The sequence below is a fragment of the Oryctolagus cuniculus genome, chromosome 6 (assembly GCF_051225735.1).
Source record: "Oryctolagus cuniculus isolate XC-2025 breed Fujian yellow rabbit chromosome 6, ASM5122573v1, whole genome shotgun sequence".
In the NCBI taxonomy this organism is placed as follows: Eukaryota; Metazoa; Chordata; class Mammalia; order Lagomorpha; family Leporidae; genus Oryctolagus; species Oryctolagus cuniculus.
The window spans coordinates 63,615,947-63,737,842 of NC_142872.1; the positions used below are offsets into that span (position 1 = coordinate 63,615,947).

General features: G+C 46.3%; 2 protein-coding genes across 7 annotated transcripts; one reads left to right on the plus strand and one right to left on the minus strand.

The window, feature by feature from the left end:
• The first annotated feature begins 21,834 nt into the window (after positions 1 to 21,834).
• SIMC1 (SUMO interacting motifs containing 1) lies at positions 21,835 to 107,282 on the plus strand. Its single transcript, XM_017341586.4, has 10 exons — positions 21,835 to 22,084; positions 66,509 to 68,023; positions 68,659 to 68,891; positions 69,937 to 70,006; positions 77,981 to 78,135; positions 84,435 to 84,587; positions 86,339 to 86,467; positions 93,619 to 93,775; positions 94,278 to 94,362; positions 106,456 to 107,282. The coding sequence occupies exons 1-10, from the start codon at positions 21,956 to 21,958 to the stop codon at positions 106,734 to 106,736; spliced, it is 2,907 nt and encodes a 968-aa protein (XP_017197075.4). The 5' UTR covers positions 21,835 to 21,955; the 3' UTR covers positions 106,737 to 107,282.
• Positions 107,283 to 107,394: 112 nt separating this feature from the next.
• Positions 107,395 to 120,918, minus strand: KIAA1191 (KIAA1191 ortholog). 6 transcript variants are annotated; one of them, XM_002710431.6, is made up of 9 exons: positions 120,748 to 120,918; positions 119,731 to 119,835; positions 119,372 to 119,453; positions 116,138 to 116,316; positions 113,254 to 113,380; positions 111,380 to 111,504; positions 109,063 to 109,166; positions 108,785 to 108,927; positions 107,395 to 108,662 (listed from the first exon to the last, which is right to left on the minus strand). In XM_002710431.6, exons 3-9 carry the CDS (start codon positions 119,397 to 119,399, stop codon positions 108,454 to 108,456), a joined length of 915 nt encoding a protein of 304 aa, XP_002710477.3. In that variant the 5' UTR covers positions 119,400 to 119,453; positions 119,731 to 119,835; positions 120,748 to 120,918; the 3' UTR covers positions 107,395 to 108,453. The 6 variants fall into 6 exon arrangements, with proteins under 6 accessions (XP_002710477.3, XP_008253662.3, XP_089191217.1 ...); XM_008255440.5 differs by having other exon boundaries at positions 109,063 to 109,193; XM_089335091.1 differs by lacking the exon at positions 116,138 to 116,316.
• Between the last annotated feature and the right edge of the window lie 978 nt (positions 120,919 to 121,896).

Genomic DNA, 121,896 nt, shown 5'->3' on the forward strand with positions numbered 1-121,896 from the left:
GAGTCTCCCACATGGGTGCAGGGGCCCAAGCACTTGGGCCATCTTTTACTGCTTTCGCAGGCCATAGCAGAGAGCTGGATCAGAAGTGGAGCAGCCGGGTCTCGAACCGGCGCCCATATAGGATGGGCTTCAGGCCCAGGGCGTTAACCAGCTGCATCACAGCACCAACCATGGGGAACTCTTTAACCTCTAGCTCACTCTTGCTCAAAATTATTTTGCTACTTTGAGTCATTTTAGGATTAGCTTGTCAGTTTCTACAAAAACAATCTACTGGGGTTAGGATTGCATTAACTCTATAAATCAATTCAAATTCATGAATGTGGTATTTTTTTAAGTTTATTTGACAGGTAGAGTTATAGACAGTGAGAGAGAGACAGAGAGAAAGATCTTCCTTCCGTTGGTTCACCCCCCAAATGGCCGCTACGGCTGGTGCTGTGCTGATCCAAAGCCAGGAGCCAGGTGCTTCCTCCTGGTCTCACATGTGGGTGCAGGGCCCAAGCACTTGGGCCATCCTCCACTGCCCTCCCGGGCCACAGCAGAGAGCTTGACTGGAAGAGGAGCAGCCGGGACTAGAACCTGACGCCCATATGGGATGCCAGCGCCGCAGGCGGAAGATTAACAAAGCGAGCCACGGCGGCCCATGAATGTGGTATATTTATCCGTTATACTTAGGTTGCCTTTAATTTCTCTCTCAGAGATGTTTTGCAGTTTCAGTGTACAGTTCTTCCACATATTTTGTTAGTACCTGTTAGTATTTCTCATCTGTTGATGATATTGTAAGTGATGTATTTCTAAATTTTTCAATTTCAATTGCTTATCAGTAATATACAAATATAATTTAGGAGCCAGTGCTGTGGTGTAGCAGGTAAAGCAGCTGCCTGCAGTGCTGGCATCCCATATGGCCACCAGTTGGAGACCCAGCTGCTCCACTTCTTATCTGGCTCTCTGCTGTGGCCTGGGAAAGCAGTGGAAGATGGCCCAAGTCCTTGGGCCCCTGCACCCGCATGGGAGACCCAGAAGAAGCTCCTGGCTCCTGGCTTCAGATTGGTTCAGCTCTGGCCATTGTGGCCATTTAGGGGAGTGAACCAGCACATGGAAGATCTTTCTCTCTGCCTCTGCCTGCCTGTAACTTTGCCACTCAGATAAAAATAAATAATTTTTTTAAATGAAGATAACGCATGGTTTCAGATTCATATTAGGTAATTAAAATAATAATAATATAAAATAATTCATGATTATTAAAGATATAAACCATATGTCACAGAATTCACTCATTTAAATTGTACAACTCAGTGATTTTTAGTAACCACCATCAACCTCTAAATCATCTTCATCATCTCAGCTAGAAACCCTGCATGAATTAGCAGTTATTCCCAATCTCCTACTTCCCTTGCCTCTGAAAACCACTAATCTAATTTCTATTTCTATGAATTTGCCTATACAATTAAATTTTTAATGTATTGACCTTATATTGTGACATTCTTCCAAAACTCACCTTTTTTCTAGTGCTTTTTTTTTTGGTAGATTTTTCTGAATTTTCTACATACATACTCATGTTGTCTGTGAGACAACATGGACAATGCCCAGAACACATACAACAATAAAACTCTGACCTACAGGATGAACACTGGATGTCATGGTTTAAGACGCACCCTGGGACATGTGCATCCCGTATCAGTGTATCTGTGTTCAAGTTCCAGCTCACTCCCTTTCATAAGCTGCTAATACACATGCTGGAAGACAGCAGGTGATGCTCAGGTAATCGGGTCTCGGACACTCTCATGAGAGACCTCATTAGGTTCCTGGTCCGTGGCTTCAGCCTGGCCCAGCCCCAGCTGTTGCAGACATTTTGGGAAAGAACGAGCAGATGGGAGATTTCTCTCTCTCTGTTTCCACCTCTCTGCCTTTGAAATGAATAAAATTTAAAAACAAGAAACAAAAAAGAACTCTGACTCAGAACCACTACAATCAGTCTAGGATGCCAAACCACAACCTCAGAAGTAACTGGTCCCGAGTGGTCAGCTCTTCATCAGAGACTGCCAGCCTCCTCCCTGATCCCATTTTTTAAATCCCACTTCCAACTCACAACAAACCAGAGAAGCTAAAATAGTCTCCCTAAAACGATTACTGAAGATGCCAGTTCTAGTGAGCCTATCTCCAGCTTCCCTTCACCACTTCTCTCCAACTCATGAAACTGATGTCTTCCCTTTTCTTCTACCACATTCTCATTCCTTCGTGTGACTTGGAGTCTGTCCGTCGCAAGTGATAATGGCTGATTCAATGCTATAGCAATAGCTGGACAAACAGCCTCTGCTCTCCTTTGGGTGGTCTTCATTTCCACGTGTCCACGACTAAAGACAGTTTCACTTGTTCCTTTCCTGTTTGTTTACCTTTTGTTTGCTTTCCTTATCTTATGACTGTGGCTAGGACCTCAAGTCCGATGCTTGCTAGACATGGCGAAAGCAGACATCCTTCCCTTGCTCCTGCAGGGGTGCAGAGGTCTGACTCTTTTCCTCACAACTCATAAGAATCATGGCTGACGCTCCTAAAACAGTTATCAAAAATAAAAGAATTACAGATTCACGCGGGTATTCAAAAACCTCATGAAAAACGGAACTTTAAAAAGTTTATTTTGGGGCAAAATAATTTTTAAAAATTCAGGCACATGTGAGCTCTTCACAAAGTTCCTGAGAAGTGTCATGAAAACAAATGTCAAACTTTTAAAGAAATTTTTGCAGTGAAATTAACTGCTGCTTTGTTTCAGAGTCAGGGACAGAGAAGGACATTAGACAGAGCTCCCATCTGCTGGTTCACTCCCTAAATGCCCACAATGGCTGAAGCCAGAAGCCAGCAACTCAGTTCAGGTTTCCCACATGAATAGTAAAAGTGCAGTTACTGGAGCCATCACTGCTGCCTCCCAGGGTCTGCATTAGCAGGAAGCTGGAGTCGGGAGTGGAGCCTGGCCTTGAACCCAGGCCTTCTGATGTGCAAAGCAGGCGTCCTGACCTCTCAACAGGACTAAAGACCCACCTCAAATCTATCTTTTAATTGCCTTTCTCCATGAACTTTTTAAAGTACCTTCAAACTTAACGTTTGACATGACACTGGAGTTTTCAGAATGAAGACACAAAGGCCATGGGAAATCTGTATTTATACTTCAGTCCAGTGAAGAACGGACAGTTGTGAAGAAATGTGATAAGACATAAAAAAGGTCTGCTCCAATGCCAATAGACTGTGGGGAAACCTAGCAAGGCCTGTTCAGATTCTCCCAACCCTCTCTGTTCAGCTTCCCTTCCTCTTGGGTATGGGGCAGGATTCCTTCTGGAATCAGGGCCTTACCACCCACTGTTAGTCAAAGTAGGTCACAGAACTGCTTTATGACTGACTCTGACTCAGAGCCAGGTGCTTCCTCCTGGTCTCCCATGCGGGTACAGGGCCCAAGCACGTGGGCCATCCTCCACTGCCTTCCCGGGCCACAGCAGAGAGCTGGACTGGAAGAGGAGCAACCAGGACTAGAACCCGGTACCCATATAGGATGCCAGCACCGCAGGCGGAGGATTAACCAAGAGAGCCATGGCGCTGGCCCCAGAAAATTACATTTTGTGCACACCTAAGCTAATCACAAATTTCACCTAACATCAGGACTATAAGAATCACTAATAACTAAAGTATACAAGAGCCTTCTAAGACAGACACTGTGTTTTGAAAATCTCCTGGACAGGAAAAATTACAAATAAGGAAGAGACTTTCTTTAGGTGGCACAATTCCTTCTCCCCTGAATGTCACCCTACTAGCTGGAACTGAGGAGCCATATTTGCAGTGCTGTAACCAGCCCTGGGAAGGACCAGCAGGTACCCATCTGTCTTGACTTATCTTGAGATATACAATTGCTACATTCCCAAACAAAAAGTTACCCAAGCACCAGCAGTGGCTGCCAATGACCAAAACATGGAGGTTCCACGAAGACAGGAGGAGCCCTGACCACAGGCTGAGATCACCCTAGAAGGGGGTCAGAGAGTGAGGAGGGATGATGGGAGGAGTCAAGTCCTGGAAGGCAGCAAAGACCCACAGGTTGCAGAACAGAGCTCCAAGCGTTAGGTAGAGGATAGAGATCAGCCTTTCGCGTGAAAAAGGGGCCTAAGGAAAACAAACAGCTCCCCTCTCCACACCCCATGGAAAGGAAGGTAGTGGACTCTAGCAGCCTCAGAAGCAAGCCTTGGAAGCAGTCCAGTATTTTACACTACAAGGTCCACCCTCTCCCCCAAATCCCAATAACTTTATAGGTGGCCCCAGCCTTCTCCCTCAATGAAGGCACCCAGAAGAATCCTTTCCACCTGGCACCAGGTGGGCTACTTAGTCTGATAACACAGGGTAATAAAGCTTTGGAGTTAATTTCACCCATCTGACACCAAGCAAACCCTCTGTCCAGGAGAAGAGGGTGGGGACAAGGATAAACATGTAGGAAGACCTGGACCCCATTCCCTTACAAGCCCTAGTCTGAATACAGACTGCGGGCTCAGCCCTTGCCAAGATGCCCATTTAGCCTGTTGGGTGTATTTCAGGTCTCAGCACACTCCTCTCTCTCAGCCCTCTCAGTTCTTTGCTGAGATGCCTGCCTGGCCTACCAGGGGTATCCTCTCCATTAAACCATGTAACCTTGCTTACCCCAGTCTGAATGGCTTGGTCAGTCTCTCTTAGATTCCATCTGGAGAGGTGTCCATCCATTGTGATGGATGGCCCTGTCCCATTAAACCTTGCAACCTTGCTTGTCACTGCTCCATCTCACACCTGAATTCTTTCTTGCTCAAAGACAAGAACACCTACTCCAGCCATCTCTGATAACATAAGGAAATCCATAGGAAAAACACAGAGGGCTTTGTGGATCTAGGGTTTAGGCATCCTTGGATCCAACCAAGCATGGATCAAAAATATTCAGGAAAAAAAAAATAAATAATAAATCATAAAAATAATACTAGTTTTTAAAGCAATATAGCATGATAACTATTTATATAACATTTATAATATATTCAGTATTATACGTGATCTAGAGATGATGTAAAGTACACTTGAGGATGTGTGTAGCTTATATGCAAACACCACACCATTTTACCTAAGGGACTGGAGCATCCACAGATTTGGATCTCCAAGCGGAGTCCTGAAAGAACCCTGCAGATACTGGGGGTGACTGCAGTTAGGAACAAGGTAAAAGTGTTCATCCCTGATCTTTTCCATCTTGGCAAAAGAAGGCATATTCTACAAACTCGAAGTGCTATGCAGAACCCCTCAGCCCTCAAGGAGCTGGAGTGGGGTCTGGAACAAGATCCAAGAACGCTGTGTCCAGAGGACCCAGATCCTGAAACTGCTGATGTATGGGACAGGCCAAGAGTTGCTGCTCAGTTACAGCCAGAGTCCTGCAGCAGCTCAGGCTTCCCCAGGTGAGGAGGGTCCTGCACTGTGCGTTTCCAACCCTCGGGACAAGCAGGACAAGGGGAACGGGCCACACCTAACTGCCTCTGCACTGGTTTCAGGGAAGGCTAGGAAATTTGACAACACAAATCGTCCTGGAAAATTCAAACAGATGGATTGCAGAGTGAACTAGTAACACCAGCACTAATAACAAAACAACTCAGTACACAAACAATTGTTATAAATAATGTCAGCAAGACCACAGGATATAAGATCAATATATGAAAATCAATAGTTCCGGCTGGCGCTGCGGCTCAATAGGCTAATCCTCCGCCTTGCGGTGCCGGCACACCGGGTTCTAGTCCCGGTCGGGGCGCTGGATTCTGTCCCGGTTGCTACTCTTCCAGGCCAGTTCTCTGCTGTGGCCAGGGAGTGCAGTGGAGGATGGCCCGAGTGCTTGGGCCCTGCACCCGCATGGGAGACCAGGAGAAGCACCTGGCTCCCGGCTTCGGATCAGCGTGGTGCGCCGGCCGCAGCGCGCCAGCCACAGTGGCCATTGGAGGGTGAACCAACGGCAAAGAAAGACCTTTCTCTCTGTCTCTCTCTCTCACTGTCCACTCTACCTGTCAAAAAAAAAAAAAAATCAATAGTTCTATCTACTAGCAAAGAAAATTTTTCCACTCACAACAGTATCAATATAATAGTTAGGAATAACTTTAACAAAAAAAGGAAGAATTGTGTACTAAAAACTACAAAATGTTGCTGAGAGAATTTAAGATTTAAATAAATAAAAAGACATCCATGTTCATGAATTAGAAGACTAAATCTAATGATGACATTTCTCCCCACATTGATCTATAAATTCAAAGCAATCCTATCAAAATTCCAGCTGCCTTTTTTTTACAGAAATTAACAGGCTGATTCTAAAATTATATAAAAATGCAAAAGGCCTTAGAGTAGCTGAAGCAATCTTGAAAAAGAACAAAGTTGAGGACTTACAGTTCCTGATGCGGAAATATGTTATATATGTACGGAAGTCTACTCTTTGCTAGCACAGGGATAGACATAAAAGTCAATAGGACAGAATTGAAAGTTCAAAAATAAACTCCTACATTATGGTCAACTGATTTTCAACAAAGATGCCAGAACAATTCACTGGAGAACAAATATTTTCCATAAGTGGCTGTGGGACAATAAAATACTCACATGCAAAAAAGGGAAGGGAAAGGAAGGGGAGGGGAGAGGAGGGGAGGGAAAGGGAGGGGAGGGGAGGGAAAGGGAGGGGAGGGGAGGGCGGGAGGGGAGGGAAAAGAGCTAAGTAAACTAAACATTTAATGGCATTAGGGGACTGAAGCCAGGAGCCAGGAGCTTCCTCCAGGTCTCCCACATGGGTGCAGGGGCCCAAGCACTTGGGCCTTCTTTCACTGCTTTCCCAGGCACAGTACCAGGGAGCTGGATTAGAAGCAGGAGTAGCTGAGACTCGAACCAGAGTCCACATGGGCTGCCAGCATCTCAGGCAGTGGCTTTACCTATTACATCACAACACCAGCCTCCAAAAAAACATTTTGAAAAATGAAAATGGGGGTCAGCACTGTGGTGTAGTGGGTAAAACCCTGGTTCGAGTCCCGGCTGCTCCACTTCTGATCCAGCTCTCTGCTATGGCCTGGGAAAAGCAGTAGAAGATGGCCCAAGTGCTTGGGCCCCTGCACCCACATGGAAGACCCAGAAGAAGCTCCTGGCTCCTGGCTTCGGATCAGCACAGCTCTGGCCGTTGCGACCATCTGGGAAGTGAACGAGTGGATGGAAGACCTCTCTCTCTCTCTCTCTCTCTCTCTCTCTTTCTCTCTCTCTGCTTCAGCCTCTGTAACTCTGCCTTTCAAATAAAATAAAATAAATAAATATGGACACCCAACATAAAATGACAAAATATTTGACAAATTACAAAGGAGGTAAGTAACATGTAAGGAAATGGAACTAACAGAGTGAACAGAAAGATACGGTTCTTCTCTTTCCTGTGTGAGGAGGAAGAAACTGGCTGAGAATACCCTACATTTGAGCACAGCTTTGACACACATGAGTCAGGACTTTGCTTCTTTTGAATTCTGGCCCTACTTTGCTAACTTCTCTTGAAAAGATAAATGATTCAAAGTCTACTCATCTAATGGAGAAAGAGTTACATACTGGATAAAAACATAGAGGCTTAAATATCAAAATATTTTCCCAGCACACCAAACAGAGGATTATATTGTCTATGTTACATCAGTAATGTAACCAACTGTAGGATGCTTTCAGGAGGAAAAGCACTAGATAGGACAAATAGTGACAATTCATATCAGTAAAATAACAATTAACAAAGAAATATTGAATTTTTCTGTATCTCACAACAAAGTTTGAAAATATATAAAGCAGGGGCCAGCATCATCGCGTAGCATGTTAAGCTACCACCTGCAGTGCTGGCATCCCATACAGGCACTGGTTCAAGTCCCAGCTCTCCACTCTCTATCCAGCTCCCTCTTAATGTGTCTGGGAAAGCAGCAAAGGAAGGCCTAAGTGCTTGGGTCACTGAACCCATGTGAGCGACCCAGATGAAGTTCCTGACCCTCAGCTTCACCCTGGCCCAGACCCCAGCCGTTGCAGCCATTGGGGAGTGTAACGGTGGATGGATGACCTCTCTGTCTGTCCCTCTGTCTCTCTCTCTCTCTCTGTAACTCTGCCTTTCAAATAAATAAGTATTTTTAAAGAAAATATATAGAACAAAATATCATAGAAATATCAGATTTCTAAGATGATTGGATGAAATTGCATTAGAGAAATTTCTCCCTCAATACTTAATGAAATGAGCAACAAATGATAAACACATACACACACACACACACACACACACACATTATCAACATCCGCAAACCAGTTTGGCAGCCAAGAAAAGAACCAGAGAGTCTGGAGCAAGTAGAGAGATCCAATGTAGCTCAACAACTACCCACTCCAAACCTCCCAGGAGCCTTACTGGTGCATTGCTAAAGTTCTGAAAATTCTTGCTAAGGTCATCAGACCTGATGGGATCCAGCCTGAATGGGAATCTCAACCTTCTGTCTTTCCTAAGAGGTAGTACATATGATTCCTAGAAAACAATGGAAAATATTTTTCAAAATGAAGCTCTCAAAGTGAAACATTGCAGAACTACCCACTGAAATAGAAAATGTCCCACAAAAGAGGAAAGCCTTGGCATGACTGCTGTACAGCCTACTGACCGAGGGCTGCCGGGAGCATACTTTTAGTGAAGGTGAATGAGGTTTACTTGCTTTGCTGCAGCAAGGGCAGAAACTGCCGAGGAGCAGAGGTGTCAGCAAGAGGAAGCTAGAAGTGGCTTCTCTTGGAATTTGGCTTGTGCTGATCATTCCAAGAAAGATCTCTTTTTCTTTTCTTTTCTTTTCTTTTTTTTTTTTTTTTGTCCATAATTGAGATGTTACTGGTGTTGAGAATCAGCACATAGACATTTTCATTTGTACACAATTCTTAACATACCAAAAATCTAAAAACTCATGAATTGTCATTATTTTTTTTAAGTTATTCCAGTTACTTTCCAGCTTCAAATTTGGAGACAACTCTTCCTTAAGAGGTTATCAAGGGGCCGGTGCTGTGGCGTAGTGGGTTAAAGCCCCAGCCGGCATTGCCGGCATCCCATATGGGTGCCGGTTCGAGTCCCAGCAGCTCCACTTCTGATCCAGCTCTCTGCTATGGCCTGGGAAAGCAGTAAAAGATGGCCCAAGTGCTTGGGCCCCTGCACCCACATGGGAGACCTAGAAGAAGCTCCTGGCTCCTGGGTGTGGATCGGTGCAGCTCTGGCCATTGCAGTCATCTGGGGAGTGAACCAGTGGATGGAAGATCTCTCTCTGTGTCTCTACTTCTCTCTGTAACTCTGTCTTTCAAATAAATAAAATAAAATCTTTAAAAAAAAAAAGTACCAGGATCTTCAAATGTTGCTGTTACATAAATCCCCTGCATTCACAATTTAATATCACATGTACGACATACTCAAGTTTTCAGTCTTTTCACAGCACAGGAACAAAATCGTTAGGAAAACTGAACTCCCACAACCAAAGGTGTTACAGAGTGCACATGTTCCCACACAGCAACAAGGAGAGGTTTTCTGTAGGAAACAGTTCTACTAAACAGCCCGGGGGAAGTAACTGAAAACATTCAAGACAGATTAAATGCACAACTGAGACTCCAGATTTCCATTTAGCGTGTGTTGTGCTGTAGGACAGAAAAACCACCCCCACCTGTGGAATGCTAAGCTGACACCCAAGACAGTCACAGCCTCCCATAGTTCAATATGCCACTCTTCTCTGGTTGTGCCAAAAAATAAGCAACCAGCAAATGATCTCTCCTCTTAAAATAAATCATTACGGGACGAGGTGGGCTTCCCTCCTTCCTAAAAATGTTTCTAGAGCCTCTAAAAATCTTGCATTTACAAAATAGTTGATGAAAACATTCCTCTGGATTGTACAGGAAAGGAGACAGGGGCCCTGATAGGACGAGGTGTAGGATATCAACCAGACTTGGCTTCTTTCTCTTGAGCTTCAGCAGAGGCTGGCCTCTCCTCCTTCTGAGTTCCTCCGTTTTCTGCAGGCTCGTGTTTAGCTTCTTGGGGAGCCACCTCGGCCTGTCTTCCCCTTGCTCCTCTCCTCCCCTTGGTGTGCACTTTTTGTCTGATGACTTATCATTCTTGGGCTTTCACGGGAGGGCTGCGCCGACCTCCTCCAGGGCTCCTCCTTCACCGCCCCTTCTGCAGAGCTGGAGCCTCCTGGGCATCTTTGCAGTGTGGGGGACGCGGGCGGCACCGGGAGCCTTCGCAAAGCTGGGCTGAAGGCTGTCAATAAATTGGAGGATTCGGCAGATGGACAGTTTAACAATTTTTATCTGGGAGGAAGGCAGATTAAAGCAAGGCTAACGCTATCATCAGTAAAGGAACAGAAATAGCACAGTCAGAGATGGAGGATGTTTTGTCATTTTTATGGTTGCAAAGTGGCTTTATCTCTATCTTGTTCCAGGAATAGTTTGAGTGGCCTTGTCCACATCTTCTTCATGTTAGAAAGTATAGTCTCTGTTCATCCGGGAACATCATGTTCTACCTGCTCGCTGCCCAAAGGAAGCTCTATACTTTCTCAAGATGATCAGGCTCCCTGGCAGAAAGGTAAATGCAAATGATGGCAACAAATACCTTTTGGCACACATCAAACTGACAGAAATTACAAGATGGTAACACCCAGGGTAAAAAGAGCTAGAATACACTAAAGGTATAGGGTGAATACTGAATACAGCTTTTAAATTATTATTGTGGAACATTTCAAACACATACAAAAGAAGACAAGTTATAATTGGACTCCCATTCTACCAAAGTGGCATCCAACAACCTGTAACCATTTTCATCCATGCTTCTGTCAATTTCTCTTCCTCTAGTACTTTTCTGAAGCAAATGATTTCATCTATAAATATTGCAGTCTGTATCTCTTCCATTCACACACCCAAAAAATAACTTCCTTAATGAAATATCTAGCCAGTTGTTATACAATGTCACACTTCTTATTCTTTTTTTTTAATATTTATTTATTTGAGACATGGAGTTACTGACAAAGAGAGAAAGAAACAGAACTTCCATCTGCTGGTTCACTCTCCAAAAGGCTGCAACACCAGAGCTGGGCCGATCCAGAGCCAGGAGCCAGGAGCTTCTTCCAGCTCTCCCACGTGGGTGCAGGGGCCCAAGGACTTGGGCCATCTTCTACTGCTTTCTCAGGCCATAGCAGAGAGCTGAATCAGAAGTGTAACAGCCGGGACTCGAACCGGCACCTATATGGGATGCCGGCACTGCAGGCAGAGGATTAACCTGCAGGCGCAGGATTAACGTGCGCCACAGTGCTGGCCCCCATTTCGTATTCTTATAGTTGGAATCAAATCCAAACAAGGATGTTGATACTGAGTGATATGATCTAAAGCTTCTTAAAGTAATTTGACCCATACACTGACAACAAAGAATACTCTTGACCTAGTGATCTCGGCCTCCAGTCGGAGCTGCAGCTATTGATCTGGTGGCTGCCCTGATGAAGCAAGCAAGGAAGGATGCTGTGAGCAACAGTTTATTCTCTCACGTCTGTAAAGGCAAAGGACAAGCTCACAATCTTTTAATTGTTTAAAATGTATGTGTGTGCTTACATGTGCTTGTATATATTTATACATATTTACATGATTTTGGAAAACGTTGTATGGGTTATATACCTGGATGACATTTTTTACACGGTGGTTCTCAAGGTAGAACATATAAAGCCAAGAGTATAAAGGGAGATAATAATAAAAACAAATTAGCAGTTTTGCAACAATATTATAGTCAGTTTTAATTTTCTATATTCCAATTTTATCGTATACTATTAATGTTCTTCTATTTGCTAATTTTTTTATTATTATCTCCCTTTATACTCTTGGCTTTATGTGTTCTACTTTGACAACCACCATGTAACAAATGTGGCCCAGGTATGTAACCCACACAACGTTTTCCAAAATTATATAAATATGTATGAAGATGTACACTGTACCCATGTGGGAAACCCCCAAGAAGCTCCAGGTTCCTGGCTTCAGATTGGCGCAGCTCCAGCCGTTGCAGCCATCTGGGAAGCAAACCAGCAGATGGAAGACCTCTCTCTCTCTCTCTGCCTCTGCATTTCTGTAATTCTGCCTTTCAAATAAATTTAAAAATCTCTCCTAAAAAAGTGAATAAGTGTGTAGTTATCACAAGAACAAAAGACAATTTGAGAAATAGACTTTTGTCTTGGATATCTGCTTTCACAAAAAAGTAACAATGGAAAAAAGAAAACAATGAAGATTTTATGTATATACGCCTCCATTGTCACCAAATAAATGCATATTGGATTGATAAATGACAACCAGCCAATTTTTTTGTCTATTTTGTTTTGTCTGGCAATAAAATAAGCACACAATAGATTATTGTGTTGTAGAAAATTGTGTAAATAATTTTAAATCTTTGCTAACTCAAGGCAGACCTCATAATTGATTAAAAAATGGCCTCAAGTAATCCTGGATGCAATGTTACCCAATAACTCCTGTAAAACTAAAGTTTGCATTATAGGTATTAATTCAGTTTGACTCAAATTGGTGTTCTAATCCAATTATTACTCAAATTAGAAGTTGAAAACTATTTAACCCTCTTTTCTACTCCACTTACTGCTAATGAACAAGTTGTCAGGTACAAAGACAGGATTTGTGCAATTCATCCCCAAATAATTTCCTTACATTCTTCTGATATAACGGATTGATTTGTGCACAGCTTCCTTTGAACTCTGCTTGACCAGGATTCTGTCCAACCTGTAAGTTAAGTTGACTCAATTCTCCTCCTCCTTGCATCCTCCCACTCTCTCCGTTCACTTTTTTTTTTTTTTTTTTTTTTTGACAGGCAGAGTGGACAGTGAGAGAGAGAGAGAGACAGAGAGAAAGGTCTTCCCTTGCCGTTGGTTCACCCTCCAATGGCCGCGCCAGCGCACCGCGCTGATCCGATGGCAGAAGCCAGGTACTTCTCCTGGTCTCCCATGGGGTGCAGGGTCCAAGGACTTGGGCCATCCTCCACTTCACTCCCTGGCCACAGCAGAGAGCTGGCCTGGAAGAGAGGCAACCGGTGCCCCGACCGGGACTAGAACCCGGTGTGCCGGCGCCGCAAGGCGGAGGATTAGCTTACTGAGCCGCGGCGCCGGCCCCCTCCAATCACTTTTTTTTTTTTTTTTTTTTTTTTGACAGGCAGAGTGGACAGTGAGAGAGAGAGACAGAGAGAAAGGTCTTCCTTTGCCGTTGGTTCACCCTCCAATGGCTGCCGCGGCCGGCGCGCTGCGGCCGGCGCACCGCGCTGATCCGATGGCAGGAGCCAGGAGCCAGGTGCTTTTCCTGGTCTCCCATGGGGTGCAGGGCCCAAGCACTTGGGCCATCCTCCACTGCACTCCCTGGCCACAGCAGAGAGCTGGCCTGGAAGAGGGGCAACCGGGACAGAATCCGGCGCCCCGACCGGGACTAGAACCCGGTGTGCCGGCGCCTCTAGGCGGAGGATTAGCCTAGTGAGCCGCGGCGCCGGCCCCCTCCAATCACTTTAAATTAATGAACTACTAAAGTACCAAATGTTCATTCAAACATTATGTACCAACTCAGACGAATGTAAACAGGAATGTAAAGATGAAGCTACATTGCCATAAAATGATTCAGAATGTGCTTACAATTATTTTTAAAACTCTTATGCATTTGAAAATCACAAAATTAATTTTTGACCCAAGAATTTGTAGACTCCCAGGAGCACTCAAACAAAGGAGCTTTAGGATTTTAAGAAGCTTGTTAGTGAAAGCAGCTAGGATGATAACATCATCAATTAACCTTCTAGCTCAACTTTAATTTATAGCTGATTGGCCTTGCAATTAGGAACAAGTATCTAGCTCCTTTCTTTGTCTCTCCTGCTTCCCCACCTGGACCATTCCTCCATCGCACAATACTATTTTGAACATTTGGACAAAGAACTCAATTTTCAGTCAATAATTCAGCTTCTAGAAATCTGGCTTAAAGAGACATTTGGTCCAGAGTACAAGGACGCTTAAAGCTGTGAGATAGTTTAAACACCCAAAGTGCTCATGTTTGGTAACTAGTTGAGTCAATTATCCAAGCAATGCAATACTTTGCTAAAGAAATGTTAACAACTCATAACAATTCCACCTGTAGCTATTGAAAAAGATGCACAGCCTAGAAGGAAAAAAAATGCATACACACAGGCCATTTAGAGGGAAAAGTCTGCAAATGGTGAATAAATATTTTTAAAGGATCTCGGTTTCTCACATAGTAAAGTAAATGCAAATCAGAACAAGATACCAATCTTAAATTACTTTATTGGCAACAGATAGTTTGATAAAGGGTACTTTGGGAATTTTGAGAAACATTCTCAAACACTTTTGTTAAAATGTCATTTAATGCGCTCTTTCTGGGTGACAATTTGGTAATTTCTATGAATACAGAAAACACACATACCCCTTAATTCAGTCCCCACTGCATAAGAATTTCCCTGTAGACATGCTGGCAAGACTTGTCAAGATAAGAACAAAGATGTTCTTATAACGTTATTGGTAATAGTCATAAAACTACACACACATTAAACAAAGCCCTAGAGACCACCAAAATTATATACATCAGAGGTAATTGGTTAACTAAATTGAGGCACATCCTGACAAAAGACTTTTTCATGCAGTCACTAAAAAGAGAAAGATACAGTTACATTGCAGTGAAGGAATAATCTTGTATTCAGTGAGAAAAAAGCAAATAACTGCAGAGTGGCATTTTTTTGTGCTGAAACAAACAGAAATATATAAGAAATAAGTATGTGTAGTGACTTTGTGTTTTTGAAAGATTCATAAGAAGCTAACAAAGGCATTTAGCCCGTAGAGAAAGAACTACGACAGGGAGGGCAGCCTTCCACTTTCACTTTTCGTTTTGGAACGTTTTGCAGGTAAAATTTTTTAATCTCACAAATGTGTTTCCTTTCATTTTATAAACTGTTCAATGTGGACCATCAGCGATGGAAGATGCGGTCCACATTTTTGTTTGCTTTGTGTTTCTCTAGGATAAGAAAAGCAAATGTTACACTTAAAAATACTGTGAAGTCAATAAAACGGAAGAGTTAGACTGTGTAGATGCATGTTCACTGACACAGAAAGCTGTAAGGACATATTAAGGAAGTCAACAGCAATACAACATGCATAGTATGATTCCACTTGTGCAAAATAGTGTCTGCACATGTGAATGTCAACCATCCGGAGACACCCGGGAAGATGAGATCCAAGTGTGAGGGGGTCACACATTCAGCTTTGTAAGCATTTTGAATGGCTTTAATTTTCTCAAATGAAGATGAATCATCTTTGAACAGAGGAAGGAAAACAAAAATTTTGTAAAGGCTTGATTGCACATTAGAAGCTGAGCTAGAAGCAGGAGGAAAGGATAAGAAAATGACTGAAATAAAGTTATCTAAACTGAGGAGCTGCCTGCTATGGCAATTCAGCAGAAAAGCTAAGTGTCCTGAAACTGGGAGATTAAACTAAGAATCTGGCAGGAGGGACAGAGTGTTCCCCAGGGCAGAGGAGAAACCTGAGCTGGCCAGCTTTAGCATAAACAAAAGCTGCTCTGCAGAGCCATGTAAAGAAAAAAAAAAAAAAAAGAAAGATAGAAAAATGAAAGAGAAAGCAGCTTTTTAAAGACGTATGTTCACCATACAAATCCCTCTTAATAAGGCAGGAAGCCTATTGCTTAGAACAGTTTTACCACAAATGATAGTTTCAAAGCTCCATACTAAAGCAAATACACTGTCAAATAAAGCTGAAAGTGTATGTCATTTTTATAAGCTTTTATGAAATCAAGTGAATGCACAGAAAAAAGTTTTAGAGGAATAGGCACAGCAGCACTGAAGAAAGGAAATTGGGGATTCAGATGGGCAGGCAGGCAAAGGTGATTTAACTAACCTAGTCTGTAGTGCTTTTAATTTTTTTAATAAAAGGAAGATATTCATAAATTCTTTTTATTATGGTAAAATACAGAGTAACAGAAAATTTATCATTATAACCACTTTTAAGTGTCCAGCCCAATGGAATTAGGACATTCACAATGCTGTATAACCATCACCAGACTATCCATTTCCAGAATTTCATCATCCCAAATAGAAGTTCTGTACGCATTAAATAATAACTCCCCTTTCCCCTCTCCTCCGGCCCTGAAAACTTCTTTTTTTATGTCGCTATGAATTTGCCTATGCTGGTGGGATCAAGCAATATTTGTTCTTCAGTGTCTGGTATGTTTCACTTAGTATAATATTTTCCAGGTTTATCAGTGTTGTGGCATGTAACAAAATTTTACTCCTTATGGCTGAATCATGCACTGTATGTATATATACCACTTTTTAAAAAATCTGTGCATCTGCTGATGGACTTTTGGGTTGTTCTAGCTTTTAGCTATTATAAAGAATGCTGTAAGGAAGATTAGTGGGTAAGTTGCTATTTGAATCCTTGCTCTCAATTTTTCTGGGCAAACACCAAGGAGTAGAATTGCTGGATCATACGGTAATTCTCTGTCTAACTTTTTGAGAAAGTGCCAAACTATTTTCCACAGCTGCTGCACCATTTTACATTCCCACCAGTAATGCACCAAGGGTTCCAGTTTCTACAGATCCTTTCCAAAACTTGTCTTCTGTCTTAAAAAAAAAAATAGCTATCCTAAGGGATGTGAACTAGTATCTCATTGTGGTTTGGATTTGCATTTTCACCTATTTTTCCATGCATGACTTTTAATTAAAGAATTAACTATTTAGAAAAAGGAAGGAAGGGAATAGGATATTTTTTCTTCATTCACAAACTAGAGATACTTCCTTAAGCTCTGTGAAGCTGTCTTGCACATTGCTTTATCCTCAGCCCCAAACTTGATGCCTGGCACCTAGCAAGCACCCAAAAAATACAGAATTCACCAGGTGCAGAAAAGATTACATGAGTCTGTCAATTAATCATGAGATTAATGTACATTCTGGGATGGTAAGTCTGTGAAGACATGCCATCTTAAGAGATATATACACACAAATTTCTGAAATGAACATCATTATTTTGGAAATCTTGGGGAAGTAGCGTATTTCAGAAGAAATCCAGGATGACATTATTAACAGTTTTGAGGAAAGCCATTATTCATCTGATTATTTTCTGGGTTACCAAGTAAGGACAGGGTACTTATCAGGTATTCTCATATCATACCAGCAGGAACACTGCTTCCTGAGTTTAGGCAGGATGGTTGATGAAAAAGACATATACAATCAGAACACTGTTGGACTCCTAACGTCATATCACTATTTTTAGGCTTGAATGTCAGTTATTAATGTTAGTCACTTTTTCATAAATTTTACAAAAAAATAGGCATTTCAGATTTTGTCCAATGAGTTCATCAACCCATAGGTGTCTGTTATTTATTGTAAATGGCTAGCATCCATTACCTCTCCCCCAGCTAAGAGATGGGGACTATTCAGCTTGTACCCCGATTCCCTTCCTAAAATTTCAAGGTACAATAAACTATTCCTCTCTTTCCTCCTCAAACTGAGAATCTGTTTGAATTCACTGAGGCTTGACCAGGCCTCAGATGCCTTTGGGGGTGAAGAAAGGGAGGAGGCTGTTGGTGCTAGGAAAAGGGTGCGAGGATGGAAGCTGCCTGCATTCCCTTCCTCCTTGAATTAATGTGTACAAGTTCCCCAGATGTGAGTCAAATAGCCCAGGGGCTGGCATCCCCAGGAAGATCCTCCAGAAAAGGATCCCCCACCAACACAGGGTTGTGTGTTAGATTATCCCTGGGACTGTTGGGGTGTCTAGAAGAAACAAGTTGAGACTGAAAACTCCCAAGTTAGGGGGTTGTCAGGGCAGGCCTCCAGAGAGTGCAGTCCAAGAATGAGAGCTGGCATCCTGACTTCACACAATGGGAGACCTGTTACTGAAGCAGCAACATCCCGCAGAGAGATCACCCAACTCTTCAGATAGTCTTGCAAAAAATGCTTTCTTCCTCCTCCTCAGCCTGGCTCAGGAGAGAGAGCCAAGCGGAGAGAAGAGGAGTGACAATACTACCCTCTCCAATAAGAGCTATTAAAGACAGAAGTTCACCTGCACCCGGAGAATAGGAAGAGCTATGAATTAAATATGAAATTAAAGATTCAGAATAGTCAGACCCAACTCAGCACTTGCAATGAAACTGGATGAATTACAGAAAGTGACTGCAAAGTTGGGTCCAGAGAATCTGGAATCTGCTCTCGAGAAAGGCAGATGGTGGTTACTGCGGGAGAAATAAAAGTGTTTCATGTTCATATCTCACAAGTTGAAACCTCTGAGACTGGTGATGTGTTTAGCATAATTTATAATTGTTTCCTAGTTCACTGTCTCCCCTGTACTCTGTAAGCACTGTGAGATCACAGTCTATCTGGTTCACTTTGTATCCCTAGAGTATAGTATGGTTGCTCAGCAACAATTTGTGAGTGAAGACTTATTATGTGAAATGTTTACAGGATAAACGATGTGATGCCTGGGATTTGCTTTGCAATCATTCAGGAAGGTAGGCCTGAGACAGCGAGAGGGTGGGACATAAGCAAAACCAGATTGAAAATTACTGAAGTTGGGTGATGGACACATGAGGTTCATACTTCTCTTCCCTTTTTCTAACTTTTTAAAAACTGTAGTAAAATATACATAATTCATCTTTAAATGTATATATTATATATATACTGTAGATAGATCATACATATATGTTCATTTACACAACCTAGAACAATACACACTAATTCATACTTACCTTTATATTTAAACATTTACACTATGTTATAGGACTGAATGCTAGTGTTCCCCCAAAATTTCTAACCTGAATTTCTAACCCACAATGCAATGCCATTTGGAGATGGGGCCTTGGTGAAGCAACTATGGTGAGATTGGACTAGGTCATGAGGGGGACTTCATGTTTAAAAAAAGGGGGGGTGCCCAGCGCTGTGGCGCAGTAGGTTAATCCTCTGCCTGCGGCACCAGTATCCCATATGGGCACTGGTTCTAGTCCCAGATGCTCCTCTTCCAATCCAGCTCTCTGCTGTGGCCTGGGAGAGCAGTGGAGGATGGCCCAAGTCCTTGGGCCCCTGCACCCACATGGGAGACTGGAGGAGGCTCCTGGCTTCGGATCAGTGCAGCTCTGGCTGTGGCAGTCATTTGGGGAGTGGACCGGTGGATGGAAGACCTCTTTCTCTGTCTCTCCTTCTGTCTGTAACTCTAACTTTCAAAAAAATAAATAAAATCTTAAAAAAAAGAAGAAGAAGAAAGAAAGAAAAAGGGAAATGGAGAGATCTTTCACTCTCTCCCTGCATGCACACACTGAAGCAAAACACCATAGGGCACAGTGATACGTTGGCTATCTACAAACCAAGGAGAGAACAGCTCTGTCCAGGAACTAACTGGCCAGTACTTTCATCTCAGACTTCCTAACCTCCAGGTCTATGAGAAAATACATTTCTGTACCTTCAGCCACCCAGCCTGTAGTTTTCATTTTCAACGGCAGCGCAAGCTGAGACATGGGGTTATTAGGAAGCTGCTGAAAGGGATAGGATTCGTACTTTTTTGAGTGTGGAGAAAGGAACAAGAGGACAGAGTAGATTCAGGACGACTGCACAGGAAGCTACAACAGTGGGCTGCGCTAGTGGTGGTCTTAGTCCAGCTAGGCTCCTAACAGCAGAGGCCAAAACAAATGGATGGAAAAAAAAAAAACATTTAGGAGATAAAATAGACACAGTTTGTTAACGAGAAAAACCAAGCACCATGCTGAAGTTTCTCACTTGAGCCATTGTCAGCTGCTGATACCACTGACTGAGGCAGGGAACACAGAAGGGGAGCAGATTTTTTTTTTTTTTTTGAGAGAGAGAAAGAGTTTATATGGTTGTAAGGGGTATAGGCTTGAGTCTGGTTTTAGACATATGCAACTTGGGGCTGGCACTGTGGTATAGTGGGTAAAGCCGCTACCTGCAGTGCCAGCATCCCATATGGGCGCCAGTTTGAGTCTGGGCAGCTCCACTTCCGATCTAGCTCTCTGGTATGGCCTGGGAGAGCAGTAGAAGATGGCCCAAGTCCTTGGGCCCCTGCACCCACGTGGGAGACCCGGAAGAAACTCCTGGCTCCTGGCTTCGGATTGGCGCAGCTCAGGCTGTTGCGGCCATGTGAGGAGTGAACCAGCGGATGATGGAAGACCTCTCTCTCTGCCTCTCTGTAACACTGCCTTTCAAATAAACAAATCTTAAAAAAAAAAAAAAGACATATGCAACTTGAGAGGCTTCAATAGACACTTGGATAGCTATATACAACTGGAGCTTTAAGGACGGGGCTAGACATAAACTTATGGGCGGCACTGGCATGAATCATTGAAGCTATAGGAGCAGTTGAGATTATGCAGGGAGAAGATACAGGAGACAGCCAAGGAGACTAAAGGGAAATGATAGGAGAGGTGCAAACTCATAGCAACCTAAGAAGAGTGTTTCAAGAAACAGGGAATTGACTAAATGAAATGTTCAATGGCATTCGCTGATGATAACGTACTGAATTTAAAAATAAATAAATAAATAATGAATCCCTTCAAACCAAGGATGACTTCACCTCCTAGTACTGAACCCACTGGATTAGATTTCACCCATTTTGGACTAGAAAATCTGAACTCTGCTGGCCATAAACCCCCTATCAGCCAGAGCTGTGATTCCCAAAGTGTGGTCCCCAGACCAGCAACATCAACATCACCCAGACACTTATTAGAAATGCAATTCTGGGGGTCCCACCCCCCAAAATTCACTTTCTCAATCTGACACTGGTGCATGGCCCTGCAATCTGCGTTTTTAACAAGCCCCCTGGTGATTCTGATGCTTAGCTAAAGTTCGAGAACCACTGTGGCGGACATTGCAAAGACAGCACTTAGCACTTACGCTAAACACATTTTTGACTCACCACTAACACATTTTGCAAAGTTGTTGGAGCCTGAGTAAGTTTTGTCCATGCCCCATATTTATTGTGACAATACATCTTGATTTTGATATCCTTGCCCTACAACCAGCCAAGTACCTACCATTTCTCCCTCTGTTGGAGACACTGTTTTCTTCTTTGTAATTTCTGCCTGCGCACAACATCTACGTGTTCACGGCCTGCACTACGTCATGGCTTCTCTTTGGGCGCGTTCTCAGCCTCTCCTCCTTATAGCTACTGGCCAACGCTGTAGATGTGAGTGGAAATATCTGAGAGACACATACTGCCAGTGAAAGTGCAAGTCGGGGCAATTTAGGAGGGTAATTTACCATCGCCTACCCCAGCAACGATAAACACACAGCCTTTGACCCCATGATTCCACTTGTAGGTATTTATCCTAGGGCTACCCTTGCACGTGTGCACGAAGAAGTGGGGTCTCTGTCCCCTACGCCAGTCTTCTAGAAGACAGGTCATTTAGAGGCCTGCTCACGCTCAGAGGTCGGGTCAACTGGAGGCCCCTCTGCCCCCTCAGGCAAAGGTCGGGTCACCTATTCTTGGGGACTCCTCCCGGTCAGGGGCCCAGCCCACCCACTTCCCTTCACACTTCGGTCAGCTGGGAAGCCCCAACAGCATTGGCGTCTGGTATGCCCGCCTCGACACCGGCCCAAACCAGCTGCAACTCGTTTTCCTTCTCTCTCGCCCGCGTCTCTTCTAAGGAAGGGAGGATGGGCGGCCCCGCAGAACACAGGGCCCTCGGCCCCGACCCGGCCGCCGGCTGCGCGCCGCGCGCCAACCGCCGCCGGCCACCGGTGGGCGGGGCGGGGATGGTGGGCGTGGCTCGGGGCGGGAAGGGGCGGGGCCTGCGGGGTGATGGCCCTGGTTGTCGCCGCCGCCGCCGCCGCCGCTGCTGCCACCGCCCTCTGGGTCGCCGGCCGGCCGCCCGCGTGCTGGCTCGGCTGGGGCCCGCAGCCATGGAGGACTTCATCGTGATCTCGGACGACAGCGGCTCCGAGAGCTACGGAGGAGCCACTTCAGGCCGGACGCGGAGGCTCCGCCGGGCCCTGTCCCGGACCCCCGGCGCGCTGCCGCGCCGGACTGTGGTGAGTGAGCCAGGCGCGGTTTGCCGAGCCCGGCCGCGGGCCCCGAGGGTCGCTTCGGCTCGGACTGTGCCTCTTGAGACCCTGCCCGGGGCCCGCCGCCTGCCCCTGGCGCCTCACAGCTGCAGCGCTTCCCGCCTTGCCGCCTTCCCAGCCTCTCGGGCCTCGAGGAGCGTGGCGGGGGCAGGCCTCCGGAGCTCAGCGCTCAAGCCCGAGCGGCCTGAGGCTGGAGAGTGGACGGCGGCCGAGTCCCTGGACGGCGGCCTGGTGAGGCGATCGGTGGTCCTCGGCCCGGCGTCGGACGCCCCCGGCGCTTGGACTACGGGGGCTGGGGGCTGGGCCGCTGCCGCTACCGCTACCGCTACCCAGACTTCGAGGCGGGGACGTGGGGGCGCGTAATTGTTTGGCTTGTGGTGGGCACAGATGTGCGCAGCGAGGTAAGAGGAGCCCAGGCCAGGCGGGAGGGAAGCATGGGCCTGGGCCAGATGATGGCTGCGCTCCAGGGCCTGGCTGCTCAGTTAGGGGCCCGGCCTCGGAGTTGTGCAGGAGAGCGATTCATTTCACTTAGCAGGCATGTGCAGGGTGCCAAGCCTGCGGGAATAGGGAAGGCAACATCTTGCCCCATTTCTTCTTCCTTCTAGTCCCTTCGTTTTTGTCAGGTGCATAAAATTGTCTTTGCCTTTCCAGACTCCTTCCCAGACACTTACTGAACCCCTACTAAGAGCCAGATGCTCTGGGGGCTGGGGAACAATGGAGAGAGCACAGCACCCACACACCACAGCACCTATCCAGGAAATGATCGATCCTACAAGTGGGTCCTGCGAACAAGCTTCCTCTGAGAAGACCATCAACAGTCTCCCCAGCCACACCCCAGAAATAATTGTCAAGCTGATGCTATGTGTGCAGATCTTCAGTTTAAGGAAAACACGGTGCTTCGTGTGCAAATGTCCATCCTAGATAAGCGCCCTAGCTTCTGCTCCCTCCCATTCCCTTTCCAGTCAGTTTGCAGCCCCTAAGCCTCCACTGTGCAGTCGGTCAGTGTCCCAAGTACAGTGCTAAGTGCTAGGTGATCCCCGAGCAATGAATGGTGAGCAGAACGTGTTAACGCACGGTGCTGTGTTGCCATGGTCCAAGCAAGAGGGATTCTCGCAATATCTCAGTAAAAATTTAGTTGAATTGTACCCAATTCATTGTACTTGTCTGATGAGGTGGGCACATGAGATTTTCAAGGTAGAAACGACCTGCCTTCATGAATGAATGGATGTATCTAGCGCCACAGCAAGTTACGCGGGACACAGCATGCATAATAAATGTTGGATGAAAGTACGACTGAAGGAATGGAGGGGCAAGAGAGAGAGAGAGAGGAGCACAGCAGATAGATGGTTCCTGGCGCAGGCAACACTAAACTCCGTTTGGACCAACTGGATTTAAAATGCTATTGGAAAATACGGGAGGTGGGTGGGGCCAGCTCAGAGGAGTGGCGCTCTCCAGGAAAGTCCGCACTGGGAGATGTTTGGCAGTCATCCCAACAGGAAAGCTATTGAAGGCCAAGTACTGACTGAGGTCATCAAGCAACAGTTTAGAGAGGGAGAGAGTGGGAGTCACCGCAGGGTAACAACTGCTCTTTCTCCAGGTTCCTCCTCCCTGTTGCCTGTTGTCTCAGTCCCCCTTTCTACCCGCTTAACCAGGTGTTTTTTTCCCTCATTGATCCAGCTTCCATAAGTGCACAGTGGTGATCCCTGTCCCAGGCTGTTGTGTCCCACACACACACGCGCGCACGCGCACACACACACGGATATGAATGTATTCTCTCTCTGTCGCCGTCCCCTAAGGTTGCCCAAGGTAACATTTTGATCTTGAGCCTTTTGAGTTGAATAGAAATGAAGGGCAGGTTCCAGAGAGCAGGACTTCATTTCAGTCTTGCTTCTCTGGATATTGGCGGGTGCTTCAAAAAGCTCATGGTAGAAAGAATTAAAAGGCAAATTTATTTTGGTGCAGAAAAATTTTGGGAATTTCATTCATAAAAGTTGTCTTCAAAAAGTTCTTGGAAGAGTGTGCTTGGATTTCAAAGACGTTTCATTCCAAATAAACTTATCTTTTAATGCCCTTTTCCATGAACTTTTTGAAGTCCATCTCTATGAAAATGCCAACCTTGTTTCTCCTTTTATTTTTCTTGCAAATTAGATAAAGGTGGTGGGATAACCATGATAAAGATCGAAGACATTGAGAGACTTGCAAGGTTATAAAAGCCTACAGTCTTTTTCTAACTTTTCCTGAAGGCTCTGAGGTCAGCAAGACCTCTGTTAAAATCAAGGTCCCCCACAGAGCAGCTGGGTGAGCTTTGGCAGATTCTATCACGTCTCTGTTTTTGAGCTTGAGAATATTAGTATCTACGTACCAAGATTTTTAAGAGGCTTTTATATTTTTAAAATTTTGTATTTATTTGAAAAGCAGAGAGCCAGAGACACAGATCTTCTGATCACTGGTTCGCTCCCCAGTGTCTGCAACAGCCAGAGTTGGGCCAGGCTGAAGACAGGAGCCTGGAACTCAATTGGAGTCTCCCATGTGAGCATCAGGAATCCATGTACTTGAGCCATCACCTGCTGCACCCCCAGGATGGACATTAGCAGGAAGCTGGAATCAGAAGCAGAGCCAGGACTTGAACCAGGCACTCTGATATGGGATGCAAACAACATCTTTTTTTTTTTTTTTTTTTTTTTTTTTTAAGATTTATTTATTTATTTGAAAGGCAGAGTTATGCAGAGGCAGAGGCAGAGAAAGAGAGGTCTGCCATCTGCTGGCTCACTCCCTAAATGGCTGCAGAGATAGGAGCTGGGCCGATCTGAAGCCTGGAGCCAGGAGCTTCTTCCGGGTTTCCCACGCAGGTCCAGGGGCCCAAGGACTTGGGCCATCTTCTGCTGCTTTCCCAGGCCACAGCAGAGAGCTGGATTGGAAGTGGAGCAGCCAGGACTTGAACAGGCGCCCATATGGGATGCCAGCACTGTAAATGGCAGTTTTACCCACTATGCCACAGTGCCAGCATCTTAACAGCAACTTCTGTTTTAAACACCTGCTCTGGTAAGACTTTTGATGAGGCAGTGCAAAGAAAATGTCCAGCATAAATCACTTTTGCTATTCTTTGTGTTGTTTCTAAGCCAGTCCTGACCTTCTCAACTTTGGCAGGCAAAGAAATAAAAGAAACAAGTTTTATATTTTTTATTATTTTTTTTATAAATAATGACTAAGGGGAAATAACTTACATGAATTTTGGAAATAAGAAAGCCATCTCTAATGCTGTAGTTTGACATTTCTGAACTCCTGGTTCTTAACCCAGACTTTAGATTTCATGGAGTTGGTGACATGTGTCTGTGTTTTTGATAGTACTTACAAAAGCAGAACATTTTCAGATAATCAATTATTTTTGGTTAACCTATTATAAAAATTTAGAAGTACATAAAAATATTAAAATTGCCCTTAATCTCACCATCCCCAGATCATCAATGTTAATATTATCATGTATGGGCCGGCGCCACAGCTCAATAGCCTGCGGCGCCAGCACACCAGGTTCTAGTCCTGGTCGGGGTGCCAGATTCTGTCCCAGTTGCTCCTCTTCCAGTCCAGCTCTCTGCTGTGGCCCGGGAGTGCAGTGGAGGATGACCCAAGTGCTTGGGCCCTGCACCCACATGGGAGACCAGGAGGAAGCACCTGGCTCCTGGCTTCGGATCAGCACAGTGAGTGCGCTGGCTGCAGCAGCCTTGGGGGGTGAACCAATGGTAAAGGAAGACCTTTCTCTCTGTCTCTCTCTCTCTCTTACTGTCCACTCTGCCTGTCAAAAAAAAAATATATTATCATGTATGCCTGTCAAACTGGCACATGGGGGCCAGCATTGTGGCATAATGGGTAAAGCCACTTCTTGCAATGTTAGCATCCCATATGGGCTCTGGTTCATGTCTCAGCTCCTCCACTTCAATCCAGCTCCCCACCAATGGCCTAGGAAAGCAGCAGAAAATAGCCCAAGTCGTTGGGCCCCTGCCATCCACCAGGGAGACCTAGAAGAAGCTCCTGGCTCCTGGCTCCTGGCTCCTGGCTTCTACCTGGCCCAGCACTGGCTATTGTGTCCTTCTGGGGAGTGAACCAGCAGATGGAAATCTGTCTCTCTGCCTCTCATCTTTCTGTGTAATTTTGACTTTCAAATAAATAAAATCTTAAAAAAATTTGCATTCATACATGTACCACACCACTACATATCTATAATACTGCCTCCATTTATGTTTTTTGCAAAATGAAGCCTTACTATATATGTAGGCCTTTTTAGCTTTTTTTCTCAATATATTTTATAACTCATTCCTTACCAAGAAACATATATACCTTCATAAATATTTTAATGTATTTCCTTATATAGATTTATTTTATGATGTATTAATAGAATATATGCCTTTATTTCTAAAGTTTCTTTTATTTATATTTGTTTATAACAACTCCATGAAAAAAAAGGCCCTTATAAGTAGTATGTTTTTAAAGATTTATTTTTTACTTATTTGAAAGGCAGAATTACAGAGAGGAAGGGGGAGAGAGAGAGAGAGAGAGAGAGTTCCTATCTGCTGGTTCACTCCCCAGATGGCTGCAGTGATCAGGGCTGGGCCAGGCTGAAGCCAGGAGCCCAGAGCTTCCGGATCTCCAATGTAGGGGCATGCTGCTTTCCCAGGTGCATCAGCAGGAAACTGGATCAGAAGAGGAGCAGCTGCGTCTTGGCATTGCTGGCAGAGGCTTAACCTGCTATGCCACAGTGCTAGCCCTGTAAATAATATTTTTAACCTCATTGTTTAATTCATAAGCAAAATGTCTGAATTAAAAGGTATGAACTGGGTGGTGGATATTTGGCCAAGTGCTTAAGACACCTGCATCCCATATTGCAGCGCCTAGGTTCCGATACCCACCTCTAGGTCCTGATTCCAGCTTCCTACTAGTACAGACCCTGGATGACAGCAGTAGTGGCCCAAGTAATTGAGTTTCTGCCACCCTTAGCTGGGACCTGAGTTGAGTTCCTGGCACCTGACTGGCTTGGCCCAGTCCTGGCTGTTGCAGGCATTTGGGAGAGTGAACTAGCAAAATGGAGCTTTCTATGTCTCTCTTTCTCTTTCTCAGATTTTTTTTTAAGTATGAACTGCTTTCAAGGCATTGATACATGTTGCCAAAATTCCTACAGCTATTGTGCACCAATTACAGTCTCACCAGCAGTATTTCGTCAATCATACCCTTTTCTCCACTACCTGGTTATCATGATGTGTGTTTTGCTATATACATGATTCTTGTGAATCTAAGTAAATTGGAATTTTAATTATGACTAATGTAACTATGCTTTGATAGTAACTCCATTTTGAGCTTTCTCTTGTAATACAAGCCATCACTGAGCCCAGTGGCTAGCTCATAGTAAGTACACTGGTTGATAGCCACGTTGACAACTCTATGCCAGTAGTTTTGGTCAGGGACTTTTCCCTCCACAGTTAACATCTAGAAATGAAGATAATACACCTTCTGGGGCAATAACTGTCTTCAGTGTGCTGTTGGAGATACAGCTTACAGTGACTCCAGTCTGTATAAGAATTCCCTCTGAAAAGGTAGCAGCCCCCAGAGCTGCTGCTCTGCTGGAGTGAGAGCCCCTGTCTTGCGTTGCTGACAGCTCGATGTTTGAGTGTCACCTTGAAGAGCCATGTTTTCTCAGTCCGCATGGGAAATTTCCTCTGGACACGCAGTGTTTGGTCCATTACTCGCGCTCTGTATTCAATAGGTTTCTTTTACCTTTTTTGCCTATCTTTTCATGTATTCCTTTTGCTCATTTTTTTTCTATTCTACTTTTGTGTGCAATGCAATACACTGATTATTTGAGGAGCTATCTTTGCCTCACTTGGTTTGTCATTAGATTAAAGGCTAAGAGGACCTTCCCTTCTTGGAAAGATTATAATCTTTGAGGTTGAAATTGTCACCAGGTATTGGGGAAACAGGGCCAATCTGGCTGGTGTAGCATGGCGCTGGTAATCCCCAGGAATTGTCAATTTACTCAGTAAATATTTATTGAACATTTATTATATTTGTGTACCAGGCCCTTATAGGTGCTGAGAATACATCTGTGAATAAAACCAAGTCCCTACTCTGGTGGAAATTTCATTTAACAAGGGGATACACAGTAAACAGCCACGTAAATGTTCTGTCAGGTGATAACTCAGGGTATTTTTGTTCTTTTTCCCTTAAATGACTTGATAGATTCTGTGAGCTGCCGGGGTTTTAATTTTTTTCTTTGATTATGATGTGTTCATTAAGTAATACTGATTGAGTACGTGCTCTAACTCTGGGGTCCAGAGGTGACAAGATGACAATGGAACTATTTTCCATTGAGGAAAGATAGGCAGGAAACAGGTAAGTGGGCAGTGCATTAGTAACTTGGAGAGGGCTGGGATTGTATTGTAAGAGGTGTGGTATTAAGATATTTTAGTTTCCATCCATGGTTCCTTGTTTACAGCTCCTTAGCCATTGTAATTTCCAAAGTTACTACAGTGATATTATCTTTTGCTAAAATATTTGGCCTTCCTGCAACAACTTCAGAGTATAAGGGAGAGATAGTCTTTCATCATTTATAACAAGCCCATTCAAACACAACTAAAGTTAGTGAGGCAATTTCTTCCAACTTTCAATTGATTGATTTTCATTGTCTTTACAGAAGTTTTAAATTTTTGTATAGCCAGTTCTGTCACTTTTTTCCTTTATGATTTCTTTGTTTTGTGCTTATAAAAGCTTTTCTCCTAAGTTTATATAAAATGTTTCATGTGGGGAGCAACTGGGAGCAACTCGGACTAGACTAAGTTACTGGAATTAAGACTTATTCTATGCATCTGCTCTCCCACAATATGGCGCTGGGAGAGGAGGAAACAGCTTCTACACAGCTGCCTCCAGTTCAACCAATAAACTGTAGGACCTGCTCCTGATTGGAGGAGAGCAGCGTACTCGGCATGTGGGTAGCAGAGTTGGGATTGGTGGAAGAGGACTATAAAGGAGGAGAGAGACAACAGGCACCAGGAACATCTAAGAGGAACACCTGTGCAGCCCCCGAGAGAGCCGGCCGGCGGTGTGCTGCTCCCCTGCGGAAGTGGGGAAAGCGGCAGGGGGCCCGCCCCTCCACGGAGGTGGAGGGATGGTAGCCAACCCGGGAAGAACCAGCAGCAAACCCGGGGAGGGCCGAGCAGACGAAAGAACAGCGCAGGGTCCTGTGTCATTCCTCCGCGAAGAGGGGGAGCGACAGTTTCACATTTAAAAAAAAAACTTTTTAATTTATTGGAGAGGGAGAGAAACAGACAGAGCTTCTCTCCTTTGGTTAACACTGCAAATGCCCACAATATCTCCAGGCTGGGCTCTGAAGCCAAGAGGCAGGAACTCAATCCGGGCCTCCCACATCAGTAGCAAGAACCCAGTTACTTAAGGCATCACTGCTGCCTCCCAGGGCCCATATTAACTGGAAGCTGGAGTCAGAAACAGGAGCCAAGCCTCATAGCCAGGCATTCCAATATTGTACGTCTTAACCAGTAGGACAAAACCCACACCCTGTTTATTTTAATATTTATTCTTTAAATGTAATTAGTTTCCAAAAAAATAAAATGATAATGTAATTTTTTTCTCTCTAGATGGTTAGCTAGTTGTCACACATAATTATCCATTTTTAATTTTTTAAATTTGTTTTAAAGGCAGACAGAGACAGAGATCTTCCATCCATTGGTTCACTCACCCAATGCCTGTGATAGTTGGGATTAGCCCAGGTTAAAGCCAGGAGCCTGGAACTCAATCCGTGTTTCCTACTTGGTAGGTTCCCAAATATTAGAGCCATCACCTGCAGCTGCCTCCCAGGTATGCTTTAGCAGAGAGCTAGAACAGGAAGCAGAGAGAGGGCCTAAACCCAGGCATTTTGATATGGGATACAGGTGTCCCAATTGCGGTCTTCTGAGCCAAACACTGCACTAGTACCTTTATCAAATGATAAGCTCTCATATGTTTCTTTTTTTTACATTTTTTTTTTTTTTTGACAGGCAGAGTGGACAGTGAGAGACAGAGAAAGGTCTTCCTTTTGCCGTTGGTTCACCCTCCAATGGCCGCCACGGCCGGTGTGCTGCAGCCAGCACATCGCGCTGATCCGAAGGCAGGAGCCAGGTGCTTCTCCTGGTCTCCCATGGGGTGCAGGGCCCAAGCACTTGGGCCATCCTCCACTGCACTCCCGGGCCACAGCAGAGAGCTGGCCTGGAAGAGGGGCAACCGGGACAGAATCCGGTGCCCCGACCGGGACTAGAACCCGGTGTGCCAGCGCCCCAAGGTGGAGGATTAGCCTATTGAGCTGCAGCGCCAGTCCAAGCTCTTATATGTTTTTATATCTATTTTTGGACTTTCTCCTCTGTGTCTGTGCATAATATTTTAATTACAAACAGAAAACTTTATTGCTTTTCCTTCTAAGAATTTTGCCAAGTTAATTTTACGTTTGTTCTTTCAAATAACTTTAATTCAACCAACTTCCTAATAATTTCTACCTTTAAAATTATATTAAATTGGGACTGGCACTTTGGCATAGTAGGGTAAGCCTCTACATGTGGCGCTGGCATCTCATATGGGTGCCGGTTCAAGTCCTGGCTGCTCCACTTCCGATATAGCTCCTGCTGATGGCCCCAGAAAGCAGTAGAAGATGGCCCGGGGTGCTTGGGCCTCTGTACCCACATGGGAGACCCAGAAGATGCTCCTGGCTCCTGGCTTCGGATGGGCCCAACTCCGGCCATTGCGACCATTTAGGGAATGAACCAGCGCATGGAAGATCTCTTTCTCTCTCTCTCTCCCTCTCTCTCTCTCTCTCTCTCTGTAACTCTGCCTTTCAAATAATAAATCTTTAAAAAAATTGTACTAAATTTAGAAACCTGTAGTTTTGTTTATTTAATAACATTTAACATGTTTACATGTGTGTATTTTTTCTTTATGATTTTTACTTTGATTTTATGTTTAGAAAGATTTACCCATCCTGAGACCTTCCTATTATTTCTTTATTATTGTTCTTTTACCATATTATTCTTAGCATTTAGTTCTTTAATTCATCTGAAATGTTTTATATGACATGAAGTGTAATTAACAATTTCCATATACTGTATTGTCTTGTTCTAAAACAGCACGCAATCTCAAGATTTGGTGCCAATTTTAGTAACATTTTCTGGAAAAAATAAACATTACCACATGTGAAATGTGCATCTTAATTGTAAGATGCATCCTAATTCTACCTGTAATGAGTGAAACATTCTGGATATTAGAATTTTAATATAATTTCTCCCCTATAGCATATTTTACACTAAATTATTTTATATGCTTGTGTCTCTAGGTTTTTTCATATGTTTTCACTGATTTCTGTATTCTCAATGCAACAACTATATTGTTTTATTGTTGTGATTTGATAATACTTTTGGGTATTTAGTAGAGTGGTCACCTCTCCTTCCTTTTTTTCCCAAAAAAATTCTTGGCTTTTTGTGCCCATTTATTCCTCCAAATGATTTTTAGGGTTATTTTGTCAAAAACTACATCCAATCAAATTTGTTTGGGCCAGGTAGTTCTTTATTGTAAGGGATTGTCCTGTGCACTGTAGGATGTTTGACAGCATCACTAGCCACCAGCCAGGAGCAGTACCCCAAATTATGATAACCAAAAGTTCATAGGTAGACTCAGTATTGTCAGGATGTCAGTTCTTCCCATCTTGATCTATAGATTCAGTGCATTCTGAATGAAAATCCCAAAATTCACACTGTGGATATCAATAAACTGATTCTAAAGTTTATGTGGAGAGGCAAAAGACTCAGAGGAGCTAACTCAATATTGCATGAAAAGAGTCAGAGGGCTAACACTACCCAGCACAAGAAATAGACCCTCATGAATTTATCATGTGTGATTTAACAGTGAGGACACATACTGCAAAATGTGTTGTTAAGTGATTCTTACCTGAACCTCATTCACCGTGGCCTCTTGTTGCAATCAAGACTCACGATTTATGAGGCTGTTGCTAATGTAGCAGTATATGTTAGATTAATGTATGTTTTATAGTACATTTTGTATAACTAGAATGAGTAGCCTCTAAAATAATGATTAAAAAATAGTAAATCCATAAACCAGCAACATAGTCATGTATTATCATCATCAATATTATGTACTAGACATAATTATATGGGCTGTAGTGTTAGCTGGCAGTGCAGTAGGTTTAGGTACACCAGTGTCACCACAAACACATGGATAATGCATTGCTAGCACATTACAACAGCTACAGTATCACCATGTAACAGAAATTTTTCAGATTCATTGTAGTCATTCTTTTATGGTGGAAAAACATATTTAGAAGTAACTAACTGGACTCAGTTTAGATGACCCCAATGTTGTTGGCTACATCCAAAGCATCATAATTAGGAGCCAGTAAAACATGTGCCTTCTCTCCACCAGGGCAGGTCAGGCTATTGACCTTGGCCACATCAGTGTCATAGCATTCCTTCACAGCCTGTTTCACTTGGTGCTTGTCCAGCCTTGACATCCACAATGAACGTGAGTGTGATGTTTTCTGTCTTCGTTGTCCACTCAGTGGTCAAGCTTTTTCCTACTGGAGGGCACTTTTTCGCAGATATTTGGGCAGCTGCTGGACCTCTTTGTGGCTGTGAACGCATTTCAGCACTGCCATCTTGGCCTTCAAAGCCTTTTTCTGGCTTTGGCTTTGGGAGAGACAGGCAATTCCTTCTTCACCTTCAGCACCATCTTGGCAAAAAGCTCCATTGTATTTTTATGGGAGCACCATCATATAGGCAGTCTGTAATTGAACTAAAATGTTCCTATGTGATACATGGCTGTATAGTCAACTGATCTTTCACGAAGCATTAAGACAAAATAGAGCAAAGATAGTTTTTTCAACAAGTGGTGCTATATATCCACATGCAAAAAATATAAATAGACACAGACCTTTTATACTTAACAAAAATTAATTCACATACCTAACTGTAACATGTAAAACTTCTTATACAAAATTATAAATTTAAACTTAGAGATGGTAATGACTTTTTAGATATGCCACCAATAAGGCATAATCTGTGAAAGAAATAATAAGCTTAACTTCCCTAAAATTAAAAGAGAATCACGATGTTGAAAGAATGAAAAGACAAACTATAGACTGGAAAAAATATTTGCTAGTGGCACATCTGGTAAAGGATTGTATCCAAAGTCTAGAAAGTTTTCTTCAGGCTCAATGATGAGAAAACAGATAACTCAAATTTTGAAAAGTAGGTGAAAGACTTTAACAGAGAGCTCCCCAAAGAAGATATACAAATGGCAAGTATGCATATGAAAAGATGCTTAATATCAAATGTCATTAGAGAATTACAGATTTAGACAGATACCACTATTCGATTATTAGAATAGCCAAAATCCAAAACACTGACAACACCAAATGGTGAGGATGTGGAGCAGTAAGAACTCATTAATTGTTGGTAGCCATGCAAAATGACACAGCCATGTTGGAAGAGAGCTTGACAGTTTCTTACAAACTAAACATACTCTTTCCATACAATCCAGCAGTCATGCTCCTTGGTATTTACCCAAATGAATTGAAAACTTACGTATCCATACCAAGCTGCACATGGGTGTGTGTAGCAACTTTATTTGTAATTGCCAAAATTTGGAAACAGCTGTAGGTGAATGGAAAGTAAACTGGCACACATAGACACTGAAATAAACACTCAACTCTAAAAAGAAATGCATTATCAAATCATGAAAAATCGTGGAGAAAACTGAAAAGCCTAAGTCTAGGTGAAAGACACTAGTCTGAAAACACCATAGAATGTACTATATAGTTGCAACTGGATGACCTTCTGGAAAAGGTAAAACTATGAACACAGAAAAAACAATCAGTGGTTGAGTTGGATGGAGAAGGATTGAATAGGTGGCACACAGAGCATTACTAGGGCAATGAAGCTGTACTATTTGATACTTCATTGACGAATGCATGTCATTATACATTTGTCAAACCCATAGGTTACATGACACCAGTAGTGAACCCTAATGTAAACTAATGAGTTTGAGTGATAGCAATATGTCAGTGTAGGCTCATTGATTAAGAAGTTTATTAATTTTGAAAAGTCAGGGGCAGGTGTTTGGCACAGCAGTTGAGATGCCACTTGAAATGCCCATGTGCCATATCAGAGTGACTGGGTTCAAATCTCAGCTGTGCTTTCAATTCTGGTTTCTGACTAATGCACACCCTAAGAGCAGCAGGTGATGGCTCAATTATCTGGGTCTCTATCGCCAACATGGGAGACCTGCGTTGAGTTCTAGGCTCCTGGCTGAGCCAGGCTTGGTGAATGAACCAACAGATGGAAGTCAATCTCTACTCCCCCAAATAAATAAATATAATTTTAAAAAATTTTAGGTTGATAAGTTAATCATGTACCTATCTGAAAAATTCAGATGCTAGAGAATCGTAAATGTATAATGAGAATTAGAGCACAGTTGGTTTCCAGCTCATTTCCTAGAGTTTTTCTGGCTTTTGTCAGGTATTTCTTTTTGTTTGTTTACTTACTTACTTGAGAGGCAAAGACAGAGCTCTCCTCTACTGGTTCACTCCCCAAATGCCTGCAGTGCCAAGACAGGGCCAACTTCATGCCAGGAGCCAGGAACTCGATCTGTGACATCCAACTACTTAAGCCCTTGCCTGCTGGCTCTCAGGATCCACATTGGTAAGAGGCTGGAACTGGGAGCCAGGCACTCTTATATGGGATGTAGGTATCTTAATTGGCATCTTAACCACTAGACCAAATATTCAACCCAACTTTATTTTTTAAAGCAGTTTCACATGGTATAAATGAAGTTTAGTGTCATTTTGTCACACTTTTCTGAAATTCTTCAGAATTTTAAATTAAGAGATTAAACCATTTAACCATGGAATTTAGCCATTCCTACAATATTGTATCTTTCTATCCAAGAGTAAATAATAGTATTTCCATGTACTTAAACAATAAGGATTTTTTTTTTTTTTAAGATTTATTTGAAAAGCAGAGCCACGAGAGAAGGAGGGAGAGAAAGAGACCAGCTTCCATCTGCTGGTTCACTCTCCAAATGGCCTCAACAGCCAGGGCTGGGCCAGGCCGGAGCCAGGAGCTTCTGCCTGGTTTCTCATGTGGATACAGGAGCCCAAGCACTTTGGTCATCCTCCACTGCTTTCCCAGATGCATTAGCAGGGAGCTGGATCTGAAGTGGAGCAGTCAGGATTCGAGCTGATGCCCACATGGGACTCTAACGTTGCAGGCACCAGCTTAATCCACTGCTATATAACACTTGCCCCAATAAGAATTCTTTCTTAAATGGGCTTTTTTTTTTTTTTTTTTTGACAGAGTGGACAGTGAGAGAGAGAGACAGAGAGAGAGGTCTTCCTTTGCCGTTGGTTCACCCTCCAATGGCCGCCGCGGCCGGCGCGCTGCGGCCGGCGCACCGCGCTGATCCGATGACAGGAGCCAGGTACTTATCCTGGTCTCCCATGGGGTGCAGGGCCCAAGCACTTGGGCCATCCTCCACTACACTCCCGGGCCACAGCAGAGAGCTGGCCTGGAAGAAGGGCAACCAGGACAGAATCCGGCGCCCCGACCGGGACTAGAACCCGGTGTGCCGGCGCCGCAAGGCGGAGGATTAGCCTAGTGAGCTACGGCACCGGCCTTAAATGGGCTTTTAAAGCCTTCTTCAAGTAGGTATTCACATTGTCACTACACTAGAAGTCCTAGTTTTGTTTCAGTTACATTCTATTTCCATTCCCTGTTATATTCTCCTCTTCCAACTACTTCCTGATTTTCATATGCTCACTAGCTTTTCTCCATAGTTTTACCACCTGTATGTACATGTCTAAATAGCATAGCTTACTTTTGCCTGTTTTTAAACTTTATATAAATGGACTCATATTGTATGTTCTTAGGCCTACTTCAGTGTCCTTCAAAATGATTTTGTAATTTTTTTTCTATGCAAGTCTTGCACATCTCTTGTTAAATGTGTCCCTAGTTACTGTACTTTGTCAGGATGGGCTAGGTTATACAGCTATCACAACCCATGTCAGTGGCCTAATAATAAAATAAACAAGTTTTATTCTCATTCATAATACATGCCCTATGCTGGGGGGTGGTGGGACCACTGCTTATCACAGTCATGTGGAGACATAGGCTGACAAAGCAGCCACTCTTGACCGTGGACAAATCCATACCAGAGAGAAAAGGAAGCTTTGGAGTACCTGTTTCCAGAAATTAAAGGATTGAATTCCAAAGTAATGTTTTACTTCCTCTCACAGTTTATTGGGCTCAGTTAGTCACATGATCCCACCTAGTCCTGGGATTCAGGAAAGGCAATTCTACAGTAAGCCAGGCTGAGAAGATTCAACAAACTAAGGAATAATTACCATGTGTACATACATATTCCTATATATTCAGATGTCACTTAACAATGGGATACATTCTGGAAACTGTGTAGAGATGAATCCTTCGTGTGCAGACCTCCTAGAGTGTGCTTACACAAACCTGGATGGTATGTGTCAATCATGTGACATGGCTCTTGATCCAACCAAGAGACAGAGGAAAAAGAGATGTATAAGGTTGCTGCCAGTTAACACAGCATACTGTTTTACAATAAACTTTTAAAAACAGAAACACAGATAGATCTTATTTTAATTGCCTTTCATTTTATTGTGATTCACAAATAGTGTGTTTTTTACAAATTGGAGATTTGTGACAACCTTGTGTTGAGCAAGTCTTTTGGTCTCACTTTCCCAATAGCATCTGCTCACTTTGTGTCTCTGTGTTTTATTTTGCTGATTATCACAATTTAATTTTAGACTTTTTTCATTATATCTGTTATGTTTGTCTGTAACGTTATCATTGTATTTGTTTCAGGGTTGCTACAATGCCCATATAAGATGACAAATAATAGATAAATGTGTGTGTTCTGACTACTGGCTAGCCATCTAACATCTCTCTCCCTCTCCCTAGGCCTCCCTATTTTCTTTTTATTTATTTGAAAGGCAGAGTTACAGAGAGAGGTCTTCCATCTGCTGGTTCACTCCTCAAGTGGCCTCAACAGCCAGAGCTAAGCAAATCCAAAACCAGGAGCCAAAAGCCCCTTCCAGGTCTCCCACACGGATGCAGAGGCCCAAGGACCTGGGCCATCCTCTGCTGCTTTTTCCAGGCATGTCAGCAGGGAGCTGATCAGAAGTGGAGCAGCTGGGATTTGAACTGGCACCCACATGGGGTGTCAGCTCTGCAGGGTAGGGCTTTATCCTGCTTCACTACAGTGCTGGCCCCTCCCTATTTTCTGAGACAACAGTTTCGACATTAGGCCAGTTAATAACCTTACTCTGTTCACGTGAAAGAAAAGTTACACATCTCTCACTTTAAATCAAAAGTTAGAGATTGTTAAGCTAAATGAAGAAGGAATGTTGAAGGAAAGCATGTCAAGACAGGCAGGAAGCTAGACCCATTGCACCAAACAGATAGCCAAGTTTGAATACAAAGGAAAAGTTCTTGAAGGAAATTAAAATTACTACTGCAACAAACACACAAATGATAAAGCGAAACAGAGTTGATGTGGCTTAACCAACTAAACTGTCACTTGAGGTGCCCACATCCCTCATCTGTGTGCCTGGGATCAAGCCCCACCTCAACTTCCAGTCCAGCTTCCTGCTAATGTGCCTGGGAGGCAGCCAATGATGACCAAAGCACTTTTCTTGCCACCCATGTGTGAAACCCAGATGAAGTCCCTGGCTGTTAGGAGCACTGGGGGAGTAAACCAGCCACTGAAAGATCCTTTTTAAATAAATAAATTAACAAAACTTTTTTAAAAAATACTGAGGCTAATGAATTTAATGTCTCAGAATTTTTTTAAAAAACAGGCAGAATGGGTAGGCATTTGGCACAGCAGTGAAGGTGCTGCTCGGGGTGTCTGCATCCTTTTCCTGAGTCCTGGTTCAAGTTCTAGCTCTACACTTCTGATTCAGCTTCCTCCTCATATGCATCCCAGGAGGCAGCATATTATGGCTGAAGTCCTTGGATCCCTACCACCTACAGAGAAGACCCAGATGGAGTTCCTGGTTCCTGGCTTCAGCCTCGTTTAGCAGGCGTTTGGGCAATGAACCACCAGATGGAAGATCTTTCTGTATCTATCTTCCTGATAAAATGAAAAGAAATCAGTAAAAATTAAAAACAAAGTAAAACATCCCTATTGCTGATATATAGAGATTTTTAGTGATCTGTATAGAAGATGAAACCAGCTACAACATTTCCTTAAGCCAAAGAATGATGTAGAGCAAGATCTTAACCATCTTTAATTCTATGAAAGCTAAGAGGGGTAAGGAAGCTGCAGAATAAAAATTTGAAGCTAGTGGATGTTGGTTCTGGAACTTTAAGAAGCCGTCTCCATAACACAAAGGAGTAAAGCAGCAAGTTTTCCAGAAGTTCTAGCCAAGTTCATTGCTGAAGGTGGCTACACTAAACCACAGGTTTTCAGTGTAGGTGAAACAGCCTTATATTAGAAGAAGATGGCATGTAGAACTTTCACAGCTGGAAAGAAGTCAACACCTGACTTCAATGCTGCCAAAGACGGGCTGGTTCTCTTGTTAGGAGCTAATGAACCTGGTGATTTTTAAATTGAAGCCAATGCTCATTTAACATTTCTGAAATCCTAGAGTTCTTAACGTTGCTACTAAACATACACTTTGCTCTATAAAGGGAACACTACGCCACAGATGACAGCACATCTGTTTACAACATGGTTTACTAATTATCTTAAGTCCTCTGTTGAGACCTAATACTCAGAAGAAATGATCTCTTTCAAAGTATTGTTGCTCATTGAAAATATATCTTATCACCCAAGAGCTGAGGCGATACACAATAACATTAGTGTTTTCATGCCTGCCAACACAACTATTCTGAAGCCCATGGATCAAGCAGTAATTTTGACTTCAAGTTTCTTTATTTGAGAGGCAGAGTTAGAGAGAGAGAGAAGGAGAGACAGAGAGAGAGAGATCTTCCATCTGCTGGTTCACTCCCCAAATGGTTGCAACAACCAGCACTAGGCCAGGCCAAAGCCAGGAGCCAGGAGCTTCTTCCAGGTCTCCCATGTGGGTGCAGGGGATTTGGGCTGTCTTCAGTTCTTGATTCTTCTGATGGATCGGGAAGGGATTCACCATCCTGGGTAACTTTAAGGACATTCATGAAGAGATGAAAGGAAGAGATGAAAATGTCAACATTAACAGTTTGGAAGAAGGGAGGACTTTCAGGGGTTCAGGACATCAGTGGAGGAAGTACTGCAGATGTGGTGGATACAGCAAGAAAACTAGATTTAGAATTAGAGACTGAGTTAGGAGTGAATCACTACAGTCTCATGATAAAACTTTAGTGGATGAGGAGTTGCTTCTTATAGATGAGCAAGAAAGTACTGTCTTGATATAGAATCTGCTCCTGGTAAAGATATTGTTGAACATTTTTGAAATGACAACGAAGAATATAAAATATTACATATTGAGCAAGTGTTTTCCTAGCAGTTAAGTTGTCACTGCTTAGGACACCCACAGCCTAGTTCAAATCCTGGCTACTCCCTTTTTTTTTTTTTTTTTTTTGACAGGCAGAGTTAGACAGAGAGAGAGACAGAGAAAGAGGTCTTCCTTCCATTTGTTCATGCCCCAAATGGCTGCTAGGGCTGGTGCACTGCGCCAATCAGAAGCCAGGATCCAGGTGCTTCCTCCTGGTCTCCCATGCGGGTGCAGGGCCCAAGCACCTGGGCCATCCTCCACTGCACTCCCGGGCCACAGCAGAGAGCTGGACTGGAAGAGGGGCAACCGGGACAGAATCCGGTGCCCCAATCGGGACTAGAACCTGGGGTCTGGCGCTGTAGGAAGAGGATTCTGGCTACTCCACTTTCAATCCAGCTTCTTGCTAATGTATACCTTGGGTCTCTGCCATCCATGGTGGCACATCTATCCACGCTTCTTCCCTCTCACAAACATTCTGTCCCTGTCAGGTGCATGGACTTGAACTACCTCTGAGGCTCACATGTTGAATATTCTGTGAATGTTATCTCACACCAAGTCTCAAAGCAGTCATTTGTTTTGAGGGTGAGGGGAAATGGTGTGTTTTTAAATTCAGGCACAACTAAGAACGGGTGCACTGAGAGTGGGCAGGGAAGAAGAGCTGGGCCAGTGCTGTGCAGAGCGAAGCAGGAGCGTGGGCGCTGGTTGCCAGGTCTTCTCTGACTTCATGTTCTGTGGCTGACTTTCAGAGGGCGCAAGGAGCTCTTCCGTAATCCCAAGGTTGTGTTTTCCCTTTACTTGTGAGCTGCGCGGGGAGACTACAGTCTGCTGTGACTTGTGGCCTCTTCAGCACTGGCCATGACCCCACTGTCTCCCAAACCTTCGCCTTGCCCCGATGAAACTGTAACATACTGGGTGAGAGACAGGAGGCTGCTGGTCATTTTGCATGAAAAAGCCTGGCAGGGCTAACGAAACTGATATTACTCTAGCTGTGTGGGTAAGTGAAAATTCAGCGGCCACTGATTCACCGTTGCCTACTAACCTTGTGCAGTGTGCTGGGCTGTTAAGGGTGGCATTAACACCATTCCACGAAGTGGACAGTGCACACTATACTGTAAGCGCCAACTCTCACAGAGTTCCAATACTTAAATATGTGCAGTTAACACTCTGAAGTATTAAAAAATACAAAGAAAAACTAAGCAAGCATTTACAGCAATACCATGAAATCTCCGGCAATTGTTTTGTTCTTTAGCACAACTTTGCAGCATTACAATGGTTGTATTGCTTTGTATTTCCTGTTTTTTACACCCTAGAGTTAAGTACTTGTACACCAAGTGTCACAGTCACTTATGTATATGAAAGGAACAACATACAGTTTTGGTGCTTAACAATATTCTTTTTTCTTTAATAAAGGATATTTGTTTGAAGGGGGGGGGCTGACTAGAATCAGATAAAACAATGACCAATCTGACAAAGCTAGGATTGATTTCAAAATATAAAATATGAGGGAAAATAGATCAGGGAAACCTCTAACCAAAAGAAGCTGGAATAGCTAGATCACACAGAATAATTAGGCCTCACTGGAAATAGCTTTACTAGAGATAAAAGGGCCACTGCATAGTAATAATTTTAAGATATAATAATTCTAAAACTATGCCTAGTAATATAAGCTTCCATAAAGCAAAAACAGATAAAAGTAAAATGTAAAAAAGGGAAGTCCAGTCATAGTGAAACATTTTGGTGGGCCTTTCTTGGGTGACAGATTGTGCAGATTAAAATCATTAAGGATACAGAAGACTTGAACATACTAAACAGCTTCAGTTAAGAATTTGTCCTACATGTGTAAACGTTAACTGCGTATGAGTTGAAGTACCACATCTCAGCCAATGTTAAATTAATGCAAAAATCTAACTAGGGGAGTGGGCATTTGGCCTGGTTCAGGTTAAGATGCTTGTTAAGACACTTGTGGTCCAAATTGGAGTACCAGGATTCCAGTTCTGTCTATTTTTGATCCCAGCTTCCTGCTAATGCACATCTTATAAGGCAGCAGGTGATGGCCCAAGTGGTTGGCCTTTGCCGCCCACCTGTGAGACCTGCACTGAGTTCCCAGCTCACAGCTTAGGCCTGGCCCCGCTCTGGCATTGTGGGCATCTGGGGAGGGAATCAGTGGATGGGAACTCTCTCAGTGTTTCACTCTTTGCCTCTCAAGTAAAAAATAAATAAAAATTAAAATAGGAAAAAACTTCCTATGACTGTAATTTAAGCATACTACCAAATAAGTTAAAAGAAGAAACCATAATAAAAATTATAGGAAACTTTAAGAACTAACAAACTAAGAGGCATCAAAACATGTGGGACATAGCAAAAGCACTGTTTTACGAAAAAACTTAGCGCTTAAGATATTTAATTGGAAAAGAATGGAAGATAATAATTGTGCTAAGCTCACAACAGAAAAAAAACATAAGGTGCTCAAAAAAGCAGAATGGGGGCTGGTGCTGTGGCACAGCGGGTTAACGCCCTGGCCTGAAGCACCGGCATCCCAAGTGGTGCCAGTTGGTTCTAGTCCCAGCTGCTCTTCTTCCGATCCAGCTCTCTGCTATGGCCTAGGAAAGCAGTAGAAGGTAGTCCAAGTCTTTGGTCCCCTGCACCCGCGTGGGAGACCTGGAAGAGGCTCCTGGCTCCTGGCTTCAGATCGACACAGCTCCGGCCGTTGCGGCCATCTGGGGAGTGAACCAGCGGATGGAAGACCTCTCTCTCTCTGTCTCTACTTCTCTCTGTAACTCTTTCAAATAAATAAAATAAATCTTAAAAAAAAAAAAAAAAAAAGCCGTGGCTCACTTGGTTAATTCTCCACTTGCAGCACCAGTGTACCATATGGGCACCGGGTTCTAGTCCCGTTGCTCCTCTTCCAGTCCAGCTCTCTGCTGTGGCCCAGGAAGGCAGTGGAGGATGGCTCAAGTGCTTGGGCTCCTGCAAACAAACAAACAGAATGGAGGAATTAATGAGTCAGAGAAAAGGCACAGAGCAACATTGTCAAAGCTTTGTTATGTTATTTATTTATTTGAAAGGCAGAGTTACAGAGAGAGAGAGGAAAGGGGAGAGGCAGAGAAAGAGATCTTCCATCTGCTGGTTAACTCCCTAAATGGCCACAATGACTGGGGCTGAAAGTGGAGCAGTGGGGCTGGTGCTGTGGCATAGCGAGAAAGGCCGCTACCTGCAGTGCCAGCATCCCATGTGGGCGCCAGTTTGAATCCCAGCTGCTCCACTTCTGATCCAGCTCTCACTATGGCCTGGGAAAGCAGTAGAAGTTGGCCCAAGAGCTTGGGCCCCTAAGTGGAAGACCCGGAAGAAGCTCCTGGCTCCTGGCTCTGGATCAACTCAGCTCTGGCCATTGAGACCATCTCGAGAGTGAACCAGCAGATGGAAGTCCTCTCTCTCTCTCTGTAACTGTCTTTCAAATAAAATAAAAAATAAATAAATAAATAAAAACTACTGAAGGTGGTAAGTATCTACAAATAAAATTATCAGAACTAAAAGAAAAGGTGGCCGGCGCCACGGCTCAATAGGCTAATCCTCCACCTAGTGGCGCCGGCACACCGGGTTCTAGCCCCAGTCGGGGCGCCGGATTCTGTCCCGGTTGCCCCTCTTCCAGGCCAGCTCTCTGCTGTGGCCAGGGAGTGCAGTGGAGGATGGCCCAAGTGCTTGGGCCCTGCACCCCATGGGAGACCAGGAGAAGCACCTGGCTCCTGCCTTCGGATCAGCGCGGTGCACTGGCCGCAGTGCACCAGTCAGTGGCAAAAGGAAGACCTTTCTCTCTGTCTCTCTCTGTCACTGTCCACTCTGACTGTGAAAAAATAAAAAATAAAATAAAAATAAAAAATAGATAAATCTCTGGAAAAATAAAACTTAGCAAAAATAAATCAAGAAACTGGGTTATTGGTACATGGATGATTTTTTATTTATTTATTTTTTGACAGGCAGAGTGGACAGTGAGAGAGAGAGAGAGAAAGGTCTTCCTTTGCCGTTGGTTCACCCTCCAATGGCCACTGTGGCCGGCGCACTGCGGCCGGCGCACCGCGCTGATCCGAAGGCAGGAACCAGGTACTTCTCCTGGTCTCCCATGTGGGTGCAGGGCCCAAGCACTTGGGTCATCCTCCACTGCACTCCCTGGCCACAGCAGAGAGCTGGCCTGAAAGAGGGGCAACCAGGACAGAATCCGGCGCCCTGACCAGGACTAGAACCTGGTGTGCCGGCGCCGCAAGGCAGAGGATTAACCTATTGAGCCGCAGCACCAGCCGTTTTTTTTTTTTTTTTTTTTTTTAATTTTTATCTTTTTCTATTTCCAGAGTTATAGAGAAAGAGAAGAAGAGACAGAGATTTTCCATTGCTGGTTCACTCCCCAAATGGCCACAATGACTAGGGCTGGGCCGACTGAAGCCAGGAGGCTGGAGCTTTATTCTGGTCTCCCACATGGGTGCAAGGGCCCAAGCGCTTGGGCCATCTTCTACTGCTTTCCCAGGTGCATCAGCAGGGAGCTGGATGGGAAGTGGAGCAGCCGGGACTCGAACCGGCACCCATATGGGATGCAGGTGCTGCAGGCCATGATTTAATCCACTGTGGTAAGCTCCAGCCCCCAATTATTTTTTTAAGTTTGAAGCCAGAAACCCTGAGCTGCTTCTAGGTCTCCCGTGTGGGTGCAGCAGCCCAAGCACTTGGGCCATCTTCTGCTGCTTTCCCAGGCCACAGCAGAGAGCTGGATGGAAGTGCAGCAGCCAGGTCTTGAACCTGGCACCCACATGGGATGCTGATGTTGCAGGCGGCAGCTTTACAGACTACATGGGTGATTACTATATTATTCTCCCTACTTTTCTTACATTTGAAATTTCCACATGAAAATATATTTTAAAATTTACTTAAGAAGTAATATAAAATCAAATTTTTTCTTCAACAAATATAAATAAAAGCAGAGGTTGGTGTTGTAGTGCAGTGGGTTAAGCTGTTGCCTGTAACACTTGCATACCATATGAACAGCAGTTTGAGTCCCCGCTGCTCTACTTCCAACCAAGCTCCTTGCTAATGAGCCTGGGAAAGCAATGGAAGAGGCACAAGTGCTTGGGCCCTTGCACCCATGTAGGAGACTTGGATGGAGTTCCAGCTTCTGGCTTCTGCTTGGCTCAGCCCAACCAAGGCAGCCATTTGGGGAGTGAACCAATGGATGGAAGACCTTTCTCTCTGTCTCTCCTTTCTGTCTGTAATTCTGCTTTTCAAATAAATAAATCTTAAAACAAAGATATAAAATCAGTAAAATTTTTCCTTTCAAAAAATGCCAGACCCAAGTGATTTAAAAATCAGAGTTCTGACAAAATTTTGTGGAAAAAATAATTCCAATTTTATACAAGCTATTCAAAGTATAATGAAAAATAGATAATATCACTAACTCATATAAGTTAGCATAAACTTGATCCTGAACTAAAAGTACAAGAAGTAAATTACTTATGAACATAGATGTAAAAACTCTAAACAAAATTCTGTTAAATAAGTCCAGCATAACCAAAGGGAATTTATCGTAAAAGTCATGTTCAGTTTAACATTAGGAGGAAAAAGAAAAAATGTAATTCACCACATAAATGAGAAAATTACAGGTATTCTACAGAGGCCAGAGGAAGCCTCTGAGAGCATTCAGCAGCCATTCTTAAAGAGAAAAGAAAACTCACGTTACCCACACTGGAACGTTGAAAACACTCCCTTCAAAATCAGGAACACAAGGAAGATGCCTGCTGTCACTAACAGCGTCATACAGGCATTGCTCACCAGTGCAGAAAGGGAAGAAGAAGATTTAAAAGGACAAAGGTTAGAAAGAATAACATTGTCCCTCATGGATAATTATGTACATTAAAAAAATCTATACAGAGATAGAATAAGAGTGTTCAGCAGGATTGCCAGATTAAAAAAATATATCAGTAATTGGGGCCAGTGCCGTGGAGTAGCAAGTAAAGCTTGCCACCTGTGGTGCCAGCATCCCATATGGCCATGGGTTCAAGTCCTGGCTACTCCACTCCCAATCCAGCTCCTTGCTAATGCGCCTGGGAAAGCAGTGGAGGATGGTTCAAGTCCTTGGGCCCCCGCACCCACATGGGAGACCTGGAAGAAGCTTCTGGCTCCTGGCTTTGACCTGGCCCAGCACTGGCTGTTGCAGGCATTTGGGGAGTGAAACAGTAGATGGAGGATTTCTCTCTCTCTCTTTCTCTGTAACTCTGCCTTTCAAATAAATAAATAAAACTTTTAGAAATTAATAATTAAAAAATTCCAACAATACCACCATTTGGTCTAATTCCCATGTTGTACAACTCTAGGGAAAAAAACACATTAAATTCTATATGATTCATACTCCTAGGGCAAAATTCCAGCTACAACATAAATAGCATTTGGTATGCACAGAGTTGGCCCTCTGTATTCATGGGTTCCACATCTGTGGATTCAATCCACCTCAATTCACAAATATTTGGGGGAAAAATTTGCACTGAAACATACAGACTTTTTTTCTTATCATTATTCCTTACCCAATACAGTATATAGTTTATATTAGGTATTATAAGTTATCTAGAGATGACAAAGTATATGGAAGGATGTGTGGTAGGCTATATGCAAACACTACATCATTTTATATGAGACCGAGCACCCATACATTTTGGTATCCATGGGCAAGGAGGGTCTGGAATCATGCCCCATGCACACTGAGGGGTGACTGTATTTAAAGGTGTATAGGTGTAGAGTCACGCACTGCATAATGATGTTTCCATCTGCAGTGGGCTGTATATATAATGACACCATAACAGTGTAATGGAGCTATGATGTCATAGCCTTCTTAATGTCCTAGTGCAATGCATTACTAGTGTGTATGGTAATGCTGGTGTAAAAAAAAAAAAAAAAAAACTGTGCTACCCTTTTTTTTTTTAAGATTTATTTATTTATTTGAAAGCCAGAATTACACAGACAGAGGAGAGGCAGAGAAGTCTTCCATCTGCTGGTTCACTCCTTAATTGGCCACAATGGCCGGAGCTGTGCCGATCTGAAGCCAGGAGCCGGGAACTTCTTCCGGGTCTTTCATCTGCTGGTTCACTCCCCAAATGACTTCAATGGCCACAGCTGGACTGATCCGAAGCCAGGGGCCAGGAGCTTCTTCAGGGTCTCCCACTTAGGTGCAGGGGCCCAAGCACTTGGGCCATCTTCTACTCCTTTCCTAGGTCATTAGCAAAGAGGTAGATCAGATGAGGAGCAGCCAGGACATGAACTGGTGCCCATAGTGGGTACTGGAGCTTCAGGCTGAGGCTTAGCCTGCTACACCACAGAGCTGGTTCCAAGAATAATTATTTTTATTTAGTTAGTTAGTTTATTTGGTAATTTTTTGGAAAAGTAGATCACTGAATTATTTTTCTGTGGTTATTGGTCTATTCATCTTATCATTTCTTAAATAGGTTTGGTAGTTTATTCTCTAATTATTTCAGCTAAGTTTTTAAATTTAATAGGATAAGATTTTATAAAACATATTTTATACTAAATTTTAATCTTCACTATAGATGTTATTATATTCCATTTTTTATTCCTAATGTCCATTTAAGTTGATCAGATTTGTATGTTTTATCAGTCTTTTCAAAAAACCACCTTTTGGTGGTTTTTGATCAATTCTACTTGTTTTTCTTTTTTAATTCTATTTATTTCTCCATTTATCTTTTTTTTAAGATTTATTTATTTGTTTGAAAGGCAGAGTTACAGAGAGGCAAATGTGGAAAAAAGGTAGAGACAGAGAGAGAGGTCTTCCATCTGCTGGTTCACTCCCCAGGTGGCTGCAACAGCCGGAGCTGCAGCAATCCGAAGCCAAGAGCCAGGAGCTTCTTCTGGGTCTCCCACATAGGTGCAGGGATCCAAGCACTTGGGCTGTCTTCTATTGGTTTCTCAGGCCACAACAGAGAGCTGGATCAGAAGTGGAGTAGCTGGAACTTGAACCAATGCCCATATGATATGGGATGCTGGCACCACAGGCAGTGGCTTCACCTGCTGTGCCACAGCACTGGCCCTGATTCTCCATTTATCTTTTAAAAATATTTTTCCTCAGAGTGTGCATTTGGCACAGCTGTTAAGATGCCTCTTAGGATGCACACATCTCATATGTGAGTGTCTCAGATTGAGTCCCTGTCCCACTCCAATTATATGCACTTGCTAACTTTAGCACACCCTGAGAGTCAGCAGGTGATGGCCCGAGTAGTTGGATCCCTGCCAACCATGTGAGAGACTTTTGAGCATCGAGTTCCAAGCTCCTGGCTTTGGCTTGTTGTGGACATTTGGGGAGTAAACCAGCAAATGGGAGGTCAATACAGTCTCTCTCTCTCTCTCTCTCTCTCTCTCTCTCTCTCTCAAATGCATAAAATACATTTTAATAAAATAAAATCTGTTCCTTTGTTCTTCCTCCCCCCATCCTTCCCTCTGACTTTTTTTTTTTTTGTCCAATTTAGATTTTTTTTTGCCATAGGGTTTTTTTTTTTTTACATTCTACTTAATTCATGTGTTATATTTCTTAATTAAAGATACTTAAGGTTTTGGATCATTTTCTGTAAATAGCTTTGGGAACAACCCCATTGTTTTTGTTTGGTTGATTTTACAATTTTAACCTAATTTGTTCTTCATAGGTAAGGTATTCCTAGGGTTCAAAATTCAAAAGGTACAAAAACATAAACAGTGACATTTCTCTGCCCTAGAGCTACTCAGTTTCTCTCAATCTCTCTCTCTCTATCTCTATCTCTCTCTATCTATCTCCCTCTCTCCCTCTCTCCCTTTCTTCCTCTCTCTCATAATATTTTCTTTATTTACAAGTTAGAATCATCAGACAAAGTACAGGAGACCAAATAGGGAGATCACTGGAGCTCCCAGTGCCCCAAATGGTGCAGAAGAAAAAAAAAAAAAAAAAGTCACTGTGAAAAAAAAAAAAAAACCCTCCCCCTGTTCTCCTACCCATAAAAGCTGAGGAGCTCATGGCCTTAACCCGCCAACCTTACCTATCTTAAAATAAATTAGAACAACTAACCTCACAACAGGGCCTTAGACGTGAACAGGGCAGCAGTGACTCAGGTGACCCCTCATAGGCCCTGCCCACTCCCACCCTGTATCCCTGCCTGCTCAATTTCTCTTTCTGCCTATCTTCAATTTTCTTGAGTGTCCTCATGAGGTATTCTGTGTATAAACAAGCAAATGCAAGCATTTCTGTTTTTTTCCTTGTCCCATATCATAATGGCATACTGAACACAGTTCTACATCTTGCCATTTCTTTCATACATCTGTGTTATAGTTTCATATAAGTCATAAAGAGTTTCCCTATTTGTTGCATTGAATACCAGAAATTGTTTAACCAGTCCTGTGTTGCTCATAAGTTCTGAAAAGTACTGAATTCATCATTAATTTCTTTTTAAAATTTATTTATTTATTTGAAAGGCAGAGTTTCAGAGAGAGGAAGATCCTCCATTCCCTGGTTCACTCTCCAAATGGCCGCAATGATGGGGGCCGGGCCAGGCCAAAGCCAGGAGCTTCTTCCGGGTCTTCTGCATGGATGCAGGGGTCCAAGCAGTTGGGCCATCCTCTGCTGCTTTTCCAGGCACATTATCAGGGACCTGGATAGGAAGTGGAGCAGATGGGACTCAAACCGTTGCCATATGGGATGCCCTCACCACAGGCAACAGCCTTACCCGCGATGCCACAGCACCAGCTCTATCATTAATTTCTCAATAGTCTATGATTTAGTTTTGAGCTCATTTCTGAACCTGGAATTATATAGAAATTTTTTTTAATTTCCAAGTAATTTCTTTTGTTCAGTTTGTTTTGCTATTTTTCATTTTTTAGCATTGTTTTATGAAAAGCGACCTATATGACTTTTCTTTTTTACACTACATTAAAATGTTATTTGTTATAATACATGATCAAGTCTTACAAGTCTTCTGTGTGTTCAGCTGTATGTCTGTTAAGTTTATGGGGCCAGTGTTGTGGCATAGTGAGTAAAGCCACCACCCGCGACACCAGCATCCCTTATTGGTGCCAGTTTGAGCCCTGGCTGCTCCACTTCCAATCCAGCTCTTTGCTAATGGCCTAAGAAAGCAGCAGAAGATGGCCCAAGTACTTGGGCACACTGAACCCACAAGGGAGACCCAGAAGAATCTCCAGGCTCTTGGCTTCATACCAGCCCAGCTCCAGCCTTTGTGGCCATTTGGGAAGTGAACCAGCAATTGAAGATCTCTCTATATAGAGATGGGATAGGGATAGGGATAGGGATAGGGATAGGGATAGGGATAGGGATAGGGATAGGGATAGGGATACGGATACAGATACAGATACGGATAGGGATGGAAAGAGAGAGAGAGAGAGAGAGAGAGAGATGGCACTTGGGCCATCTTCTGCTGCTTTCTTTTATTTATTTGAAAGAGTTACACAAAGAGAGGAGAGGCAGAGAGAGAGACAGACAGACAGAGGTCTTCCATCCACTGGCTCAGGGCCGCAACGGCCGGAGCTGCACTGATCCGAAGCCAGGAGCCAGGAGCTTCTTCCGGGTCTCCCACATGGTTGCAGGGGCTCAAGGACTTGTGTCGCTCCCCGTCTTCGTGGAGGAACGACACAGGACCCTGCGCTGTTCTTTTGTCTGCTCGGCCCTCCCTGGGTTTGCTGCTGGTTCTTCCTGGGTTGGCTACTGTCCCTTCCACCTCCGTGGAAGGGCGGTTCCCCCTGGCCACTTTCCCCACTTCCACGGGGGAGCGGCACACCGCCGGCCGGCTCTCTCGGGGGCTGCACAGGTGTTCCTTCAGATGTTCCCCTTAGATGTTCCTGGTGCATGCCGTCTCTCTCCTCTTTTATAGTCCTCCTCCGCCAGTCCCAACTCGGCTGCCCACACGCCGAGTACGCTGCTCTCCTCCAATCAGGAGCAGGATCAGCTCCTGGAGGTCATCACTCAAGTTGGCAAGAGGCAGCTGCGTAGAAGCTGTTTTCTCCTCTCCCAGCGCCATATTGTGGGAGAGCAGATGCATAGAATAAGTCTTAATTCCAGTAACTCAGTCCAGTCCGGGTTGCTCCCCACAGACTTGGACCATCTTCTATGGCTTTCCCAGGCCATAGCAGAGAGCTGGATCTGAAGAGGAGCAGCCAGGACTAGAACCGGTGCCCCTATGGGATGCCGGCACTTCAGGCCAGGGCTTTAACCCACTGCGCCACAGTGCCGGCCCCTTCTGTTGGTTTCTTAGGCCATTAGCAAAGAGCTAGATTGGAAATGGAGCGGCCAGGGCTCAAACTGGCACCCATAAGGGATGCTGGTGTCGCGGATGGTGGCTTTACTCACTATGCCACAACGCCAGCCCCATAAACTTGATTTAATAGACATACAGCTGAACACACAGAAGACTTGTAAGACTGATCATGTATTATAACAAATAACATTTTAATGTAGTGTAAAAAAGAAAAATCATAGGTCGCTTTTCATAAAACAATGCTTTTCATAAAACAATGCTGTGTAAAATGAAAAATAGCAAAATAAACTGAACATATATTATTATATATTATATATAAAACACTGCCTTTCAAATAAACAAATCTTTTTAAAAAATCAAGTTCATAATGATAATTCATATTCTCTATATTAGTTATATGGCTGCTAATGCTGAGGGAACAGTAAAGTTCTCCAATTCTAGTTGTGGTTTATTTCAGACTCTTGAATTTTTAACTATCTTTGATCTTTTGCTGCTATACTGTGCTATGATGGTAATATCTTTGAAAATCATATGCTTTTTCATATAAAGCAACTATTGTACTAATTCTTCAATTATTCATGTTTCTTGTTTTATTTTTATTTGTATTTGTTTCATTTATTTGTCATCTCTTTGTGTCTTTTTGTTTAAATTGTGTATCTTTGCAGGGGTTATTAATGTTTAATGCTAGACAAAAAATTAATATTAAATAGGTCCACAGACATACATGACTTTTTAAATTAATTTTAAAAGTAATTTTAAAAATTAATAGTAGCCAGAACTGTGGTGTTGCAGGTTAAGAGTGCCCATATGGGTGCCTGTTCAAGTCCCAGCTACTCCTCTTCAGATCCAGCTCCCTGCTAATGCACCTGGAAAAGCAGCAGAAGATGGCCCAGTGCTTGGGCCCCTGCACCCACATGGGAGACCTAGAAGAAGCTCTTGGCTCCTGACTTCAAATTGGCCCAGCTCCAGCCATTGTGGCCATTTGAGGAGTGAACCAGCAGATGGAAGACTTCTCTCTCTGTTTCTCCCTTTCTCTCTCTAACTCTGCCTCTCAAATAAATAAATCTTTTTTTAAAAAAAAAGTAATTAATAGACTCTTTAATCTTACCATATGACTACTGAAGTTGGTAAAGCACTCTAAGTGACAGATCTTGGCCACCTGATTAGACCATTGACTCCTGCGTCCCAGCAGCAATAGACATTTAAAACACAAGAGGGACAGGCATTTGACACAGTGCTAAGTCACTGCTTGGGATGCCCACATCACATATCAGAGTGCCTGGTATGGGTCCCACTCCTCTACTTCCAATCCAGCTTCCTGCTAATGGAAACCCTGGGAGGCAGCATATGATGGGACATGTACTTGGGTCCCTGCCAACCACATGGGAGACCCAGATTAAATTCCAGGCTTCTGGTTTTTGGCTTGGCCCAGCCATGGCTCTTGTAGACATCTGGGGAGTGAATCAGTAGACAGAAGAACTCTCTCTACCTTTCAAACAAATGAAAATTAATTAATTTTTAATGCCCACAAGAAGAAAACATTGAACATTCTACCATACTAAGCCATTGAACCAATCATGAGATGCAGTGAAATACTAAGATAGTCATTTAAACTGAGATAACTTAAAACTTATAGGATGTTGCTAGAATAATACAAAACTCTCATGTCTCTTACCTCAGATTCACAAATTAATATTTTACCATATTCATCATATTCCCCTGGTTCTCTGTGTGTGGGTGTGTGTGTTTGTGTTTTTTCTTAACCATCTAAGAATAACTTGTAGGGACCGACACTGTGGCATAGCAGGTAATGTCACTGCCTGCAGTGCCGGAATCCCATATGAGCACTGGTTTGGTTGAGCCCTGGCCACTCTACTTCCTGTCCAGCTCCCTGCTGGTATGCCTATGAAGGCAGCAGAGTTTGGACCCAGTTCAAGGGCCCTTGCACCCATGTGGGAGACCCGGAAGAAGCTCCTGGCTCCTGGCTTCAGATCAGCCCAGTTCTGGCCATTGTAGCCATTTGGGGAGTGTCTCTCTCTCTCTGCCTCTTGCCCCCCCATAACTGTCTTTCAAATAAAATAAATAAATCTTTAAAAAATGAAAAGAATAACTTGTAAACATCATGTATTGACATATAAATACTTTGTAAGAAGGACATTTACAGCTGGTGCTGTGGCTCACTAGGCTAATCCTCCACCTGTGGCGCCGGCACCCCGGGTTCTAGTCCCGGTTGGGGCACCGGGTACTAGTCCTGGTTACTCCTCTTCCAGTCCAGCTCTTTGCTGTGGCCCGGGAAGGCAGTGGAGGATGGCCCAGGTCCTTGGGCCCTGCACCCGCATGGGAGACCAGGAGGAAGCACCTGGCTCCTGGTTTTGGATCAGCGCAGCGCACTGGCTGCAATGCACTGGCCGTAGCGGCCACATGGGGGGGTGAACCAACGGAAAAAGGAAGACCTTTCTCTCTCTCTCTCTCTCACTGTCTAACTCTGCCTGTCAAAAAATAATAAAAAAAATAAAATAAAAAAGGACATTTACTTACATGGTATAGTTTTTCAAAGATTTTATTTATTTGAGAGGCAGAGTTACAGACAAAGGGAGAGACAAAGAGAAAGGTCTTCTGTCCGCTGGTCTTGCATCCAAATGGCTGCAACGGCCAAAGTTGGGCCAGTCCAAAGCCAGGAGCCAGGAGCTTCCTCCAGGTCTCCCACGCGGATGCAGGGGCCCAAGGACTTGGGCCATCTTCTACTGTTTTCCCAGGCCATAGCAGAGAGCTGGATCAGAAGAGGAGCAGCAGGGACTAGATCTGGCCAGCACCCATATGGGATGCCAGCGCCGCAGGCAGAGAATTAACCTACTATACCACAGCGCCAGCCCCATACTTATTCTTATAGTTGAAATCAAATCCAAATAAGGATGCTGTTACTGAGTGATATGATCTAAAGCTTCTACTGCTTTCCCAGGCCATTAGCAGGGAGCTGGATCAGAATTGAAGTAGCCAGGACTCAAACTGGCATCCATATGAGAAGCTGGCACCAAGGCAGAAACTTAACCTACTATGCCACAGTGCTGTGCCCGCCACCTTTTTTAAAGATTTATTTATCTGAGAGGCAGAGTTACAGACAGAGAAGGAGGGACAGAGAGTTATAGTTTTGTATCTTATACTTACATACATATATATATTACATATATATGTGTGTGTGTGTGTGTGTTAATTTTGATACAAGTGTGAGAAACAACCTCATGTGTCCACTTAAAGGAAGGACTCAGACTCAGGAAGTGCAGCAAAAGTGAGACTTTATCAACTATTTTGCAAGATCAGGTGCCTGGTGGGCCAGCACACCCCATGCAGTCTCATCAAGCAATTTATTCCCTAGTGCACGGCTCCTTCCCCCACTTTCTCACTGGCTGAATACTATGGGGTACAGTCTTCCCAGCATTTGCTTCAGCTATTTTGGCTACTCCTAGCATACTGTTTGCCTAAGAACTTTCCCAGGTACATGTAACCTAGCTGTTATGCTAGCTAGCTGCTTGTACCTTTCACACTAACTAGTTGTCTATTCACAGCTAAACACCTTACTTTGAAAATAAACAAAATGTTTACTACTCACACAAGGCATGAGACTTAGATCAAGGTTCATATTTTTGCCTATGGGTGTCTGGTTTCTTCAGCACCATTTGTTGAATTACTATTTTGATTCATAAATTGACCCAGTTTGGGCTAGTAGGAAACTCTTTTCAGTGATGATTTTTAAATAGGCACTGTGGAGGAGAAATATTGAGCCAGTAGCTGGGGACTGGTGGGTAGCATAGCAAGTTAAGCCACCACTCATGACCCCAGTGTCCCATATGAGCACTGGTTCAAGTCCTGGCTACTCTATTTCCAATCCAACTCCCTGCTAATGCACCTAGGAAAGCAGTGGAGGATGTCCCAAATGCTTGGGCCCCTGCCATGCATTTGGGAGACCAGAAGAAATTACTGGCTCCTGGCTTCTGCCCAGCCTGGCCCCAGCTGTTGTAGCCATTTGGGAAATGAATCAACAGATGGAAGAGTCTCTGTCTCTCTCTCTCTCTCTCCCTCTCTCTCTGTCTCTCTCTCCCTCCCTCTCTCTTTGTAACTCTGCCTTTCAAAATAAATCTTTAAAAAAAAAAAAAAAACAAGAAACAATTAGCTGAAACTGGAATGGTGAGCAACAAATCTCACCCTCAACACCATCAGTGGAAGCTAAGCTTGGGCTAGCAGCTTACTGGTAGAGAAGAGTCTGAGATAAGCCAGTCTAAAACTTCAGAAGAAAAGTGCTCTGCTTTTTGAGCTTTAGGGTTTTTTTAGCTATCAAATATGAATAAAGTTTACCCACAAGGCTTTTGTGAGATATCTGGGTCTGAAAATAAAGTTCACTGCAACCCTGATGGACTTATTACCTAGTTTAACTCTGCAGATATCAAATGCTAGGGAACCTTACTCATTTATATTTCTCTTCCCTCAACACAACTACAAAAACTGGAAAGATAATGTGTTATCTGTGAGCAGTTAATTAAAATAAAATGTCATAGTAATGCAAATTATCTAATTATGAGTTAGGACAATGAGATGAGATGAGATGAAAAGATAAATATTATTAGATTACATTTATTTATTACTTGTGGAGTCCACAAGTAATAAATATCCTTAGGTACTAAGGATACAAGATACCAAAAAAGATGTTTGACTAATAGGAGGAAGATAATCAAATACTCTTCAAAATTCTCTGTGGTATACACTGTATGTTATTAGTAAGTACAGTGTGCTATGGAATCATCAGAGGGGAGCAGCCAACTCTTTCCAAGATTTAAAAAGCAATACACTTGGATTCCCCTTCCAATCTTTGAAACTGCTTTCCATGCCAGTTAAAATACTTCATGTGGGCTAAATGAAAAATCTGGCAAAGGTGAGGGAGGAATCATCTAGTCTTAGAAGATAGCTACATTGGGGCTGGTATCATGGCGTAGCAGGTAAAGCCAGCTCCTGCCATGCCAGCATCCCATATGGGTGACTGTTCAAATCCTGGCTCCTCCACTTCTTGTCCAGATCCCTGCTAATGGCCTGGGAAAACAGTGGAAGATGGTCCAAGTCCTTGGGCCCCTGCATCCATGTGAGAAACCTGATAAAGCTCAGCCTGGTCCAGCCCCAGCCATTGTGGCCATCTGGGGAGTGAACCAGCGGATGGAAGATCAATCTCTCTGTCTCTCCATCTCTGTAATTCTTTCAAATGAATAAATAAATAATTTCTTAAAAGCCTACATGGGGAAATCTCTGTGAGTTTGCTACTTTTTAACTGCATTCTCCAATCATTTTCAAGTTCAGTGACAGGAAGTTGAAATCTGGGGTGCCTGAAATGTCAGGGGACAAAGTCAAGGCTAGCAGAGCAAAAAGGTATCAATACCTATGTTATGCAAGGGAGACAAATCTTGCAGCTGGACTCCAGGCAAATTAAGTATCCACTTGAAGGACAACAAAGAAAAACAGGACAATTCTTAGAAGTACACAGTCAAACCTAAGGCCTACACAGAAGCAGACAAGTGTGACTTCTACTCAGAGAGGATAAAGGATAGTCAACAGAAACTGACCTTGAGTGAATCTAAGGGTTGGACTTATCAAAAGTTTGAAAACAAATATAAATATGGCCAACAAGTTAAAAAATGCGATCTTAACAGAAATGGAAACAAATTAAAGAGACAAAAAATATGGTAACTGAAATTAAAAAAAAAAATAGGCTTTACAGCAGATTGACAAAAGAAATAGTGAAGTTCAAAGTAGGTCAATAAAAACCACTCCATTTCTTTTTTTTTTTTTTTTTTTTTTTTTTTTTGACAGGCAGAGTGGACAGTGAGAGAGAGACAGAGAGAAAGGTCTTCCTTTGCCGTTGGTTCACCCTCCAATGGCCGCCGCGGCCAGTGCGCTGCGGCCGGCGCACCGCGCTGATCCGATGGCAGGAGCCAGGAGCCAGGTGCTTTTCCTGGTCTCCCATGGGGTGCAGGGCCCAAGCACCTGGGCCATCCTCCACTGCACTCCCTGGCCACAGCAGAGGGCTGGCCTGGAAGAGGGGCAACCGGGACAGAATCCGGCGCCCTGACCGGGACTAGAACCCGGTGTGCCGGCGCCGCTAGGCGGAGGATTAGCCTAGTGAGCCGCGGCGCCGGCCAAAACCACTCCATTTCAAGGTGGGGAGGAAGGGGAGATGGAGTGCAATTGAACAGAACCTGAGAAATATGTAGAACAATACCAATCAATGCAACTTAGGTCTAATTAAAGTCTCAGAGGTTAGTTATAGGTTGTAGAAAAGGCTTTAAGAAATAATGCCTGAAAGAAAATGCCCGAAATATCCTGTTTTGATGGGAAAAAATTTACATACAGAGCCAAGAAGTAAAGCAGACTCAAAGCCAGATAAACACAAAGAAAACCATACCTTAACTATCAAGAGGAAAAGGATATAGGGAACAACAGTGCAATGAATATCTGACATCTTATCAGACACTGTACAGGCCAAAGACAAGACTGACATATTCAATGATGGAAGTCTTTCAGCCAAGAATTCTGCTTCTGGCACAATTATTCTTCAAAAATAAGAAAAAAAAGACATTTTTAGATCAACAGACTGAAAGAATTTTTCACTGGTAGACTTACACTACAAGAAAGTTAAGCTTTGGGGATCTTCCATCTGCTGGTGTACGCCCCAGATAGCAGCAATGGCCAGGGCTGGGCCAGGCCAAAGCCAGGAGCCTGGAACTCCATCCAGGTCTCCTACATGAATGGCATGAGCCTAAGTACTTGGACCATCTTGCTCTGCCTTCCCAGGTGCATTATCAGGGAACAGGATCAGAAATGGTGCAACCAGAACTCAAACCAGAACTCATGGGATGCCGGCATCACAGGCAGCTTAACCTGCTGTGCCTCAATGCCAGATACTGGTTCCTGTATTTTCACTTTAAGTAATCTAGTATGTTTCTAAGCACACTGGAATAAATTGAATTTATATACTGTAGTCTCAAGAACAACCACTAAAAATATACTTAAAAAGTTATATAGTTAGAAAGCCAATAAAGGAATTAAGAAGAGAGATAGCTAGAAACTCAGTAGAGGAATTAAAATAGAATGTCCAGATAAATACGATTAGCATGAAGGGAGATGGGAAAGGAGGGTCAGAGAAGCAATGAACAGGTAGGACAAGTGGGAAGCAGTGTGATTGTAGACACAAAAGCAAACATGTTGGGACAGGGGTTGAGGCACCTCTGGTTGGACCACCACTTGAGATTCCCACATCCCAGGCTGAATTTCCAGTTTGTGTCCTAGCTCCTCTTCTTTCAATACAACTTTCTGTTAGTGCATCTTGGGAAGCAGAAGATGGTGACTTGGTGGGATATCCAGGTGGAGTTCTGGGCTCCTGGTTTTCGGCTTGGCCCAGCTGTGGCTGTTGCAGGCATTTGGAGAGTGAACCAGTGGATAGAAGATCTGGCTGGCTGGCTGGCTGGCTCTCTCTGTCAATTAGATGAAAATAAATAAGCTTTTATTTTAAAAAGCAAACATGTCAATAGTTAAGTATAAGTGAATGAAAATTCTAATTAAAAGGCAGATCATCAGACTTGACAAAAAAAAAGTGTGTACTATCTGCATGAGATGTTTCATCCATATGCAAGATAACTTGAAATACAAAGACAGAAAAACACTGAAAGTTAACAGATAGAAGGAAAATATACCATGCAAATATGTATGTGTAAAATTTTGGAGAACCTTTATTATTGCCAGAAAAAACAGACATCAGTACAAGGAGGCATAGCTGGAAACTTAAGAGAGATGCTTCCTAATGATAAAAGAGCTAATACATTAGGAATATGTAACAATTATAAGTGTAAATACATCTAATAAGCAGTTTCTGAATGAGGCCAAAACCAAGCTGAATTGCAAAGGAAAATAATCAAAGCCACACTCATAGTACTGCTCTCTCAGTAGTTGATACCACATTGAATCCCTCCAAAATTAAATAAGATCTAAAAAATACTATCAGCCACCACGACCTAACTGCTATTTATAGAACTATAACCAACAGCTGCAGAAGGAAGTGCACAGGAAGATTCACCATGTGTAAGGATGTAAAACAAGTCTCACTGTATTTCAAAGGATTAAAATCTTAACAGCATTTTCTGATTTTGATGAAAGAATTTGAACTTCATGTTCATAAAGTAACTTCGTGTTAAAAATTGTGGGATAGGCCAGTGTTATGGGTATGTGATGTTGACGTCCCATATGGGCACTGGTTCATGCCCCGGCTGCTCCACTTCAGATCCAGCTCCCTGCTAATAGCTTGAGAAAAGCAGAAGCAGATGACCCAAGTTTGGGCCTAGCCACCTACATGGGAGACCCGGATGAAACTCCTGCCTTCAGCCTGGACGAGCACTGGCTATTGCAGCCATCTGGGGAGTGAACCAGCAGATGGAAGATAATCTCTCCCTCTCTCTCTATCTCTCTCTGTCTCTCTCTAACTCTGGCTTTCAAAACAAATTAACAAATCTTTAAAAAAAAAAATGTGGGATGAAGACAAAGCAGTACTTACAGTGAAAGTTTTAGCTTAAAATGCTAGTGTTAGCCGGTGCTGTGGCTCAATAGGCTAATCCTCTGCCTGCGGTGCCAGCACACCGGGTTCTAGTCCAGTCGGGGCGCCAGATTCTGTCCCGGTTGCTCCTCTTCCAGGCCAGCTCTCTGCTGTGGCCTGGGAGTGCAGTGCTTGGGCCCTGCAACTGCATGGGAGACCTGGCTTCGGATCAGCGCAGTGCGCCGGCCGCAGCGCCAGCCGCGGCGGCCATTGGAGGGTGAACCAACGGCAAAGGAAGACCTTTCTCTCTGTCTCTCTCTCACTGTCCACTCTGCCTGTCAAAAAAAAAAAAAAAAAAAAAAAAAAAAAAAAAAACAAGCAGGCGCCACGGCTCACTAGGCTAATCCTCTGCCTTGCGGCGCCAGCACACCGAGTTCTAGACCCGGTCGGGGTGCCAGATTCTGTCCCTGTTGCCCCTCTTCCAGGCCAGCTCTCTGCTGTGGCTAGGGAGTTCAGTGGAGGATGGCCCAAGTGCTTGGGCCCTGCACCCCATGGGAGACCAGGAGAAGCACCTGGCTCCTGCCATCAGATCAGCGCGGTGCGCCGGCCGCAGCGCGCCAGCCACAGCGGACATTGGAGGATGAACCAACGGCAAAGGAAGACCTTTCTCTCTGTCTCTCTCTCTCTCTCACTATCCACTCTGCCTTTAAAAAAAAAAAAATGCTAGTGTTAGAAAAAAAATCTAGAGACCGGTGCTGTGGCACAGTGGGTTAACACCTTGGCCTGAGGCCCCAGCATCCCATATTGGTGCCAGTTCTAGTCCTGGCTGCACCTCTTCCGATCCAGCTTTCTGCTGAGGCCTGGGAAAGCAGTAGAAGATGGCCCAAGTCCTCGGGCCCCTGCACCCGCATGGGAGACCCGGAGGAAGCTCCTGGCTCCTGGCTTCCAATCGGCACAGCTCCGACCGTTGCAGCCAATTGGGGAGTGAACCATCGGATGGAAGATCTCTCGCTCTCTGCCTCTCCTCTCTCTGTGTAACTCTGACTTTCAAATAAATAAATAAATAAATCTTAAAAAAAGAAAAGAAATCTAAAATTAGTGATCTAAACTTTCAGATTAGGAAGCTAGAAAAAGAAGGGGAAATTAGGGGCCAGCACCTGTGGCGTAGCAGGTAAAGCTTCTGCCTGCAGTGCTGCCATCCTATATGGGCACCCGTTTGAGTCCTGGCTGCTCTACTTCTGATCCAGCTCTCTGCTATGGCCTGGGAAAGCAGTGGAAGATGGCCCAAGCCCCTGCATCCACATGGGGGATCAGCGCAGCTCCAGCTGTTGAGGCCATCAGGGGAGTGAACCAGCAGATGGAAGACCTTTCTCTCTCTCTCTCTCTCTGCCTCTGCCTCTCTGTAGCTCGGCCTTTCAAATAAATAAATAAATCTTTAAAAAAGGAGGGGGATTAAATCCAAAGTAGAAGGAAGGGAATAATAAAGAATAGATGAAAATGAAAAACTGGTTCCTTGAAAAGATGAATAAAATAAATAAACTAACTGATCAGGGGCAAAAAAAAATGTAGAAGATAGAAGTTACTAATACTTGGAATTAAAAAATAAGAATTGGGAGTAAATAATTCTATATACACAGTATTGCATTAAAAAGCATTAAATAATTTTATGCCGATAAACTTGATGATTTAAGTGAAACGGACAAATTCCTGGAAAAAGTCACAAAAATTAAAGAAAAGAAAAATATTTAAGCCCTATGTATACTAAGGAAATTGAATTTATAATATTTATTTGTAACTTTACTATAGCGCAAATTTCTGGTATAACCAGCTTCACTGGTAAACTCTGCCAAACATTCAAGAAAGCACATTCCAACACAACCTAAACAGAAGGATGGGAATAGTTCTCATGTCATTTTATGAGGTCAGTTTTATTCTGATGGCAAATCAGAGAAGGAAATTATAAGAGTAGAAAACAACATGCAAAAATTCATTCTAGCCAAGTGAAATTTTCCCGGGAATGCAAGGTTAATTTAATGTTAGAAAATCAATCAATATAAATTTAGACAGTACTAGAAGAAAGGAAGAAATCATGGTTGATTCAACAGGTACATAAAAAGCATTTGACAAAATTGAACAACCATTCCCAATTAAAACTCTCAGTAAACTGGAAACAAGAGAACTTCTCCAACCTCATAAAGGGCGTCCATGAAAACCCGTAGCTAACATTAGACTTGATGGAAGTCTGAAATACTTTTTTTTAATTCAAAAATAAGGTAAGAATGTCTGCACTCAACAGTTCTATTCAGAATTACACTGGATGCCTTAGCCACTGTGAGAAGGTAGAGAGAGAGAGGAAGAAAGAGAGAGAGAGAAAGGGAGAGGAAGGAAGGAAGGGAAGAAGGAAGGAAGGGAGGGAGGAAAGGAAGGAAAACAAATTGGAAAGCAAGAAGGAAAACTTACTGTGAAGAAGCGGCAAGAATGACCACCAGACCAACCAAAGCCCACATGCTGATGCATCCCTGAAGCATTAAGGGCAAACCACAGGTTGTTGGCTAAACCTGCTCCTCCAAAACCAGAACAAGCCTAAAAACACCCCTACAGAGAAGAAAGGGGGTACCCAAAGGGAAAGGGGGAGAAAGGCTGATCCTGGCAAGGATAGCGATAACCCTGCAGGAGATGGAAATGCCAAAACAGAAAAGGCCCAGAAAGCTGAACTTACTGGAGATGCTAAGTGAAATGCATGCATTTTTGAGAGCTGTATACTTTGACATACCATTTTTATCAACTTTTATGGAAATGCAGAACTCTGCTTTACCTGCTTTCCAAGCTCTGTTGTTAACACACAGAACACTTCAGGATCCTCTCCTAGGGAAGGAGCATATGTCACAGACAGAATGTATCTGAAACAGAATCAATGAGGAGGAGAACACCTTTCACTTCTAGTTGTGAAAGACTTTCTCTTGGCTCCCAGGAGGAGTTCCCTGATGCTGACATACATAGCCACCTTGTGGTGCAAAAACCCTAAAGTTTGTTTTTGTGTCTGTCTCTCCCTATCTGCCTTCAGCATAGACTTACCTCCCTTAAGGCCAGAGACTTGTTGGGACCTGACCCCCAAAAAGATCATATACTAGAATTTCAGGCAGTCTGGGCTTGCCCATGACACTATTGAGGTGGCAACCCTCAAAAGAAGCGTGTTTTTTTCTTTTTTTTCTAGATTCTGTGTCTTCACAGTGATAATTCTGCCACTTTCATTTCATTTCCTGGAAATCAGGTCAGCACACGAAAAGTTGTTAAACAAGAAAGCTAAATGTGAAATGTCAACCTTCAATTGAAAAGTTTCCTTTTCTGGGGGCTGGTGCCGTGGCAGAGTAGGTTAATCCTCCGCCTGCAGCGTCAGCATCCCATATGGGCACCGGTTCTGGTCTCGGCTGCTCTACTTCCAATCCAGCTCTCTGCTATGGCCTTGGGAAGCAAGTGAAGATGGTCCAAGTGCTTGGGCCCCTGCACCCACATGGGAGACCCAGAAGAAGCTCCTGGCTCCAGGCTTCAGATCAGCCGTTGCAGCCATTTGGGGAGTGAGCCAACAGATGGAAGACCTTTCTCTCTATCTCTCCCTCTCACTGCCTGTAACTCTACCTCTCAAATAAATAAATAAAATCTTTTAAAAAAAATAAAAGTTTCCTGTTCTGAACATCAAAGATTTTATTAGGTGTATGGTAACTTATCTGATTTTGGTAGTCCATTGAAGGAGAGATTGGAAAGTTATTTTGTACTGTTAATGGTTGTCTGCCCATGTCCTGTTTGTTAAACAATACCATGATTGTTAATGAAAAATATCTTTAATAAAAGTAGATAGTTTGGCTTACAAAGAAAAAAAAACAGAAGACTTTTATTTACAGAATATGACTGTTTATTTAGAAAACCTTAGAAATCTACCAAAAAAAAAGTTTGTTCAAATGAGTATGTGAACTTAACAAGGTCTCAAGATACAGGGTTAATATACATAAATAAATAGTATTTATCTGTACTAACAATAACCAATGAGAAAATGAGGTAAGTGGATTTCTGTTTTCAGTATCATTAAATTCTTGGGGAGAGGAGCAAGCGGGGACATGAGGGAGGGAAGGGTTAATCAAACCTGGGATAAAAACTGATCTGTAATTTTTTAAAGATTTATTTATGTGAAGGGCAGAGTTACATAGAGAGGGAGAGAGAGAGATTTTCCACCATGCACTGGTTCACTCCCCAACAGCCAGGACAGAGCCAAACCAAAGCCAGGAACCTGGAACTCCACCCAGGTATCCCACCTGGGTACAGGGGCCCACGGACTTGTGCCGTCTTCTGCTGCTTCTCCAGGTGCATTAGCTGGCAGCTGAATCAGAAGCAGAGCAGCTAGAACTTGAACCAGTGCCAAAATGGGATTCCAACATCCCAGGCAGAGACTCAGCCCACTGCACCCCAATGCCAGCCCCAATCTGGAAGATATCTATGCTGAGTCTTGAAAACCAAGACATTTCTAAATAATCAAAGAGATAATAGTCACTTCAGGTAAAAGAAAAGACATATGCAAACATTGTACAGATAGATACTTGAGAAAGCAGGGCACGTGTAGAGATCTCTACTAGTTCAGTGTGATTTGATCATGTGAGGAAGAAGAGCAACCAGAGAGGTGAAAAGAAAATGCAAGCCTTATAATGAAGGGTCTTTAAAAAAAAAAAAAAAAGATTTACTTATTTATTTGAAAGTCAGATTTACCCAGAGAGAGAAGGAGAGGCAGAGAGAGAGAAAGGTCTTCCATCCGCTGGTTCACTCCCCAGTTGGCCACAATGGCCGGAGCTGCACTGATTGAAACCAGGAGCCAGGAGCTGCTTTACCTGCTCCGCCACAGCACTGGCCCATGAAGGGCCTTTTAAGCCATACCATGGCATGTCACTTTTATCTTGTAACTCATGTGGAATTGTTAATGGCTTTTAAATGGGAGAGACATGGTAATGTCACATCGTAGCAGCGGCCGTGAGGGAGGAGCTGAGTTCAGACCTTCAGTTGCCTTTTAGCTATCCGTGTGTTCAGTTCCGCTGGTTCTCAGGGTCACCAGCAGCACGGGTGCTGTATGATTTGCTTCCTGAGCGTGAGGTCTCACAGTTCTCCACGCAACTCCTATTCCAGCATGAGGTCCATGACAATTTCTCACTTGACCCCCTAGAATCCTGTGCTGGTTTTTATAAAGATTTATTTATTTTATTTGAAAGTCAGGGTTAAAGAGAGAGAGAGAGAGAGAGAGGTCTTCCATCCACTGGTTCACTACCCAGATGGCCACAACAGCCAAGGCAGAACCAAGCCAAAACCATGATCCAGGAGCTCCATCTGGGTCTCCCACGTGGGTGGCAGAGGTCCAAACACTTGGACCATCTTCTGCTGCTTTTCCTAGGCCACCATTAGGGGGCTGGTTTGGAAAGATACAGCCAGTACGTAAACCAATACCCACATAGGATGCCAGCGTTGCAGGCGTTGGCTTTACCTGCTACACCACAATGCTGGTCCCTTCTGTGCTATTGATAGTGGTAACTATCACATCTACATGAATACTTCAAAATGTTCTTGGCATATGGAATTAAAATATAAATTTATAATGTTATAAAAATTTTTCAAATCCATGCAGTTTTTTCTGTAATGTGCATTTTCCATGAACTTTTTGAAGGCTCTGTTCATATTAAGAGAAATAACATGGGGGGTAAAAAAGAGAGAGGGAAATAACACAGGAGCTTTGGTGGCAGCAGTAGTTTTTGCCAGCCTCAGGACCCTGATGTACCAACAGCAGTGATACCCAACTCAGCGAGAAGACACTCAGAAGAGAGAGCAGTGTTTGGTGGCGTGCGGATTGATTACCTGTGGGTAGTGACTGTGTGAGCTGCCTTCTCAGTTCACCAGGAAGAGAAGTGAAGCTAGGACATTCTCCATGACTTAGTCTAGCTCAGACTTGCACTGTTGCTTTTATGACCCTTATTGTAGTCCATATCTGTTTTCAGGGTGATTACATATTGAATGAAGCTATGCATTCCCAGGCCTTAGAGGGAAATGAGACAGAACTGGGTTTGGATATCTGCTCAGCTACTTAGCTGTTCAGGCCTTATAACTTCACCCTTCTAAACTCTAGTTTCCCTTCTGTGTAAAGGAGATGATAACGCCTTCCCTAAAGGGTCCTTGTGAACATTGAAGATACCAGGTGAAGGCCGGCGCTGCGGCTCACTAGGCTAATCCTCCGCCTTGCGGTGCCAGCACACCGGGTTCTAGTCCCAGTCGGGGCGCTGGATTCTGTCCCGGTTGCCCCTCTTCCAGGCCAGCTCTCTGCTGTGGCCAGGGAGTGCAGTGGAGGATGGCCCAAGTACTTGGGCCCTGCACCCCATGGGAGACCAGGATAAGTACCTGGCTTCTGCCATCAGATCAGCGCGGTGCGCCGGCCGCAGCGTGCTGGCCGCGGTGGCCATTGGCGGGTGAACCAACGGCAAAGGAAGACCTTTCTCTCTGTCTCTCTCTCTCACTGTCCACTCTGCCTGTAAAAAAAAAAAAAAAAAATACCAGGTGAAAGCACTCAACATGTTCTTAGCACATAGGTTCTCTTGTATTACTTTTCCTTCTTATTTAGTTCCTGTTTTTGTTTATCCTTTGCTTTTCCAAACAAAGATTACTTTTTATGTTATAACTTAAGATTGGAGGATCTTCTACGCCTTGGACCAGAAAAGTCTTGCCATGACACTCACACTAGTGAGTGCATGTAACATCTGGATAACTTCAGAAGGTATAGAAACTGACAACTTTGACAGTAGCAAGATGTAGAACAAGAAAATAAACTAATGCTTATGTGTACAAGACTTATAAATTAGTAGTGAAATGGAAAAGTAAGGCAATACTCATCCTTAAAAGCTAAGACTTTAATCTTCTCAGATGAAGCTGACATTCCTTACTTAACGTGTTCTCTTCTCGAAATCCTTCAACAGGACTTCATTGACTTAACCAGAGAGACCAGACCAAGGGCAAAGGATCGCAATGGGCTCTGTGTGATCGACCTAACAAGAAGTGAGGAAGAGAATAGACCTATTGCTACTTTTGACTTGACTTTAGAACCTGTTGCTCCTTCCCAGAAGGAACCAGCAAGTCTTCAGACATGTCCCAGCCTCTCCAGCAAAGAGGTGACAGGAGGACCTGTAGACAGAAGTTCTCAGCCTGCAGCCCAGAGAATCATTAACAGTGATCCTGTGGATTTGGACCTGTTGGAAGAAACCACATTTGAAAGTCCTCTTCCCCTGCTACCATCCATCAGTCAGGACTCTGTTTATCCAGCAGAGCCAAACTGTAGCTCATCCACAGTCAAAGGGGACCTCAGTTTCATGGGAAACCTACAGCTGTCTTCAGATGGGAGTTCCCTCTCCCCAGGAGGCAATAATGGTAATAGTTGCAGCAACAACCAAAGGGCACCCTTGCCATGCCCACAGCAAGATGTGCCTTGCCTACCACAAGCCTTGCCTTGCCCGCTGAGAGCCTTGCCCTGCCCACTGAGGGCTTCACCCTGTCCACCAAGAGCCGCCTCATGCCCACCACGAGCCTTGTCATGCCCATCACAGACTGTGCAGCGCCAGCACCAAGCTTTGCCTCACCCACCTCAAGAAATGCCATGCCCTCCTCATGAAGTGCCATGCCCACAGCAGACTATGCCAGACCCACCTCAAGACGTACTGTGGCATCCTCAGCACTCAGTGAGCCAACCTCAAGATTCGGTGGGCCTGCCTCAAGATATCCCAGGCCCACCTCAAAACGTAACATATCCACAAGATGTAACACACCTTCAAGACATGCCGCAGTCACCAAGAGAGGTACCACAATCGCCAGGAGATGTGCTGCCATCACTGAGAGACCTGCCAGCATCACCAGGCGGTGTGCCAGCATCACCAGGAGGTGCACCAACATCACCAGGAGATGCACTGAAGTCACTAACAGACATACCACCATCACCAGGAGACGTGCCACCGTCACCGGGAGGCATGCCCCCATCACCGAGAGATGCGTCACCGTCACCAGGAGGCATGCCGCTAGCAGATGTGCTGCCTTCCCCTGGAAACGTGATGTGCACATCAGGAGACCTCCCACACCTACCAGGAGACTTGCATCGCTTCCCACCAGGCAGGCCTGACTCTCCCCAGAATGACGTCCAGAACCGGGACACTCCTATGGATATCTCAACTCCATCCTCTTTGAGCTGCTCTTCCAGCCCACCATCTCCACAGTCGGAAATTCCCTTAGAGAAAGTTCCTTGGCTCTCAGTCCCAGAAACCCCAGCCAGAAAAGAGATAGCACGGTCAGAGCCTGCCAACCCCAGGACTGCCCAGGTATATGCACGAACACCACAAGGTGGGCTGTTCAACAAACCATGCCTGCACAGACTGAAGTACTTCTTACGACCTCCAGTACATCACCTCTTCTTCCAGACATTGATTCCAGACAAAGACACAAGAGAGGTGAGCTCATGCATCCTCCCCTAGGGCCCAGGCATCCCTGCTGTAGGCGCAAGATAAGGTTGGCATGGCTGGAGGCCACGCATGAGAGGACAGCCAAGTATTGATGATTGTGCAGATCATTCTGCGGAGAGTAACATCAGAGTTCAGATTTCAGCCCCACACTTAAACTGGCACTGTGCAAGTCCTGCTTGGAGAGGGAGGGAGGGCCAAAGGACAGGAAGCAACTTAAAATCTGCTGCTGTCTGTGAAAACAAGTAGGTTTATTCTCCTAACAACGAAGTGTATTTAACCCCAGTTCCGTATATGATGTAAAATCACAACTGCTCCTAGATTTCTTTTCATCCTCACCCCAGCAATAAATTCAAGCTAGCTCTTGACCCTTGTATTTTCTTTATGCTCTATTTTAACAGATAAAATCATGTTATATGTAGAATTTTGAATTCTTATTTTTTAACTTTAATAAGCTTCTTCCCATATCATCAGGTTTTTTTTAAATAAAGCTTTTGTTTTTTTTGAAAAAAAATTTTAAAACATTTGAAATGCATGAAAAACTTTGCTGCCTTAAACCTGCTCCAGAAACCTCCTGTTATGTTCTGTGGAAATCCATCCTAATTTCTTTCTCTTTATCTCTACAGAACAAGGGTCAAAAATTAGAACCCATCCCTCTTCGAAGACTAAGAATGGTGACAAACACCATTGAAGAAAATTTTCCCCTGGGGACTGTGCAATTTTTGATGGACTTTGTGTCACCCCAGCATTATCCACCCAGAGAAATTGTGGCTCACATCATCCAGAAAATCCTGCTCAGTGGCTCTGAGACTGGCGATGTCCTGAAGGAGGCCTACATGCTCCTCATGAAGATTCAACAGTATGAACCCTCATGGCTGGCTCTCAGCAAAAACCTCTGGGGAACTTGGATTTAGGCCTCTGCTTCCTTGGCCTAAGCTTTATTCAGCTAACTGTTAGGGAGGGTGATTTAATATGTTAGTGTTAGATGGATTGCAACTGGTTAAAGAGAATTTAATGACTTACAGTAATTAGAAACCTGGAAATAACCAAAAATGGTGACCAGGATCCAATTTTCCACTCTGCTTTGATTCTCTTTTTGGGTTCCACGAGGTAGCCTTTAGCCTCAGGCATTTGTGACACTCTCAGTGGGAGAGTATACTTTTTTTTTTTTTTTTGACAGGCAGAGTGGACAGTAATAGAGAGATAGAGAGAAAGGTCTTCCTTTGCCGTTGGTTCATCCTCCAATGGCCGCTGCGGCTGGCACACCGCGCTGATCCGATGGCAGGAGCCAGGTACTTCTCCTGGTCTCCCATGGGGTGCAGGGCCCAAGTACTTGGGCCATCCTCCACTGCACTCCCTGGCCACAGCAGAGAGCTGGCCTGGAAGAGGGGCAACCGGGACAGAATCCGGTGCCCAGACCGGGACTAGAACCTGGTGTGCCGGTGCCGCAAGGCAGAGGATTAGCCTAGTGAGCTGTGGCACCGGCGAGAGTATACTTCTTTTATAGTCACATGAGAGTTCTGAAATGGAGCCTGATGGGATTTAATTGATCTAACCTGGGACATGAACCCATCTTTGAGCCAGTCATTGTGAACCGAAGGGTAGATTAGCTCAAGAAGTCACATGTTTCAAGTAGGGGTGCTGGTAGGTAAAGTTGGCCAGCTAACAATAGAAAAGAGTTGACTTCAAGACAAAACTGGAATACTAATGGTTCCAAAAAAGGGGAGTGGATATGGGTAGTAAAAAACAACAAAGTTTCACTTCACCCAGATCCACATGGTATGGTCCCCGATGGTGGGCAAGAGCCTGGTTAGGGGAGGCTTCATCCTTCTCTCGTCTCCCAGATCCCACCCCTTCTTCCACTAAATTCTCCAAATTTGTAATTGATGTCATTTGACTTTCAGGCTACACCCAGCCAATGCCAAGACAGTGGAGTGGGACTGGAAACTGCTCACCTATGTCATGGAGGAAGAGGTAACCTAACAATTATGAAGGTGTATATTTTGCAGAGGAAATTTTAGCTTTAAAGGAAAGTAACAGCAAATGTGGGAGTAAGGTCTATACCTTTATTCCCTCCTGATCGTTTCATCCTCACAAAAACATTCCTGTTGAAATGATATGTGCTACCTTCCAATTCAAGAGCCAATATATTCACTCATCCTTTACCTTGAGATCTCACTAAAAATACTAGCAAAGGAATAGAGAAAGTTATAAATCCACAGCCATAAAAATAAGGGAAAGAACCATAGATTTGAATGAAGATTTGGAAGACCTAAAGAAAACATAAGAGTGAAATTGTGCAGGAACCCACAGGCTAGAAATACATGTGGGAGAAGCTGCAGCCAAGGAGGAAGGAAATCTCTTTAGAGCACCAAAGAATTTTTTTAAAAATATTTATTTATTTATTTTGAAAGACAGAGTTAGAGAGAGAGAATCTTCCATCTGCTGGTTCACTCCCCAAATGGCCAAAATGGCCAGGTCTGGCCCAGGCCAAAGCCAGGAGCTTCTTCCAGGTCTCCCACGTGGGTGGCAGGGGCCATCTTGTGCTGCTTTTCCAGGTGCATTAGCAGGGAGCTGGATCAGACAGGGAGCAGCCGGAACTCAAACCAGCACCCATGTGGGATACCAGCATTGCAGGAAGTGGCTTAACTTGTTGTGCCACAATGCCAACCCCAGAAGTTTTAAACTCAGCACTAACATACAGTAGGTATTAGGAATCAGATATGGGCTGTAGGCGGGACTCTCTGGAAGATCTGCAGATGAAGCAGTCACCTCGCCATTTGTGAGCATAGTTATTTCAATAGCTAAGTTGCCTGCCCTTCAAGCAAAAAGTCAGAAGATTCGTTTTATAAAGAAATTAAAAGAATCATCACTAGTAGCAAGAGCTGATACAGAAATGGTACTCTGAGAAAAAGTCTTCTACATTTTGACCTTTAAGGATTCCTAAGCTCCATTACCAGCTTTCTGTCTGCTCACCCTAAAGCAATTGGATAAAACAAAGATCACAGCAAAGGCCAGTGTTGTGGCATATTAGGTAAAACTGCAGCCTACAACAATGACATCCCATATAAGTGCCGGTTCCTGTCCCAGCTGCTCCTCTTCAGATCCAGCTCCCTGCTAATGGCCTGGGAAAAGCAGGAGAAGATGGCTCAAGTGTTTGGGCCCCTGCTACCCACGTGGGAGACCCACAGAAAGCTCCTGGCTCCTGGCTTCCGCCTGGTTCAGCCCTGGCTATTGAGAAGTGAACCAGTGAATGGAAACCTCTCTCTCTCTCTCTCTCTCTCTCTCTCTCTCTCTCTCTCTCATTTCTCCAAATTCATAACTCAAATTCATAAATCTTTTTTAAAAAATTTAAAATAAGTAAAAAATAAAACAAAGATCACAATAAATAGCAGGCCTCGGCAGCAGGTAGTCCAGATTGGGGTGAAATAACAGAGGACTTTAAGTAAGAATAATCTGGGAAACATCAGCAGCGTGGCTGACTAGCATGCCCCAGCCCCTTGTTCCCCAACGGAGACACAAAGTTAACAACAACCTATGGGTCAGAATCCCCTTGTGAGACCAGTTCAGAAGCTGCAGTGCCCAGGCCATTACATAACCAAGAAAGTATGTCATTGAAAAAGGAATTTTACATGTCCACGCCTATAATCTGCATGATCAGGTATAACCAAGAGGAAACCTCATGTAATCCAAGTCCTCCCCTGGGACAGAAACAAAAGAGTAAACCATGCATCCAGTATGCCAGCTTGCCTGGTGGCTGCCCGAGGGACTGATGCCTGTCTTCACAGACGGAGAGCACTAACAGGAACAGTTGTATAGCTCCAAAGATGCTGAAAACAGAGGTGAGCACTGCGACACATTAGAACTACAGAAAGGCTTCAGTTCCACAGGTGAGGATGCCAGGGAGAGCAAGAGATTGCTGGCTCCTGAAAAATAAATCCGGACAAGACATTGGGGAAGCTGAGACCGTTAAAGTCACACGCACGGGGCCAGTGTTCTGGCGCAGCAGGGTGCGATGCTGGCATCCCATATGAACACTGTCGCTCCCCCTCTTCGTGGAGGAGCAACACTAAACCCTGCCTAGGCTTCATATCCGAGTCACGGCACCATTATGTCGCTCCCCCTCTTCGTGGAGGAACGACACAGGACCCTGCGCTGTTCTTTCGTCTGCTCGGCCCTCCCCGGGTTTGCTGCTGGTTCTTCCCGGGTTGGCTACTATCCCTTCCACCTCCGTGGAAGGGCAGTTCCCCCTGGCCACATTCCCCACTTCCGCAGGGGAGCGGCACACCGCCGGCCGGCTTTCTCTGGGGGCTGCACAGGTGTTCCTTCAGCTAGATGTTCCCCTTAGATGTTCCCCATAGATGTTCCCCGTGCATGCCATCTCTCTCCTCCTTTATAGTCCTCCTCCGCCAATCCCAACTCGGCTGCCCACACGCCGAGTACGCTGCTCTCCAATCAGGAGCAAGTCCTACAGTTTATTGGTTGAACTGGAGGCAGCTGTGCGGAAGCTGTTTACTTCTCTCCCAGCGCCATATTGTGGGAGAGCAGATGCATAGAATAAGTCTTAATTCCAGTAACTCAGTCCAGTCCGGATTGCTCCCCACAAACACCAGTTCAAGTCCCTTTGGGGAGTGACCCAGCAGGTGGAAGACCGATATCTCTGTGTCTCCCATCTCTCTAACTCTTTCAAGTAAATAAATACATCTTTTTAAAAAAATGATAGCCAAAAGAGCAGGGGTGGCTATATTAATGTCATACAAAAAGACTAAGGTCATAAATATTATGAGACAAAGAAGGGCATTATTTAATAATAAAATGTTTGTTTCACCAAGAAGGTATACCAGTCATAAATACATATTTATGCACCAAACATCCAATCTCCTGGAGAAATAGCAACACAGTAATAGGAGACATCAGTGCCCCACTTTGAATAATAGATAAAACAACCAGAAAAGTATAGGGAAATAGAGAAGTTTAACAACACTGTGGGCCACTTGGACATAGACATATAAGAACAGACCAACCAGCAACAGCAGAACATACATCATTCTCATGTGCACCTAGAACTTTCTCCCCATGGACCTCATACTGGACCACAAAACAAGATTTACAAGGAATAAAAAGGCTGATACTATACTAAATATCTTTTCCAATGACAATGGAATGAAAATAGAAATCAATAGCAGAAGGAAAACTAGAAAACTGGCAAATTTGGAGGAACTAAACTCACTCTTATGGGTCAGAGAAGAATTGACATGAAAAATTAGAGAATACCTTGAAACAAGATAAAATGAAAACAACATATAAAATCCTATGGAATGCAAAAAAGCAGTGCTGAGTGGGAAGTTATGACTCTAAATGCTTACATTAATAAAGAGGAAAGATATCAAATCAATAACCTAACTTTATACTTTAAGAAACTAAAATAAAAAACTGAACCCAGACCTTTCAGAGGCAAGGAACATACAGCATAGATAGATGAAATAGAAAATAAGAATTAATAGGAAAATGAAACTAAAGAGTTGGGTTTTTTAAAAGATCAACAAAATTAGCAAGCCCTTAGCTAGGTTAGCTAAGAAAAAAAGACTTGAATTATGAAAATCAGAAACGGCCTGCACTGTGTAATAGGCTAAGCCTTCACTTCCAGTGCTGGCATCCCAAATGTCCCAGCTGCTCCTCTTCTGATCCAGCTCTCTGCTTATGGCCTGGGAAAGCAGTAGAGGATAACCCAAGTGCTTGGGCCCCTGCACCCATGTAGGAGACCTGGAAGAAACTCCTTGCTCCTGGCCCAGCTCTGGCCGTTGCAGCCATCTGGGCAGTGAACCATTATATGGAAAACCTTTCTCAGCCGGTGCCACGGCTCACTAGGCTAATCCTCCGCCTTGAGGCGCCAGCACACCGGGTTCTAGTCCCGGTCAGGGTGCCGGATTCTGTCCTGGTTGCCCCTCTTCCAGGCCAGCTCTCTGCTGTGGCCCGAGAGTGCAGTGGAGGATGGCCTGAGTACTTGGGCCCTGCACCCCATGGGAGACCAGGAGAAGCACCTGGCTCGTGCCATCGGATCAGCGCGGTGCGCCGGCCACAGCGCACCGGCCGCGCCAGCCATTGGAGGGTGAACCAATGGCAAAAGGAAGACCTTTCTCTCTGTCTCTCTCTCACTGTCCACTCTGTCAAAAAAAAAAAAAAAGAAAAAGAAAAGAAAACCTTTCTCTCTGTCTCTCCCTCTCAATGTCTGTAACTCTACCTCTCAAATAAATAAATAAAATCTTAAAAGAAAATCAGAAATGAAAGAGGGGACATTACAATCTATGCCATAAAAATAAAATGGGTTATAAAAAGAACACTATGAACAGTTCAATACCAACAGATTGGATAACCTAGAAGAAAGGATTAATTCCTAGCAACACATAATTATCAAGACTGAATCATGAAGAAATAGAAAATATAAATAGACCGATAACTGGTAAAAAGATTGAACCAGTATTCAAAAACCCCAGGACTAAATGGCGTCACTGGATAACTCTAACACACACTTAAGGAAGAATTCATATCCATCCTCCTTAAGCCTTTCCTAAAGTTGAAAAAGAGGAAATACACCATAACTCATTCTGAGAAGCCAGCATTACCCTGATACCAAAGAAACTACAAACCATATAGCTGATAAAATATTCATGCAGAAATCCTCAACAAAATACTAACAAACTGAATTCAACAGCACATTAAAAGAATATATACTGTGAACAAGTGGGATTAATTCTTGGAATGCAAGGGTGGTTTAATATATGACAATCAAAGGGTAGGCTTTTAGTGCAGGGGTTAAGATGCCATTTGGGACACCCACACCCCATATCAGAGTGCCTGGGTACAAGTCCCAGCTTTACTTGTGATTTCCTAGTAATGTGCACCCTGGGTGGCAGGTAATGGCTCAAGTACTTGTGTTCCTGCCACCCACGTGGGAGACGCAGATTGTGCTCCTGGCTTTGGCCCAGCCCAGCTGTTGTGGATATATGGAGAGTGAACTAATAGAAGATTCTGTCTGTCTGTCTGTCTGTCTCTCTCTCTCTCTCTTTCAAATGAAATTTAAATAGTTTTTTACATATATGAAAGATAACCAATGTGATCTACCACCACACCAACAGAATGAAGGACAAAAACCACATGATCATCTCACTTGATGCAGAAAATACATTTGGCAAAACCCAGCACCCTTTTATGATTTAAAAATAAGCTCAAATTAGACATAAAAGGAAACCATGTGAACATAACAAAGGCTATATATGAAAAGCCCATAGCTAGTGTCATACTCAGTGGTGAAAGACTGAAACATTTGCCTCATAGATCAGGAACAAAAAGGATGCCTGCTGTTGCCACTTCTACCCAGCATAGTATTGGAAGTCCTAGAAAGAGCAATCAGGCAAGACAAAGAAATAAAAGACATCCAGCTGAAAAGTAGAAGCAAAACTATCTCTGTTCACAAATGACTTGCAGAAATTCTGGGAGCCGATGTTGTGGCAAAGCCGATGAAATCTCTGCCTGCATTGTAGGCACCAGTTCGAGTCCTGGCTGCTCCACTTCCAATCCAGTATAAACTCACAGAAGAAAGCGTAAGGAAAAACATCACGACATGGATTTGGCATCGATTTTCTGGATATAACACAAAAGCATAGGCAGCAGAACCAAAATAGACAAATGGCACTATATCGAAGTTCAAAACTTCTGTGCATCAATAGAATAAAACAATAAAAATAAGAAGTAGCGAGGCCAGCGCTGTGGCCTAATTGGCCTTTAGCTGGAGATCTGAAAGGGAATTCACTGTAAGTTGGCACAAGGGACCTACTTCGGGTAGTGAAAATAATTATGATATTTGCACAACCTAGCACATTTTTTTTCTTTCAAACTTTTATTTAATGAATATAAATTTCCAAAGTACAGCTTATGGATTACAATGGCTTCCCCCCCATAACGTCCCTCCCACCTGCAACCCTCCCCTTTCCCACTCCCTCTCCCCTTCCATTCACATCAAGATTCATTTTTGTTTCTCTTTATATACAGAAGATCAGTTTAGCATACATTAAGTAAAGATTTCAACAGTTTGCTCCCACACAGAAACATAAAGTGAAAAATACTGTTTGAGTACTAGTTATAGCATTAAATCTCAATGTATAGCACACTAAGGACAAAGATCCTACATAAGGAGTAAGTGCACAGTGACTCCTGTTACAACCTAGCACATTTTCTACAAATCACTGAATTATGCATTTTAAATGGTTGGCTTTTATAGTGTGTCAATAAAGTTGCTTTTAAAAACAGAACAATTTGAGAAAGAATTGTATCCTCAAGAATCAATATCATTCTTGAGTTGGAAGCAGACAATGGCAGACAATGATGAGAGGGGAGAAAACTCTAGGAAAAAGAAAAAAACTTCCCAAGAAAGGAATTATTTTCTTAGCATATTATATAGATTTCTAATATAGTAAATCATGTCAACATAGATCTGACACTCAGAACACTAATTAGTCATAACACTTAGAATCCATTTATATGCAAATCCTAGGAGACAATTTTATTAGCCTTGACAATACAAAATGAAAAAGTATAGAAAATAAAGGTTGGGAAATGAAAAGAAATAGCAGGACTATTATATCCGTGTCATCCAAAGTAAGGAGGCATGAGATAGTGTCCATAAAGTATGGCATATAAATGATGTCTGTAGGTCATTGATATAGTTATTTTAGGAAGAAAAGGCCAGGGGATTGGCATTAACTGAGGTAAATTCTTTTCTAGCATAGAAGAAACCAGTAGAGAATTTCCAAAATTGGCAACTGAAGAAGCCTATTCTTCAGAGATGTTTAGGGTTTTTGAAAGAAAATTAGAAATTCCCTGCAGGGTGATGGGTAGAAGGGACAGGTGGCAGTGAAGAGTGGTGGCAGTGGACTCCCTTTCACTGTAAGTCTACAAGTACCTGGCTTTTAAAAAACCATTTGAGTCACTTTTGAGGATTAGCAAAAATTATACATATTTGGAAAACAAAGATAATCTCATCACCACCTCCACTCGAAAAAGAGAGGAAAAAAAGAAGACAGGTGTTCTTAGGTCATTCTGCTCCCTGCTGCCTGAACAATACCCATGATCCATGAGCTTTGTGTACTCAGAGACTGTAGCTATCCCGGAGTCTAACGGTTCCCACACAGTACACAAACAGTTTGGTGCCTTCTTATCTTTGGAAGTTTCAAAGCCTGAGTTCCTGAGCTTCCACCACTTGTCTCCCCATAAAGGGAAACCTACAAATTGTACATACTTACCTGCTCTGGGACAAGCACTGTCTTACCTTCAGTTAAAATGAGCTGTGGACACTGAGACCAGAGGGGGCAAGTTAAATAAGGGGTGGTTGGATTTAAAACAAAGCATTAGAGCTTTCTGCTACCAAAGCCCATTGCTCTTCAGTTGTGTCACTTAGGATCATTTCAGTAACAAAAGACCCAACTCGGACTTACTTAATAATACGCATCAGCTCACGTTGCAGGAGGTTCAGGACTGGGGTGGACAGCATGTCGTTTGACCTGGCCACTGAACAGAATCAGTAAGGAACCAGTTACTCTGTGTGTTCTGCTATCCCCAGTGTGGATTCATCCTGAGGCTCGTTGTCGGGTTAAGTGAAGAAGGGACTGACTGCCCACATTCATCTCTAGTAGACCTCCGATTGTAGCTTAGCTGTTAGGAAATTCCTCAATCCTTCGACTAAGTTATTTTTAAGCCCTAGAATCCAAAAGATGCGATTCTTTTACCAGTTTTGCCCTGTTTGTCCTCTTTTGTAAGTAGCCAGGCCACCTGCTTTTCCCCAGGAGCCTTTTAGGTATCATCACTCTTGGACTTAGCATCAATAAGAACCCAATGCTTACTGTCATCCAGGAGACTGAGAGGAAAAACGACTTCTCGTTATTTCTCCCACAGGGACAGACTCTGCCTGGGCGAGTCCTTTTTCTGCGTTACGTAGTACAGACCCTGGAGGATGACTTCCAGCAGATCCTGAGGAGGCAGCGACAGCACCTGCAGCAATCCATTGCAAACACAGTGCTGTCCTGTGACAAGCAGCCCCACAATGTCAGGTAACAGCCACGTGAACCATGAACCCTGGGGTGCCACAAGGTTGGGGCTACAGGTGGGCACCTGCTGAAGGCTACAGTTGTCAGGTAAATGAGATTTCCTAGTCTCTGGATAGCATCAGAGGGACAGTTATTAAAACTATAGATAAACATGAAACAAACCCTCTACCTACAATGTGGCAGACACCATAGCTTGGGTAGATTTTTTCTGAAGGCCATCAAGCATTCTTTAGTCTGTTTCACTATTATCCAAAGTACCTTGGGAGATGCAGGGGAAAACCTTAACTTCTGTAAAATATTTCATAGCTTGTATAAACAAATTTATTTCCATCCCTCTGATGAACTCCGTGTAAACCTCATTTGTCACTACTAGTCTCTGGAAAGTAATATGACAATACTAGTGCGACTGGCAATCAGGTACAATAAGTAGCAAGCACCTGTTCCTGGTTTGTTTTTTTCTTTTTCTTTTAAAGATTTATTTATTTATTTGAAAGTCAGAGTTACACAGAGAAAGGAGAGGCAGAAAGAGAGAGAGGTCTTCCATTCAATGGTTCACTCCCCAGATGGCTGCAACAGCTGGAGCTGTGCCGATCCGAAGCCAGGAGCCAGGAGCTTCTTCCCGGTCTCCCATGTGGGTGCAGGGGCCCAAGGACTTGGGCCATCTTCTACTGCTTTCCCAGGCCATAACAGAGAGCTGGGTTGGAAGTGGAGCAGCCAGGTCTCAAACCAGCGTCCATATGGGATGCCGGCGCTTCAGGCCAGGGCGTTAACCCGCTGCACCACAGCACCGGCCCCCTGTTTTTTTCTTTTGTAGAATCAAGGTCAGAACTCTTGGAAGCTTCAAAGTATAGAACTATTACATATTTGTGAAGTATGTAAAATGTGAGAAAATGTGATTTCTGGGGTAGGGATCTCAGGCTGCGATTTTTCTACTGGAACTATACCCCTTGAATTTTTGGAAAATGGTTCTCCCTGGGGAGTATACCAACATCCGTTTTTCAGTAAAACTCTTTCACTCATACTTACATCTCCATATGTTCTGACATATTTATTAAGAATAATTTTTGCCAGCCAATATGGGATTTGATTATTATAACTTCTTTAATTAAAAAAATTTTCATTATATTTTGGTCAGCTTTTCCCCCTTAGGTTACATACCCATTTGCCTGAGAGAAATTCTCCCATTATGCTTGGTGAACACACACATTAGAGTAAGCTGGATATGGGAGACGTGAACCCACTATTCTCAGAGATGCTTTCATTCCCACCTGTCATGGAATCATGGAATGAGCTTCTCGCTACAGGGAGTGTAATTCTTGGGTTTAAAGTTAGGCATTGCGGGGTAGGGAGTTGTGGCCTCTAAATGCAAACTAGGTTTTCTGTTTTGTGCTTAATCAGTGAAAACTCTCCTTTGTTCCTGCTGGAGGGAAAACCAGCTGCCCTTGATTTATTAAGATGTAGATACCAGATTGAGGTGATGATTACTGATGTATGCATGTATTTATCCGAACTCATCAGACAAACCTGTACAATGTATTGTAGGTAAAGTATACTTAGAGGAGTCTTTTAAGTTTCTTTTTAAAAAATTTATTTATTTCTAAAGAGTTGAAAGAAAGGGATCTTCCATCCACCGGTTCACTTCCCAGATGACCACAACGGCCAGCGCTGGGCCAGGCCAAAGCCAGGAGCCAGGAGCTCTATCCACGTCTCCCATGAGGGTGACAGGGGCCCCGAACACTTAGGCCATCTTCCACTGCTTTTCCCAGGCCATTAGCAAGGAGCTGCATGGGAAGTGGAGCATCCAGGACATGAACCCGCACCCATATGGGATGCGAGGGTCACAGATGGCAGCTTAACCTACACACCAGCACCCCCATCAGGGGAGTCTTTAAAGGGAGAGAAATGATAAGTCAGTTTCCATATTGCCCCCTTAAGGAATTTTCTTTTCTTTCTTCCATTTTTAATTATGCATACAAGAAATCAACTAGTCCTACAAGATTTTAAAAATACACTAATCTCCAGGTCACTTCACATGCATTTCCCTCTCCCAACCCTTTGATTAAGTTGATTATTTGGTAGTTACCTCCATGTGACTAAATAACATGGACAAGTTGCAGCTTTTGGTTCCTTGTTAGCTATTAACTATTACTGACTCCCCGCTTGGAAGATGAGCAGTTAGCTTTTTCTTTATCCCCCCTCCAACTTCCTTTCCATCACACATAGATTTCCCAGCCGCTGTATCCATAACATATCATAATTTTGTTTTGTTTCTTTTACCAGGACCGTGTATGCTAGTCAGAGTTTAGCCAAGTACTAAACTATGATTACTTTTACTTTCATTCGTACCTCTTTCTTTTCCCTGGAGTTAATATTTGTTCATTCCCGTATTTGCATGGTGCCGTTTGTTCACACTGAGTAGTCTTCTCAGTGTCTTCTCGGAGCCCTAGTGTGGGATGTTCTGACCTTCAGTTTGGATCAGATGTGGGCGTTGCCTTCTCATCTTTCCAAAGGCGGTTCTCTTGTTTATTTGTGTCTCTTTGTCCTTTTGTTATTTTGTTTTACTTTGTCCTTTGTCTTTTTTTATTCACTCTCTCATTTTGTTAAATCACTCTCATAGCTTCCTAAGAAAGTTCTGTGGGAAGTGAAGTTTTTGAAATTTTCTTATGTCTGGAAATACTGATTTCTCCTCCTCCATTGATTGATAACTAGGCCGAGTAGTTAGTGTAGAAGTAAGTCTTCTACAGAAGTTTGCACTTTTCCTTTGTCGTCTAGCTTCCTAACCTGTTAAGAAACTCAGCAGTCTTGGTGCTGGTTCTTGCTGTGTGTCCTGGTTCTTCCCCCGGAAGTTCGTGAGGGCCCCTTTTTGCCCAGTGTGCTGGTTGTCAGTCTGTATTCATCCATTCTGTTTGACATCAGTGGACCATTTCAGTCTGGAAACATAGTCCTTCATTTCTGGAAAAAAAATATATTTAATTTTTGTTATGTTTCTTGTAAAAAATAACAAATAGGATTCAGTTCTTTTCTGGGTTCTTACCATCTCATATCTTTGATGATACTGCTGATGGATTTTTTGTTTTGTTTATTCTCTGCATAATATCTGTTTTCCCCAAGTTGCCCCCTTTTTGGCAGGGAAGGGAGGCTCTTTTGCTCTCTACCTCTTATGTGAGAAGCTTCCCATAGGTGTCTGGTAAACCTGGGTGCTCTGTCCGTGTTTAAAGGTGAGAGGCATGGAAGGTAGCAGAAGCTCTGAGGACGTGGAGGACTCAACGTTTCTGCACTTCCCTCTAGGTGGACCTGGTCGCTCATTTCTTAGAAAATCTCTTGTGTCAGTGTCTTTGGATCTTTCCTCTTTAGGTGGTTGGGTTTTCCAGAGAAGATCACCAATCTCCTACATTAAAGATAAAGATACAGGGGCCGGCACTGTGGCGCAGCGGGTTAACACCCTGGCCTGAAACGCCAGCATCCCCTATGGGTGCCGGTTCGAGACCCAGCTGCTCCATTTCTGATCCAGCTCTCTGCTATGGCCTGGAAAAGCAGAAGATGGCTTAAGTCCTTGGGCCCCTGCACCTGTGTGGAAGACCCTGAAGAAGCTCCTGTCTCCTGGCTTCAGATAGGTGCAGCTCCGGCCATTGCGGTCATCTGGGGAGTGAACCAGCAGATGGAATACCTCTCCCTCTGTCTCTGCCTCTCTCTGTAACTCTCTTTCAAATAAATAAAATAAATCTTTAAAAAAAAAAAGATAAAGATACAGATGCCAGGTTTTTGGAAGACAGGTGTATGAAAATATCCACTGGTTCATTCCCCAAATGACCTCCATGTCCAGAGCTGGGCCAGGCCAAAACCAGAGCCAGAAGCTTCATATGGGTCTCCCACATGGGTGGCAGGGGTCCAAATACTTGGGCCATCTTCCACTGCTTTCCCAAACACTTTGGCAGAGGTCAAAAGTAGAGCAGCTGGGATGGGAACCAGGACTCATATGAGATGCCAGCATCACAGGTAGCGGCTTAACCTGCTATTCCACAACACTGGCCTCTGTAATCACCTTCTTTTTTTTTTTTTTTTTTTTTTGACAGGCAGAGTGGACAGTGAGAGAGAGAGACAGAGAGAAAGGTCTTCCTTTGCCGTTGGTTCACCCTCCAATGGCCGCCGCGGCCGGCGCGCTGCGGCCGGCGCACCGCGCTGATCCGATGGCAGGAGCCAGGAGCCAGGTGCTTTTTCCTGGTCTCCCATGGGGTGCAGGGCCCAAGCACTTGGGCCATCCTCCACTGCACTCCCTGGCCACAGCAGAGAGCTGGCCTGGAAGAGGGGCAACCGGGACAGAATCCGGCGCCCCGACCGGGACTAGAACCCGGTGTGCCGGCGCCGCTAGGTGGAGGATTAGCCTAGTGAGCCGCGGCGCCGGCCCTCTTTTTATTTTTTAAGATTTATTTATTTATTTGGAAGGCAGAGTTACATAAAGACAGAGAGAGAGAGAGACAAATCTTCCATCCGCTGGTTTATTCCCCAAATGGTTGCAACAACTGGAGCTGGGCTGTTCTGAAGCCAGGAGTCAGGAGCTTCTTGTGAGACTTCCATGCAGGTGCAGGGGCCCAAGTACTTGGGCCATCTTCTACTGCTTTCCCAGGACATACCAGAGAGCTGGATCGGAAGTAGAGAGTAGCCAGGACTCGAACCGGTGCCCATTTGGGATGTCTGCACTGCAAGCGGCGGCTTTACCTGCTACGCCATGGTGCCAACCCCCAATCACCATCTCTTAATGTATTCCCACCATAGACTAGTACCTTGACAATGACATTCATCTAACCACGCATCCATCCCCCATATCTCACCCCATACCTTCCTGTGCTCAAGATGATCATCATCCTGAATCTAAATTATTTCATTTCTTGTCTTCCTGTGTAGTTTTATCTCATATCAATGTATTCATCTAAAGTATGTATTTTTATTTTAGTTCCTTTTAGCTATATACATATTTAATATGTCAAAACTTTTATATTTCACTTGATTTTTTTTTAATTTTTTTGACAGGCAGAGTGGACAGTGAGAGAGAGAGACAGAGAGAAAGGTCTTTCTTTGCCATTGGTTCACCCTCCAATGGCCACCGCGGTCGGCGCGCTGCGGCCGGCGCACCGCGCTGATCCGATGGCAGGAGCCAGGAGCCAGGTGCTTTTCCTGGTCTCCCATGCGGGTGCAGGGCCCAAGCACCTGGGCCATCCTCCACTGCACTCCCTGGCCACAGCAGAGAGCTGGCCTGGAAGAGGGGCAACCGGGACAGAATCCGGCGCCCCGACCGGGACTAGAACCCGGTGTGCCGGCGCTGCTAGGCGGAGGATTAGCCTATTGAGCCGCGGCGCCGGCCTCACTTGATATTTTATAGTACTAAGGTTTGTGTTGTTGCCTATGCCACAGTAGCTTATTCATTTTGACTAATAGGTCATATTCTATTTTGTGAATGTTCTTCATTTGCCTTCTACTTTCCAAAATTTAACTGTTTTTGTCTCCTTGCCTCTTCTCCTCTGCTTTGTGGATTAAAAAAAATTAACTTACTTGTTAGAGAGACACATGGAGAGAAAGAGCTGCCATCTGCTGGTTCACTCCCCAAATGCACTCAGTGTCACCCTGCTGGGGTGAAAGTTGGGAGCCAGCAACGCAATCCTGATTTCCCACATGGTTCGTAGGAGCCCCGCTGCTTTCCAGGGTCTATATCAATAGGAAGCTGTAGTCAGGAGCAGAGCTCAGTATCACACCCAGTTGTCTTCAGGGGTGCCTTAACCAGTAAGCCACTAACCCACCCACCTTGTGGATAGTTCTAAAAAATGATTTCCTTTTGTACTAGTGGAGTTGTAGGAGAGATCAAAATAAAGTGTGTATTCAGTCCACCAGTTCCACCCAGATCTTTAAAGTGATCATCAAAAGTTGTCTTGACTATTGACATGCTTTTTACCTCACAAACTTGTGGAGCTTAAGCCCCTTTATAAAGTATGACCACTGCACAGACTCCCAAAGGTAGTTATCAGCATTCATGGAAAACACCTAATAGAGAGAACTAGCAAGGACTTCGGTGGTCACCCAGTCCAACCTCCCACCTGCTGAAGGAACATCCCTGCTCTTTGACCCTAGAAGTCCCTTTCCATTATCATTCAGAAGGAACAAGTGGGTATTTTAGTTAGCTTGTATGGGCACTCTTTGTTGCCTTTGGGAAAATCTAGAAACCTGGGACCCCAGGTTAAGGCTTCAGCCCTGAGTACCGTAACTAGGACAGAAGCTTAAACCTTTTCTTTCTTATCTTTTTCCCACTGCAGGGATGTTATCAAGTGGCTGGTCAAAGCAGTAACTGAAGATGGACTAACTCAGCCCCCAAATGGGAATCAAACCTCTTCACGAACAGGAATTCTCAAGGCCAGCGGTAGCCCTGCTTCTCCCCAGCCTAGCCTGGCAAAGAGCACCAACCAGCTGTAAGGGCCTGCAGAAGCCGGCTTCCCAGGGCGACTGGGGCTTAGTGTTTGAGAGAACAGCCCTAAAGCTAGCAAGCTCCTATGGTGTAGACTGAAGACAGTCTAAGTAAAGGCTAAATTTCTATTTTCAAAGGTGGAACAAAGGCAGATGCTCTCACCCCTAGGGGAATAGGAGTTCACAGAGTGAATGCAAAGTCGCAAAGCACAAGTGAAACTTAGAGGACAGGGGATCCAAGAGACCGTGAAGGGTTGCAGCTCCTGTCACCTCAGGTGTCCATGGCCTAGAGAAGGAGTAATGGACAGTGCATGTTCCCTCAGCCTCCAGCCTGAAGGACCTGTGTTTTCCCCCTCAGTCCTGGGAGAAAAATCGCTGTGTACCCTGCAGGTTCCAGCAGGTGTAGTAGCAGTGGCTCCTACAGGGCACTGGAAAGAGACTTATGGTGTTTCTTTCCCGCAGTTGAGAATGGTCTTGGCATTTTCTTGAGAAAGGCCAGATTTGAAAGGCTTGGGCTGTGCATGTACAAGTAAGCCAGTGTTCCAGGTCAATCATATTCTTAAAGGCCACTTGACATTTCATATATAGCATTTGTAAATTCACGGTGCTTCAGTGTAGCCCAGTTGTACCAACCTGATTTTCATATAGGGCCTACAGGTTTCAACTAATGTAGGGGATAGGGGACAGTCTCACATCTGAAAGTGAAAGTTTTGGAACAAGGAAACACTTGCTTAGGTAGACTGGGGAAGACCCCAGGGTGCAGTTATCCCAGAAGCATGCTACATACATACCCAAGAGGGAACCAGTCAGACACTGTTCCTTCTCACTAATAATCATTATAAATCTGCTTAAGTAAATATTAGTAGAAATAAGGGCTCTCTGAAAATTGTATCATGATCTCACCAGCAACTTTAATAGGCAATACCTTTTACTATTAAAGAAAGTGTATCTCCCAGGTCACACACATCACTCACAATTTTATGAGATAGGTGGTATTATTGACCTTTTTTTATAGAGGAGAAGACTTGGACTCAGAGCAGTTCAGTAACTTGGCAAAGGTCGGATAGCACATGACAGAACCAGTATCTGATGCCAAAGCCCCCTGGCCCCACTATTGCATCACTGGCTGCAGACTTTCTGGAAACAAATGCCTGTCTTCCATCAAAAATAATTAAGTTAGAAAAGGCTGATGTCACGGCAGCAACACCTTTCTGAGGGGTTGCCCAGGTTCCCATTGCCACATCAGGCTGGCTTTCTCTCCCCAGCTAGGTCTGATGGGAGACAAGGTCAGGTTCACCAATGTAAATACTCAGAAGGAATTTAGTAAAAATCCACTATATTATAAAGAAACAGCAACCAGAGAAACACAAATGGCAAATACATATTTTCCCCCATATCAAAGAAATGCAAGTAATTTTTCATGACCTGGAACCTGTTTCTTCATGTATAAAGTGTGGAAGTTGTAGACAAGCCCTCTAGACCCTTGACATTGTGTGGTTCTGTGTCTGAATTTAAAAGCAGCTTGCTTTTGCAGCTCAGCCCCAGGTTCTGAGAGGTTCAGATAGTGTGGTCTGGCAGAAGGGATTCAGGTAGGTGAAACTACTACATGCAAGCATGCTCATGGCTTCAGTAGTCCTCCCTGACCTGGTGTGTGCTTCCAAGCTCCTTCAGTAGTCTCTGTTCCCAGGATACATGGGTGGGGACCCCGCGCAGCACGCACCCTCCCGCTCACTTGTGTCCTGTGTTCTCGGCTCAGGGTTGTGTGCCAGCTTCAGAGGATGCTGTCCATCGCCGTAGAGGTGGACAGGACCCCCACCTGCAGCTCCAACAAAATTGCAGAGATGATGTTTGGGTTTGTGCTGGACATTCCTGAGAGGAGTCAGAGGTGAGTCTGCTTTGTTTTTGTTTCTTTGTTAAAAAAAAATCAAAGAAGTCACTTTAAAAAAAAATAATAACTTTTCTATCTATCCTGCTTACTGGGAATAGAATTTCAAGAGAGAAAATTTCAAACTATGGTTAAAATAGGAAGAAATCTGTAGAGGCATTGGTCTTCTCCCTAACCTTTTCCCAGAAGGAGGTCTTTGCTCCCTGGGAAGGGGCAGGAGACCCTATATGAAGCCTGGATTTCTCCTCCTTTGTTCATTTGAGCTACTCACTTTACTCATCTTTCAACATGCAGCTGCTAAGCATGACTGTTTGCTTCTGACCCTTATCCATAGGGCCTGGTGTTGAGTGCTCACTAAAAGCTTGGTGGATAAATGAAACAGCCATGACCAACATTAGTGGAAGGAGAGGACACTCAAGAATGATAAGAGTTGGGGATGCCGGCGCCGCAGCTCATAGGCTAATCCTCCACCTTACGGCACCAGCACACCGGGTTCTAGTCCCGGTCGGGGCACCAGATTCTGTCCCGGTTGCCCCTCTTCCAGGCCAGCTCTCTGCTGTGGCCTGGGAGTGCAGTGGAGGATGGCCCAAGTGCTTGGGCCCTGCACCCCATGGGAGACCAGGAGAAGCACCTGGCTCCTGCCATCAGATCAGCGCAGTGCGCCGGCCGCGGTGGCCATTGGAGGGTGAACCAATGGCAAAAGGAAGACCTTTCTCTCTGTCTCTCTCTCTCTCTCACTGTCCACTCTGCCTGTTAAAAAAAAAGGGGGGGGGGTTGGGGCTGACATCATGGGTTAAGTCACCATCTGTGATGGCGTCCCGTATGGGCATTGGTTCAAGTCCTGCCTGCTCCACCTCTGATCCAGCTCCCTGCTAATGTGCCTGGGAAAGCACTTTGGGCCCCTGCACCCACATAGGAGGCCTAAATGAAGCCCCAGGTTCCTGGCCTCGGCCTGGCCCTATTGAAGCCATTTGGGGAGTAAACCAGCAAATGGAAGATCTATTTCTCCCTCTCTCTGTAACTCTGCCTTTCAAAGAAATAATAAATCTTGTATTTAAAAAAAAAATAATGAAAAAGTTGTATCTGTGGAATGAGCCCAGACAGTGAGAATAAGGAATTCAGTTTATATAAACACGAATGAGTAAAGCATTTCTCAAGGAAAAGCTAAAGAAACACAGTTTCTTACTAGGACCAATGATTGCTTCCTTGAAGAAGCCATTTTTAAATCCAGAGGAAGAAAGGTGAATGGGTGAGTATGAATTCATGAACAGTGGCTGGCGCAGGATGAGAGTCATTGTACAGAGGTAACACTTGAGGAGTGCTAGTGTGTTTGGCTGCACTTCATCTCCATCAGCTCCAGGCCTGCTTCCATCCCTGCGCTCCCATCTGATAACCAAAACTACTCCTGTGCATCTCTGGCTTCTTCTTATATTGTCATACCAAATAGTAGCATAGTAGGACTTAATTAAAATACCCTGCTCAGGTTAAGACCAATATTTATTGAGTAGCTCCATTCTGTCAGTCACTGTCACATAATCATCTCATTATTTTCAGGAAATCTTACAATGTTATCCCTTTATAGTAATAACTACTCAAGAAGGTGAGGTAACTAGCCCAAGGTTATACAGCTAATGATATTCCAAATGAATCCAAATGTAAGCCCAGGATGGATTAATTCCAAAGTCAGTACTCAAAGAAGACAGTATGTTGTAGTGGTCAGGCAGCAGAAAGTGCACACAGCAGGAAAGACACCACTTGGGATGTCCACACTCCATGTCGCAGTGCCTGGGTTTGAAAGTCCCAGCTCCGCTTCCATTTCCAACTGCCTGCAAATGCACACTCTGTGAGGAGGAGGTGATGGCTCAAATACCTGGGCCCCTGGGACCCACGTGGGATACCTGGGTTGGGATGCTAGCTCCTGGCTTCAGCCTGGCCCAGCCCTGGCTGTTGTAGACGTTTAGGAGGAATGAACCAGCAAGTAAGAAGTTTCAATCCCTCCCCCTCCCTCCCCACCATCTTTCACATAAATGAAGTAAATAAGAATTTTTAAAAATGAAGTATACAGAAATACCATGCTTGTTTGAACATTTTTAATACTTTGTCAGGAGTATTTCACTTGAGTCCAGCTCCCATATCATTCATTTAAGCCCAGATTCTTGTGAGAGATAAGAAATCTAAAGATGCATTGCTAGGGACAACGTTGTGGCATAGAAGGGAAAGCCACCACCTGCAGTGCTGACATCCCATATGGGCACCGGTTTGAGTCCCAGCTGCTCCATTTCTGATCCAGCTCTCTGCTGGTGGCCTGGGAAGAGCAGGGGGCCAGATTTTAATTTACAAAAAGCATGTGATGCAGCAGGTTAAGCTACTGTTTGGGACCTCTGCACCCGGTACTGGAGTGCCTTCCTCGAGTTCTGGCTACTCCATATTACGTATTCTGATCTGATTGTAGGTCCACATGCACTTGGAAGGAGTTGGTACAGAGAGACCCCATATACTCTATCCAATTCTCCAGATGCTGATATATTGAAGAACTGTAGTGCAGTATCACAGCCAGTGTATCCACATGGACACAGAACATTTCCATGACTGCAAGTGTTATTCATAGCCACTTTTGTAGCTACTCCCACTCCTGGCAATCAGTACTCTGTTCTTCATTTTTATAAATTTGTCATTTCAATAGTGTTAGGGAAATGAAATCATATGTTACTACGTAAATCTTGGGGAGTGGCTTTTTTTACTCTCCATAGTTATCTGGAAATTCATCCAGGATGTATTAATGGTTCATTCCTTATTAGTCAGTATTATCCCATGATATGGACAGACCACTATTTGTTTTTTAAGCATTTATCCATTGAAAGATATCTGTGTGACAGCCATTATGAGTGAATCTGCTATAACCATGCACATACAAGTGTTTGTGTGGCTACGTCTTCATGTTTCTGGAGTAAATGCCCAGAGCACCCTGTCTGCACCATAACAGTTTCATGCTTAGCTTTTTAAAAAGCTACTGAGCTGTCTCCCTGGGTGGCTGTCCCGTTTCACATTCCCGCCAGCAAGGTATGAGTGGCCCAGCTTCTCTGCATCCTGCCCAGCAATTCATGCTGTCATTTTTCATTATTTTAACCATTCTGATAGGTGTGCAGTGTTATCTTGTGATTATTTTCACATCTCTGATGGCTCACGATGTTTCACTGCTTAATTGCTGTCTAGAGGGGCCAGCATTGTGGGACAGTGGGCTAAGCTGCTGCTTGTGGTGTCACATCCTGTATCAGCGCCGGTTCAAGTCCTGGCTGCCCCACTCCTGAATCAGCTTCCATCTAATATGCCTACAAAGGCAGTAGAAGATGGCCCAAATCCTTGGGCCCCAGCACCCATGTGGGAAACCCAGATGGAATTCTGGACTCCTGGCTTTGGACTGGCCCTTACTTCGCTGTTGCAGCCATTTGGGTAGTAAACCTACAGCAAATGGAAAATCTCACTCTCTCTCTGGTTTTCCCTCTCTCTGTCACTGTGTCTTTCAAATAAATAAATAAAGCCACAGGCAGCAGCTTTACCCACAATGCCACAGTGCTGGCCCCATAAATAAATCTTTAAGAGAGAGAGAGGAGGAAGGAGAGATATGTTCATCTCTGTGACAAAGTGTTTAAAAAAAAACTTTCATGAAATACTCCTCTTTCTATGTTCTAAATGAATTGTTTGCTTTTTTACTGTTGAATTTTTGAGAAACTATTTATTTTAGGTGTTAGTCATTTGTCAGATCTGTAGTTTGCAAACATTTTCTCCCTCTCTGTGGTTTGGTTTTTATATCCTCTTATTGAGGTCTTTCATGGTGCAGAAGTTTTAGTGATGTTTACTTTACCAGTTTTTTCATTTATGACTCTTGCCTTTTTGCCAAAGAGCCCTTGAGATTGTCTGTGTAGACCATCATGCTGTCTGCATAAAGGGAAGATTTTATTTCTTATATTCCAGTCTGTATGTCTTTTTCTTTTTCTTGCCTTACATTTCTGGTTAGACCTTCTGGTACTTTGTCAACTACCAGTGTGAGAGTGGATATCTCTGCCTTGTTCATGATCTGTGGGGAAAGTACTCACTTTACTATTTCATTACTTATTAATTAATATGATGCCAGAGCTGGCGCCGCGGCTCAATAGGCTAATCCTCCACCTGCGGCGCCGGCACACCAGGTTCTAGTCCTGGTCGGGGCGCCAGATTCTGTCCCGGTTGCCCCTCTTCCAGGCCAGCTCTCTGCTGTGGCCAGGGAGTGCAGTGGAGGATGGCCCAATGTCCTTGGGTCCTGCACCCCATGGGAGACCAGGAGAAGCACCTGGCTCCTGCCTTCGGATCAGTGCAATGCGTCAGCCAAAGTGCGCCAGCCACGGCAGCCATTGGAGGGTGAACCAACAGAAAAGGAAGACCTTTCTCTCTGTCTCTCTCTCTCTCACTGTCCGCTCTGCCTGTCAAAAAAAAAATTTTTTGAACCTATTGAGCCACGGCGCCAGCCAAAAAAAAAATTTTTTTTAATTAATATGATGCTCACTATAGGCTTTTTTGTACATATTCATTAACAAGTTGAAGAAATTTTCTCCCTGTTTTTCTGAAAGTTTTATTATGAATGGGTATGGAATTTTACCAAACTATTTTTCTGGGGGAAAAAAACTGTATTGGTTACTCTTGAATTATAGTATACTTTCTTAAATTACTAGAATCTGCCCTGAATTACCCCATTCACATTCATGCATTTTACTTCCACTTATGTCGTAAACTCTAAGGAGATAAAATTTCACTTAGCAGTTAAGACACCCACATCCATGTTGGAGTTCCTGGGTTCAGTTTCTGGCTCTAGCTCCTGACTCTAGTGTCCCACAGATGCCCTTGGAAAGCAGCAGTGATGACTCAAGTGACAGGCTCCTGCAGGGGAGACCGGGATTGCATTCCCAGCTTCTAGCCTTGGTCCAGCCTTGCCTATTGCAGGCATCTGGGAAGTGAACCAGTGGATGGTACACTCTCACTCTGCACACCCCCACTGCTGTACCTCTTAATAAAAAAAAATTTAAAACCGAGACAGGGTGGGGTTTTTTTGTAGTAAAAAAGATGAGGGGAGCATTTTTTATGTTCTTCCTACCTTCTTGAAAAGCCAAATTCCAGCTTATATCATTTCTCTTCTACCCAAGAACTTTTTTTTTATATTTTTTGCAGGGCAGGTCCAAAGCTAGGAGCCAGGAGCTTCTTCCAGGTCTCCCGTTTGGGTGCAGGGGCCCAAGGACTTGGGCCATCTTCTACTGCTTTCCCAGGCCATAGCAGAGAGCTGGATCAGAAGTGGGGCAGCCAGGTCTCGAACCAGTGCCCATATGGGATGCCGGCACTGCAGGCCAAGGCATTAAGCTGATATCGGGGATGACCCCCTAAAATCTATCCAAAAATGTGGCCCCTTAAATTTCCCCAGAAGCACCATCTGGGGTGCCACATATGCTACCTGAATTTGGGGTGCCATATGATATCACCACATGCTTATTAATAATCCCCAATATCAATAAGCCCGCGAGGGTTCTTGCCTAATATTTAGAGAAGAATTCTAAATACCGGCATTAATAAACGAAGCAGCATGGTACATTTTAAGCTTTTATTCAGTGAGGAAAATCATAGGAGAGAGAGAGCTTTATCCAAAAGAGAGAGAGGGGTAAATCTGGGCTCATACTGAGCACCAGGAACCAGCCACGTGGAGGAGCATCTAGGCCAGGAAGCCTAGGGTGGGCAGCCTCAAATACCACACGCCCTTGAGGCACAGGGCTACAGCCAGCCACCCCCCTGGCAAGAGGCCAGGAAACAGAAGAGAAGCCAGACAGGCTTTTAACCCACTTCCAAAGGGGAGTGGTTAATTAACCTGATTGGCTGATGGGCACCCAGGTGTGGCCCGGTAGGGGCGTGAGGTCACACAGGGGCATGGTGAAGGCATGGTCTTCCAGCTCACAAACCTAATCAGTTTTCGCCTGTATGCCTGCCTACTCCAAACCCACTGCGCCACAGTGCCAGCCCCTAAATATTTTAGGTTTGTAGAACTTCAATAGTAAGAAACAAAGGTTACAGATACTCATCCTGCTTTTCAACTTTGTTCCATACAAATAATATTTGTATCTGGTGGAAAAGCAAAGGTCAGGAAGAGAGAAAAATGAACAGCTGCTTCTTTATCCGTCATTTTTTTAAATGGCAGTGGCACAGTAGCTCTGCTGTTTTCACAGATGCTGCCACATGGCGGGAGGACGGGGATGTTGGAGGATACAGGAGCCCTGGCCTGGGCTGGCGAGGACCAACCAAGAAACCAAACGCCTTCAGACGGTCCAGAGACCCACCCTGTGTGGCTGAGGCCCATAGCTTTCTCTTGGAAGCTGACATTGCTTTGAGAACAATGGGTTTCATTCGCATTCCTGTAAAGCTGTGGTTGTGTCATTCCCCTGCTCAGAAGCTTCTGAAGGTGCCCAACCCAGCCCACCTGCACGAGGCTCAGAGTCAAGGGCAGGAGTCCCCCTGGGGCACTCAAGTCTGAGACTGCAACTGAAGATGCCCTGATGGCACAACTGTGTGTGCTGACTTCGTTTGGTCCCTGCCTTCCCATTCTGTTGAAATGCCTCCCGCCTTGAGTCTTCCTTGTCCTCTGGAGTCCCCAGTGCCACTGCCCCCTCCCTGAGCAGACCGGGGCAGTCCCGGCAGCCAGTGTGCTGGCTTCCGCGTCTCTGCGGCACCACCAGCGCTTTCCCTGCACTCTATCTAAGCTCTCGTTGCAAACTTCCTGCGCCTGTGCAGCTGCCAGCTTTTTGAGAGCTGTGCCCTCTTTCGTTTATCTGAACATTCCTTGTTGTGCCAAACAGTGCCTGGCCTATTAGCGGCACTTTGCCGTATTCTCACAGCTACTTCTCATGCACACAAGGTAAGGTCATGATCTTCATGTGTCCTCAACTTGTCCTTCTCAGAGGCCTCGTCCTGGCAGTTGTTAATTCATCAGTAAATCCATTTCCGCCCTGTTCCCAGGCGTCGTGATGTAGGCCTCCACTGGACTCCTTCTTGGCCTTCCTGGGGCAAACGTTAGAACCCTCGGGGTGACGTGTGGTGTGTGCTCTGTGATGGTTAACTCCCCGGTCCTCTCCTCCTTGCAGGGAGATGTTCTTTACGACCATGGAGAGCCACCTGCTGCGCTGCAAAGTGTTAGAAATCATTTTCCTCCACAGCTGCGAGACGCCCACCCGCCTGCCTTTGTCTCTGGCCCAGGCGCTCTATTTTCTCAACAACTCCACATCGCTGCTCAAGTGCCAGGTGCGTTTCTTCCTGCTTGGACGCCAGGCCAGGGACGCCTTTCCCCTAACCCGGCCCACAGGATTTTAGTGTGAACCACAACTCGGAGCATTATAAAAGTGACTTGAGAGGCCAGCGATTCGGCACAGTGGGTTAAGCTGCCAGGGCACCAACATCCATGTCAGAGCACGGGTGTTCAAGTCCCAGCTGCTCTGCTTCCAATCCAGCTCCCTGCTAATGTGCCTGGGAAAGCCGTGGAAGGTGTCCAAGCCTTTGGGCCCCTGCACTCATGTAGGAGACCAGGATGGGGTTCCTGGCTTTGGCCTGGCCCAGGCCTGGCTATTGTGGTCATCTGGGGAATGAACCAGTAGATGCCAGATCTCTTTCTGTATGTCTCCCTTTCTTTCTGTAACTCCACCTTTCAAATAGAATAAATCTTTTTTTAAAAAGTGACTTGAAAACTGTACTAAAGTTAGTAACTGGAGAAGGCATTTATTATCAATTGCTTCTGTTGTCTCTGCAGTCTGATAAAACCCAGTGGCAGACTTGGGATGAGCTGGTTGAGCACCTGCAGTTCCTGTTGTCCAGTTACCAGCATGTTTTAAGAGGTAAGGAGCATTTGTCCACAAACAGGGGCCTCAGCAATACTTTATTGAACATTATGCAGGGGACTTAATTTGTTGGCTTAACAGAAAGCATTGTTCCTTGGTTGTAACTGTAAGGAACAAGGAGTTATATAGCTAGAACCACTGCTGTGAGAAAGAATAATTCACATCTTTTTGTGATGGCTGATAAGACAGTGGTCCTCATAGTTACAGGTTGTAACTAGAGAAACCGAAGTCTTCATAACACAAGAAGTATTCAGTAGTGACCCGACCCCTCTGTCGTCTCACCCTGGCCTGTCATTGCAACAGTTTGTTGGACTGATTGCTAACTCTCGATGTTGTAAACATCTGTCAACACAGCACACACATAGAGCAAATCGTTGTCAAAGTGAACATGCACAGCTGCAAACAAAAAATGTAAAGTTCAAGGGTACTTTTTAAACTTTGTAGAAAATAGAACTAAAAGATAAGTTTATTTTGATCCAAAAAAATCTTGGCAATCATGCATAGTTACTTTTCTTTTTTTAAATATTTATTTATTTATTTGAGAGAGTTACACAGAGAGAGAAGGAGAGGCAGAGAGAGAGAGAGGTCCTTCATCTACTGGTTCACTCTCCAGTTGGCCACAAAGACCGGAGCTGCACCGATCCGAAGCCAGGAGCTTCTTCTGGGTCTCCCACACGAGTGCAGGGGCCCAAGGACTTGGGCCATCTTCTATTGCTTTCCCAGGCCATAGCAGAGAGCTGGATTGGAAGTGGAGCAGCCGGGCCTCGAACTGGAGCCCAGATGGGATGCCGACACTGCTTTACCCCCAAGCCACAGCGCTGGCCCCACATAGTTATTTTTGTAATACACATTTCCATGAACTCTCTCAAGTACCCTCGTCCCCAAGAATCTATGAAGTGTTTCTTCAGGGATGTTCAAATCCCAGGCAAAGCCAGTGACCAAGGAGGATCTGGGCAAGTTAGCTACTCGCTAACTACTCGGTGCTACTCGGGAGGCTAGTGTGGACCACGATTATGATGGAGTGGCTGCTTCCTAGGAGGATGACTTGATTAGCTAAGAATTAGGGAGACCCTGAGGGAAACTGAAGAACTGGTGGCGTATTAATTACCAAAGGAAACATGGTCATTTGAGAGGAGAGAAGCGTGACAGCCCTCCTAGATGCATAGACTGAAAAGGACACACAGTGATGAATGAAGTGTGCAGGCCAAAAATTCCTGATGAAACCCAGCTGGCGGGAAGCCTCAGGCAAAATACAAAATAACCGACCCCTGCTTTTCAAAAGCATCAGTGCCTCAGAAACAAAGAGAGGCTGAAATCAGTTCCAGAGGTAAAAGAAACGAACGCAGGGGAATACTAACGGCAATGTGTGATCCTAGACTGGGTCCTGCACTGGGAAAAAGAAAGTTATAAAATACCTGATCAGGACAATTGGTTTAAAGAAAAATTGAGAGGCTTAGAGAGAGGGAGATCATCTATCTGCTGATTCGCTCCCCAGATCCCTGACAGCTGAGAGGCAGGAATTTAGTCCAGGTCTCCACGGGGATGAGAGGGACCACTCAGGCTGTCACCCACTGCGCCCCAGCGCACACATGAGCAGGAAGCCAGAATCTCCAGAGCAGCTGAGACTCAAACCACTCCCGGGCCCTTCCATGAGGAACGTAGGCCGCCCAAGTAGCCTTAGCTCTGCACCACACACCTGTCTCCCGGGGGACTGCACTGGAGGAGTTGATGGTACTGTGTTAGTACACCTGTCTCCTAGGGGACTCCACTGGAGGAGTTGATGGCACTGTGTTAGTACACCTGTCTCCCGGGGACTCCACTGGAGGAGTTGATGGTACTGTGTTAGTACACCTGTCTCCTAGGGACTCCACTGGAGGAGTTGATGGTACTGTGTTAGCACACCTGTCTCCTGGGGGACTCCACTGGAGGAGTTGATGGTACTGTGTTAGTACACCTGTCTCATAGGGACTCCACTGGAGGAGTTGATGGCACTGTGTTAGTACACCTGTCTCCCGGGGACTCCACTGGAGGAGTTGATGGTACTGTGTTAGTATTAGATCCCTGTTGTTCACAGTCACACCAGATTGTGATGGTGTCCTTAGCCTTAGGAAGGGTAGAGGGAGCCATGCCTGCAGCTTGGTGCATCATCATCTGCCGGTGATCATGTTACGGCAGACTTTAACTCAGTACTGGCAATTGGAAAGGTGAGCGAACCTTTACTCCCTGTCTGTCCTGAAACTGAGAAAGCTGTTGTGGAGACATTCGCAGAGAGAAAGCACCGAATGGAAGGTGGAAGGTGTGGGTCTGAATCCCAACCGTGCCGTTACTGCACTGGGCAGGCAACTCCATGTCTCCAGGCCTGGGCCTGCCCTTCTATCGAGCGGGGATGATGATCCTTGACTTGCCAGGTTAATCATTCCAGGAGCAAGAGCACAGCAGGTGGCTGTGGACTCTGCGCCTCTGCCAGCACCTTCAGAGAAAGCGCTTGTTCTTCAGAGAACAAAGTCCCAAAGGAGAGCCCATGTGTACTTTGCCTCCTTGAGGTTATGTAACTTTTTTTTGTTTTTGAGACTTAACAGATGGTTTAATATTAAGGCTCACTGCTAACACTCATTCATTTCTGTTTTGATTCCCGGGGAGTATGCCTATCATGAGCGACAGTGAGTTAAGATGGACATGAGAGCCACTTTTTTTTTTTAAGATTTATTTATTTATTTAATTATTTCAAAAGCAGAGTTACAAAAGCAGAGTTACAGAGACAGATCTTCCATCTGCTGGTTCACCCCCTATATGGCCTCAGTGGCCAGAGTTGGTCCAGGCCAAAGCCAAGAGCTTCATCCAGGCCCTCCCACATGGGTGGTAAGGGTTCAAGCCCTTGGGCTATTCTCCACTGCCCTCCCAGGTGCATTAGCAGGGAGCTGGGTCAGAAGTGGAGCAGCCAGGACATGAACCAGTACCCAATAGGATGCCGGCATCAGAGGCAGTGGCTTTACCCGCTACACCCCAAAAGTAGCTCTGAGATCTACTTTTACTAGAGAACATTTTTTTTGATAGGGAGGAGAGGAACTCAGACCAATGTATACTGACCAAGAATAAGTTGGTATGTTTCAATGTTATATCCATAACACCTTCTCCAGTCCTGCTGGAGACTAAGAATTAAAGAGAAAAAGTATTCAGAACCAGGAGTTTGGAAACATTGTTCTACAAAGAAGGCAGCAGAACAGCGCCCCGCAGGGGCCAGCAGCCCGCATCAGCGTTCCTTGCAGGGGCCTGGGACCCTGTGAACGGCATCTTCAGCTCAGCTTAACTCAGCACGGAGGGCGGGGGGAGTGTCAAAAAGAAAGCTTTCGACATTTTTAATTCAACACTTGGATTGGACAAGGAACGAATGATTACTGCTGAATCGGGAGCCCCCAGAACCAAAACAGGTTCAGAGTGACCCTGGGGGCCGACAGGTGGCTGGATAACAGTTACAGACAGAAAAGGGAAGTGGGGGACAAAGGCGGCTGGATAGCTCTTTTGCCTCCGATGAGCCTGGTGTGGTGGTTGGCTGCATGTGCTGGCTGAGACACCGCTACTGGTTACGAGTAGGCTACGATCCGTGTAAAGGCCGAGGTGGGTTACAGTGACTTCACAATGGAGAAACCTTTAGGATGAACTCAGTCAAATCTGAGGAGGCATTAAGAGCCCAAATTTGCCCTTAGTTCAGGCGAACCTCTTAGTATGAAGGGGGAAAGGAAAGAAGGCTAGGTGAGTCCCGTCATCTGGCTCACAGACGTACACTGGTGACCTCGTTAGTATCATCTACCCATTTTACAGGTGGGGAAACAAAGGCTGAAAGAGAAGTTAAATGCACAGCCAGCATTCTGACTTAGGTCTGCTGCCAGAGTCAGTGCATAATAAAAAACACACTGGGAAGAATCATTTGTCTGTGAAATCACAGGATGAGATTAGAAGGTGAGCTTCCAGGGCATTTCCCATCCTAAATTCTCTCTCTCTCTCTCTCTCTCTCTCTCTCTCTCTCTCTTTCACACACACACACACACACACACACACACACACACCCTTTAACAGGAACCCTGGGGAATGCATTGGATGGCAGTTTCCGCTTGCTTTCATTCTTCCTCTAGGATTCTCTCCTGTAATCTTAAAGCAGAGCGAGCCCATTAACCTTCAGGAGTTAAAACTAAATTTAATATTAAAAATGTGGCATTGCGGCCAGCACTGTGGCATAGCCAGTTAAGCCACCGTTTGTAGAGCGGCATCCCATATGGGCACCAGTTTAAGGCCAGGCTTCCGATCCAGCTCTCTGCTATGGCCCAGGAGGGCAGTGGAGGAAGAACCAAGTGCTTGGGCCCCTGCACCCACATGGGAGACCTGGAGGAAGCTCCTGGCTCCTGGCTTCGGATCGGGGCAGCTCCGGCCATTGCGGCCAACTGGGGAGGGAACCAGTGGATGGAAGACTCTCTCTCTCTCTCTCTCTCTCTCTCTCTCTCTCTCTCTGCCTCTCCTTCTCTCTGTGTGTAACTCTGACTTTCAAATAAATAAATAAATCTTTTTAAAAATGTGGCATTGTATTGAAGCCTCACTAGAAGCGACTTTCCATGCTGTCTGTGCATAGTTCAGTCGCTTCTGTGCAGACTCCGGGGGAGAAGGATACCCGGAAGCTCCACTTTGCACACATTTCTCTGGAGGGCAGAGCCGCCCAGATAGACACAGGTGCAAGGCTGGCAGTGGAGCTCACATTCTCTGGCTGAGAGTCCGTCTCCTACTCCCCAATCACAGGGGCCTGGGACTCAAGTTTGAACCTCAGAAACATTACAAATATCTGTCATGGAGTTTCCCCGAAGCTTGTGTGGAGTCTGAATCCCGTATTTTTGAAACTGTGAATTCTAGGACTGTCGATGTAATTTTGAAATGAACAAAATGCATGTTTTCCCTGAATACCATTGGCTGGCCAGCTTGGGCGGGGCTGCCCACAGGCCTCAGCACCGCCTTGCTGCATGGAGCCCTGTCCATGAGGCGGGGGAGGCAGAGCAGGGCAGGGTCCGCTCACCAGACAACAGCCCTGCGTGCCTGCTGTGTGCGGGCAGGGCTGCGGGGGCCGCGTGAAGGAAATTCAGCTCCATGCGAACAGTTTGACGGGGGAGCCGAGAAAGTGGTTTCATAATCAGATCTGCAAATTGAAGTCACTCTGCTGCTGCTAACAAGTAGTGGCAAGTCGCTGGGCAGAGGACCAGAGGGGCCCAGAAGTGGAGAGAAGCTCTTAGAAAATCAGGAACAAGCCTGAAGGATGAGTCAGGGACAGGGAAGATAGAGCGCTCAGGTTATGTGTTAGGTTGGCGGTTCCTATGGTTACAGCACGGTGATGATGATGGTGGTGATGACGGTGAAGAAGCAGTAACAGGGAGTAACAGAAATACTGTCAGCCAGAATACCTTGAGCCAGGTGTTAGCTAAGCCCTTTACATAAATGGCCTCAAGACTGTACTTTCGGGGCTGGCGCCGTGGCTCACTTGGTTAATCCTCCGCCTGCGGCACTGGCATCCCATATGGGCGCCAGGTTCTAGTCCCAGTTGCTCCTCTTCCAGTCCAGCTCTCTGCTGTGGCCTGGGAGGGCAGTGGAGGATGGCCCAAGTCCTTGGGCCCCTGCACCCGCATGGGAGACCAGGAGGAGCACCTGGCTCCTGGCTTCGGATCGGTGCAGCTCCAGCCATAGCAGCCATTTGGGGAGTGAACCAACGGAAGGAAGACCTTCCTCTCTGTCTTTCTCTCTCTCACTGTCTATAATTCTACCTGTCAAAAAAAAAAAAAAAAAAAAAAAAGACTGTACTTTCAGCTTTCAGGCACTGTTTCTATAAAAATGGCCTGGGGCCGTGCTCAGCATCCTCTGGCCTAAGGCTCTCCTCCCTGCTGAAGCAGGGACCTGAGTGGCTCCGGTCCACTCGCCAAGACTTCCTCCCCCGTGGGCAGTGTTAGGGCACTGCTAACCTTCTCATCTTTAAATTCCCTGCATTGTTTTAATAAAATTTCACCCTTTTTGATCAACTTTTCATTCCATTTTGATTGCATCATGGTTTTGATTTACGTTTCCCTGATGGCTAGTGATCCTAAGCATTTTTTTTATCTGTCTGTTGGCTATTTGAATTTCCTCTTTTGAAAAATGCCTGTTCAAGTCCTTTGCCCATTTCTTCACTGGACTGTTTGCTTTGTTGTTGACTTCCTTGAGCTCTTTATAGATTCTGGATATTAATCCTTTATCAGTTTCATAGTTTGCAAATATTTCTCCCATTCTGTCAGTGGCCTCTTCACTTTGCTGAGTGTTTCTTTTGCAGGGCAGAAGTGTCTCAGCTTGATGTAATCCTATTTGTCAATTTTGGCTTTGATTGCCTTTGCTTCTTGGGGTCTTTTCCAAAAAGTCTTTGCCTATGCCAATGTGTTGGAGGGTTTCCCCAATGCTCTCTAGTAATTTGATGGTAATGGGTCATAGATTTATGTCCTTGATCCATTTTGAGTGGATTTTTGCATAACATGTAAGGTAGGGGTCTTGCCTCATACTTCTACATGTGGAAATCCAATTTCCCCAACACCATTTGCTGAAGAGACTGTGCTTTCTCTAGGATTGATTTTAGCTCCTTGTCAAAGATAAGTTGGTTGTAGATGCATGGATTGATTTCTAGAGTTTCTATTCTGTTCCATTGGTCTGCATATCTATTTTTTGGCCAGTAACAGGCTGCTTTGATTATAACTGCCCTATAGTATGACTTGAAATCTAATATTGTGATGCTTCCAGCTTTGTTTTTGTTGTATAAGATTGCTTTAGCTATTCCAGATCTCTTGTGTTTCCATATGAATTTTAGCATTGTTTTTCTAGATCTGAGAAGAATGCCATTGGTATTTTGATTGGGATCACATTGAATCTATAAATTGCTTTTGAGTATGGACATTTTGATGAAATAAATTCTTCCAATCCATGAACATGGAAGATTTTTCCTTTTTTGTGTGTGTCTTCTTATCTCTTTCTTTAATGTTTTGTAGTTCTCATCATAGAGATCTTTGACTTCCTTGGTTAAATTTACTCCAAGGTATTCAATTTTTTCTGTAGCTGTTGTGAAGATCTTAGAAGTTCTTTCTCGCCATGGCATTGTCTGTTTATACAAAGGCTACAGATTTTTGTGTGTTAATTTTATATTCTGCCACTTTACCAAACTCTGTTATGAGTCCCAGTAGTCTCTCCATGGAGTCTTATGATTCTCCTACATATAAATATAAATAGGAATAGTTTCACTTCTTCCTTTCCAGTTTGTATCCCTTTGATTTCTTTTTCTTGCCTAGTGGTTCTGGCTAAAATTTCCATGTTAGCCCACGGTGGCTGCAATACTCATCTTCACTGATGTATGAACCACACAAAGGAGCTGTGCAGTCCTCAGTGTGAGCACAGATCCCGCTGCAGTGACCCACCCCAGGCAGTCAGGGAGCTCTGAGCGTGTGGAGCCACTCACAGTGCTTTCCCAGAGACCCAGCCACACCTGCACCCTCTCATGCAGTCACAGTCCCACAGTCTCAGCACACAAGGCTCCCACAGTCACGGGGTGCAGAGGATCCCCTCCGCCCCACTAGCCTGGCCTGACCACAGAGAGGCTGAGACGTTCCCAGAGCCCGCTGCCTGTGGGTGCTCCACTTAGGCAGTCTGAGCCCTGGAGCCTGGGGTATGTTGAGAGGCTGGGGGCACCTCACAGTCCTCTGTGGGTGCCCAACCCCCTGTCAATCCTCCCAGACTCAAAGTCAGTGGGAAATGCCGATGTTTCCCTCTGCTAGAGTCTCGGGAACACATGCATTCACAAGAGCTGCTGGCCGATGTTGCCTCTCCCTGCCAGTTGCCAGGTGTGCGCACCCGAGCTGCTGCCCAGTACTACTGACAAGATGGTGGCTTGTTGGAGCCAGCGCCGTGGCACAGTAGGTTAACCCTCCACCTGTGGCACCAGCATCCCATGTGGGCGCCGGATCTAGTCCTGGAAGGAAGATCTGTCTCTTTGTCTCTTCCCCTCAGTCTGTAACTCTACCTCTCAAATAAATAAAGTCTTTAAAAACAAACAAACAAACATGGCGGCTTGTACCAGCCAGTTGCTGGGCACACGCAAGAGCTTCTGCAGCTGCTGCTTTTGCCCCAAATGGTGCCTGCCCTCTCAGCCTGTTGTCAGGCACCATTGTCAGGAGAGAGAAATGTGCTCCCCACCCCCTTTTTTTAAAAGATTTATTTATTTATTTGAAAGACAGAGTTACACAGAGAGAGAAGGAGAGGCAGAGAGAGGTCTTCCATCTGCTGGTTCACTCCCCCAATTGTCTGCACTGGGCGGAGCTGGGCTGATCTGAAGCCAGGAGCCAGGAGCTTCCTCTGGGTCTCCCACATGGGTGCAGGGGCCCAAGGACTTGGGCCATCTTCTACTGCTATCCCAGGCCTAGCAGAGAGCTGGATTGGAAGTGGAGCAGCCGGGTCTTGAACTGGAGCCCAGATGGGATGCCGGCACTGCAGGCGGCAGCTTTACCAGCTACTCCACAGCGCCAGCGCCTGCTCCCTTTTTTCACTGGGTCAGCAAGTATCCTATCCCCCTCAGGTCTCCAGGCCAGACTCACGCCACGCCCTCCCTCCAGCTGTATCACCCGCGGCCTGGGCTGCGGCAGTCTGATCTCACCTTACTCTCCAAAGCCGGCATTTTCTCCAGCTCTCAGTGCTAGGGCCGTGCGTTGTGTGCACGCTCTTGCTGTGCATCTGCACCTTCCACACCGATGCACCGCGTTCCGCTTCCTTCTGCAGAATTCCCATGGGGTTTTCTCTGTGACTCCCCCCTGAGAACGTGCTTTCTACACTGTTTTACTCCTTACCCCTATGCCTTTCCCTGTTCCTCCATCTTGGAATCTCCAGGCTGTTAAGATTTTGCCACATTTGGTTTATCCTTTCATCCAGCTAGGTTTCTTGTTTCTCTGAACAGTAAAGAGTAAGTTGGACCATCACAGTCTGGCTTAAATACATCAATGTGTATCTCCAAAAATAAGGATATCCCTTAACACACCCAGAAAATATATCCTTTATAGTACATAGTCTACTATCATCCCAGTAATATCTCTTATACATTATTTGAGTCAGGATCCAATCACATATCAAGCTTTGTACTCAGTAGCCATGTTTTTCATAACACAGACTTTTTTTAAAGTTTATTTATTTATTTGAAAAGCAGAAATACAGAGAAAGAGAGAGAGAGATAGCGCACTCCATCCACTGGTGCACTCTTCAAATGGCCCCAATAGCCAGGGCTAGGGCAGACCAAAGCCAGGAGCCAGAAGCTTCTTCTAGATCTCCCACATGGGTGCAGGGACCCAAACTCTTGGGCCATCTTCTGCTGCTTTCCCATTTGCATTAGCAAGGAGCTGGATCATAAATGGAGCAGCCAGGACTCGAACCCATGCCCATGCCCATCTGGGATGCTAGTGCTGCACCCACTGTGCCAGCCCCAACACAGACATTTTGGACAAGTCCTATCAAGCTTTTGTAGAATGTCCCAATACGTGTATTGTCTACTTGCTTCCCCAGGCTCAGATTTGCATTAAATACTATTGGCAAGGACCCTGAGTAGTCAAAAATGGCACAGCATCAAAAGGCAATGTTCGGGGCCAGAGCTGCAGTATAGTAGGTAAAGCTGCCACCTGCAGTGCTGGCATCCCATAAGGGCGCCGGTTCAAGTCCCGCTGCTCCACTTCCAATCCAGCTCTCTGCTAGGGTCTGGGAAAGCAGTGGAAGATGGCCCAAGTCCTTGGGTCCCTGAACCTGTATGGGAGACCTGGAAGAAGCTCCTGGCTCCTGGCTTCAGATCGGCGCATCACCAGCTGTTGTGGCCATCTGGGGAGTGAACCAGTGGATGATGGAAGACCTCTGTCTGTCTCTCTGCCTCTGCCTCTCTGTAACTCTGCCTTTCAAATAAACAATCTTTAAAAATAAAAAAAAAAATTAAAAAGGCAACGTTATTCTGGCCCGTTATCGGTGATAAATGTCATTTGGTTCAGATAGCACTCTCAGATTTCTCCCATTTTCCTTCTGTGACATGTAAGTGATCCAGAGGGCAACTTTGAGCCTATGGGTATCCTGCCCAAACTTCCAGGGTTCTAAGCACCCATCCATTGTCCTTACTTGAATCAGACATTTAGGAGGCTGAAATGTAGCTCTCTAATTATACCTTCCTTCTGCATTTCTTAACTGATCTTCTCAAAAATCTACCCTTTCCACCCCCTTTTATCTATGTACTCAGCCCTCATTTATTTAAGGTTTATTTATTTGAAAGGCAGAGAGGATGAGTGCAGGGAGAGAGATCTTTGTTCCACCGGTTCACTCCCCACATAGCTGCAACATCCAGGGCCGGGCCAGGCTGAAGCCAGGAGCCTAGAAAACAGAATTCAGTCCAGGTCTCCCAAGTGGGTGCAGGGGCCCAAGCGCTTCAGCAGGGAGCAGCTGGGACTCAGACACTCTGATATGGGATGCAGAAATTGCAAGTGGCAGCTTAACCCACAATGCTGGCCCACACGCAGACCTTTTAAAAAATTCAATGTGTTGGGGTGGGCATTGTGGTACAGTGGGTTAGGTCCCCATCTGGGACATCTGTATCCTGTATGGGAGCGCCAGTTCAAGGCCAAGCTACTCCGCTTCTGGTGCAGCTCCCTGCTAATGTGCCTGGGAAGACAGCAGAGGATGGCCCAGACATTTGGGTTCTTGCCAACCACTTGGGAGACTCAGATGGAGCTCCAGGCTCCTCGCTGCAGCCTGGCTCAGCCCCAGCTGTGGCAGGTTTCTGGGAAGTGAACCAGCAGATGGAAAATCTCTCTCCCTCTCTCCCTCTCTCTGCCTTTCAAATATATAAAACTTCTTTAAAGTCAGTTAAAATAATCCATTTTGTCATCTTTTCTGATGACATTGTCCAAATGTGGCTGACAGGCGCCCCCTTCAGGCTGGCCCGCATGTCCTCTCGGCAGGGCTCCATCTCGAAGCATTCATGTGCTTTGGAAACCAGGTTCACTTGTAGAATCACCTTTTCTCACAAAAAATGCTGCTGTCAGTGGGGAGTGGAGAATCGTTAAGCAGAAGGCACAATCTGGGCGCTGTGTGCCGACTGCCACTCGGTCGCCTCGGCTTGCAGCCCCTTTCTGCTGAGAGAACTAGGGAACTATGCATTTTTTTAAAAAACACAAATTCATACTGACACTTCAGTTTCCACCCCGATTCTTCCTCTCTTCCCATTCCTTATCTCAGCAGTCTCCGCCCACAGAAAGAACCTTTGTCCCCAGCGTGACACACGAATGCATGTTTACTTGGTCTATCCTACAATAACAGAAAATAGGTTCAGAAGCACTGCGATAAACCAGTCCACCACCACCGGCTTAGTGCAGGTCAGACTTCTTCCCTGTTCTCACCCCGGAAAGCTCCCAAAAGACAGTCAAAAGTCAGCTGAGTTTTTGTCTAAGTGGTTGTGTTCATTTGAAATATACTTTACTTAATACAGGCCCATTGTTTAAGTCAACAAAGAAAGAAAACTAAAACTGGACCCAGTTTTTTTTTTCTGAGAAACAGGAGCAAGAAACAGTGTTAGCACAGGAACTCAAGTGACTGCGACCTGTATCCCAGTGGCCAGTCAACAATTCAGCAAAGCATTTTTTATTTGAAAGGCAGAGTGACAGGGAGGGAGCAGGAGGAAGAGAGCGCGCGCGAGAGAGATATCTTCCATCTGCTGGCTCACTACCAGTGAGGCTGCCACAGTCAAGGCCGGGCAGGCCAAAGCCAGGAGCCAAGAACTCCATCCAGGTCTCCCACATGGGTGGCAGGGGCCCAAGTACTAGGGCCATCCTCCGCCACTTTCCCAGGTGCATTAGCGGGGGCCGGATTGGAAGGGCATCAGCCAGGACTCCAACCAGCACGCACATATGGAACCCAATAGCAGGCCCAGTCAACAAGTCTTAGCACTGAGCTCTTGCCCGCTGATACTGGACTTCTTGCATCATAAAGCGGTAAGAAGCAGTTCACTGTTCCACTGACGCTTCCCTCTTGCAGAGCACCTGCGCAGTTCGGTGATTGACCGGAAGGACTTGATCATCAAGAGGATTAAGCCAAAGCCCCAGCAAGGTGACGACATCACGGTGGTGGACGTGGAGAAGCAGATCGAGGCCTTCCGCAGCCGCCTGGTCCAGATGCTGGGGGAGCCTCTGGTCCCCCAGCTCCAGGACAAAGTTCACCTGCTGAAGCTCCTGCTCTTCTACGCTGCGGACCTGAACCCCGACGCGGAGCCCCCTCACAAGAACCGGGGCAACCCCACAGGGCCTGCCAAGCACTGACCGCCAAGCGCCTCCTGGACTCCAGCCAGCTCCTCAGAAGCTCCAGCGGTACGGAAAGCGGTCAGAAATCTCACCAGACCAAATGCAGCTCACGTCCCTGTAGGTTGTAAGAACTTTCCACTCTTTGGTATATCTCTCTTTTTATATATATATATAATCCTGTCCCAGCCGATTCTCAGATATGGCTTCAATATACAAGGTGTATATATTTTTAATAAATTATTTATCTATACTTTTTTTTGGAAACAGGTAATACTATATGCACTGTCTGTTTAACATTTCCACTCAAGATGTGAGAAAAGAGCCCCTTTGCCGAACAAACTTGATACACCAATGTTGTGTCATTCAAGGTCCTGCCGCCTATTTCTAGAAAAAAAGCTGTTGTTTCTCCCCAGTGGAATGGACACTGTATTAGACCTGCTGAACTGTGGCCAGTCTGTTAAGATCTAATGTAATGAAACGGGGTGGGGGGAATAAAAGGCTCGAGTGTGAAACAAACCACCTGATGTTAAAAGGACACAATAAAAAGACAACAGTTTTTCAAAATACCAAGTTGCCTATGTTCAGGCTCCATGGGCGGGGGGAGGCGGGGGGGGGGTGGGGATATGCAGAAGGAGGTAACTATGCTGAACAGGACAAAAAGGCGAATACCCACGTCTGAGAAAGTAGGAAGGATTTATTGTCAAAAACAAGAGCTCTTAACAGAAGAAACAAATAAGTTAACTGTCCTGGTGACTGCGGACTCCAGGCCTCTCCCAGGAAGGGCAGCTCCTTCCGGGAACAGGGTGCTGCCCAGACAAGGTAGAGTGGGGATCTGAGAGCGGGTGTGACAGTGACCGAGCATGTGCCCCACGAATGCCTTTCCTCCATGATATGCGTTGCCCAAACATATGAGGCTCGTGTTGGTGAAAATGCTTTTGTATAGGAAAAACTGGAGTTCTTTAACACACACCTGCACCGGCACCCACAAGTTTCGGGCCCTGACCAGGGTAAGGAAATTAAGATAAGGCGACACTCCTTTCGCGTGGACTCAAGTCGAGGGTCTCACTGAACTTGTCTTCCCTACTGAAGCCCGACATCCACTGCCCTGCACCCAGCTGGCACACCCGACTCTCTCCCTTTGGTGGTTAAATTCATCTCACTGTGAAGTACAAGGCGAGAGCTGCAGGCCTACCATTGGTTGGACGTAGAAAGCAGCAGCACGCCTCCGACTGCACCAGCTCGCTGGGCACGACAGACGGGCAGCAGGGCACAGGGCTCCGTCAGCTCTACCAGCAAGCAAGGAGACTCCAACCACAAAGACCTCACAGAGGGCCGCCCGCCAAGTCTGGCTTTCAACTGTACGCGGCTCCCCGTGCTGGCTAGGCTGCAGCACAGTGAGCACTGCCAGGCCAGGATCTGCCAGGCCCAGCTGACAGCAGTCCGAGAGCCCAGAAGCCTGGGGTCTGAACGGCACAAGGACAAGGACAAATGACACAGAGACAGGTTAGCGGGGCCCCTCACGCGTCGCTCACTCCTGATGGGCCCATCTAAAGCAGTACAGGATAGTCTCTTCCACACAGCGAGAACAGACTTCGTACTAACGTTTCTCAAAAACCGATTCTGTCTCCAGCTCTCTCAATGGGTTTTGTAAAATACGCCTTTCCTATGTCAGAGCTGAGGTAAAGGGGGCTGGGTGCTAGAGGCCCTTGATCTGCAGACCCTGGGACAGAAAGCTCTAGAAGCCAGAGGGTGTGAGCACGTTCAAGTCCCGGGGTTTGAGGTGATGGCTCCGCGCCGGTGGCTTCTTCCCCTCCATCACCGGGATGTCCATCTTGGGCGGCTTGAAGGTCGCTGGGTCCTCAGCCATCCGGGTGGCCTGGGCACGCATCAGTTCCATCGGCGAGGGCTTCTGGGCTCCTCTGTAGGCCTGGACAGCGAAACCTCCTACACGAGGAAAGCAGAGAGCAATGACCGCAGAGCGCCAGGCGCCCCCCGGCCTCAGCATGGCGCCTAAGATGCTGCCGCGCCGGGCTGCTCGGGTGCTCGTTCCAAAGGAGCTGCCTTACCGGAGTCAGACTTCTGGAGGGGTCTAGGCCCAAAAAGGCTCCACTTCTCGGCAGAGCTTCTGTCCTTATCCCCACCGCCAGGGTCCAGGGCGCTGGGACTTGGGCCAGGTAAGGCTGCGGAGGAGCCCGAAGTGAACCAGCCTCTGGAAGGGAGAGTAAAACCATCCCAACACGTCCTCTCCCTACACCTCCAGCAGGGGCTCAGGAGAGGAACAGCCCGACCGCACTGTGGGAGCACCCAGGGGCGCCCCGAAGCTCAGGGGGCACGGAAGGCTCACCTGGGCCCCTGCTTAGGGGAAGAGTGGGGGCTGCTGCTCGGGGTGGACTGGGCTGACGCAGGCCTCTCTTCTCTCGTGAGCTCTCCGCTCTGCAGCTTCAGTTTCTGTCCGCGCGGGTGAGAGGAGGGACACTGTTGAAACGAGAGCGATGGCACAGCGGCCAGACACAGCTCCGTGCACACAGAGCGACTGGGTTCCCGCGCTAACCTCCAGCATGGGGGAAACCATTCATGGGGAATCATTTGGGATCCCATGAAAAACAGTCTCAGTTCTGCCACACCAGATAGAGCTCACCTCCCCGACATTCCGCCTCCACCCTGCAACACCCCAACACCCGGCCAGAGCAGTGCGGTGCTTTCTCACAGCCACCCTGCCAGCAAGTGGACGAGCCGGAACTCAGGCCGGAGGCCCTCCTGGCCTTTAGGCAGGGTCCCGAGCTCTTTTCGCCCTGGCTCTGCTCTGTCCAGCCCCCCGCCATCCCCTGTCTCTGAGCCACGCCTCCAGCCGGCCACTTCCATCCCCCCAGCCGCCTGCCCATTCGCCTCCTCCTCCTCCCCTGGGACCGCGAGCCACCGCGGCTCTTCGCACCGTACACATCCATCACTCCATGGACCGCAGTCCGGGACGGGAGACAAATCCCCTCCACTACCGTCCGCACTCTAGCGCCCCTGCCCGCCCTGCCTGCTAGGCCTCTGCTTTGCCCAAGCTGCAGCCCCAACCAACGCTCACTCGCGAACGTTCTCACTCCACAGCAATCCGTGTATGCTGCCACAGCATTACACGCCAAGGCGACTCCCATCCAGCCTTTGCCGTCCCCGGGTTCCGGCCTGTGGCCAGGGTGCAGTCAATTCCACCATCACACATGGCAAACTGCTCGGCTGCAGTTCTGACTGGCCAGTTCCAGTTGCGTGTCAGACACAGCGCCCCTCTCTGTCTTGTCTGAGAGCTTAAACGGGCCGCCAGCCCGGCCTTGAGCCCCCACAGCCGCGGTTTTTAAGCCGACTTGCCAGAGTCCCTGGGACAGTCACTACAAAACGCGAACAGCCCACGGTTCTCTGTACAGTCAGCCGCGGGTCGCCAGGCCTGCACTGGTCCCCTCGCCCGGAACCCACACATACGACGGCGCTGCCTGCTCTCCTGGCCGGGCCATCAGGAACAAGGCAGGGTGGAGCCACCCCTCGCCCACAGTCCCAGTGTCTGCCACCTTCGTGCCCCTTCCTCTGCCCCCCCCCCCAGGAGTCCCCTCAGGAGCCAGACTCTCAGACTACTTGAGAAGAAGGCGCGGGGGCGGGCGCTGTGGTGCAGCGGGTTAACACCCTGGCCTGAAGCGCTGGCACCCCATGTGGGCGCTGGTTCGAGTCCTGGCTGCCCCACTTCCAATCCAGCTCTCTGCTAGGGTCTGGGAAAGCAGTAGAAGATGGTCCAAGTGGTTGGGCCCCTGCACCCGAGCGGAAGACCTGGAAGAAGCTCCTGGCTCCTGGCTTCAGATCGGCGCAGCTCTGGCCATTATGGCCAATTGGGGAGTGAACCAGCGGATGGAAGACCTCTCTCTTTCTCTCTCTCTCTCTCTGCTTCTCTTCTGTGTGTAATTCTGACTTTCAAATAAATAATAAATCTTTTAAAAAAAAGAGAGAGAGAGAGAAGAAAGTGCAAAAAACCCAACCAAAGGCTGCAGTACTAAGACGCTAAATGTCAGCCTGGGGCCTCACTCTCCCCTGCGTAAGGTACGGGGCCGGCTCTGCACGAGGAGGACTCGCGTGTAGAGTGGCGGCCATGCGCCTCCCAGCAGGTGGCACTCCTCGCCCAAAGGAACTCCTCAGGGACTTTTCTTCATTCCAAAACCTTGGCTAGCAATTAAACCCTCACCAAAGTCAGTCTCCAAATTTTAGAAATGACGGCAAATTCGTTCAAGTTCCACGTCCAAATTTTTAAATGGGACATAAAATAAGATTCGTTTCCAGCTACACCACCCACCCCGTTGAGACTGTCTGATTGTCCCCGCAAAGCCCGTGGCCCTGCGCAGCCAGCGATCCGCAGTGAGAACTCAATCACATCACACCTGCGAGCTGAGAGCCAGAAGCAGACGGGGGGGGGGGGGGGGGGGGGGCGGGCACGGACAGCCGGAGACGCAGACTTCCCGGGTAAGGATGTGGCAGCACAGGTGGGACTCCCCCAGCGCCGGGTCCTCTGTCCAGTTCTGCTCCCACCCTGCTCCACGGCCCCCAAGCAGCAGAGCTGCCAGCTTCCACCCCGCGGGCGTGCCCAGCCGGGAGGGATGCAGGTTTGTGCCGTGAGGGTTCCTAAGAAAGCAGCTTACGTGGAGCGCTTCTGCCACTCGCAGGTACTTGTTCTCCTCGGTGGTGAGGCCCTTGTGGGGTGTGTAGCCAGCGTCTCTCAGCCCTGCCTGCTGCTCAAAACGCTGAATGCTTTCCTGGGTCTGCTCTGGGAACAGAGGAGAGGACGGTCATGCCCGCCCCCCTAGCCCATCGCAAGCCGGGGAAGAGACGCACCAGAGACCACATGGATCACCCACAGCGTGGGGTCCTCAGAACGGCCGCTGTGGCTCGCCGGCTACTGGGACGTGGCCCTCGCGGCAAGCTCCAGGCGCACGCTCCTCAGCTCCCACCCACGTGTGCCCTGTGACACTTTCCCTGGATGTACAAACGCAACGTGGAGAAGGCAGCTGACACGAAGACGCTGTCACACTTTTCCAAATACCAAGTTTTCTAAGATTCACCACCCACACAGAAACCTTCGCCAAAGAGAAATGGGCCACGTTCCAGCCACGGTACTGACCACATTCAAACCACAGCCACTCTGCCTTGAACAAGCCCGCATCTGCTGACTGCGTGTCTGGCGTGCAAAACGGCCCAGCCCAGGGCCTGGCCCAGCTGCACACACGTCCGCTCGGCCTCACCGGCTCCCCTCACCATCAGGCGGTCAGGGAGACCGGGCGACGAGCGACCGCGGAATTTTTGCTGACTCCCTACGCGAACGGCATGAAACGCCCCGACAGCCAGGACCCTGGCAGCTGGGAACCCCGCTCCAGGCACGGGAGGCCCTTTGGGACCGAGGCTGTCCTTTCCTGAGGAGGTACCGCCCCCGGAACTAGGCGCACAGAAGACAAAAGCGGTCACCAGGTGGTCACCCGCAGACACTGAGTGAACTGCGGGCGCCATGCCAGGATGTGACACGCAGCTGGCTTTTAAAATATAAGGTGATGGCAACATGCACGGTGCACGACAGGATTAGCTGAGAACAGAGCGGCACGTCTGCCTCTCTGCGACAGGAAGACATGCGTGTGCGTGGAAGAGGACGAGCCCCCCAGGGACCTGAGAACCTCGTGTCCTGGGCGCCAGAGCGAGCGGGACTGCCATGACCGTGTTCTCAGTACAGAAAGGCTCCCACGCTCTAAGAACACGTCCCTGCAAAACACAAGCAGGAGCTGCTGACTCGCGGTGCACTCGTGGGTGAAGACGAGGAAACCAGAGTCCGGGTCTGGACTTTGGTTCTTGGCGGAATTCTTCAGAAATTGCCCCAGAAAAAGCTGATGCTATCCTGGGGAAGAAAAACACGGGCTTTGACTCCAAGACCAGGCCACCCTGGGGAAGGTCCGTGGACTTGACCCCAGGCCCACACACCTGCTGACTAGCAGAGCCCTGCCTTCCCATGGCGGCGGAACACCCTCCAGAGGGTGGGAGGCCAATTCCCTCATTACGAGGTTAAAAACCACGCCAGCTCTCCTACGGCAGGCGCACTCGGACCACAACTGAGGCACAAGCCTGGCCCTCTTCCTGATGGACCAACACGGAGGTGTTTCGTTAAAAAACAAGGACAGAAACACAGGGCAAGCGCTGAGCCTGTGTGTTGCCCTGTGCAGCAGAGCCTGGGACAGTAACAGCAGCAGCTCCCAGCCTCTCAGCCCTGACCGCCTGCCAGCACGGTGGGGGGCATTTTATAAAGGGGGCCACAGTCTCCAGTGTGCAGTCACTTGCCCACGACTGCAGAGACAGATACAGGAGAGAGAGACTGTAGCACCAAACTAGCAGCATGCACCCAGCCCAGACACACTCGTCTTCCACACATCTTCCACCCCAACGGAACGCCAACACGGGGCAGGGGGTACCTGGCCGCCACCGCGACACCAGTGAGCACAGCCAGGGACCACTCTGCACGGAAGGCAGGGCTTACTTGTGATCAGAGAATTCATGATGACGCGGGTAGCTTTAGCCTTCACCACCGGCACCTTGTCCATACTCTCAGTGGACGCTGACAGAGTCCCGGCAGGGGCCGGCGCGCTGGCCTCTCCTTCCTCCGCCTGTTCAACAGAGGACGGGGAGCACTTGAACAGGGAAGGGGAACCACACCTGAACGGAGGCCTCTGGGGCAGAAGCTGCTGAAATCTGGTCGCCTGTGGTGGAAGGGAGCACTGGCCGTGTCCACAGAGTGAAGACGGCCTCACCCAAGGGGCCACATGTTAGCACGTCCCGTGTGGAGCTGCAGCTCACCAAGATGGCAAGCGGGAACCGGAAGCTCTGAGGTCTGCTTCCTTCCCAGCCCAGCCCCAGGCCCTCGGCCACACTGTACTCCATCCATCAGAGCACGGGCGAAGTGGTTCTGGAACTTCCTGAGCGGAAGACCACCTGGAGGGCTTGGGAAAGACCCAAGAATGTGTGTTTCTAACAAGTGCCCCGCTGACCTGAGCCTGCTGGCCCTGACAGCACACTGCAAGAACCGCTGCTCCAAAGGCTTAGGCCATGGCCTTTTAAGCCAAACCAACAAACAAATGGATTTAACCTCTAGTCTTTAACATGCAAGAGCTGGGAGAAACCCGGGTTTATTCCATGGTCTGTGCCGTCCCAAAGGGACTGAGAAGACAAAGGGTCAGGAAGAAGGGTCAGAAGTCCTGCAGCGCTGTGCCCCGACGACACTGCGCAGCCGTGGCCTCACGCGGGTACAACCTGAACCCCTGTCTCCAGCCGGGCAGGTGGCTGGGGCGGCCTCACACATCAAAGGATGCGAGGGATGTCCCTGTGGAGCCTGCCCTCCTCCTCTGAGAGCACAGCTGCTCCCGACATTGGCGGCCGCCGCAGGGGCACACAGGAAACTGTCAGCCCACTCCGCCTGGGGAGGCGGGCAGCGGCCTTTACGAACACAAAGCGGGCGCTGCCCTCGGGAGCACCATCGTGGGAAGCCCTGCGCGTTTCCTGGTCCCCTGACTTGGCTGCTTTGCCATCGCAGGCCCAGGGCTTTACTTCCACTAACTGTACACGCAATGCTTCCTCCTGACAACTGACTGGGTCAGGTTTCAATAGAAAATTGAACGCTGGCGCCGCGGCTCACTAGGCTAATCCTCCACCTAGTGGCGCCAGCACACCGGGTTCTAGTCCCAGTCGGGGCGCCGGATTCTGTCCCTGTTGTCCCTCTTCCAGGCCAGCTCTCTGCTGTGACCAGGGAGTGCAGTGGAGGATGGCCCAAGTGCTTGGGCCCTGCACCCCACAGGAGACCAGGATAAGCACCTGGCTCCTGCCTTCGGATCAGCGCGGTGCGCCAGCCACAGCGGCCATTGGAGGGTGAACCAATGGCAAAGGAAGACCTTTCTCTCGGTCTCTCTCTCTCACTGTCCACTCTGCCTGTAAAAAAAAAAAAAAAAAGAAAGAAAGAAAGAAAGAAAATTGATATAGGAAACTCCACCCCCAGAGCTGTCAGCGACATCTGCTTAGAAAGGAGCTCCATGTCAGAAAAAATGAGGGGGACAAAACCTCATTAGAAAGAATCAGCGTGGGGCTGGTGCTGTGGCGTTGTGTGTAAAGCCGACACCTGCAGCGCCAGCATCCCATATGGGTGCCAGTTCAAGTCCCGGCTGCTTCACTTCCGATGCAACTCTCTGCTATGGCTTGGGAAAGCAGTAGAAGATGCCCCAAGTGCTCGGGCCCCTGCATGTGCATGGGAGACCTGGAAGAAGCTCCTGGCTCCTGGCTTTGGATTGGCTCAGCTCCGGCCTTTGCAGCCATTTGGGGAGTGAACCCCAGCGGATGGAGGACCTCTCTCTCTCCTGCTTCCTCTGTAACTCTGCCTTTCAACTAAATAAATAAATCTTTCAAAAAACAGAGTTGTACACAGGACATGGCTGTCCTCAGTGAAGTTGGGCTGGGGGCCAGAAGTCATTACAGCAGCTACAGGATACCTGCTTGGACCAGCCTGCGGTCTTCGGTTTCTGACTCTCCACGAACACCCCTCCGACGTCAAACGGCGTTCCCACCCCGCCCCCACTGTCCAGGAGCATTCCCACGGCTGAGATGGAAACACCGTGGCTCGGGGTAACGCTGTGTGCCCAGGGCCACAGCTAGTCTGCCCACCTTTTGGGGTTCACACCCCAGTCTGTTAAAGCAGACCCTCATAGTTTCCACTTCCTCTGAGGCCCGAGCTAACGCAGTTCGGAGCTGGGGAAACTGCAGGTGCAGGAGAAGCAACTCTGCCCGAGAGGGAGCAGCAATATAACCTTTCTCGTAAGCGTGGAGGAGGGAAGGCTGGGATGACCGTCCCAGCTGCCTGCACAACGGGGCTGCGCGCAGGGTGTGCGTCGGACAGCACCTGCAGGGGACGGCGACAGGGAGTGGCCTCTGGGCAGGGGATGGAGAAGGAGCCCACTCTTCCCTGAGCCACAACACAAACACCGGGCCGGAGCACAACACAGACACAGTCCCGGCCCTCGAGGCTGTCAGAGGGGCACAGGCAAGGCCACGATCCTGACAAGGTGCGTGGCTCAGAACTCAACCAGGAAGGCGACAGCAGTTTCATCAGGACGGCAAGTCAGGCAAATCTCCCTCTGCAGGAGACACGTCTGAGCTCAGACCTGCAGGCCAACGCAGCGGGAGCAGGGCCGGGGGCTGAGAGCGCAGGATGGGGGGGAGGGAAGAATGGGGGGGGGCAACTTTCCAAGCAGCTGGGACGCCAGCGATGGCTGAGGCACAAGACACCCAGAGGGAGCGGCTGCTGCCCAGGGCTGTGGGGCTCCGGGCACAGGGGAGGAGGGGCGGTGGGCGTGCCTGAAGCCATTGGCAGGGTCAGGTACCTGGGCGAGCTGCTGGTACTTGCGCTCTGGAACCACTGGCTTCCAGGGGATGCTGCCCATGTCCGATGGGGGAGGAGTCATGGGTGCAGGGTCCTCGAGGGCATCGTCATAGCTGAATGCCCGGCGGCACATCCCGATGGGCAGGGACATCTTGCCGAGAGGCCCGTTGGGCTCAAGAGCTAAGAACAGAGACAGCAGTGAGGAGGGGTCAGCCGCACGACAGCGGCTGTCAATCACCACGCAGGACGGGAGCTCTCACGTCCCCCAGTGTAGATCCATGACAAGAGCAGCCTGGACACCCAAGGAGGGCACCCTACCGACCCGTTCTCCACACAGCACACTCAGCAGCCCTGACCCATCATGGACTAGGAAACCAGAAGTTCTACTTCAATCTACCTGGCAAGGTCACACAACTTGGAAGGGGAGTTTGCAATCGAAACCTAAACTCATCCGACTGTGGGGCCACTTCTACTACATCCCCTCACTGCAGGACTAAGGCCCCCCATGCATGCCAGGAGGATGTCAAGTTCTTGACCCCCCAGAACAAGGAAAACCAAGAGGTCGAGTAATCTGCCCAAGGTTAAACAGAAAATGTCTCGCTGGGGTCCAGGTCTGCCCGAGGCCTCACTGCCAACCCTCTGCCTCCCCTACCCCACCACCGAAAACAGCAGCCCCCCAAGAACGATTCAAACACCACTCTGTCCAGCGTCCCCTGTAGCTTCGGGTGTTCTGCATGATTTAAGCAGCAGAGCCGACCCCGAGCGCAGACACGGAGGACAGCCACTCTCACAGAACACTGCCGTCACCAGAAGCAACTGCTGGAAGGGCCCGTGGTGACCAGGCTGCCAGCTCAGCTGGGCCGGCCGAGGAACAAGGTTCCCGTTGTTTGCTTTGCTAATCCCTTCCCGTCTGAACTCCCGTCCAGAGTCAAGGTGACATTTTCCCGCTGTGACGATTATATAACCACTCTCCAAGACAGCAGCCTGCTGGCAGTCAATCTAAAACCCCAAAGACTTCACTTCAAAGTGAGCGGACCACTTCAAAGTGGCCACCGTTACTACTGTTACCATGAATAATAATTACTCATAAATCCATAGAAACACAGAGAGGATGACTGGTCCCCAGGCGCTTAAGTAGGGAAGTGAAATGAGCCCACTAATGGGTTTCCTTTCTGGAATGATGAAAAGATTCCAGTTAGATTAGTGGTGATGGCTGCATCACCACACCACCACGTGAAGGTACCACAAACTCCTAAACTGTTCGCTTTAAATAGGTACACTTTGGGGCCAGCGCCGTGGCACACTAGGTTAATCCTCTGCCTGTGATGCAGGCATCCCATATGGGCCCAGTTTGAGTCCTGGCTGCTCCACTTCCAATCCAGCTCTCTGCTGTGGCCTGGGAAAGCAGTAGAAGATGGCCCAAGTCCTTGGGCCCCTGCACCCACGTGGAGAGACCCGGAAGAAGCTCCTGGCTTCGGATCAGCACAGCTCCAGCCATTGCGGCCATCTGGGGAGTGAACCATGGGATGGAAGACCTCTCTCTCTCTATCTCTCTCTCTGACTTTCTTCTCTCTGTAACTCTTTCAAATAAAAATAAATGTTAAAAATATATATATACACACATAAATAAGACTAGTATTTTCCTTGCTATGCACTTACACCCCTCATCTAACCCTCATCACACAGAAATTTTTCCCACTGTCCAGCTCAGGAAACAAAGGCGTAGATCTTCAGTGACGCCCCTGGTACCAGCCAGCAGGTAGGGGTGGGAACAGGAGAGCAGACCTCACTCTCCTGCGACATACACGCTGCTCACATGGTAGAAGAGTAACCTATGGGGCACAAGCCTCTGGCTCAGGAGCGCGACAGGGAGTTCGTGGCAATCACAGCGACAGTGAAACACTGACACACAAGCTGGTGACGTGAGACCAGACACGGATCTACACTGGGGCACGGGAGAGACTTCTATTAATTCACCTAATCTGGGACCAAGCTCAAAGATATCTTAATGACTCCTCAACAGATATCAACAGCCTTCCTAAAAATGATGAGTCATCCAGGGGCTGGCATTGTGGCACAGTGGGTTAAGCCACCGCCTGCATCCCACGTGAGTGCCGGTTCAAGTTTTAGCTGCTCTGCTTCTGATCCAGCTCCCTGCTAATGCACCTGGAACAGCAGCAGCAGGCGGCCCAAGGTCCCTGGGCCCCTGCCACCTGTATTGGAGACCCAGATAGAGTTCCAGGCTCCTGGCTTCAACCTGGCCCCATCCTGGCCATTGTGACCATTTGGGGAGTGAACCAGTGAATGATCTTTGTCTGTCTGTCTTTCCTTCTCTCTTTTTTAACTCCCCTTTTCAAATAAATAAACCTTTTAAAAAAATACATTTTACTAGAAAACATTCCTACAAAGAGACCAAATAATCTTTGGGGCCCCAGGGTGGGCGGGGAGATTGGCCTGGTGGGTAACACACTACCTGGGATGCCCGCATCCCAGGATCCTGCTAATGCGCACCCTGGGAGGTGGCAAGTGACGGTTCGAGTAGCTGGGTCCCTGCCACCCATGTCGGAGATCCAGGTCACGTTCCCAGCCCCTAGCTTCAGGCTGACCCAGCCCTGGCTGTTTGGGGTATTTGGGGAGTGAACCAGCTGACAGGCGATCTCTCTCTGTCTCTCTACCTTTCAAATAAGTAGACAAAAAGGGTTCTGGGCAATAAATGCACACTCATCACTAACTTTTAACTCACATTTTAAGAAAATTTGCTTAACCTTCACAACGACTCTAAGAAAAGGGACCATCATTTATCTACACTAAGAATCAGCAATGCAGTGATTCAGATCTACTGAAAAACTCCATCCCCTTGCCATGGAACAGGACGAGGGGAATGAATGACGTCAGTAACCCGGAAGTCACTGCCCTACACAGACCCTACATGGACCTTGTGCCTCTGTCCAGACCTCGTCCCGCCCCTTTCCCCAAAAGACAGGCCAAGTTTCATCACTTTGGTAAGAAATCGGTCCCACCCTTGAATGAAATGGCTGCTCCTTTTTAAGTTACATTTCGGGTTCACACCACGGCTGGGTGGAGAATACGACAGCATTTAAACGATGCCTGTCAGTTGAGTCTAAGTACTGGTGAAGGAGTAATCATTAAAAGCATATGGTTTGGATGAAGACCTCTGTCTAAGCTTACAACACTCAGAGCAAAAAATGATTGGACGAAAAAGCAGTAAGTTTACCAGGCATTTCTGGGTGTCTTGAAGCCATTGAGAGACTGGGATCCGGGTGCTTTCTCTATATAGAATTCCAAGTCCCTGCCACCTAATAAAAAACAATAAAGGGCATTTCTCTCAGTGAACACCACAGAACAGCCCCAGTGATGACAGGCACACAGAGTATTACAGCTTGTTGACAGGCTCAGACATACACACAACAGCCAATGGGTGACACGCATGCCATCAGGGGAGAGGGAGGGGAGGGGAGGGCAGGGCAGGGCAGGGCAGAGGAGGGGATAAAGGCCAAGGTTTCTCTCACCCCTGGATGAGCTTATCACCTGTTTGATGACAACGAGACGCCACACCTGGTGAAGTCACCTTACCCCAGTGAAATGACGTGATGACTATGCGGACAGACAGATGTTAACGCGGAGCATTTTCCTGCAGCTGCCAGGGAGCCAGGCTTCCCAGGAGTCCATCCAGAGGTTCTGGTAAGGTCACAAGCCAGCATGGGTACAGCTGTCTGCAAACCTCCCGCCCCTAACAACCCTTGCAAGAGGCGCTCTCTGCACTGCCTCTTACACTTGACCAGGGACCAGGCAGCCACAGCATTCAAATCCACTCTTAATATTTATGGCGTTTTTATTCAAAGCTTTGTTTTAGCCTTGCGGCGACACTGCAGAGCAGGCATTATTTCACCCGAAGTTTAAACAGAAAAGAACTCAAAATCAAGGGATTTGCCCAAGGTCACGGGTAAGCGGCCCGTTTCCCAGACTCTTTCGCTCCCATTGCACAGGGGAGTCAGAGGCCCTGAGAAAGCCGGGGCTTGCTCATCGCCCCGCGCTGCACTGCCCTCCAGCCTGACCGAGCTCCGGGAGAGCCCAGTTAGAAAGCACGCTCGAGCCAGCCTCGCGTCCCGGGAGCGTTCCCACCGCAGACGCGGCTCCCGCTCCTTGCCCCGCACCCCGCCCTCCCGCAGAGCCCACCGTCCCGCCAGCATCAGAAAGGCCAGCCCCCACCCCTCGAAGCCAAGGCTAAGGAGATCAGGGCCGGGGCTGGCAGAAGCCGGAGGCGCCCTCGGGGGAGGGCAGGGCGGGGCTTGAGGGACGAGGGGTGTGAGGACTAGACGGAGGTGGGGGGTCCCGGACCAAGCCGGCCCGGAGAAGCGCAGGAGAGGCCCTGAGCCGGACCCAGGGGCATCAGGTGAGAGAAGCCGCTTCGTGACACTCCAGCCATGGGGGCGGCAGAGACAGGGGCGGTGCGGCCGAAATCTGAGCCGGGCCAGGGGTGACGGAGAGGCCCGGGGATCCCCAGCGCCGGCTTGGCCGAGGGGCCGACTGCGCGCCCCTCCCGATGCCCCGCGGACGCCGCCCGGGTGGGCCCGGCTGCCGTCTGCTCACCTGTTCTCCCGCTGCCGCGAAGCCGCCTGCGGCCCGAACTCCGGCACTAAAGATGTTCCAAGGACCCAGCTATCCTGAGCGGCAGTGGCGCAGTCCAGACCCAAGCCATGGTAAGCGCAGAAGCAACAACAGACGTCCCCAGCGCGCACCAGGGATCAAACACCAGCTGCCGGACTCGCCGGCAGCCCGGGGCAGGATAAAGCCTCTCGGGAATCACGGCACATCACGCGAGACTTGGCCCGGGAGGTGTTCGGGGCATGCCGGGAGTTGTAGTCTCAGGGTCTGCCGGGCTGCACGCCATTAGCTGCCCTGGGGGTTGCGTGGGATTCGGCTCGGTAGGCGGGATCCGCCAGGTCCTGAAGGAAAAGCCATCCTTGCTATCATCACAGCATCATAGTTGCTATCAAAGCTCATCTGCGGAGGGCTGTGGGGTGCAGGAAATGGGGGTCACAGGTCAGTATTTGGCCACTGAGGCTTTGCTCATCCCACTAGAGTGCCATTTCTGGCCTAGGGTGCACCAGGGATCAAGGTCTTTTATAAATTCTGCAACTGGCTTATAAATAGCTAATGTGATTTTCCGGCGTGTGTTAAAAGCGTTACTTTAATTTGGAACTTTTACAATATGCCACCTCTCTGTAAGCAAAGCTGACACCCTGACCCTCCCCCAGTGCCAGGGAGGTGCACAGCACCTCTCACCATCAGCAGGGGGAGAAAGGGCACTCTGCACCTTACATAATACATAAGGCAAGGTCACCCGGTTTAGTTCTTAGCCAACGTACGTGAAAACTGAAGCCTTTCCCAGAAGCCACTGCCCCTGATGAGAACAACTCTCCCCCTGACTTCCACGGTGCCCGTGTCTAAGTGGCATCATAGACAGTCGTGGGACATCCACTGCTTTGGATTTCACCCTTGCACTGGGCCCCAACAGACCAGGCTAAGCTGCAAATGGAGTCACTGGCACCAAGTTCCACACCACCACGCCAACACTCAGCTGTTACTGTGACCTTCCAAGGATCGGGATTGGAGCGTACAGCCAATTTCCCTAACAGGCCAGCTTCCTGGCACGGGAGCGTAGTTTCCCTCTGCCTTATCTCTTTCACAAAGAGGCAACCTGGAGTGACATGATGCTAACCAATCTGACGTTTTGTC

Bases quoted from the DNA above. Each gene is read 5' to 3' on its own strand.
- SIMC1 (XM_017341586.4), top strand. From the start codon at position 21,956: ATGGAGGACTTCATCGTGATCTCGGACGACAGCGGCTCCGAGAGCTAC. The intron at 84,588-86,338 runs GTAAGGGCCTGC...TTCTCGGCTCAG, and splicing joins GCAAAGAGCACCAACCAGCT to GGTTGTGTGCCAGCTTCAGA. The intron at 93,776-94,277 runs GTGCGTTTCTTC...TTGTCTCTGCAG, and splicing joins CATCGCTGCTCAAGTGCCAG to TCTGATAAAACCCAGTGGCA.
- KIAA1191 (XM_008255440.5), bottom strand. From the start codon at position 119,399: ATGGCTTCAAGACACCCAGAAATGCCTG. The intron at 116,317-119,371 runs GTAAACTTACTG...CTCTGTTCTTAG, and splicing joins AAGACACCCAGAAATGCCTG to CTCTTGAGCCCAACGGGCCT. The intron at 109,194-111,379 runs GTAAGCTGCTTT...TCGTTTCAACAG, and splicing joins GAGTGGCAGAAGCGCTCCAC to TGTCCCTCCTCTCACCCGCG.